The sequence below is a fragment of the Sciurus carolinensis genome, chromosome 8 (assembly GCF_902686445.1).
Source record: "Sciurus carolinensis chromosome 8, mSciCar1.2, whole genome shotgun sequence".
In the NCBI taxonomy this organism is placed as follows: Eukaryota; Metazoa; Chordata; class Mammalia; order Rodentia; family Sciuridae; genus Sciurus; species Sciurus carolinensis.
The window spans coordinates 145,882,220-146,025,468 of record NC_062220.1 but is presented as its reverse complement, the minus strand read 5'-3'; the positions used below and the strand labels follow the sequence as shown (position 1 = coordinate 146,025,468).

Below are 143,249 nucleotides of genomic sequence, written 5' to 3'. Positions count from 1 at the left end.
AATCTCAGTATATGCCTGCTGTCCCAGAACACTCTTATTCAGGAGTTTGGGTGAATGGGAAAGACCCTGGGTCTGGTCCCCAGCACCCCAGAGTTTGGGTGACAGATTACATGATCACTCCACCTATTTCCAGGTACTACCATTTTCTAAGTCAGCTTAACTCAGAACCTCAATCTAACCTTCAGCTGTTAAATCCAATGCAATGGAATCTTTTAGAATGTGTCTTAAATCTCCCTTTATTTTTTACATTATTATTAACATCAACTAAGTCCTTACATCTGGATCACTAATAAAGTTCATTTCTCCCCCATACCTCTGACCTCCATCTCTCTAACCTCCAGCTGGTCAGGTGCACTATATATACCTCTATCATGTGAAAATCTTGATTTTCATCCTGTTGCTGAAAATTTAAATGTCATAGCTCAGTAAACACTAGATACTGTATCTACTATATGAGAAGTACTCTTTCCTGGCTCTCAAAAAGCTCCCTCCATTCAATATCTATGAGTGCCTACTGTATACACCTCACTGTCCAACCACTGGAACTCCCATGATGAAAGACATCCCCATGACTGTGTACAGATCTTAAACAGCAATACAGAGCATCCAGCTAATGGTTCAGGGGCAAGTCTCAAGGGGACTTGTAATGAAATAACAATAGGTTGGGGGTTTTTTTTGGGGGGGCAGTACTGGGGATTGAACCCAAGGGCACTTTACGACTGAGTTTCACATCCCCAGACTTTTTTTTTTTTTTTTTTTAAATTTAAAAAAGAATTTATCTGGAGATGGGATCTCACGAAGTTGCTGAGGCTGGTCTCGAATTTGCAATCCTCTTGCCTCCGCCTTCCAAATGGTTGGGACTGCAGGCATGCGCCATCACACCCAACCAAGGGGATGGTTTTTCAAAAGCACCCTGAAAGCAGGAACTGGAACAGATGCTTGTATGACGATGTTTGTTGCAGCAGTATTCAGAATGGCCAACAGGTAGAAACAACCCAAGTGACCATCAACAGAAGAATGGATAAACAAAATGTGATCTGTTCATATGATGGGATGTTATTCCGCAATAAAACTGAATGGTGGGGACTGGGGAGATAGCTCAGTTGGTAGAGTGCTTGCCTTGCAAGCACAAGGCCCTGGGTTCAATCCCCAGCATCTCCCCAAAAAAAACCAAAAACGGAATGGTGTTCTAATGCATGTTTCAACATGGGTGGACCTCAAAAACAGGTGAAGTGAAAGAAGCCAGACACAAAGGGTAAATATTATATGATACCACTTACATGAAATAACTAGAATAGGAATATTCATAGAGAGAGTAGACTAGAGTTTACAGGGGCTGGAGGGTTTAGAGGGAATGGGGAGTTACTATTTTATAAATACAGTTTCTGTTTGGGATAAAGAAAAACTTCTGAAAATAATGATGGTTGTACAACATTATGAATGTAACTAACTCCACTGAATTATACAAACTTTTTTTTTATATACTGGGTATTGAACCCAGAAGTGCTTTACCACTGAACTACATCCCTAGTCCTTTTTGTTGTTAATTTTTCATTTTGAGATAGTGTCTCACTAAGTTGTAGGAGCTCACTACCTTGCCAAGGTTGGCCTCAAACTTGTGACCCTCCTGCCTCAGCTTCCCAAGTTACTAGGATTACAGACCTGGGCCACCACTAGCCTTGAGTTTGAGCTTTGTTTTGTTTTGTTTTGTTTTGTTTTTAGGACTGGGAAGCAGGGGAAGTCTTGTCTCTTGTCTCTGCCACATGAGGTTACGTATGATTTAAAAATGTAGTGTTGGGGCTGAAGGTAGAGTTCAGTGCTTCCTTAGCATGCATGAGGCCCTGGGTTCAATCCCAGCCCTGCAAAATGAGAAGTAAAGTGTTTTGCACAGATCACCTGTAAACTGAGCTGTAGAGTTACAGCGAAGTGCAAGTCACGAAGGATGGTTCATCTCAACATTAACACAGAGCAGATGCGGTCCTAAAATTATACTCTCCTAATGGAATGGTCTTCCAAACATCTATAAACAAAAGGAAGGGAGAAACAAACCAAATGGCTTTTGGTTTAATGATGTTATATCCCTTTTTGGACATAGTTTCCTTTTTTTTTTTATTGAGGTCTTTAGCACTAATAATTTTAGGAACAAGGAAAATTCAGAGTAAAACAGTTCACATAAATCTTGTTCAAATATTTCCATGTACTGTAATCTTTCAACCCATGTGATGACAGTCATTAGTAGCATATTAAAATGAGGAATGGAAACAGGATGTTTGAGAAAAGAGAACAAGGGGACTGACCACCCTGGACTGTTTGGTTAATTTTATTTTTTTTATAAAATTACTTTCTATAGTCTCATTTTCATTTATTTTTTTTTGGGGGGGGGGACTGGGGATTGAACTCAGGGGCACTCGACCACTGAGCCACATCCCCAGCCCTATTTTGTATTTTATTCAGAGACAAGGTCTCACTGAATAGGTTAGGGCCTTGCTTTTGCTGAGGCTGGTTTTGAATTCCAGATCCTCCTGACAGCCTCTGGAGCCACTGGGATTATAGGCATGCGCCACTGCGTCTGGCCCATTTTAAAAAGTAGTTCTTTGTTTTGTTTTGGATGGAAAGAATTGAACCCAGGGCCTCATGCAAGCTAAGCAAGTGCTCTTGCCACTGAGCTACACTCCCAGCCCCTTCCTGGCAAAAGCAGCCTCTTTCCTCACTATCAAGGGAATTATTGAATCTCATTGAACTATAGTCATGTATGACTCAGAATATATGTCTTGTTAGTCTGTCCTATCCCAAGATAATCACTGTTGACAGTTTGGTGTATGAGCTCCCAAGTTTTTCCTGGAGTACATACAATCAAATAAATAAAAATGGGATCATACTTTAATACTGGCTTCAACTTTCTTTTACTCAGTGTTTCCTAAGACAATTTTCTATGACAGGACAGATACTGTCCATTATTATTTTTCGCAGCTGCATCATATTATCATATTAAAGTTTACCAATGTACCATAATTTATTCAATTTCCTATTGAGAGATAAATGGATTATTTCCAGGTGTGTGTATATTTTCCCAGCATTGAATAGAGATTAAAATTGAGTTACTGTATTGAAAGAGTGAATATTTAAAAATCTGATAGGGACTGGGGGTGTAGCTCAGTGGTAGAATTGGCCTCAATCTCAGTACACACGCACGCATGCGTGCAGATACGCTCGCAGATAAATTTCTAAAAAACTTGGTAACTATTACTAAATTGCTTTCCCTAAAAAAAAAACTTGTAATAATCTTTGAATGTCAGCACTCAATTTTGATTAAAGCTGTATTTTTAAACGCATAATATTCTACTTTATGAAAAATTTATTCTAAATCCTTTGGAAATCGATATTAAAAAAACAAGGCTGAATTCAGTCCCAAAGCGATTGCAGGATCCAGCTCGTGAGGCCCGTGCTCCCCCTGCTGGCGCCCATGGAACAGGCCCACAGTAAGAGGTCTTTCTATCAGACCCCACATAATATTTTTTTAAAAAATTGCAGGGTTGAGGTTGTGGCTCAGTGGTAGAGCACTTGCCTGGCATGTGCCAGGCACTGGGTCTGATCCTCAGCACCGCCTATAAAGAAAAAAATAAATAAAGGTCCATTGACAACTAATATAAAATATTTTTTAAAAATTTGTAACAAATTTTTTATCTTGAAATGAATCACTGAGACTTTCTATTCTTCTTTCTTTTGACATGTCTCTGAGTCTGTAGCAGAGGTTTTGACCAAAACATCAAGACTCTGATTTTAGGGCTGGGGTTGTGGCTTACTGGTAGAGCACTTGACTAGCATGTGTGAGGCACTGGGTTCAATCTTCAGCACCACATAAAAATAAATAAATAAAGGTATTGTGTTCATCTACAACTAAAAAAAATTTTAAAAATAGAATCTGATTTTAGATAAAAATTTTAACCTGGAGGAAACAAAACAAAAAACAACAAATAACAACCCAAGAACAACACTCTGGCTTTAAGTTTGACCTCTCATGGATCTGCCCAGTAAGAGTTCTGTTGCTCCTTCTTTTTTTCTTTTTTGGTGACGGGGCCTCATGCAGGTTAGGTTCAAGTTTTACCACCCCAGTCCCTGGTTTAAGTTTTATGTCTCTGTACTTTCAAGATATGTGGAATGTGGTACTTAACTAAGTCTGTAATTCAGGTCAAACTTGCACATGAAAATTACATATTTATCCACAAAACCAAAATGGAAATAGTCTAGTTTCTCAAGTAACAACACAAAACTTTCTTTTTTTGTTTTCTGCATACTAGATTGAACCCTCGAATACTCTGCCACTGAGCCACATGCCCTGCCCTTTCACAGGGTCTAAGTTGTTGCAGCTGAACTCAAGCTTGTGATCCTCCTGCCTTAGGCTCCTGAGTAGCAGGGGGTACAGATGTGCCCCAGCTCAGCTCAAGTTCTGTTTCTTTGTTTTTTTAAATGTTCTTTTAAAAATATTTTTAGTTGTCAATGGATGTTTTATTTTATTCATTTATTTATATGTGGTGCTGAGTCTTGAACCCAGTGCCTCACACATGCCAGGAACTGAGCCACAACTCCAACTCTAAAACTCTGGTTTTAATAAAAAAAAAATGTTTTTTTAAACTGACTTGGAACCCCATCCTCAAAGACTCCAGATGCTGGGCCCCAGTCATGTTATTATTATTATTATTTAAAAAAAATTTTTTTTTGTAGTTGTAGATTGACAGAATGCCTTTATTTATTTATGTTTTATGTGGTGCTAGGCCAGAATTGAAGACAGGCAGTTAGTGTAGAACAGGTAATTGGGTGGAATCAATAAAATGGAGGCTGATCTGAGTCTGGGAAATAGGAAACTGCCCCTGGGAGATTGGACTGTTCCTGTCTCCAGAGCCCTTGGAAACCACCCCTTCCCAAAAGGTTGTTAATGAAGCAACTCCTGAGCAGACGGGAGCTACTAATCAATGCCCCTCCCTGGGCTGCTGCTCCCTGCCTGCCTAGCTCTCATCTTGGCCCTTCCAGCCCACCTGCTCACCCCCTGGCCATCCCACCAGCATCTCCTGGGCCTAGTCATAGGCAGGAAGGAGAGAGAAAAGGAGGGAGAGGGCAGGAGAACAAAGGAAACTTTGGTCTATAAAAGGGGCAGGGCGCTGTCACTTCTTGGGATACCAGAATACCCACCATGGCCCCTGTCTCCCTCCCATAAGTCCGTGTTACTACCTTTAAACAAAACCTGCTCTATATGCTTGCCTTGGTGTGCTTCTCTAATGTTCAAACTTCAACATTTGAGGAAGCAGAACTCATCACCAATAACTGAGTGCTGAGGATCGAACTCAGTGCCTCACACATGCTAGGCAAGCGCTCTGCTGCTGAGCTACAGCCCCAGTCCCTGGTTTTAATAAGATTTAAGCTTAGTTTTGCATCTATATAGTTCCATTTGTCTTTACCAGCACATCACAAATAATTAAGGCAGCCAGTCACCTAGTTTTCCTCCTTCCATACTCCCTTGTAGCTAGAGACCAAGGAGATGCAGGTCCAAGTCTCCAGGCAGGCTTTCTGGAAAGGGGGAAGGGCAGTCCTCTGCTCCTCTGTGTCCTGCCAAGACTGAGTTACGAGAGCCATCTGGAAACTCAGGATAAAAGCCACATGTCAAGCAAGGTGGAGCAGGAACATATGAGGAGCTGGGGTCCACTGACATCATCTAGTGGAAATGGAGACTCAGAAAAATCCTCCGGGGGGGGGGGGGGGGGGGGGGGGGGGGCGGGGGGGAAGCTCAGGAATCTGACCTGTCGCAACCTCCCTTAACTGCCCCAATCCCCCTGCCGGTTGAGTTAAGCCTGCCAAAAGTAACTGACCAACTCCCCATGACCCTGCCCTGCTAACCCCTACAAAACTCGGACCCTTGGTGTAGCCCCTCGCCATTTTCCCTTTGAAAACGTGCCCCTCCTGGCTTAACCAAGCATTTCTCATCCACTGAGGTCTGTCTCCCTTTCTTTTTCTTTTTGTATTCTTTTTCATTTGCTTTCAGGGACTACTTCCAGATTCAAAAGAGAGACAAAATTCCCAAAGCATGGACACCTGGACTTTCTATACTTGCAGGCAAATACAATTCCAACATAGACACTAAAACAACTGCCACTTAAAGTAAGAACCAGACACTCAAAGGTGCAACACAGGTGGCCATGCAATGACCGTATGCCCAAAGGACTCAACGCACTTCCTGAAATATCTAATTTAAAACCCTAGCCCAGCCCTAGTCCATAAAATGGACAAAGGATTTGAATAAAAATTTCTTTGGAGATGTAAGTGACCAATAGTCACATGAAAAAATGTTCATTATTAGTCATTAAATACAAATCAAAACCACAATGAGATTTTATTTCACATCGACTGGGTTAGCAAGGAACAAAAGTGAGGATGTGGGAATGCAGAATAGTGCAGCTGCGATGAACAAACAGTCTGGCAATTCTTAAGAAAGTCAAACAGTTATGACTCAGCAATTCTACTCCTAGGGAAATAACCAAGAGAAATGAACACATGTCCACATAAAAATTGGTATATGAATGTTCTTGGCAGCACTGTTATAAAGTGCCAAAAAATGGATATAAAGCAACTGTTCACACATTGATGGATAAACACAATGTGGTCTCTCCTTACAATGGAATATTACTCATGGAAAGGAGTGAATCCCGATACAGTCTACAACATGGACAAACTTTGAAGACATTATGCTAAGTCGAGGAAGGCAGATACACAAAAGGATAAATGTTTGATTCCCCTTACATGAGTGTTACCCTCAACAGGTAAATTCAGAGACCAAAAGTAAGTTAGAGGTCACAAAAGGCCCATTTTGTGCAATGAAAGTTTTGAAAATACTATGTGCTAGTTGCACAACACTGTAAATGTAAGTAATGACTCTGTACATATTGTGCTATGTACATCTCTCTCATATACACATACAAAAAGGGAAAAAATGAATCAAAAATAAGTATTGTGTAGGATGGGTTAACTTTGAAAACATGCTAAGTGAAATAAACCAAAAACAGAAGGCCACATATTGTATGACTCCTTTATATGAAATATTCAGAATAAGCAAATCTAGAGACAGAAAGTAGATTACTTCTGGTGGCGGTCAGGAAGAGGGGTTAGGGAGGAATGAGGGAGAGCGATGGCTAAAAAGTACAGATACATCTTTTGGGGGTGATGAAAATGATCTGGAGTTTGTGGCAATGGTTATAAAACTTTAGGTATATATTAGAAACCACTAAGTTGTAAACACTTTAAAAGGGTGAAGAGTAGGGAATGTGAATTTTATCTCAAAAATGTTTTAATTGAATGTCAAAGATAAGCAATGAAGTTTTTCTGACATGAAATGTTAGAAATTTATTTATTATTATTCATTCTTATTAAGCACCAGCTTAATACTGCAGAAAATTTCAAATCACCTTTCAACAACTCACCCCCACACCCCCAAATTCTTGATCAAGAGCTTTTCAAGTAAAGACATGCTCTCTTCTCTCTTCTGTATAAAACTTTATGAAATAAAGAAAAAGGATTGTATACATCTTGCTGTAAAATGCTGTCCAAGGCGCTGGAGGCAGTGGCTGCCCAGGCTCCCTTCACTGCCCAGGTCCTGAAAGACTCTTGTTCATGAACTGTCTCTTCACAAAGCAAGTCCACCACTAACAAGGGAAGACAAGACAGAATGGACACATGACAATGCTTTCAAGAATTAAATTTATTTAATAATAAAATTTATTATTGATCTAGCATCTCTTACATTATAAACTCCTTAAAGGCACATGTAAACTTTTCTAGGCTCACAGGTCACTCAAAAAATGATGTGGTATACTAACTTAATATAGTATCTGTGGATTCTGCATCTGTGGATTCAACCCACCATGAATAGAAAATATTAGGGGAAAAACACTGTACCTGTACTGAACACATTACTTTTTCTTGTCACTTTCCCTAAGCAACAGAGTACAACCACTACTTATATAACATTTTATTAGGAATTATAAATAATCTAGAGATGATTTGAAGCATACTAGAGGATGTACATAGGTTACATGCAAATATTATGCTATTTTACATATAAGAGACCTAAATAGCACAGACTGCTGTCCCTGAAGGTACTGAGAGATGACTATGCATTCAAAATATCACACACAAAAACCTGTTCTCTGGGTTTACAACACCCCAAACTAAGAACATACAACTAAAATTTCCTTATTAGATGCTATTCATCATTGTGATCTAGTCAACTATTATGTACTAGGTACAGACTTCAGCAACACAAAAATTAAGTGTTCTTGCATCAGTGGTGCATGCCTGTAGTTCCAGCAGCTCAGGAGGCTGAGGCAAAAGGATCACGAGTTCAAAGCCAGCCTCAGCAAAATAGCAAGGCACTAAGCAACTCAGTGAGACCCCATCTCTAAATAAAATACAAAATAGGGTTGGGGATGTGGCTCAGTAATAGAACAACCCTGGATTTGGTCCCCAGTCCAAAACAAAACAAAACAAAAATGTTCTTGCAACTGGAAGACCTTAGTGTGTTCAGCGGAGGTAAAAGGTGATTTACCAATTAAACAGGCAAAAAACAGGATCTTACCTTGCTGGGTTTATCATTCTGAGGATCAAAAACTTTCTCACAAAGTCTCAGTCCAGTCTCTTGCCTTAGCTGCTGTAGGTAGGCTCGCATGACTTCTAAAAAAGAATTAAAAAATGGGCTCTAATTTTTGTGTGTGTGTGTGTGGTGCTGGGGATCAAATCTACAGCCATGTATATGCTAGGCAAATGCTCAACCACTAAGCTATATCCCCAGCCCTCAGAATTTAAAAAAGTATTTGAAAATATGCCCCAAATGTGCTGGCCACCGGTCTAGACACTGACTCTGGCAATATGTTTCTTTTCTTTTTTTGGAACCAGGGATTGAACCCAGCGTGCTTTACCACTGAGCCACATCCCCAGTCCTTTTTTATATTTTATTTAGAGACAGGGTCTCACTGAGCTGCTTAGGGTCTTGCTAAATTGCTGAGGCTGGCTTTGAACTTCCCATCCTCCTGCCTCAACCTCCTGAGCTGCTGGGATTACAGGAGTGCACCACTGTGCCCAGCAGCAATATGTCTCTGTACATTCATATGGGACAAGAAAAATAAATGACAGTCCAAATGGCTTTGTAACTATCTTCATTTTGGTTCAAAAGAGTCTCTGTATGTCATATTTGTTAGCAAGAATATTTTTGTGAAAGTTACTAATACGATAATGTATGTTATGCTAGGTGCAGTGGCACATGCCTATAATCCAGCTACTTGGGAGGCTGAGGCAGAAGGATTGCATTTGAGGTCAGCCTCAGCAACTGAGCAAGAACCTATCTGGAAAAAAAAAAAAAGGGCTGGGGGTGTAGCTCAGTGGTAGAGTGCTTGCCTAGCACATGTGAGGCCCTGGGTTTGATCCTCAACACCACATAAAAATAAGTAAAATAAAGGAATTGTGTCCATCTACAATTAAAAAAAAGAGATAATGTAATGTACACCCCAATGATTCCACTCTTAATCTATATAACAAGAAAAGCAAAAGGAGGAGGAAGGTAGAACATCAGATGGAGAAAACCTTTTTGTGCCACAAAGACAGAGGACAGAGATCGTGTTCTTACCATCTTCCTGTTTGTTTGCAGGCTTGGCATAAATTGCATTAAGTGGAAAACCAGGCTCTCCAGGAATGGGAAAATTAGTGATTCCCAGGGTATACATTTCTTTCTCACCTTGGCTTTTGGAATTGCACTAAAAACAACAACAAAATCACACACACATTTAACAAGGAAGAGGATAATAACGTCCAAACTCTAATTTTTTTAGTTTAAGCAGATAAGGGAAGGACATGATGTTTTTTGTGTCTTCTGCAATCTGGTAAATCCTGTGGGCCCCTTCTCAGAACAATGTTTCAAGTGAACAAAACAACATATTTACAGGAAAAACCAATTATTATTTTTATTATTATTATTAATTTGGTACCAGAGATGGAACCCAGAGGCACTTAACCACTGAACCACATCTCCAGCCCTTTTATTATTTTGGGACAGGGTCTCATTAAGTTGCTTAGTACCTCACTAAATTGCTGAGACTGGCCTTCAACTTGTGATCCTCCTGCCTCAGCCACCCCAGTTGCTGGGATTACAGGCATGTGTCACTACCTCCGGTTTCAAGAGAAACCAATTATAATGAAAGACAATAAAATATCTAAAATCATACTTTTTAAAAAAGTGCACAAAACAGATCTAGTAGCTAAATTTTGAAGATGAGTAAGAAAAAAATGTCAAAATATCTTCAACACCAATGTAATATGAAAATATCATAAATTTTATGGAAGAAAAAGTCATAGGTGTTGCTAATACTACTGTGGACAGTTGCCTATGTTAATAACTAACATAAATGTTAATTTTAGTTATAGGAAATAAAAACACAATTTTTTCTACTTAACCTCACAGACCCTTGGATTCTATCCTTGGACTGCAGGGTCAAGAACTGCTGAGCCAAGGGAAATTCTTTGTCAAGAATTTTGTCTTGAAAAATATGCGCAAAGCCTTTTTAAAAACATCACTATTGCTGGGCATGGTGGTACATGCCTGTAATCCCAGTGGCAGAGGAGGTTGAGGCAGGAGGATCACGAGTTCAAAGCCAACCTCAGCAAAGCGAGGCCCTGAGCAACTCAGTGAGATCCTGTTTCTCAATAACATACAAAATAGGTTTGGGGATGTGGTTCAGTGGTTGAGTGCCCCTAAGTTCAATTTCCTGTACCAAAAAATAAAAACAAAATTAAAAAAAAAAAAAAATCTATCCTTTTTCTGGTGTGTTAGTCAACCATATTATGAGTTCAAAGAATTACATTCAGATTTTCCTCATAAGTACATGCTCTAAGTCAGAGAAAATATTTTCTACTTGTCCTTAAAGTCTCAACAAATCTAGGTGGCTGGAAGAGTAAATACCATCAGTACTTTGTTTTCCTAATATATGATTATCCAAGTTTAATTACCTTTTGGAGTTTCTTTAGACACTCAGAAATGTAGAGGGTGATATATATCAAGGTCCTATCAGCTTCATTCTATGGGGGGAAAACAAAACAGTTTTCATCAAAACCTAACAATCACGTATGTACTGCCTTTTATCTACTGAAAATCCTGAGAGTACAGTTACAGTAGCATCAGAAAGTGTCATTTTCCAAATGCATGCGTGGTCTTTTAAGCCCCTTTGGGAGGGAGCTTCCATCCTGAACTGTGTGGCTACCCTTGTTTTTCTCAGCTCCTACTGCCTGGGTTCCTGAGGAGCTGTGCCAACAGCCCCTCACTCTGCGTAGGAAGGAGGATTAACAAAGCTGCCTGGAAAACCTGAGGCACACCATATGGTTGGCTAATTGTTTAAAATCCTTTCACTTGAGGATTTCTGCCGAGGACAGAAACACTCATTACTCAAAAGAAGGAAGCAATTATTTCGCATCTGACATGTTCTTGAAGAACTCCAGAAGCCTAACATCGTGACTTAACCAAGAGGAAAATGTGAAGACAACAGCCATTGACCAAATGTGCTACGTACTAGAGGCTCGATTTCACAAAGATTCATTAAAACAACAGCAACGACAACAAAACCAAGGCTACACATTTCCCTATTTTTAAGACCCTATATTTCACAATGAACTGTATGAAATGCAGTAGAATTCCAATATTTATTTACACCTATTACAAATACAACACTTAGACCATGCATCAGATATAGACATTGTCAATATCACAGGATGTTTAGACAATTTGTAGATTAAGAACCTATAAAAGATTCCATATCCTGTTGATTCCAAAAAATAAAAGTCTGGCAAGAGGTTAAAGTTACATAGTTTAGAATAGCAGGAAAATTCCTTGCCATTCTTGTAACTTGCTTAGGAACTGGCCCCACTACCCACTTTGCCCCTGTATTGGGGATTAAACCCAGAGACCCTACCACTGAGCTACATCCCTAGTCTTTCCTATTTCATTTCTGAGACAGGGTCTAAGTTGCCCAGGCTAGCCTCAAATCTGTGATCCTCCTATCTCAGCCTCCCAAGAAGTTGGGATTACTATGCACCACCAAGCCCAGCTGTAACATTTTTAAAAATTTCCCTTCTCCTTTGCTTCCACTCTTCTCTACCTCTTCCTTGACCATCCTCTTCATGGACACTGAGAGCAGAAAAGGAGAAAAGAGGGTCCACGAATGTGGGCCAGGGTTATTCAAATTTCTCTACTTCTCAGTCTCAGGTCTACAACACAAAAGCCCAACTTAAGGGTCCTTTATCAGTAAGGTTTGGGACCAGTCAGGCACCGTGGCACATGCTGATAAACTCAGCTGCTCAAGAGGCTAAGCCAGCTTCAGTAACAGTAAGGTGCTAAGCAACTGAGTGAGACCCTGTCTCTAAATAAAATACAAAATAGGGCTGGAGATGTGGTTCAGGGGTTAAGTGCCCCTGAGTTCAATCCCTGGTACCTACCTCCAAAAAAGAAAAGTTTGGGACCAGAAAAGTGTTTCATATTTTGGGGTGTTTGAGATTTTGTAATATTTGCACAGACATTACCAGTTGAGCATCCCTAATCTAAAACCCCCAAATCTGACATGCTCAACCTATATATAAAAAAATAAGGGCTGGGGTTGAATTTCAGTGGCAGAGTGCTTGCTTAACATGTGTGAAGTACTGGGTTCGAGTCCGAGTACAACATGTAACTAAGTAAAATAAAGATTCACTGACAACTTTAAAAAAAGAAAAAAAAAAAAAAAAGGCTGGGTATGGTGGCACATGTCTGTAAATCTCCTGACTCAGGAGGCCAGCCTCGGCAACTTAGTGAGGCCCTAAGCAACTTAGTTAGACCCTGTCTCAAAATAAAAAAAATAAAAAAGAGCTGGGGATATAGCTCAGTGGCAAAGAATCCCTGTGTTCAATTCCCAGTGACAAAGGTTTTTGATCATGGAAGAGACCTACACAAACACAGCCTGGCACATAACAGGTCCTTAATTAGTGTTGAATAAAGGGCTGGGGATATAGTTCAGTTGGTAGAGTGCTTACCTCACAAGCATAAGGCCCTGGGTTCTATCCCAGCACCGCAAAAAAAAAAAAAAAAAATTAGTGTTGAATAAAAAAGATAAGTCTAGACCAGGGGTTGGCATGTTTTCTCTGAAAAGGTCACATGGTAAGTATTTCTGCATTCTGGCCTAGGCAGTTTTTGTCATAACTATTCAATTGCTACTATGGTGCAAAAGCAATCACAGACTATATGCATACAAATGTACACTGCTGTGTTCCAATAAAATTTCACTTACAAAAAGAAGTTGTGTGTCAGATTTGGTCCTAAGGTTATGACTTGTCAACACCTGATACATACTTTGGAAGGAAAAAAATGAAACTAATATTTATACAGAGTCTACCATTTGGCATTATTCTGTAATTTAAAAATCACAATCTTTTTTTTTTTTTTTTTTTAACCTCTCAGAGCAAACCTAACTGCAAGGTCGATGTTATCCCCATCAGAAAATAAGTTAAGGCGCTGGCAGGAAGGGGGCTGTAGTCGACACTGCCCGCCTCCGAGAAGATAACACATTTAATGTACAAAGACTGAACTTTTTACAGATACTTTTTATAAGAGGCATCTGGGGAATGACACTTCATTTTAAATAATAAACGAGATCCTATTATGAGCTCCCAGGTTCTTACACAGCCTCATCATTTGAAGAAAGTTCATTCTGAAAATCTGAAGCAATTAATAGGTAAATATGATCAGGTGTCTCCACCAAGTTCTCAGCCTGATAAGGAGAATCCCTTTTTGTCAACCTAATTAAGCATTCGAAGAAGTCATATGACTCTTTTCAAGATGAACTTGAAGAATATATTAAAGTACAGAAAGTCAGAGGCTTAGAGCCAAAGACTTGTTTCAGAAAGATGAGAGAGGACTATTTGGAAACCTGTAGGTACAGAGAAGAGCTTGACTCCAGTCCCAGGTATAAAATGTTTGATCAAAGACCCCCATCTGGAACTGTCCAGAGCTACTCAAGATCATGCAATACTCCACAAATGGTGGAAACCAGTTACCTCAGTGCTTACCAGCTCAGGACAGCAGGCTAAGAGTAGACTCTCTGAGTTCCCCAAGGACTTTCTTAGAGAAGCCAGTGCCCATGAAGCTTAGTCAGTGAGAACATAATTGTGGTTCATATAACATAGAATCCAGAGTTCACAGGCAACTCTCCTCAAGAAGCAGCCCCAGTGCCCATCAAACCAGCCATAAACAGGTACATCAGAGGAGGAAAAGGTACCCAGAGGAGGGCAGGGAAAGAACAGAGAGAAGCAGCCCATGCACGAGAGGAAAAGAGGCTCTGAGGAATTGGAGCATCCAAAGAAAGCAAGTAAAGGTGAAGGCAGAAGCTGTGCAGGTCAGTGCAAAGGCTTAAGAACCGAAAGGAGAAGAAAAGTCGAGAGGTAGCTTCTAAGAAAGAGGGCTGCAAGCACAGAAAAGCAGGGAAGGACCAAGGCAAGGAGAGAGCAGAGGAGGAGATGCTTTGGGACCAGTCCATCCTTGGGTTCTGAAGTGCCGTAGCTGGTTCTCCTGAGGTCAAACTGAAAAAGAGTCGTGGAGCTGGGTTTTATGGTGCTCCTGTTCATGTGGCTTTCTTTTGTGAGCAGTCCTGTTAGAACGCCTCACCAAGGTCACAGAACATGAAGTATTCTCTTGCTTGCTCTCCAATGGGGAGCTACTCGCTGTTCGTCTTCTGAAAGCACTATTATGCTGTTCTTACGATGCAATTTCTCTTTAGGAGGGTGGCTCTGCTTTTATTCATCAGACTGCTCTGATGGCATTATTTTCCCCTTGAGAGACTATTTATTTTAAATTGGAGGATGAACAGACTTTGCAGAATCTGTTTCTTGGTTGGGATTGTTTTAGTTTTGTATGAGTTTTTTTAAGTTCATTAATTTTCTCTACCCAGCAATTTAGATTATTTTTTCCTTTGTTAGCTCTAACTTGGCATTGTATTTTATGGGCTGGAATGTGGAAAATGAAATACATTATAATAATAGTAATAAGCTTATGTTCTGTATAGTTTTAAAAGTTTCAAAGAGCCTCAATACAAAATCAGTTTATATTCTTGAAATGTTTATAATAAAGTGTTCTAATTTCAAAAAAAAAAAGAAAAAGAAGTTAAATATTACAAGCACCATATTTACCTTAATTTCATAGTTTTTGAAGAACACATTGGCCTTGAAGTAATAGATGGCTTCATCCACAATATCAGTATCTTTTGCTAAGCAGGGAAGACAGAGAACATCAGCAGCCAAGTGCAAAACATAACACCTATAAAAAGTCATAAAGAAAACTCCCCACCAGCTTAACTACTGAGAGTCTTGAAGTTGGATAAAATAAAATGGTATTACTGAAATTGTCTTAAAAAACTATTTCTAGAAAAACAAGTACATAGCTTATTTTCAGTTTTTTTCATTTTTGTAAAACTTATACACACTCATTAGAAAAAGAATTCAATTAATAGAAAAATATATTTTTAATTATCACCCTAAATTCCCACTACCCGGAAATAGCTACTATTAACATTTAGAGAGGCCTTGAATAATGTTCAAGGCCTCTCTCAATGCATTTATAAAAACAGACTGAGATATAAGCTAACTTTAACAAAGTTAAAGTTTTTAACATCTTTAAAAATAAAAGGTATTCAATATAATTTTAATTTACGTACTGTAGTTTCAAAAACACTCAATTACTTAGAATTTGTTGGGGCTCAGACATATAGCCTTCTTTTTTTTTTTTTTTCTTTTTTCTTCTTTTTATAAAAACCATGACTTAGCTGGGCAAGGTGGCACATGCCTGTAATCCAAGCTACTCAGGAGGCTAAGGCAGAAGGATTACAATTTTAAAGCCCACCCTTGGCAATTTAGGGATACTCTGCCCCAAATTAAGAAATAAAATTTAAAAAGGTGTAGGAATGTAGCTCAGTGGTAGACCCTGGGTTAGTTCCCAGGACTGTAAACAAAACAAACCCCCAAAACTATGACTTACATGTACTTGGGGACTAGGAGTTTCAGTGGTAGAACACTTGCCTGGCATGCACAAGGCCCTGGGTTCAATCACTAGTTCTGGGGTGCAGGGAGAAAGCTGTTTTACATGGCTAGACTGAGAAAAGACAGAAATACTGCTGTGACAGACACAGATTCATTACACAATTTCTCTTGCAGTTTTGGTTCTCTCTCTCTCTCTCTTTTTTTAATTTTAAAAAGGTCAAAATCCCAGGGTCTTGATATCCAGCAGCTAGTTTCAGCAATGCCAAGACAGTTATTTATACTTCTTGTCCATGATCGCTATCCCTCTCAAACCGAAATGTAAAGTAACCTCAAAGTTTTAATTCTCTGCAATTTAGCTGTCTTTACCCCAGCTTATTCCTCTGATGAAGAATTGCAATGGAATTCTAACGCTAGACTTTTATTCCCTGCAAACTATTTTTTTAGGAAAAGAAAATTTCCTCAGAGAATGCAACAGCAATTATAAAAATCTGCTAGTTCTTGTAACACAATGACAGGGGGTGGTGAGAGTGAAAGTGATTCAGAATCTACAAAAGTGCCTGGCATATGAAACACTCCAAAGCTATTTGTGGAATATAAAGGAATGTGAGATGCTGGGGTTCAAATCCAGGGCCATGCACTAACTAAATACATGTTCTAACACCGAGTTACAGCCCCATCCTCAGAACTAATTAATGCTAAGTTACTTAGCTCACAACACAGGCTTTTGCTCTAGATTTAGCTCTAATCTACTTCTTTCAGGAAGAGCAACAAGGTCACCCCTCATCTATCTGGTTTCTTAGGTCTCATTCTCCCTTGAGGACCCAAGAATTGCAAAGGTGGTAGATTTATTCCACTCTTGTTCTGTTGCACTTTCTGATATACATACGGTATTTGTAACCATGTGAACAGTGTTGTTCTCAAGCAACCTAGGCCCACATTGATTCTGATGCTTTCTTTGCACTGTAATTCTTTTATATTATTGGTCTTCTTTTTGGGTCTTTTTCCATCTGTTCTTTTTTCTCAGAATCAAATAAAAACCATGGTGACTCACCAAATTTATTAAGTTTACTTAGCTTTCAACTGGTGTTGAAAACAGAATTAAATTAAGAGGAGGTCAAGTCAAATAGTCTGGCAGAGGAATGAATATGGGATCAGTACAAAACTTGTAATTATAACTGTGGTCTTGGAAACCATGAGTGGAACTCAATCCAGACCCTTGCTGGATATAGGGAAACCATGTCTAACACAATACAAATTACACTGTTGGCAGAACATCTCAGAATGTTTCAGAAGAATCTGTGTCTGAAAACATAATGAGGCTTTTTTTTTTTTTTTTTTTCTTCTTTTTCTTTTTTTACGGTACTGGGGATCGAACCCAGGGCCTTGTGCTCGCAAGGCAAGCACTCTACAAACTGAACTATCTCCCCCAGCCCTAAGGTTTTTTTTTTCTTTAAAAAAAAAAAAAAAAAAAAAAGTTTTTTAGGCCTGGGGTTGTGGCTCAGTGGTAGAGCACTTGCCTCACATATGTGAGGCACTGGGTTCTATTCTCAGCACCACATAAAAATAAATGAATAAAAGGTCTGTCAAAAACTAAAAAAATATTTAAAACTTTTTTTTAGTTGTAGATGGACACATTTATTTACTTATCTATTTATTTTATTTATTTATATGTGGTGCTGAGGCTAGAACACAGTGCCTCATGCGTGCTACAAAAGTACTCAACCACTGAGTTATAACCTCAGCTCTAGAATGAGGCTTTCTGAAACAGCAAAATGTTCCAAAAAGTAGAGTGTAGGGGAATGTGGGATGTAGTTCAGTGGGTGAGTGTATGCTTAGCATGCACAAAGCCCTGGGTTCAATTCCCAGTATACACACACACACACACACACACACACACACACACACCAAAGAGACAAACTACTACCAAAGAAATAAAATTCAGAAAAGCAAGAGTAGACACAAGTAATGCTGTGGAGCATACTTAAGATTTTAGAGTAGCAGGCAGATCAGTGGAGGGAGAAGAGGGAAAGGGAATGTACTGGAGACTGTGATCAATTTATGTTATGTGCATGTACAAATATGGCATAATGAATTCCACTATTATGTATAATTATAATGCACCGATTAAAAAAATGAAAAAAGATTTAAGAGCACATTAGTGTTAAAAATGAAGGTCCTGAAGAATGAACAAAGGAAGATGATTTAGATGGGGAAGAGGCTAAAACACTTTTTATTGTTTGTTTTCTCCAGTGTGATGACAGAGAAAGAATGGTGACATGCATTCAATAGAGGTAGCAGCATTAGATTAGATTGAAAGACTGACAGTGATTGCAGGAACAGGTCCCAGAATTAAGCACATTTCCTCTCAAAAAAATGTTCCAGAGAAATTAGAATAATATAGTTTCCTATTAAATGCAACATACAACCTCAATCTTGAAAGATCTAAAATGTAACACTTACCAGGCAAACAGAAGGTAGAAAGCAATCTGAGGTAGAGGACTGGGCCCTGGATTTCCCAGATTTGATGTCAAGGTTAGGCATTTCATAACAAAATTTGAAAAGAATAGTTTGGACTTACTCTCTCTGGGGGCAGGTCCTTTGAACTGACTTCTGATAGGTAACAGGGCCATGTTTCCAATGAGTTTGGTGTCAGGGTCCATGAGAGAAGAGTGGTAAGCCTGCAGTGGCAAACCAGGTACGAACACAGAAGCAGAAAGAGAACAAATGTCACTGGGATGACAAATACATTCCTCCAAAGGAAAAGAAGGGATGGCATCAGCAATGTGCTGGAGTTGGCTCCTACTGACTCAAAACCAACTGTTTTTCTCAAAATAAGTTATATCAATTTTTAATTAATTGTATTTTAAAAACAAAGTAAGTATACAACCACTTCCCCATTTAAAAAAAATTACATTTTACTATTGTCTATGTTCTTAAGGTTTTTTAGGTCTTTTTTCTCTTTGTAGTGGAAATACTTTACAATAGGATGCTACCGTGTATGTCTTCCAATTTTGGATTTAGAGACAATGCAGTGATACCTGCTGGCAATATTTTCATTACAGGAAAAAGGTAAACAACATGTATGGGGTACTCACCCTCCAGTTAAACCAGGACACAAGTACTACTTTTTCAGTTTTGCCACTTCCTGGCTTTATGTCTTCAATGAAGACATCACTTTCTTACCCTAGCCTGTTTTCAAATTTGTAAAATGAGTGATATGTACTACCTTTAGTGGGTAGGTGTGAGTTAAAGGAGAAAGAAAAAGATAATATCTATGTGAGCAATTTGGATGCTGATTCCTACTTCTGCTTTTTACAAGACGTCTGGTTTTTTGGAAGACAACATGCCCATTCATATATTCATTAATTCACCAAATGACTATTGAGCATCTTCTGTGTGCAAGAGACAGTGATATAGTTGATATAAGAACTTTCAGGCTAATGGAGAAAGCAGATGCAAAATAAATAACACGGAGAAATCCAGGATGCTCTATACACAACTTGAATGAGCCCAGAGCTTTACAGTTCTGGCTTAAAATCTGGCTTTACCACTAGTGTGCAAGTTATTTATTTTCTGTGTACTTCAGTTTCCTCTTCTGCAAAATAATAATAATAATAATAATAGTATCTACTTCATTTTGAGATTTAGTATTTTAAAATTGGTATTGGTGCATTATAATTACACATAATAAAGGGATTCACTATGACATATTCATACAGGCACATAACATCATTTAGTCTATTTCATTCCCCTGTATTTCCTCTTTCCCCTTCTCTCCTCCTTTCCCCTTAACTTTTGAGTCTGGCTTATTTTACTTAATATAATGCTCTCAAGTTCCATCCATTTTCCTGCAAATGACATAATTTTGTTCTACTTTATGACTAAGTAAAACTCCATTGTGTTCAATTGAAAATGAAATAGAAACTCAAGTACTACGTATAACCATTAAGTGCTAATTAAAAAAAAAAAAAAAGACTTAAATAGAATACCTTATGAAGTGTGTAGTTCTGGCCTGCCTGGCACTCCTCAGGAGTCAAATGATGATTATGGGATTTGTAAAATACATAGCTGTAACTATGGCCTGCTCCTTTTCATCACTAAAGCAGGCCCTGCCCTCCCTTCACCAGTGACTGTCTTGTTATCCATCTATTTTCTTCATAGCACTTGTCACTATCTGAAACTCCTCTATTTATGTTTATTGTCTGAGTCCCGATTGGAAAGTCAACTCCTTAAAAGTGGGTATTTGTTGGCCTCATTCACTGCTGCAGTAGCGTTCAGCCTGCCGCGGGTGCTCAGTAATGTTCGTTGACTGTATGTCACTGAATCACCTTTTTCTTAATCTGCAAAACTGAAACCACAGGGGCCATAAGTCCCTCAGAACTGCAGGACAACTGGGGCATCATCAATTTTCACTCCTATTGCCATGCACACGAAACAACAAACACCTGGAAACCAAAGCCAACCCTGAGGCTGAAGGATTTCTAAGCCCAGCTGGCTCGGAGGTGGCGGCCATGCGGGGGTGACAGGGGAGGATCCGGGAAGTGGGGCCTGACAGATGACAAGCAGCAGGCGGGACCCGCCCCCTAGGGCGGAGGAGGAAGTGGCACTGGCAGAAAAAAGCTGGACGCTGGGCTTGGAAAATGCTGAAAAAAGAGCGTAGTCCTTGCCTTCGCGGCCCCAGTGAGGCTTCGGGACCCTGCCGGCCTCAGGAGGAGCAGCCCAGTGAGGCTTCGGGACCCTGCCGGCCTCAGGGGGAGCAGCCCAGTGAGGCTTCAGGACCCTGCCGGCCTCAGGGGGAGCAGAGGAGCGAGGGAAAGGTCCGGGACCGCAGAGGAGGGGCGGGGAAGAGCGGAGGCGGCCTCCTCGTTCGCCCGGCCGCCGGCCCGCACTTCCGCGCCCCTCAAAGCCGACACCCCGGCCGCCCCAGCCCTGCAGACTCTGGCCCCGTCCCCTCGTCTCTTCCCTTCTCAGGCTCCCACTTCTCTCAGCGCACGCAGGTCTTCCCGCGGCTTTCCCCATCAGCCGCTGTGTCCCCACAACCCGGGCTCGAACCCTTACCGGCATCTTGGTGGCGCCGGGTTTGGACCTAGACGAGCAGGACCTGGTTAAAGTGCGGCACTTCCGGTCTGGGGACCAGGGCGGAGTAGGCGGAAGTGAGCCGGAAGGGGAGGGCGCGGGGAGAGGGCAGCGCTTCCGGCCTTGCAGACCCGCCTGGGGCTGCTGCGGCTGCGCGGATCAAAAGGTGCGCCAGGGGGCGTCCGAGCTCTAGGCAGAGGCTGTGAATTCCGCGCATGCGTCCAACGCGTGCGGAACAGCGCTGGGTTGTGGGGTTACGGTATCACGGTGGCCAAATAACCTTTGTTTTTCCTTGAAGATCACCTTTTTAGTGAAGGCTTCCCTAGTCACGCTTTTAAATTCAACCCCATTCCAATCCCCTGCTTTAAGCAAGAAAAACTTTGCCCCTTCGTTTTATGATTGTTTTCTTTTGCTGCTCGTCTGGTTTCCCCCGCTTGTGAACGTTAAAAAGGCAGGCGTTTGGTCGGCTTTGTTCACTTCCTCTTCCCCCGCGCCTGTTGCAGTCATGGTACATTGTCTACTAAGCATCGGTGGATATTCGTGGAGTGAATGAATCCAACGACTGCCTTTCAAAACGGGGAAGCTGGGGAAGGAAAGAGGAAGCATTGAGGACTGAAATGGAGCAAGCTAAATTATATCATAATGAACCCCACTATTATGTGTAACTATAATGCACTAATAACATTTTTTAAAATGGAGAAACTGGAGAGCACAGGAAAAAAGGGATGTATGTATAATTTCTGCCATTCTGTGTGTACCGGTTGAGAAGTGGACACTGGGTTTAAAGTCCTAGTTCCAATACTAGCAATTCTGGGCAAGTTAATTCACCTCTGTGTCTCTGTTCTTCACTTGAACATGGAGATGGAGACAATGTTTGTCATTGTTTTGTGAGAATGAAATGAACTAAATGAAAAGTGCTTAGAATTTACATGCCTGCAGCATTGAAAACTCATTACTAGAAAGCACCTCTTGTGAAAAGCAAAGTTCATTGCTGCCTGGGGGCCATTTTTCCTGCCAGCCTCTCAGACTAGAATATTCTACCTCCAATTCCCACATCTGATATGGCATTTGGGTCTCTAGCCAAATAATACTTTTTAGAAGTGGCCCATTAGTCACTCATTTGTTACTTTATCCCCTTAGCAGTTTTCCCTTTTCAGGGATAGTCTCCCTGGCTAGCACATCAGACCCATTCAAGTAAGGAAGGCTTTGTCTGCCCTGTACATTCCCATTCTATCCAGAGTGCCAGGCACCTGCAACGCCTGGTTAAATTTGGGCAAAGAGTCATATTAGGCTCTCCTGAAACAGTTAAGATCACTGAGACCTGGAAGGTCAAACTCTTTCAACCCTAGTGTCATGTCCAGAGAGGAAAAAAACAGAATCTGTCCTCTCATTTCTTCCCCCTTCCCCATGGATGTACTAGATTCTCCAGAAGCTAACCCAAGGAGGGATAGCAAGAAGAGGGCAAATAAAAGGTTTTTTCTTCCCCTCTCAAGTGACAAAAGTTTCTAAGAATTAGTAACATTGGGGAGATAAGAGTGTTTTCACCTTTCCACACTCCAAGGGCTACAGGAAAGTCCCCAAGCAAACTGGCACATCCCCATGTTGCCCACTCATATTTTTCTCAAATTGGTCTTTTTTTCTTTTTTGGAACTGGGGATCAAACCCAGGGCTTCGTGCAGAGCTACATACAACCCAGCCTTCAGACTGGTCTTGAAAATAACTCACACTATCTGTACTAGATAGTACTTATACTATCTAGTATCTGTACCTACCTGGGCCCCCAAGTGCAAGCTACCACTGATACCTATGGCTTCTCATTTTGGTTCCTTAATTAAAATGGATCAAATTTGACACTGCAGGTATACCTTTGCTATCCAGAACAAAGAATGATAAAAAATTAACCTGAGGTGCAGGTCTTAATTTGCATTAGCTGGCAGATCAGTTGCCAAATGACCAATGGAATGCTGGGCTTGTTGATTAAATGAAAGAGATCCTGGCCTATATTAGGTGCTAGAGAAATACCTATTGGCTGATTAGCCATTCCCAAGGCCAGCACTCACATCCAACACAAAGCATCTTAGAAATACTGAAAACAATTAATGTGGCAAGAAGTTAAAAAGATAAATTATGTCATTTGCACTTCAGTGTATATTTATTACTCAAGGAATGTATAAACTTTGAAGTGCTCGGAAACTATAAACCAATTTCTAAAAACAATCACTGCCTACATTGACACTTGGGGAAATTCACTCATTCAAAAGTTTGCCTGGCTCTGAATTTCAAATTCTGCCTGGAAAACAAGAGTGTAATGAAAGGTTAGTGCTACCTTTCTGTTTCTTTCCTACACCTACGTATATGCCTCAAAAACACAGCTACTTTTTAAAATTTTATAAATGGCACATAGTCAATGTAGGAAAATAAAAACATACAGATAAGCAATGGTCTTTTTAGATTCTATACCCTTGTGGACTTTTCCTTTGGATATACATATGTATATCTTGTTACGGGAATTCGTGCCCCAAAAGAAACCCCCAGCAAACAACAAAAAAACCAAGCAAAAAATAAAGTTAGAATGTCCTTAACTATATGTAGCCCAGGTGTGAATTTATATTATGTACAAATTTATGTGCATTCATTTCTTTTTTTGCATGCTGGGGTATGAACCCAGGGGCTTTGTGTGTGTGTGAGGCAAATACCCCACTGCTGCACTACATCCCCAAACCTCTTTTCAGTTTGACACTTAAAATCTCAACTGATACTAGGCGTGGTGGCACACACCTGTGATTCCAACAACTCAGTTTGAGACCGGCATCAAGGCCAGCCTCAGCAATTTAGTGAAACCCTATCTCAAAAGAAAATAAAAAGGGGTGGAGATGTAGCTCAGTGGCCAAGGGGCCCCCGGTGTAACAGCCACTAACAACCACAAACAATATCCAAACAACAACAAAAATTCAATTGATGCTATTAGAATAAAAGATCCCCTGTTTTTTTGCAGTGATGTGACTTACACCCAGGGTGGGCTCATGCTACCAAGTGCTGTACCACTTAAGCTTCACTCCCAGCCCTGAAAAGTGAACTTTCGATCTTCCTGTCAGTCTTCTGAGCTGTTGGGATTAGAGGTGTGCACCTCTAAAAAAGTGCCTGGCAAGATTTCACTTGAACTCAGGACCTGACTGAGGCATGCTCCTGATAAAGGGCCAAGTACTCATTTTTTTCCATTAAAAGAGCAGCTGACTACTATTGCATCCTTTGAAGATTTGCATCCTCTGTTGATTCGGTCACAAGCTCTTCACATACAGTTACTTTTCAGTAAACTCTTCATTCATTCTGGTGTTCTTGAAAATATTCATCAAACAAAGAGGAAGACTCATCTTCATGTTCCTGACACAAAGCAAACACAAAACAGAAAATACATTTATTTCCCCTCACACATGTGTGTTTACATATTGTTCAGGTAATGCTCAATATAGAACTAATAACCAGGACCAGCTGCAGATGTTGCTCATAGGTAATCATCAATGGTTAAGAAAAGGCATAACTGACAGAATTTTTCCAGATATATGGTAAGCTGATGTGTTTATATCTCATCAGAAGCATTTCTCACTTAAATTTATATTCACAATGATTCTCAGTTAATTTGTTAAGATAGTACTCTCCTGACGACTATCATTAGTCTCTTCACGGATATGTGAGAGCAGCCCTAGTTCAAATGGATTTCATCTCTTTGTACAAACTGCCAAGCTCTGAGTTCAAAGACTTAATTCAATAACAATACCTCAATGAAAGGCAGAATAAAATTGATATCACTTGCTGAGCACAGGTGTCAATTTTGGAGATTATCCAGAAAAGTTCAGGTACTGCTACCACTAAGACAAAAAAACTGAGGAGTTGCCTGGATTGTGTAAGAGGTCGATTGAGTGCTAGCAAATACTTTTACCTAGAAGAAGATCAGAAATTACCTTGGGTTCTTTAAATTCTAAGTCTTCTCCGTACTGAATGGCAAAATCAATATGCTGTAATACAATGTTCATGCTTTCTTCATCTGACTGATCGTAAGGTAAAAATCGAACCATGCTGTAGTCATCAATCTACAAGTTGGAGATTTCAAAAAAGGTTCATTCTGAAGTTGGGCAAGATCCATAATTTTCAACTTAGATTTGAGTTTTCATAACTATTTGTACTTCTGGTTAAAAACATTTGTGTTTTGGGCATAGAGGGAGGAGGGATAGTCAGAGACAACAGTTGCAAATTGTTACTGATTTTCCTGACTCTGATCACTGGCTCACTCCTTAACTGCATACTGTTTCATGGGATTTATCTGAATTCAACACCCACTGAAATGTCACAAAGGCACAATCAGTTCTCAACTGCCAAATGGTTTGAAATAGTAAACATGTTTTGTTAATTTATTGACCACTGACAAGAACTATTTCTACATTAAACTGCTGACAGACCAGCCTATACTTCCTTTCACCCTTCTCTATGAAGGCAGTAGGGTTGGTCTGTGCTTCCCAGAAAGGTCACTGACTGGATGTGGGGAAACACATGGACAGGTGGAAGAAACCCAAACCCCTACAATTCCAAAGCTTACCAGTCCACAAATCGCTTTAGTCAACTTCTTGAATTTTTTGCTTCTTAAGTCACTTGTCGAATCTTTTAAGAAGGAGTACATGTCTGGATCTAGAAACCTTTAAATGTGAGGAAGAAGTCTGATGAATAAAAGGAAGAATCAATCAGCAAACTAGGTTTACAGACTGACAGAACCTCTCATTTCTGTAAAACAGAAGGTTCGTCTCTTCAACTGAAATCTGATGGTAACAGAACAACAATGAACTTACTTTTCAATTTCCTTTTTAGCTTTCTTACTCAGCAGATCCATTTTTGTCATGATGTTAACTTGTGGAATTTCTAGAGAAATCATAGCACTCAGGGCTGCCAAGATGCCAGAAATAAACTGAAGGAGGAAACAGAAAAGAGAAGATGAATCAACTGCTCCCAACAAAGCCTCCAAATACAGACAGGCTTCTACTTCTCCCTGGAAGAAAACTGGTCTTAGTAAAAGATGCACTACTATTAAAGAGAAAGACTACTCAATCAGATGGTTGAACCTCAGCTCCCACAGGTGAGGACACTAAGGGAAGATGTAGCTTTAATCTACAGTGATCATATGTCTCAATTGAGAGACAGTATTATTAACCTCCTTACTTGTCTAATACTCAAAAGCTATTAAAGATAAATAAATTTTGATTTAGTTCATAAACTGGACAAAAAGATCCTTAGAAATTTTTTTAAAAAGCTATTTTATTATTTTTAAAAATACTTTATTTCATTGCTTCTTGGCCTTTTAACTTAGAGCAAGTGTAGTTAGTATAGTTTTTTTTAATCTGTTTAATATTTGATATGTCCTCTATCAGACAATATACAAAATGGATTTTGGAGCAGGGAGATGAAATAGGAGCTTGTTCCATCCACTCCGTGCATCGACCTGGTATTGCAGTACCTCCAGGTATGGTGCACTCCACCTGACTCTCCTGGTTATTAAAAGCAAGTTGCTGTTAGTTTCTCTTATTTTGTAAAATACCCACCTGTCTCAATTTTCTTTGACAAATAGTTCCCCAAAATCTGTGATATCATCATTTACTATTTTTGAGCTTAAATATATTAGCATAATATTTTAGCAATAAGAGATACTAAATAACTCTGAAATAGTCTGTGAAATGTCCAGAATCACACAATAATCAGAGGGGACAGCCATCTGCTTCTATCCATGATTGAAAAATTCACAACAGATTTTCCTCGGACCTTGAATGACTCCACCATGAACTGAGAATCAACAAGAAACACTCCACACACTCGGAACTCCCACTGCTCCAGTTGCTGGACCAGCTGTTTCATCACAGGCAGGTGCGTGTACAGCTCAATCTGACCTACAGGAAGGATACCGTGAGAACAGTGCAATAGGGACAGATCAATCATCAATAGAGAACATAAGTTTTCCCCATAAGATGGTTTAAGAAAAAAAGGGAAATCAGCCTTGAGTAATAATACATTCAATTTTTAAGAGGCCTTAAAGTCTTTCAAAGTAGTCACAAACCTAAGATGAATTTCAACCATGGAAATTTCAAGCAGACTATCCAGATTTATGTAGAAAATAAAATTGTTCACACTTTGTGTCTGTGTCTGGTGGATACTAGATAGAGATTGAACCTGGTGGTATTCTACACCCCCAGCCTTTTTTTTTTTCCAATATATATTTTTTTGTTGTAGGTGGACACAGTACCTTTATTTTATTTTTATGTGGTGCTGAGGATCAAACCCAGGGCCTCACATGTGCTAAGCAGGCATGCTACCACTGAGCTACAACCCAGCCCCCTGCCATTTTTATTTTGACACAGGGTCTTGCTAAATTGCACAGGCTGGTCTCAAATATGCAATTTTCCTGTCGCATATTCCTGAGTAGCTGGGATTACAGGCATGTACCACCATACCCAGGCATGCTTCAGTTTTTTTGCAAATCAAAAATGAGTGCTAAGCTGGGTGTAGTGGCATACACCTGTAATCCCAGCAGCTCCAGAGGCTGAAACATGAGGATCATAAGTTCAAAGCCAGCTTCAGCAATGACGAGGCACTAAGCAACTGAGTAAGCCCGTCTTTAAATAAAATACAAAATAGGCATGGGGATGTGGTTCAGTGGCTGAGTGCCCCTGAGTTCAAGTCCCAGTACTGCCTGGTGCAAGGAAAAAAAAATGAGTTCTACACAGAAGAAATACACATAGTCAACAAATACATGAGAAAAATGTTCAACATCTCTAGCAATTAGAGAAATGCAAATTAAAACTACACTGAGATTCCATCTCACCTCAGTCAGAATGGCAATTATCAAGAATACAAGTAACAATAAATGTTGGTGAGGATGTGAGGAAAAGGCACACTCATACACTGCTGGTGGGACTGCAAATTGGTGCAATCACTCTGGAAAGCAGTATGGAGATTCCTCAGAAAACTTGGAATGGAAATATCATTTGAACCAGTTATTCCACTCCTCAGCACATAACCCAAAGGACTTAAAATCAGTATATTATAGTGATGCAGCCACATCCATTTTCATAGCAGCTCAATTCACAATAGCTAAGCTATGGAACCGACCTAGGTGCCCTTCAACAGATGAACAGATAAAGAAAATGTGGTACATATACTCAATGGAATACTACTCAGCCACAAAGAAGAATGAAATTATGGCATTTGAAAGTAAATGGATGGAACTGGACAATATCATGCTAAGTGAAATAAGCCAATCCCCAAAAAACAAAGGCTGAATGTTCTCTCTGATATAGGGATGCTGACACATAATAGGTGGTGGGGAGGGAGGAGTGGAGGTTCACCAGATTGGACAAGGTGGAGTGGGAGGAAGGGGGATGGGAATGGGAAAGACAATATACTGAATGGAACATAATTTTCCTATGTTCATCTATGAATATACAACCAGTGTAATTCCACATTGTGTACAACCACAAGAACAGGAAGTTATACTCCATATATATATGACATGTCAAAATATACTCTATTATCATGTATAATTTAAAAGAACAAATAAAAAAATAGTACCTACATTAAAAAAAAAACAACAAAAAAAACCAACAAATGAAATGTCCATATTTAAAAAAGAAGTGAGCTGGGTGCAGAGGTGCATGCTTGTAATCCCAGCAGCTCCAGAGGCTGAGGCAAAAGGATTGCAAATTCAAGGCCAACCTCAGCAAAAGCAAGGCGCTAAGCAACTCAGTAAGACCCTGTCTCTACATAAAGTATAAAATAGGGCTGGGGATGTGGCTCAGTGGTCAAGTGCCCCTGAGTTCAATCCCTAGTACCCCTCCCCAAAAAACAAAAGAAGTGAGAATATGTTTGTGACAACTACACTTAATTTTTCAAATTCTAGGATTATTAATTGTTGTGTTTCAGAAGGGAGAGATACTTCTCTTTTCGGTTATAATACATCATCTATGAGGACAGAGGTGATTTTTGTTCACTATTCATTCTTCCAATCAGATAGAGTAATTGGAATATCAGGTATTAATGTTTCCCTGAACAAATGGATGACATTTGGCTACATGTACAATTGGGAAGAAGAGAAAATAAGCTTGGATCATTACATATTTACGATAATAGAACATATGCATTCTTATATGTGTGTGTAGTGCATATACCATAGAAATACATTTCTAATTATATCTATCACATTTAATTTCACTTACATAATAAATTGTTTTTCAAAAACAAACAAACAAACACAAAAGTCAAAAGTGAGTGCTAGGGTTAGGGTGTAGCTCAGTGGTGAGCTCCTTGTCTGACCTGTGTGAGGCCCTGGGTTCAGTCCCCAGAAGCGGGTGCTACAAAAGGATGTGACTTTGGAATATTAATCAAGCCCCACATTAATACACATGCACTTTTTGTGTGTCCATGTATGTTCAAATACAGGCAAGGAAAAACAAATGAGGACCACAAATGGTTAAAGCTACTAAGGCTCAACTCTAAAATTCAAAATGAGGCATAAGAAACTGTGTGTAACCACCTGCCCCTCAAGACACCTTGCTCTGTTTACTGTGCTCAGCCACTCTGGTCTTTCGGTGCCTCAAACCTGCCTTGTTCCTTCCTGCCTAAAGGACTTTGGCCAGCTGTGTGCCTTCCGCTTGGACTACTGTCGACTTCACATTCACCCCATGGCCAAGTTTAATGGCCACTGGATCAGAAGTTTCCCTAAGCTCTCTGAGATGGGACAGTCGGTGTTACTTCCAGGGACACCTGTCATAAACGAGTATTAAATAACCACTGGGGAGAATTCCCTGCATACGAAGCGAGCACGTGATAAAATCAGTGGATGAAGTAGAGACAAGTAAGAGCTTGCAGTACCGTCTGTAGCTACAAACACTGTACTTTCTCCTGCTGAGGTGACCACTGTCACAGCCTCAAGAAAATAATACATTCAAATTGCTGACTTACCTGGGCAATCAAAAAGAATGTAGTCGTCCTCCACATGGCCAAGGCAGTTTTCTAGCCAGTCGAAATTATTGGCAAAGTACTCCATGCAAAACACCAACCCTCCATTGGGACCGAACCTCAGAGAATCATCCTCCATCACATCATCCACTTCGATCAGTTCCCGGATGTCTGAAAAGGACAGACAAGCCCCTAAATCTAAGTGTCCACTCAAAAATTATTACCCTCCATAATAATGATTAATTTTTAAAATCACACATATGAAATTATTTATGTACATGGTTTTACACTGTAGCAGTATCCATCAATAGCAAACTGAGCAAATAAATTACTGTATAGCTAGACACTGCACTGTGGAATATCATGCAGCCATAAAATGGGAGCTCCTTAACTACTAATATAATCTAATCTCTTAGGTATGTTATTCAGTAAAAAATGCAAGGCACAGAATTCTGTGTAAGTATATCATCAAGTTGGGGATGTGCACCTGTAATCCTAGTAACTCAGGAGGCTGAGGCAGAAGAATGGCAAGATAGAGGAAAGCCTTTGCAACTTAGAGAGACCTTGTCTCAAAATAAAAAATAAAAGGGCTGGGGATATAGCTACAGTGGTAAAGCATTCTGGGGTTCAATTCCCAACATGGCAAAAAAAAAAAAAAAAAAAAAAAAAAAAAAGAGAGAGAGAGAGAGAGAGAGAGAAAGGGAAAAAAAACCATACATATACTGAATTTTATATGCACAGACTGTCTATGGTAGGATACACCAGAAACTGATAATATTGTTTGCCTCCAGTGAGGGAGTTTGTTTGCTGGGACACTGAGCTGGGAGGGAGACATTTTCTTGTGCTCTTAAATTCTTTTGTACCTTCTGCATTTTAAATCATGTAAATATGTTATTATTACCTACTTCAAAAAAAGTAAAACAAAAGAAAGCCAACTACAGTCTCTCAACATGATGACCCCAGGGAAGCTACCTGGCCTCCCTGAGCCTCACGTTCCTTTTGCTAAGATGGGAAGTAGGGATAGGAATCATACACCCTTGGATAAAAGGATGAGAACTACCTGAAATAAATCACCTACAGGAAGGGCTTAAAAATTCTGATATATGTATGGTTCTCTTAAGTTTGAGAAATCAGTATCTAGAATTTTCTGCCTTGGGTTTTATTTATGTCTTCAAACCTATAATTTTGTTTCAGAGAACAGTGCTTCATCCACAACCACATTTACATTAACACCTTCGTCCCTGTGACCTGAGGAATAAACAACCTGCCCAATGCTGAATAAAACTGGTCTTCTAAAGGATAAACAAGGACATATCAGTCAGTAGGACACTTAGAACGGATGTGAGGTTGGGGACCTCTTTTGGCCATGTGCACCCTGCTACAGAGATAGCTGATCCATAGGAGGAGAAAACATCAGAGACAGCCAGAAAGCTGGCCCTGGCTGTGTTTCGGGCTCTGACCTGTCGCAAAGTCTTATCCTTGGGTTCTGTGAGAGGCCCCTGAGTCCTTTCAACACACCTTCTGACTTAAGCCAGCTTGAGAGCTTGACCAAATGATCCCACAGTGATACAATGCCTGTTTCTCAAGGAAGAGGACTGTCCCGGATCCCTTCTCTCCTGAAACTGCCTCCAACTCTACCTGCAGCCACTCCCGACTGATGACCAAACACGTCATTATCAGAAATCAGAATGAAAAGGAAATTTTCCTATTCCTACTGCCAGTAACATGCGATGCCATCTGCTGCCTTCCTTCCTGTTACCGTGAAAGAAACACCTCGCTTCTAGAAAGGCAAACACTGCCCCTTCCCAGGATCTCCTCTCCCTTCTCACTCGTGGTTATTTCTGCATTCTCTGGAATCGCCAGTTTCCCTCTTTCTACTGGAGCATCTGGCCACCATCTCCGAGCTGAATAAGAAGACCCTCACAGCCCTTCTGGTCATCAAACTGTTTCTCAAGTCCTTCCCACAGCAAAGCCTCACGGTCAGTTGTCCCCTCTCCAAGTCTGGACACGTCACCTCCATTTCACTCTTTGCACCGCTCCATTCTGCTTTCATCCCTGCCGCTCCACTGAGATCACCCATCAGGCCCCACAATCTCTTGTGTTCTAACAGCCACTGCTGTGTCCTCGTCTTACACAACTTCTCAGCTGTACCTTTTTTTTTAACTGTTATTTTTTAAAAGCATTTTTTTAACCTTTATTTAATTAATTAATTTATTTTCCTGTGGTGCCAAGGATGGAACCCAGGGCCTCACACATGCTGGGCAACTGCTCTACCACTGAGCCACAACCCCAGCCCCCACCATTTCTTTCTTGAAACTTTCTCTCCTGGTTTTTATAAAGTTATATTTTCCTCCTGCCTTACTGATGCCAACTCTTCTACCAGACTTCTGAAAGACAACATCAAGGCTGAATGTTGGGTCCTTTTCTCTAACAACACTCCATTTCAACATGAACTCCTCCAGTCCTGGGCTTTACGAACCCAGATGCTGCTTACCCAAATATTTGTACCTCCAGTAAAAGTGAGGAGTTTTTCCTTAAGATTAATCTTTTTATTTAAGCCCGCTTGAGTTCCTTCTGTTGGCTTCAACCTAATAAGCTTTACTGTAGATTTACCTTAACCAAGAGGGGACAGAAGGGAAGTGAGAGAGTCCACTCACTTTTAAGTCTTAACCAAATACCAAGAAAGGATACTGTCACACACATCACCATGAACATGTCACCAAATGACACTCAGCTTCATGTTTTTCACCTCGAAACCAGTTTCTGTCCTGAGCAGCCAGCACTCACTGCCTCCCCTACCCTTACTGTTCCCGAAGGATGGAAAGGTTCTACGAGGACTTACCAGCCATCACAGGGTAGTTGAAATGTTCTGCTGCAGGATCTAGGTTGACCACTTGGACAGACCGATTGAGGGCTTCACAGTGTTGGACCATGGTGGCACAGTAGGTGCTCTGCAGTGTCAAGGTATGAGGGGTCAAAGTGAGAGGCAATGTAGTGCCACCCTCCACACCCACAGGATTCTCCACACCCTTTGGGGCAGGGTCCAGTAAGGCCAAACCTACGCTTTCATCAATCAAGATTCTGGCTAGAAACAAAAGGAAAGGCACTGGCCTGGGAATCAGGACACCTGTGTGGGCTGCAGATCCAGACCTGGCTTTGACTCACTGGTAGCTCTGGGGAAGCATTTCACTCTGCCCCTCAATTTTCTCATCTCTGAGATGTTTTCCATGATCACTCAGACTCCTTACTGATCTAATGTGTGACAAGTGGAACCGAAGGGAAGATTGCTGATTACACAGTGTGGCACCTAACACACTATCTCTTCTAGGACTTGCACAGTGCAACAAAGCTACAGGTGGGAGGGTCAGGGATAATGTCTCTGAGTCGGGATATCTGAGCCCACAGGATTGAGCCTGCCAACTGAAAACATTCCAAGATGAGGGAATGTCAACATCAATGAATGGTATGGAGGTAGGCTCTCGGTTTGCAACTTCTGGTTTAGAGAATGCTTTACCCCTCAAGTAATCATCACTATACTATGTTAAAAATCTCTTGGTTACTCGTCTGTCTCTCCTCTCTGTTTAAAGATTGTGTTGTGGGACTGGAGTTGTGACTCAGTGGTAAAGCACTTGCCTAGCATGTGTGAGGCACTGGGTTTGATTTTCAGCACCACATATAAATAAAGGTCCATCAACAAACAGCTAAAAACTATTAAAAAAAAAAAAAGATTGGGTTGTATCTTACTCTTTTTCTTTTTTTGGTACTGGGTATTGAACTCAGGGATGCCTTTACCACTGTGCGACATCCCCAGTCCCTTTATTTTTAATTTTGAGAGAGGGTCTCTCTCAAATCTTGCAATCTTCTTGCTTCAGCCTCCCAAGTTGCTAGGATTACAGGCATGCACCAACACACCTGGCTCCCAATCTTACTCAGTTTCATAAGGCCAAGGACTAGCACAGTACCCATTCCGTAATAAACGTTTGGAAATTATTTCTAAACAACTGACTTATTATGTTTGAATATAAGTTCCACAAGGGCAGGGATTTTTTGTGTTTTGTTTACCACATAATCCCCAGGGCCCAAAATATTAAGTGGCATTAAGAACATGATCAATGAGTGTTTCTGATAGAAGGCATCAAAAATTTGTAGAAAGACTTCAAGAACATGAAGTCAGGATTGGGGTTGTGGCTCAGTGGTAGAGTGCTTGCATCGTGTGCGTGAGGCCCTGGGTTTGATCCTCAGCACCACATATAAATAAATAAAATCACGGTATTGTGTCCATCTGCAATTAAAATGAAAAAATTTTAGAAAAGAACATGAAGTCATTAATTTATTTTATTAAATAAACATAACATGTAACATACAACAATTTATGACACATTATGTAAAAACAAACGTTATTGGGCTGGGGATATGGCTCATTTGGTAGAGCGCTTGCCTTGCAAGCACAAGGCCCTGGGTTCTAATCCCCAGCACTGCAAAACAAACAAACAAACAAACAAACAGTTATTTCTTCTTAAGCAAATGGCATAAGTTTCTTGTGTTTTGTAATTAATAGTTATCATATATTAATATATATTTACAAGTAATCCATGTGCACTTTCAAAATATACTCTATAGTTTTACAAGTAGTGCAAGTACATTATAACAAAACATTTCTAATTTCTCCTTCCTATCCCTTTTCTATTAGTTATTTCAACTATATATAAGCATAAATGAGCATATATATAAACATACATAATATGTTATTATTTTGAACAAACTATTATCCACTAAATAAATTATGAGAAAAAAACTATAGAAAGATACTTATTCAGTGAAATCGGAATTAATCTAGAATATAGAAGTAACCCCATCATGTTCTCCCCAGGTGCCTTTACACATACTGTTCTCTCTACCTAGAACACCCTCCCCACAAATCACACTATATTGGGGCATTAAGTAGCCAACAAATATGAACAGCTACATTACTTCCTATCAAACACTAAACAACAAAAAAACCAAAAGGGACATTGAAACGGAGAAGCGAGTTGCCCAGGGTCTCAGGGTCCCTAGTACGCACACCCACGACCGCTCCATCACCTCCCGTATCCCTTTGCCTCCCACGAGCCACTTTTCCCTCCTCACCTTCCCGCTGCCTGCGGGGCCCATGACCAGCTGCGCATACCGAGGCATGCCGACTCCCCGGTTTCCCGGTGCCGTCTGCCACACTCCCTTCAGCCTTCGCGCCACGCCCACTGAGTTCCGGGAACCCGAAGCGCCAACCAATAGTAATCGACGCTCCGTTTACGCCTCCTGTTCTGCCTCACCCCTGACTACGGAAAGTTCCGCGGACCAAATACCAAGAAAAACGTGTCTTGAGGAAACGCGACGAGTGCGGGGTAGGGAGGGATCGGATTTGCGCATGCGCGGAAAGTAGTTGCCGGAAATCGGCGGTTAGGGAACTTGCCCGGCCTGGTTGCCTGGGGGATAACGGATAACGGATATCGCTTAGCATCCCTGCGCCTGGTGCCGTGGTCCTTGGTTTTACTTACATGGTGACACCTAAGATTTGCAAATTCGCTTAGGGTTTGGCATAATGACGTGGAGGACACCTTTTGTTGGAGGGAGCGCTTATCTCTCCTTCCTGTGACGCATCCCTTCCATAAAAAGATGCAAACTTGCAGACCCTCGATCGACTAAAGGACTCCCGCCCCTCCCCCCGTTAACTCCAGGGTTGTGGATCTGCCCTCCCGAAGCTGCTCGGGCAGTGTATGTACGCCGTCGGAGGGGCTAGAATTCGGTCCCGGCCTCTTCTGCACCCCAATACCTCCCCGCTCGACGCACGCGTGCTGACGGGGGAGGGGAAAGGCGAAAGCTTCTCCCGCACGTTGCTCGATGCCGGGCCGGGGTCCCGGGTCCGACTGGACAGAGTGCAGCTCTTCCGCGAAGCCGCCCGCAGTGGCCGGGACCCGGGGCTGCGGCGGCGGGTGAGGCTGCGGGCTCGGAGGGTTGGGGGTTCGGCTCCGAGCGTAAGGCACCTGCCAAGGAGGGCTGGCAGCTCTGCTCGTGGACTGGTCCTCAGTGCACTTTGTTAAAGTGGCCGGGATGGGAAGCACGGTGGCCAATTAGCTGCTTGGGGGAGGGCTCGTGAAGGGTGGACGCTCGGGAGGAGCACTGTGCAGTGACTGAACGCTGGGACTGCGACAGTCGCCTCCCTGTATCCTTGTGCCGGAGGGGGCGCTGCAGCCTGCTGGGAAACTTGCGGTCCACCCACTTTATCTCTGTGACGGCGAGGTTAACCCGGAGCAGAGTAGGGAGAAAACGTCGGGAAGGGCTTCCAAGTCAATCAGCCAGTCCCTGGACCTGAAGCACCGTTCTGTTAGGTGGCAGTGTGTAATAGCCAACGATGATGAAGACAGCTGCTGAAGTCACCGCTGGAGGCTACACCTCCTTATCCCCCAAAGCGAGAGCTGCTCCGGGTTTACAGTACAGTTCAGCCCACGGTCGTGGCTCCAGCTGCACCCTTGGCCACCTGTTCTCTCCCCACGTCCCCCGCGCGGTGCTGGGAATCGAACCCAAGGCCTCGTGCTTGCTAGGTAGTCGCTCTGACACGAAGCTACATCCATAGTAGATTATTTTTATTTTGAGACAGGGTCTCACTCATTTGTGCTTACTCGGAACTTAGGATCCTCCTTCCTCTGCCCCTGGCGTAGCTAGGATTGCAGTGTGGGCCCCCGGGACTGGGCTTTTTTTTTTTTTTTCCCTTTTAAAGTATCTGGTGCTATTTAAAGACTTCTTAGAGATGAGATGAGGTCGTGTGCTTTCCTCTTCTTCCTCCACAGTGCGTGGTCGAGTACTGGTTCCTAAGTATGTTGGCTCCGTTAACTTCTGGTCAGTGAATAAATTGCAGGAAGCAGGAAGGAGGCAGGTTTTGTCTTAATTTAAGAAAAGTGAAAAAGAATTTGTACAAAATCGGAAACATTACAGACTAATTTATCAGTTCCATTACACCTTAATTACTCTTAAAAGGACGGTCTTTTCAGTAACCAAATTACGTTATTAAAGAACAATAAAGTAGTATCAATAGCAGAAAAATTCGAACTACTTAATTGAGCTCACTGTAGGAATTAGATTAGGAAACTATAAGAGACAAAATCTAGCTTAAAACACGTCCTATCTAGTATGGTAAAAAAAAAAAAATCCTGATAACTTACTTTGGAAAAAGCTCGGAACCATTAGGTTTTAAGCAGACTTGCAAGAAATAAATTTGAAAGGTAGTCTGATGAAAACATGAAAATTAAAAAGCATGTATAATACTATCCTTTTCATTTGAAATATATTCTTTAGTGCTTATAAAGCTGTCAATTAATTACATATTATTTATACCTTTTTTAACAGATCAGCTGGACTTTATTACCAGAATTCCAAAGGTACTGGTGAGTAGTGCATATAAAGGAGATGACACAGATAAAAAGATTCAGAGAAACGAGTTTGTCTGTAACTACTTAGGCAATGGAATTTTTAAAATAAGACTTTATTAGCATCCTTGATAAACTGTGTTTAAGATTTTCACGGCATTTGGCCTTTGGTTTTTTGAGATTGGCTTATTTCACTTAGTGTGATATTCTCCAATTCCTTCCATTTATCTGCAAATACCATAATATTATTCTTTTTTACAGCTGAATAATATTCCATTGTATATATGTACCACAGTTTCTTTATCCATTCATCTGTTGAAGTTTTCCCTGATAAGTGGATGATGATACATAATAGGTGTGGAGTGGTGGAGGTGAGAGAAGAATGGAGGAACTTTAGATTACCTAGAGGGAAATGAGAGGGAGGATGGGGCAGGGGTATGAAAGATGGTGGACTGAGACAGACATCTTACCCTATGTACATGTATGATTACACGAATGGTATGAATCTACATCATGCACAACCACAGAAATGAAAAGTTGTATCCTATTTGTGTCCAGTGAATCAGAATGCAGTCTGTAAATATAAAAAAAATAAATAATAAAGATTTTCAGTGCAACCCCTACCTCCTGGGGTCCCCTCTTGCCCCCGTGAGAGTTCTAGCAGGTTATTTCTCTTTTGTTAAGTTATCTGACATCAAGCATTTTAAAAGTTAACAATGAACTCTGAAAGGACTGTGTTCAGAACTGATATTGGTTGCAGAGCATAGCCAGGGGTTTATACTTGGACTGATGGAAAAAATTGTAAACAGCTTCAAAGACCATAAAGTATTTCTCAATGCTAATACTTTGCTGTCACTTAAAGGATAGTGCTGGGGTTGTGGCTCAGCGGTAGAGCCCTTGCCTGGCATGTGTGAGGTGGGGGTTGGATACACAGCACTACATATAAATAAATAAAGAGCCACTGACAATTAAAAATATATTTAAAGAAAAGGATAGTGCTGTCAAAATACCACCTCTGTTGGAATTGAGACAAAGACAAGCCCTAAGTGCTTCTTGCTAATTTCTGTTTTGGGGAAGGGGAGGTAGAGTTTATTAACCTTAGGGGCATTTGTGTGTGTATTAAATATAATAGTTACAGTTTTAAATTTTTGATTTACATTCAGTGATGTATAAAGCTGGATTCTCTTTGCTTTTCCTTGGCATAGTCCTTGTATAGTCTATACAGCTACCTAGGGAAAAACAACCATGTATAAGTGTGTGTGTGTGTGTGTATATATATATATATATATATATATATATATATATATATATATACATATATAAATAAATAGCATGATTGTATATGTTTTACTTTGTGGGTTTCTCTCCACCAACCGGGAATTGAACCCAGGGGCACTCTACCACTGAGCTACATCCTCAGCCCTTTATTTATTTTTTTGTTTTAAGACAAAGTCTAAGTTGTCCAGGCAGGCCTTGAATTTGTGGTCCTCCTGCCTCAGCCTCCAGAGTAGCTGGGATTACAGGTGTGTGCCACTGTGCCCAGCCTCATCAACATTCTTACTGAATTACAGTTAAATGTAAAACAACAAACAAAATTAATATGATAAAACAATCCAGGGGCTGGGGTTGTAGCTCAGTGGTAGAGCACTTGCCTAGTATGTGTGACACACTGGGTTCGATTCTCAGCACCACATATAAATAAGTAAAATAAAGGTCCATTGACAACTAAAAAATATTTAAAAAAAACAGATGTGGAGGGAAATAATTAAAGAAGAAATTTTTAAAATTATTGGTATATTTCATAGATTGATTCAATTATATGTAAAAAGCAGCTGGGTGCCCTCTTCAGCAGCACATATACTAGAATTGGAACGATACAGAGAAGATTAGCCTGGCCCCTGTGCAAGAATGACATGCAAATTCATGAAGCATTCCATACTTTAAAAAAATTAGGGGCTGAGGTTGTAGCTCAATGGTGAAGTGCTTGTCTAGCATGTGTGAGGCCCTGGGTTAAATTCTCAGCACCACATATATAAACAAGGTCCATTGACAACTAAAAAAAATTAAAAATAGGGCTGAGATGTGCCCCTGAGTTCAATCCCTGGTATGTATAAATAAATAAATAAATAAATATTTTAAAAAGCAGCCAGGTACAGTGGCATGTGACTCCCAATGACTGGGGAGGCTGAGACGGGAGGATCAAAAGTTTGAGGACAACTTGGGAAACTTAGGGAGACCCTGACTCGAAATAAAAAAATTAAAAAGCGCTGGGGATGTAACTCAGTAGTGAAGTATCTCTGCCTTCAATTCCTGGTACCAAAACAAAAGCAAATTTCTAAACAGATATCAAGATAAAAATGAAAGGTTTATATAGTGCAGGCTTTTCCTATTCAAATAAACAACAAATATATACCTACTAAAAACTCCAAAAAGGCAGGGTGTGGTGGCACACACCTGTAATCCTAGCAGCTCCAGAGGCTAAGGCAGGAGAATTACAAGTTAGAGGCCAGCTTCAGCAACTTAGCAAGACCCTAAGCAACTTAGTGAGACCCTGTCTTAAAATAAAAAATAAAAGGGCCGGAGATGAAGCTCAGTGGTAAAGCACCTCTGGGTTCAATCCTTAGTAATCCCCCAAAACACACACACACACACACACACACACACACACAAAAAGAAATATATCAAAATATTTTTAAATAATTACTACTGGATGGTGGAATCATAGATTTTATTGATTTGTTTTTACGTTTAGTGCACTTCACAAGTCTACAATGAACAATGTGTATTTCTGTTCATAATTAGAAGAAAAAAAGGCTAGTATTCAACAAGTGCCTGTTTCTCTCTGTTCCGGACTTAAGGTTTCATCCTCTTATTTAATATACAATACAGCCAATTCCTGGCAGAGAATCTAGATTATTTTTTCTCTGTGTCCTCCTTTAGTGTTGGGAGTAGTATGCCCAATATAGAACATAATTGTAAATATTTAGCCATGCAAAAGAGGAGTTAATATATTACAAATGGGAGACATACTTTTATTTATTGATTGATTGATTGTGGTGCCGGGGATCAAACTTAGGATCTCATGCATACTTTATAAGTGCTCTACCACTGAGCCACAGTCCCAGTCCTTGACGTATTTGTTGCTACTGGGGATTGAACCCACAGGGGCTTTACCACTAAGCTTCATCCCCAGTCCTTTTTATTTTTTAACTTTGGAATAGGGTCTTCCTAAGTTGCTTAGGGCCTCATTCAGTTGCTGAGTCTGACCTGGAACTTGTGATCTTCCTGCCTCAGCCTCCCTGGTGGCTGGAATTACAAGCATGCATCTCTGCATCTAACCCTAGCCCTTACACACAACTTGGTCCTCCAAATCTCAGTACTCTCCATCTGAGCAGTGCAACTGCCTCAACTGCCCTAGTGATGTCCTGATTCCTATTCCTAATGATCAGTATTTGGAATCAAGGTGTCAATGTCCAACACAATCACGATGAGCCCCTTTTCTTTCTTTCATTTTTTTCTTTGTTTTGGTACCAGGGATTGAACCCAGGGGCACCTAACCACTGAGCTATATCCCCAGCCCCCTTTTTAAAAACATTTTTATTTGAGACAGGGCCTCGATAAGTTGCTTAGGGCCTTGTCGAATCGCTGAGGTTGGAACTCCTGCCTCAGCCTCGAATGTTGCTGGGATCAGAGGTGCAAGCCACTGTGCCTGGTGTGATGTGCTGCTTTTCTAGAAATTTCCCTGGTCTTCTATACACAAGATCTGATCAGAACAAAGACACCTGGAATTTCTCAAAGGTCAAAGGTCCCTAACAGTTGTGTAACATGATTTATTATTATTATAATTTGCAGCACTGGAGATTGAACCCAGAACTTGTACATGCTAGGCAAGTGGGTTTCTTTACTGCTCAGCCACATACCCGGCCATTTTTATTTTGGGACAGGGCCTCACTAAGTTGCCCAAGCTGACCTCAAACTTATGATCCTCCTGCTTCAGCCTCCTAAGTCACTGGGATTACAAGTGTGTGCCATCATGATCAGCCATAGATATTTTAATCTGATTTACCACAACTAAAATTTGGCAGCCTTCAAGACAAAGAGTAAAACCCATCTTTCTTTCTCTTTTTATGTTGGAGTGCCAGGATCTCAGCCCCTGGCCCAAAAACCCATTTTTTTCTAACAATTTATTTGCTAAAACTTTACTGTTCACCATAGGAATAAATACCATTTCTGAAATATTGACTTTGAGATTTATAGAATATTTGTCAGAATAGTATATAAAAGTTTAGGATCTTTGTTCAGATTTCCCTAAATGTTTATCTGGTTTTTTATTCTGCACTATTTAAGAGTGAGTTGTTAAAAAAAAAAAAAAGTAAGTTACAGATACAATGCCCCTTTATCTTAAAAAAACTACTAAGTAAAAAAAAAATTTTTTTTTTGGCGGTGCTGAGGATTGAACCCAGGGCCCTGTGCTTGCAAGGCAGGCACTCTACCAACTGAGCTATATCCCCAGTGCCCCCCCCAAGTAAATTTTTAAAGGGATTATCTAAATTTACAATCTTATAAAGAAATTACAAAAATCAAGAGATTTGAAGGAATACTATTATCTAATGTATCAACCTCATTGAGATTTTGCCTATTATTTCAATAACGACCTTTATACCCTCCTCACCCCCACCACCACCATCTTCAGTTCATGCATGTCATTCATTCATTTGTCGTGTTTCTTAGTTTCTTATCCAGAACAGTCTTGAGTCATCTTATTTCTTTATCGCGCTCCCCGCCCGCAGAGAGACACGACACCTGGTTCTTTTCAGCCTTTTTATTGCGCGCACCCCCATCCTCTCAGTTCTTTCTTTGTTCTCCGTCTTTGAGGAACTTACACTCCAATATATACATTACTGTAACCAATCAGCATTTGAGCACGAGGGGAGAGCATGAACAGATACAGGCAGTAAATGCAGACATGGTGATCATGCACTGTCCACGAGGGAACTTAACCAATCCCTGGAACTTCCTCAAAATAATGTCAGTTGTTTGTGCAAAAGTTAACTGCTCTGGCTCACTGCCAGGTGCCATCTTAGCCACACCTAGGGCCAGGGGTCCCGGGTACCCCGACAGTTCCCCCTTTTTTATTATAAAATTAAGGCTCGGGACCGTGCCTGTCTTAGGCGGAGTGGTCAACCACCGTCCTTACCCGTCATTGGATAACTGCAGAGCATGCTACAGCTCCTGTCTTAGGTTGGTACGGTGTCACCTCCTTCCTTACCCGTATGACTACCGGTCCAGCATCGTGAGCCATACTTGTGGGGAACTGCCGGCCTCTAGGGCAGTCATGGCCTGATGAAAAATAATCTGGTCCATTTGTTGGGTGGCTCGTAGTTGTACAACCAGGCGAGTGAGGAAAAGGATACCAATGAGGAGAAGCAGTCCCAAAGTGCCCAAACCTGCCCACTGTTTTACAAAATCGAAAGCAGAAGAAAACCATTTAGCCAGCTCAGACATAGAAGCAATTTGTACCCTAGTAGAATTAACTTTGACAATTTCGGCTCTAAGTCGTGAGGTAAGATTATCAAATTGAGACAACCAAGTAGAAGTAAGATAGGCTGACAATTTTTTAGATAACCCAGCTGCGGTGCTGGAATTATCATATACAATGGGGGTAGCACAAACAGCTCTTAAAGAGTAAACACATCCCAGTCCCAAAAGTTCTTGTAATATGTCCACTTGTTCTTGTAATAGGTCCACTCTCTGATTCACCAGGAGAATGCCTGTTCTAAATGTTGGTTTAGAGTTTCTTTAGTCTGTAAGGCTGCAGCTGTATTTTCGGCCAAGTGATTGACTGCTGTTGCTGTAGGTATGGCAGTTGCTAGTGCTGCTGTTGCAGAAACCACTATTGCAGTGACCATAGTCGCTGTGATGCCAAATTCTCTCCTGTTTCTTGATAGTAACACTGGCAATTCTGCATCTGTAACAGAGACTGGGACTGGTAGGAAGGTAGGAACACACATTAAGTCTGCCAGCAGGAACCTAGAAGCATTTTAACATTGAGAGATAGCACAAATCTGAAGTACAATTGAGAGAAGCAGTTGTTTTGTTACATAGTTGAACTGTTCCTCCTAAGAGACTAAAAAGAGGTTGTAAGTTAGTTTATTCCGTGGAAACACACAAACTGAGCCGCAGCTCCAGTAAAGCACCGGGTTACCCTTATTACCCAGAGTTAAAAAACCCCAAACAAAGAGACAAAGAGAAAGTTTATCTTTAGGGGACCTGAAGGTCTCCTCTATTCCCCCTTTTTGTTTATAAAGAGTATTTTTGAGGGTGAGATGTGTATGTTCAACAATACCTTGTTTTTGTGGGTTATAAGGTACATCTGTGGTTAGAGTTATTTTAATTTTAGTGAGGAATTGGTTCTTACCAATTTTAGTTTTTAAAGAAAAATTTAGACTTTATAACATAGTACAATTTTTAACAGTTGTTTAACCATAATTGTATAAACCCCTATTTTTAAGACAATTGTTCTAAAGAATAAAACTTAAGAGACACAAAGTTAAGAATGAATTGGTGTTTTTAAGAAAACTTTGTTATTTTACCATGTCATTTTACCATATAGATTAAACTTTGGCTTATATCAGAACATTAGTATTTTACCTTAGGAAAAACCTTAAATAGCTTTAGCTGTTTTACATACATACAACCAACTTAGTTACACATAGACTTGTTGAAACTTGTCCTTTATTACACACAGACTTTCTTATCCAGAAACATTTTCTTTTCCTTTTTATTAAATACATTTTCAAACCCAGAACCTTTTATCTTTTCTTTTCTATCTGTTGACCCCTTTTTGTTTACATTCTGAAACAACTCTTATGAAATTTCTGAATTTAGATAAATCACTCTATTTTAATAAGATTAAATATTTTGTTATTTATAGTACTCTTAATTGAAACACAGTTGAAACTTTTGGGACCCTTTATATATAGAATTCCACTTGTTAGGACATAACTTTTAGTAACCTTGTTTTTAGTTTAGTGATGACACAAAGCAATCGTAAACCCTTTTTATTTACCAACCTATGAAAACACCAATAATGTTTAAGTATGTTACCCCATGTAATTTAAGGAGTTAAAAGTACTTGATGTTATTTAACAATTAGCATTTTAACTTTGTAAATTAACCAGACGTCTCTACAAACACATTTGAGTAATCCCATACATGTTAACTCCAATTTATTTATTTTATAAAAACCAAGATATCAGACAAGTGTCCTGAACAGGATCCGTTGCCTCTTTCCTGCTGAAGAAAAGTCCTAGAAGCAATTGATATTAGACATTGTTTAACATTAACATTTCATTAGTTTGACCACCTGGAGACTTGCAAGTTATTTTTAAAGATATTTTACTTTTATTAGTTTACCCAATTTAAATTGAACCTTTAAATCACGTGAATTAAAAGTATTTGGATCCATTTTTAAATTTTAATTTTAAGAGCGCTCAGTTTTGACAAAACATGACATTAGACAGCACAACATAACACATAACACAAAATCAAAGGCCTTGTAACTTTATAGGTAAATGTTCATTGCAATGAAACCGATGTTCAAAAACTTCAGTTGAATAAAAAATAGAACTGATCAAAAAGAAAAAAAAATCATTAACCTAGGTATGCAGGATCAAAATTATGAGCTCAAAAATACAACATTAAAGAAGAACAAAACAAATGAAGAATCCTAGAAAATAAGTTAGTTAAGTTTAAAACGGACACCTTTTTTTTCTTTTCTTCAGGTTACCCCCCCCTTTCCCGCTGAGACTGCTGTAATTTACATTCCATTGCAGGCTTTGACAAGGCCAGGCAGAGGGGAGGGAGGATCACCCAGGACTTTTTAACCCTTTTTTTCCTGGTTGAGAAATCAGGTTAGGTTTGAATGCAGAAAATCATGAAACAATTATCTCCCAATACTTGTGGGGACTATGGCTACTATATTATGTTCCCACTGTGGAATATTTAATAGCCCCTCATTTAAAAACCACGGAGAGACCTTCTCTATGGTATCAAGGAACGTTCGAGCTGTTTTTTTTGCTTTTAGTGGCATTCCATGACTTTTTAGCAACTCCCTAAGCGGCTGCTGCATTCCAGTCTTAGACAGTTCTATTCCTATGATTAAATCTTACAGCACTAAGAGCTCCAAGCACACAAACAAGCCACACAACAAACACAAAAATAACACACCACACACACAGCTCTGATCACTGCTCGGACTCAAGGTCTTAATATGAACATTATGAACTGTTCCCTTGCCTGGAACTTCCCTTTTACTTTATACTGGATCCCTGCACTGACGGACTCAAGGTCTTAAAATGAATATCACCGCTCGAACTCAAGGTCTTAAAATGAATATCACCGCTTAGATTTACCTTTTAATTACTTCAGCTTGTCGCAATGCTGCGAACGTCGAGACTGTCTCACTATCTTATCCTCGGACTATTTATGTCTTGAATTGAAAAACTTACTCTCGGACTATTTACGTCTTGAATGAAAACTTACTCTCGGACTATTTACGTCTTGAATGAAAACTTACTCTCGGACTATTTACGTCTTGAATGAAAAACTTACTCTCGGACTATTTACGTCTTGAATGAAAAACTTACTCTCGGACTATTTACGTCTTGAATGAAAACTTACTCTCGGACTATTTACGTCTTGAATGAAAACTTACTCTCGGACTATTTATGTCTTGAATGAAAGAAAAAAAAAAAAACTTACTCTTACTTTACCTGTAAGGCTCCCGGGTTTCGGCCCCACCTATCGCGCTCCCCGCCCGCAGAGAGACACGACACCTGGTTCTTTTCAGCCTTTTTATTGCGCGCACCCCCATCCTCTCAGTTCTTTCTTTGTTCTCTTCTTTGTTCTCCTCTTTGAGGAACTTACACTCCAATATATACATTACTGTAACCAATCAGCATTTGAGCACGAGGGGAGAGCATGAACAGATACAGGCAGTAAATGCAGACATGCAGTGATCATGCACTGTCCACGAGGGAACTTAACCAATCCCTGGAACTTCCTCAAAATAATGTCAGTTGTTTGTGCAAAAGTTAACTGCTCTGGCTCACTGCCAGGCGCCATCTTAGCCACACCTAGGGCCAGGGGTCCCGGGTACCCCGACATTTCTTGACATTGACATTTGTGAAGAATACAAGCTATTTCTTTTGATGACTTTTCCTTAACTTGAGTTTGACGTTTCCTCCTGAGGAGATTCAGGTCCACTCACAGGAATACAGTAGACCTGGTGCTGCGTTTGCCTTGGTTCAGTACAGCAGGAGACACCAGCTGGGGATTACTTCCTTCCTGACAATGTTAATTTTGATCATTTGGGTCCACTGATGTCTGCCAGCTTGCACCATTGTAAAATTACCCTTTGTGAAGGTTTATTATGGGATATACTTTGTGACTATCCTATTACTTCTCCATCTTTCATCCGTTAGTTTTGTCATCCATTCTTGACTAAATTAATTTACTAATTAATTAATTTATTTTTGGTACCAGGGATTGAACTCAGGGCACTTAACCACTGAGCCACATACCCAACCCTTTCCAAAAATATTTTATTTAGAGACAGAGTCTTGTTGAGTTGCTTAGGGCCTCACTAAGTTGCTGAGGCTGGCTTTGAACTCACGATCGTCCTGCCTCAGCCTCCCGAGCTGCTGGGATCACAGGTATGTGCTACCACACTTGGCACTAAATTAATTATTATTATGATGGCTAGAAACAGGTGGTTTTTCTAATTTCATCCCTCCTTCTACATTTTTTCAGTTGGTTTCCTATTATAAGGAAGAGGATTTTCTGTTTTCTATCAAATGTTTATGTCTTTATTGTATCATGTGAAGGCATGGATCCTTATTTTATTCAATAGGTTAAATCCTTCACTGTCACTATTTTCATGCTCAGATTATCTCGGATTTGGCCAGTGCAAGCCCTTTAGAAATGGCTTTTGTGCTCTTTTAATTTGTCTCTGTTATCCTTTCAGTACTTTGTGCTGGGGATCAAACTCAGGGCTTTGTGCATGCCAGGCAAACACTGAACTAAACTTCCAACCCTCCCTTCTCACTTTTTGGTGTAAAATAGTGTACTGTTGTGTCAGCCATTTCTCCTAAGAGGCAGTGGGAGCAGCATGATCCCTAAGTCTACACCCTAACCTCAGTGCCTATAGTGTTACATGGCACACATATATCTATCCATTTCTATAGTTCTACCTAATATTTATATCAAAGCCTATGAGACTAGGTGTGTAGCTCAGAGATAAGTGTGTTTAACATGCAGAAGGGCCTGGGTTCAATCCCCAGCACCAAAACACACAAACCGACTATGAGTTTATTCTGAAGACTCCATCCAACAAACACAGTTCATTCTGTGCCCCCCTCTTATTAGTAAGTAACTCTTTCTCCAACAGTATGAAATCTGGTTCCTGTTAACTATGATATAATTATTTGTTAGTACTAAAATGCACAAGAAGTAGCTTCAGAATTGTTAACCTATGCCTCTACCAAAAAAAAGAGCCAATAATTAGAGATCAGTAGTGACTTAGAGTACTTTTTTTTTTTAGTACATACAGTCCAAGCATGTATTCAGAAACTGTTGGGTTAGAAAACAATATATTTACTTATTTGTGTGGGAAATAAAATTAACATTTTAATCATTTTAGGTATATAATTCACGGGCATTAAATCATTGTGAAATCATCTTCTTAAACTAAAATTTCATATGTCAAATTACAGTAGATCCCTATTTCTTCTTTCCTCCAGCCTGACACCCATCATTTCTATGAATTTGACTTTCTTGTTATCTCATATATGTGAGATCATATAGTATTAATCTTATGACTGGCTTATTTCACTTAGTGTTCCCAGAGTTCAACCATGCGGTAGCATATGTCAGAATTCCCTTTCTTTTTAAGGCTGCATAATATTCCATTGGATGGATATACCATATTTTGTTTATCTGTTCATCCATTGTTGGACTTGGGTTTCTTCCATCTCTTGGCTGCTATTAATATGGATGTACCAATATGTTTTGAGTCCTTGCTTTCTTTTGGAATTGTAGATCAGAAGTGGAATTGCTCATTCCAATTAAAATTCCAATGACATTTCTCATAGAAATAGAGAAAGCAATCATGAAATTCATCTGGAAGAACAAAAGATCCAGAATAGGCAAAGCAATCCTGGGCAGGAAGAGTGATGCAGGAGGTATCACAATACCAGAGCTTAAACTGTACTATAGAGCAATAGTAACAAAAACAGCATGGTATTGGCACCAAAATAGACAGGTAGACCAATGGTACAGGATAGAAGACACAGATAAATACCCACATAAGTACAGGTATCTCATACTAGACAAAGGTGCCAAAAACTTACAATGGAGAAAAGATAGCCTCTTCAACAAATGGTGCTGGGAAAACTGGAAATCCATATGCAGTAAAATGAAATTAAACCCCTCTCACTCACCCTGTACAAAACTCAACTCAAAATGGATCAAGGATCTAGGAATTAGACCTGAGACCCTTCACCAAATAGAAGAAAAAGTAGGCCCAAATCTCCATCACATTGGCTTAGGACCAGACTTCCTTAACAAGACCCCCATAACACAAGAAATAAAAGCAATAATCAATAAATGGAATAGATTTAAACTAAAAAGCTTTTTCTCAGCAAAGGAAACAATCAACAATGTGAAAAGAGAACTTACGGGGTGGGAGAAAACCTTTTCCACACACACTTCAGATAGAGCACTCATCTCCAAAGTTTATAAAGAACTTAAAAAACTTTACACCCAAAATACAAAGAACCAAGTCAATAAATGGACTAAGGAAATGGGCAGACACTTCACAGAAGAAGATATACAGGTGATCAACAAATATATGAAAAAGTGCTCATCATCCCTAGTAATTAGAGAAATGCAAACTAAAATTACCCTAAGATTTCGTCTAATTCCAATTAGAATGGTTATTATCAAGAACACAAGCAATAATAACTATTGGCGTGGATGTGGGGAAAAGGCACACTCATACATTGCTGGTGGAGTTGCAAATGGGTGCAGCCACTCTGGAAAGCAGTATGGAGATTCCTCAGAAAACTTGGAGTGGACCCACCATTTGACCCAGTTATTCCACTCCTCAGTTTATATTCAAAGGACTTAAAATCAGCATACTATACTGATGCAGCCACATCAATGCTCATAGCAGCTCAATTCATAATAGTTAGACAGTGGAACCAACCGAGATGCCCTTTAATTGATGTATGAATACAAGAAACTGTGGTATATAAACACAATGGAATATTACTCAGCCATAAAGAAGAATAAAATTATGGCATTTCTGGTAAATGGATGAAGTTGGAAAATATCATGCTAAGTGAAATAGGCCAAACCCAAAAAACCAAAGACCAAATGTTTTATCTGATAAGTGAATGACGATACATAACAAGGAAGGGTGGCAGGGTGGAAAGAGAAGAGTGAAGGAACTTTGGATGGTATAGAGGAAAATGGGGCAGGAGGGGGCTGGGGAAGGAAAGATAGTAGAATGAGACAGTATTACCCTATGTATATGTATGATTACATGAATGGTGTGAATTCACATTGTGTACAACTATAGAAATGAAAAGTACCCCATTTGTGCACAATGAATCAAAATGCAGTCTGTAAAAATAAAAAAAAAATTAATAAAAAAAAGTGGAGTTGCTCAATCACGTGGCAATTCAGTTTATTTTCCACAGTTTCTATACTATTTTAATTCTCACCAGTGATGCATAAGGGTATTGATTTCTCCCTATCCTAACCAACACTTGCTTATGTTTGTTGGTTTTGTGCCAGGGATTGAATCAACAGGTGCTTAACCACTGAGCAACATCCCTAGCTCATTTTATTTTTTTTTATTTTGGGACAGGGTCTCACTAAGTTGCTTAGAGCCTTGCTTAAATTGCTAAGGCTGACCTTGAACTTGTGACCCTCCTGTGTCAGTCTCCTGAGTCACTGGGATTATAGGTATGTGCCACTGCACCCTGTGGTTTGTTATTTTTTTTTTTTGAAGATAGCTATCTGAATGGGAATGAAATGGTATCTCACTGTTTTTGATTTGTGTTTCCCTAATGATTAGTGATAATGAGCCTATGTTAATGTGTTTATTGGCTATCTGTATATCTTCTTTGGAGATGTGTATTCAAGATATTTGTGTATTCTAAAACCAAAGCACATATCATAGTCTTAAAATTTGACTGATATAAAATACTCATATTACTACTCCATAATAATACATGTAAATATCTAGATATTATTAAAGTTGTTGATCTTTACTTCTGACATTCATGATAATATCCTTGCTTACAGATAGAATCAAAGATGGACATAGAGTGAACTCCCACATAGCCAAGCTACAGGAGTTATGGAAAACACCTCAAATTCAAACAGTTCACATCCCTAAATCAATGATGGATGCATCCTTTTTAAAGGTATACTGACAGTGAAATTTATTTATTTATTGTGGTGCTGAGGATCAACTAGAGGGCTTTGCACATGCTAGGCAAGCACTCTACCACTGAGCTATACTCTTAGCCCCAGAGAAACATTTAAATATCAATATTATTTGAAGTCAGAGCTGAACTTTTTCTTTCCCCCACTGCTGGTGATTGAATGCAAGGCTAGCTCATACTAGGCAAACACTTTACTACTAACTACATGCCCAGCCCCAGAGCTGAACTTTTTTTTATTAAAAATATATTACTTAGAGGCTGGGGGCAAAGCTCAGTGGTAGAGTGCTTGCCTAGCATGTGTGAGGCACTGGGTTTGATCCTCAGCTCTGCATAAAAATAAATTAAATAAAGGGGGCTGGGGATATAGCTCAGTTGATAGAATGCTTGCCTTGCAAGCACAAGGGCCCTGGGTTCAATCCCCAGCACCACAGAATAAATAAATAAATAAATAAATAAATAAATAAAATAAAATAAAGGTATTGCGTCTGTCTACACCTTAAAAATTTTAAAAAATACATACTACTTAGCTAGAGGTCAAGGCATTGCAGATTACAAAGTTTACCCAGCATATTGTCTGGGAATCAAAAAATATCTGTCTAGGTAAACTCACTCATGAATGCAAGGATGATAGATTTCCTGTCATAAGATCTAATGTATTAGGAAGCTCAAATGCTCAGAAAGCTCAAAAACAAAGATACTCAAGAAAAGTTCCCTTCTACTGGTTGCATGCCTGTTATCCCAGTGGCTCAGGAGGCTGAGGAAGGTTGATCGCAAATTTAAGACCTGCCCCAGCAACTTAGCAAGGCCCTGTCTCAAAATTAAAAAAAAATAAAAATAAATAAACACAAATGACTGGGGATGTAGCTCAGTGGTAAAGCACCCACGGGTTTAATCCCTAATACCCTCCCCCCATTCTAGAGCTGCATTGAAAACCCAACCTTACAAAGATTTAACTCAAGAACTACAAAATTAAGAGAACAGGTAAAGAAAATGGAAATGAGGATCGTTCAATTATTTACTTGTGCTGCTCATTAAAGACCAGTTGTGAGAGCTGGGTGTGGTGGTGCATCTGTATTCCTAGCTACTTGGAAGGCTGATCTTTGAGCTCGGGAGTTCAAGGTCAGTCTGAGCTCCGTAGTTAGATTCCATTAAAAATGAGAGAGATTGAGTGAAAAGGGGCATGGTTGCTCTAAGGGTCATCTCTACAGCAATGTGACTGTGTGAATGAGAGTTAATAAAGATTACTATACACACTGGTAAATTTTCCAACCAATATTTTAAATTCTCCCTGAATTTATTACCTTTTCAGTAAAGTAAACCCTGTATGTGTATACATATGCATATGGTAGAGTCTTGAATGAGCATGTACTTCAAAATCAGAAGTATACTCATCTGGAATTACTTAGCTGGAAACTGTAACTGTCCCTCAGTATGTAGAATACAAATAGTTATTCTGGTACTGGAAAAAAAGACTTTAGTTGAAACTAAGTAGAATCATGGGGTTGATTTTAGGTACTGTGTTATACCTCAAAAATCATATTGAGAAGGTAAGATGCCCATACCGAGAAGTACATGCAAACCAAAACTTGCTGGTAAAACATGCCTTGTTCTTCTCAGGCAGGGGGTGCTCAAAGTGCAGAGGACATCTGGATGACTTGAGTGGAACGTCAAAGTCACTTGCACTCTTTAAATGGCATTTCTTTTTCTTTAGGCCATGTTGACATAGTTTAGCTTGTTTATGTCACATGTATAGATGGTACAGCCCTCCTAAACATCCATCCCTTCAGATAAGAGAGATGGTCAACCTCTGTTCCATAATGCTGACCATAAATCCTTTCATTGTCTTTTAGCATCCAGACCTCACCATAGGCCAGAAGCATTATCTGTGCAGCATTGCTAAGATCTATAATGTAAACTATCTGAGGACCTTGATGAAGAAGCAGTACCTGTATGTGATCCAACGCAACTCACAAAAGCCAGGCAGGTATGCCTCCAGTTGGTGCCTCACTAGTTCAAGAAGTGAGTCATCTAACTGCAGTGATTTATATGACAGGTGTCCTCACTCATCACAGGAGCCGCCTCTACTCTTGTTACTCACAGAAACAGCATTACCCCTGCACTACCTGGCGACACCAACTGGAGAGGGAGGACTCTCCCAGCATTGCAGCTGTATCTACACCCGAAATGATCATACAGCATTCCCTTTGGCGACCAGTGAGAAACAAAGAAGGGTCTGTTTCTTGAGTTAAGAGGGAGAACATGTGCTCAATTTTATCTGAAGGGTAGCTCATACTAAAGATTGTGTTCCCTAATGTTCACTTTAGTAAACTCAGACTAGGGTGGACAGAAAGCACAAAAGGATCTTTCTCTTTACTGAGCTGATTGAAATACACCACTCCTTTTAGAACATATTTTGAGGAATTATAAAAAAATTCTTGATCGGACAGAGGTATGAACAGGCCTTTTCAATATGTTCCCATTCAAATTCAAAATAATGGAAATACTTCCAAAAGGAGAGCATATAGTTGCTTCTGCACTGCAGAGTACTTTAAAACAAAGAAGAAAAAAGAGATTAGAAAACCCCAGTATTCAAACAGCACTATTACAGTTAACTTTACATTTCAGGATTAATAAATCACAGGAGAACTTGGGGGCTTAAGTGGTCTCTTTGGTAATTCTAGCAGCTAATAAAAAGAATTTGTATGAACTTCCTTGTGCATTAAGTAGCTGTTCACTTTGTTGGCTCCAATTAAGATACTTCCCTTTATTATAGGTTAAAAACTGGATATGCATCTAAAATAAGATGTAAGTCACTGAAGATTTTTAGAAGACCTGGCAGACTGTGCATGCAACCAGGTAACTTTGGAATTTTAAAAATATGCATTTTTGAGGGTTTTATGTTTAGACATTTTAAACCAAATATAGTTTCACTTCTATTATGAAGACATTACAAGTTTTGGAAATGACCTGCCTTAATTGCTCCAAATAAAAAACGGCACATGAAATTTATGCTCTCATTTAAAAGAATGCACTGCTCAAGTGACAGTCAAGTTATTTTTTTCTTCTTTTGGGAGTGCTGGGGATCCAACCTAGGGCTCACGCATGCTGAGCACATGCTCTACCACAGAGCTACATCCTCAGCCCAACAGAGTATTTCTAATTCTCAGTATATTTACTGAGAATATATCAAGTCGAAAACTGAGTATATATCAAGGTTGAAAACTTAACAGAGAATGAATTTGTCAGAACCCTGATCCACAAATATGATCTTCTCAAGTCATATTTCTTTTATGAGATAGTGCCATGTTTGGGTGGACAACATGTTTTGTATAGCACTTAGTAATTTACAAAGGCTATATAACTTATACCATCTTGTCTGATGTTCAATAAACCAGTGTAAGCAAGCCAAGCAGATGACAGTATCAAAATTTTACAGATGCAACTCAGTCAAATACAGACTTTGGAAGGATGTGCATAAAGGATCCTTCTACCACAAGTATAGAACACTGCAAAATTAAAAACAGGAAGAAAAATTAAATGATCCGAAGTATTTCTCAGAATTATACTGGAATTTTAAGTGGAGATAAAATAATTCCCCAGTTACTGTCATATGAAGTAAGGCCTTCTGAATTGATATTCCATCATGATACAACAGCACCACCCAGCTCTGCTATAAATATCATAATATGCTGACCCAAGAAATGAGAGAAAGGGAAAAGATAAATCTGGTTCCAAAAAGAACAGTTAGGGAAAACCTGGAGAGGGGAAAGGCATTGTGCCCCCGCCACCCCAGAAAGAAAGAACCCAAAGAAAATGAAGAGACACTGAAGATACAACTGATCACTTTTTCTCCCTGACCGAAAGGTTTTGAAAGCCAACGGGAGTGGGCTGGTGGTGTAGCTCCATGGTAGATCACTTGCCTAGCATATGTGAAGCACCGGGTTTGATTCTTGGCACAGTATAAAAATAAAGAAAATAAAGGTCCATCAATGACTGGGAAAAAAAAAAAAAACAATGGGAATATAATACTTAGTAACAAAGAATTTGCTATACAGTAACTTGTTTTGAATATAGTATTCTGTATCATATATCTTATTTTTAAGAGTAAGAGTTGACTAAGCTGAAAATAAGAGAGTATTTTATCTCTGCTAAAGGTTAATTAATAAGCTAGGTCATTTTGAAAGTTGTTCCAAAGCAGACATCATAAACTCTTATTATTCCTTTAGTTTCTTCAAATGATTCTGAATCACATATGAATGAAGAAAAAAAAGAAGAAGATATACTAAATAAGTGTATGCAGTCAATGTCAATTGAAGAACAGGGAGAACATGTGATGTTAACTTGACAGTTGTGTCTTGTGGACTGAATTCAGACACCACCTGATATCCAGATACTGTGCCAAAAGGGAAGGAAAGGGACTGTGAATTGTGTCCTTTATGTTTAGGATGGTGTTATTCACTATTCATGAATTTTAGTTTGTTCAAAAACTTTACAACAATGTGATTGGTCTGATGTAATTCAATGTACCATTGATATTAGTGGAATAAAATTTACATGTAATATATGCTTGTATATTCTAGCTAGGTACAATTAAAAGTTTTCTTATCTCTTAAAATTGAATTATTTTTCTTTAAACCTGACAAATGCATTATATATGTAATTCCTTTCCTTGTTTACACTAAATTCTAAAATAGCAATATTCTAACATCCTACAAGTATTTTCTTGTTTGGAATAAGGACAACTCCAAAATATTAAGATATATAATAGTATTTGATAGGCAGAATGCCATGACTTGCAAAGTAGGTGTGCAATAAATACTTGCTACTTGATAAAGTTAAAAATGTACAGATTTGCCTTATCTTATAAAAACTGAACTCTCAAATTAGATTCAGCTGGGAATAGTTGCACTTCTGACAGGATTCTTTACATATGCACTCTTATAAGTGAGCTTCCCAGCTAAACTTAGTGGTTCCTAAAACAGATGTTAAACCTTGAAAAATGGGAGGAGCAACAGTCTAAACAATCACTGCTGATTTAATACATCAATATGATACATTATTTGGAAAATAAAATGTGAGTCCAACATTATGACACAGATGTAAGAAAAGGAGTGCTCTGGGGTCGGGGATTTAGCTCAGTGGCAGAGCGCTTGCCTTGCACGCGTAAGGCCCTGAGTTCGGTCCTCGGCTCTGAAAAAAAAAAAAAAAGTCTAAAAAAAAAAAAAAAAAAAACAAAAAAGGAAAAAAATCCAAAAAAAAAAAACAAGGTAACAGAAAAGGAGTGCTCTGAAAGGTTATCTCAACTACTCCTTTAACACTTATATTTGCACAGTTTCATTTGGCCTCTCATTTTTATTTTTTTTTAATTAAGTGCAGATTAGCAAGAAAGTGTAAATGAAAGGTAAACATTTATTACTGGAGAAGAGAAAAATGTATACAGAAAGTCTAAGTTATTTCTCTTCATGCACTACCTTTGCAATAAAGTCCAAATACCAACTTTGAAGGTATTTTCAAGGGTAAGTTTTTCTTAACACACAACCATGTACTGTGTCCTGGACTTTTTTTTCATAGAAACCATATATTGCAAATATATCCTTAGAGTTTACAAGCTTAGAGCACTTACGTATTAACAGAGAAGACATATCTTACTGCAAAATATTATGGAAGTAATACAACTGTGTGGCTCTTAAACATTTAATTACTTGATTCAAACAAAGGAAAAAAAAATCCACAAAATCATGAACAGATATGGCTTTACGACTTTTTGTATTCAATTCGTTCTACTTTCACATCATCTCCAATTAGCTGATAGACGTAAGTGACCACTGTAGAAGCCTGGATATCCATCAACACAAATGAAGGAATAATATTTCTGAAAGAAAAAAAAAAGTATGTTGTACTAAAGAGAAGCAGCATTATAAATTTCAATTTAAGATAACAATTTGAACTCAAGGAAAAATCTGATTATTACTTCCACATTCAAAAGAACAATTACCAAAAGAAGATTGCCAAAAAAAAAAAAAAAAGATTATACTAAAAAAAAAAAAAAAAGTTTGAATAAAAAATTGTTGGACCAAAAAAAAAAAAAAGAAGATTGCCAAAAAGGACACACTTATTTAAAAGGTTACATTTCTTTAATGAAATGTCAAACACACAATCATTAACTTTATGAAAGCCCCCAAATTTCTAAATTGTATACTACTTACGTTTCCAAGGCATTGTATGCGCCAGTGGCAGAACCTGGGTTAATGTAGAATTTATTTTCATGCTCAAATGCTTCAAATTTGTGTGTGTGTCCTGAGATAAGAATGTCCACATCAAACTGTCTCTGCAACAGGGCTAAGCTGGCCATATCTCCCCACGGAATGACTTGATGTCCATGGATCAGACCAATTTTGAACTGTCCCACAGTCACGACTTTCTGTTCTGGATAATTCAGATTCTAATATAGGAAAAAGATATAAAGAAAACGTACTTTATTTTATTTTTTGGTACTGGGGATAGAATCCAGGGGTGCTCTACCACTGAGCTACATCCCCAGTCTCTTTTTTTTTTTTTTTTTGCAGTGCTGGGGATTGAACCCAGGGCCTTGTGCTTGCAAGGCTAGCACTCTACCAACTGAGCTATATCCCCAGCCCCCTAGTCATTTTTTACTTTGAGACAGGTTTTTGCTTAAGTTGCTGAGGCTGGCCTTGAACTTGTGATCCTCCTGCTTCACCTTCCTGAGTCACTGGGATTATAGGTGTGTGTAAAACACATGGCAAAAACATATATTTTAGAGATACTGATGTTTTTAAAAAAATTACTGTATTAATATTCAAACTTTTAAGGATGAGGAAACTGAAGATCAAATAGGTTAAAATAACTTGCCCAAGGTTACATGCCAGTAAGAGGCTAAGATCCAAATTCTAGTAGCATGGCACCAGGGTTTGTGAATTTAGCAAATTAGAAAAAAAAATTAATTCTTGCTAATTAGACTTTCTTTAACAAATAGAAACCCTAGTATATATTTAATTAACCAGATCTATAGTCTAATAAACAAGAAGTTTGTCTCTTCCCTTGTAATCTCCCTGGACTTTGACTTTTATACTACCTATAGTTTTCCAAACTACTTTAAAACCACTAAAAAAAAAAAAAAAGAAAGAAAGAAAAATAGAGTACACTATATACATTCAGTTTGGTATAAAAGAACCCTGTTAAAGAATACCAACCAAGTTAGATAATTTATGAAAAAGCTTAGATTCCCAGAAAACCAAAATAAAAATTTTTATCCTAGAATCAGGTTTGCCATTCTAAATCATATAAAGTTAGCACTAGTAGGGGTATAAAAATTATCTATTCTAATCATATTTACCAAGGGTCAAAAGGAGATGTAATCTGCCAAAAATCTCATTAACTAATGGGCGAAGTTGAAACTTTAGAACTTTTTCTTTAAAGTTAGATTTATTAAGGTATAATTTACATACAGTAAAATCACCCTTTCGGATGTACAATTCAATGTTTGTTTTTTTAAATTCATTGGGTTTTAACAAATGCATAGCTGTGTAGCACCACCACATTCAAGATACAGAACATTTCTCTCATTTCATTTTAATTCCCTTATGCCTTACAGCCATTCCTTGTCAGTAGAGTAGTGGTGGGATCTTATTTTACTTAAAAAAAAAAAAAAAAAAAAAAAAAAAGGGTCACTCTTGTTGCTACTTGGAGAACAAAAGGAAGAAGGAAGGATAGAATGAGGAAAGCAGAACAAAGGAAAGTGATGTGATGGCTTAGAATAGGTTAGAGGTGGTGGTGGTAAATGCATAGCAACAAAAAAGAAACTAAATGATGGGTTGAGGATATAGCTCAGTAGATAGAGTGCTTGCCTCACAAGCATAAGGCCCTGGGTTCAATCCCCAGCACCACACACACACACAAAAAGTAACAAAGTCAATTTATTTAGTAAGAACAAGTTTTTGATATGTTTAAGGGGTAGTCTACATCAGTGTAGTGTGGTTTGAGCTCCCCTAATCTGAAAATCCAAATTATGAAATGCTCCAAAATCTGAAACTTTTTGAGTGATCCACACAATGCCACAGATTGAAGCACTTACACCTCATGCCACATGTTAGGCTTTCCTGAAAATGCACACTAAAAACATTGTATAAATTGCCTTTAGGCTATGTGTGTAAGGTGTATCTCAATGAAACACAAGTGAACTTCATGTCTAGATTTGGTTCACATCCCCAAAGTATCTCATCATGCATATAGAAATATTCCAAATTTCAAAACAAACCTGAAATCCAAACACTCCTGGTCCTAAGCATTTTAGATAAATCATACTTAATTAGTTGGAAATTTTTGAAAAAGATAAGAGAAAAAGACCTTAGCAATAAAGAAACCCTAGTCTGAAGGAAAAGGCTGTGTTAAGTAAAAATTAAGAAAGGGAAGTATTTGGGAAGGAAAGGCATATACATCACCTCATCAAAGTCTCCTCTCACAATATGAACATCACCAGCCAGAGTCTTGAGATAGTCATAACTCTCCTTGGTGCAAAGGTTTCCAGTGCAGAGAATGTGCTGAATCTTTCCTGGTACCAGGAGTTTTTTGAATTTAGCAGGCAAACTGTTGCATCGGTGTGGGATGTGCAGATCTCCTAATACCAACACCAACTTTAAAAGTATCAAGATGAGATAAAGGATAATATTAAACATGATGTCAAAACAAGACATTCTCCCTCAATGACACTTTTCAATTAAACTTATCAGAGATTCCAGAACACAACAGAAGTTATTCATATATAGTTCCTATCATGGCCATTTAAATAAAAACACATAATTGTATGGTGATATACTCTGTTCTAAATCAATCTTGTTTTATTTTGGTCATAAACAGTTGTGCATAACAATACAGGTAATCATTCTACCCACAAAGAATAAAATCAAGCATTCTAAAGTGACTCACTTAGAGATCTATAAATTATGCTGAATGAAACAAAATCACAAAATGAAATATATAATATTGGACCCTATGGAATTTGGCATTTTAAAGATTGATAGGGTAATTCATATTTCTGCAGTTGTAATGTAAAATCTATATCTTAATTCTGGAAGCATTATTAAAGGGGATTATTAAAAATTTAATGAGAGAGAAAAGAAGTTAATTCTGTAATCGATGCATACTAGGTTGGCACTCTGGAGAACAGAAGCCAAAATTTGCCATTTTTGTTAATTCAAACTATTAGCTATGCATTACAGAGGTACGAAAACAGCCTATGTTTCAGAGTTTAAATAAAGATGTGTTTTTGAATTATAATCTTTGATATCTTCATTTTCATTAGAAACGCTCACTGTCATGTTACTACCTAAAGTGCCTATGTACTGTCAGTATAGTTCCCAAACTTAAAAAAAAATAACATTTTCACAATCTTTCATATGCATTAGAGGATTAAAACAAAAAAAGGGAAGTCAGTTAAATAAGTGATGAATTTAGGAGGAGGTAGTTTAGAGTTGCAACATAATCTCAGATGACAAAAGTATATTTTGCTCTGAAATATAAAAGAATAAAAAACCCCAATTCTGAAAAATTTCAAGATTTGACAAATAACATTACTTTAATCATTTAACAGAATATTGTTTAAAAGATCATTTAAAAATAATTTATGTCCTCAGTTGGCATGGTGGCACATGCCTGTAATCTTGCTATTTGAGAGGTTGAGGGTCGAAGTAGGAGGAATCCAAATTTGAGGCCAGCCTTGGCAACTTAGTGAGACCCTGTCTCAAAATAACATTTAAAAAAGGGCTGGAGATGTAGCTCAGTAGTAGAGAGCCCCTCAGTTAAACCCCCAGTTAAAAAAAAAAAAGCAATAATAATAATTATGAAATTTGTCCTCCAAAAATCAACAAAACCAATTTTTTCATGTTTTTAATTTAAGTACCTCCATTCTCTACAGGATATTTTCCCTTACAGACATCCTCATAAATGTACATGCTTTTTCTCTGCCTTTTTTTTCCATATTTTTTAATTTGTATATTATAATTATATGTAATAGTGGGATTATTTGTTATGTGTATACATGTACATGATATAACAATTTGGTCAATATCCTCAACTTTTTAAAAGCATGACTATTCCTTCATATTAACAAAGAAAATATTAAACATCTGAAATGATAAAACAAAATAGTTTTGCCACCACAGACTTTGAAAATTGAACTTAATCAAAAAACAAAATGTGTGAAATTAAAATGATTACTAAAACAAGTTTGATTCATCTGGTAACAAAAATAAAAATGACTACAAAGGAAAGGAACTGTTATCAGGACACAGGGTAAATGAAGTAACATGAGGTTACAAAATTAGCACAATTTAGGAGAAATTGTTAAATATGTTTCTTCTTTATAGTTTATAAATATCATTTTATAGTTTATAAATATAGTTTCAATTGTGCAATGACCTGTATTGTTTCAATGGAGATCTTAGTGGACATGAAATATGTAGAATTAAAAAACATTATAAAGTTTCTACTCTCATTGGTAATCAATATAAAACCACCTTGATATAGAACAATCTTCATTTTAAAGTGGAATCCTTTCAGATATGGATTGAAGTACTTAATTAATATGGAAGTTGGCATTTGAGAAAAAGATAAAAAATAGATTTCTATATTTAAAAATAATGCCAAATTGATAACAGGGTACATGTCTATTAGAGGTTGAACATGTTTGGGACTAATAATGAATGAACCATTCAATCAGAATGTACTAGAAAGAACACAAATCATGGTATTTTATGACTGACAACCTAAATTCAACAAAGCACTATGCATTATCCCCTTTGTATACCCAAGACTATTAAGTCTAAAGCTATAACTGTATGAAGGACCACACTGAAATTATTTCAGATTAATTAAGGATCCTTACTGGGGCAGAATCCTCTGCTTTCCTGCTGATGACAAAGTTATAAGGGAAAGAGTGTCATATAACATACGTTTAAGAGTGTCCTTGCCAATATTCCATACTTTGACAAATTAGGTTAGACACAGATTATAGAGTCCTTTAAGACAGCAAAAGATCTTGAAAATGGCAGTCTTGTTAAATTCATATAAAGAAACAACCCAAACAAAGCATGGGAATTTGATCCTATTTGACAGACCTTAAAAGGGTGAGAAACCCAGTCAGTAATCAGCCACCCAACCACCATTGTTAGTAGGAGCTAAGAGAAGAAACTTACTCTGTGCCCAGCCTTAGTGGAATGAAGAAGTTGATTGCAGACAGGGGGATGAAAAAAAAAAAGGGTGAAACATGACTAATGTTAAAAGAAAGCAACAAAAGGAAACAAATAAAAAAAAACCCACACCAAATGAATATGCAAAAATTGTTAATGGTTTCTGAGTGTTAAGAAAGAAAATGTTAAAAATCAGCTGTGCTTAAAATAATATCCAAAGAAACATCTGCTGTACTTTAATACATGACACAAATGCTTTTTTATACAATTGCCTTGTCAGTTTTTTCTACTTTTCTACTTAATCTTATTCTTCACATTGACTCCCATCCCTTTTGTTTCTCTTCTATTTAGAATTTAAAAGATTATATAAAATTATTAATTTTTAGAAAACAATTTGGAAATTCATTGGTAATAGCTTACAGGTTAACCTTTTCTGGATTCTTGGGCTCTAATTATCCCTCAGGCATATTGCTTTTAATTCTCTCATGTTCAAAGTTTTAGTAGTGAAAAACTATGCTGCAGCTGTTATTTTTTTTTATAGAAGATGTAATACAATACCATGAATACCTTATCAAGTGATGAAAATGTCAACAATGATAATAAAAAGACACATTAATCCAGTTAAAATTGGACCTGCCCGGTATCTAAATTTGCTGTCCACAGATTCTGAACACTATGCAGTGCTGAATGCCTCTAAATCCTTTGCCAAATAAAATGCTTTTACTCATAAAAGAATTAGCTGATGCTAAATTTTGTCTAGTTCTTTCTTTTTCGTATGAAAAGTGATGTTCCAGTCCAACTACCCTAAAAAACTGTTCACCTTTCAAAACAACTTCAGAAACATGAATTTGGAATCATAGCAGGAAATTATTTCTTCTCCCTTGGATAAATGTCTCAACATACCATAAACTGGAGTCTGTGTAGAAGTAAAAAGTCAAAAATGGGATTAGAGCCTTTGTTAATAACCATAATATTATTACATATTTTTGATATTGAAGACTGAACCCAGGGGCCCCCCACTACCGAGCTACACATTTGGCCCTTTTTATTATTCATTTTGAGACAGGGTCTATCTAAATTGTCAAGGCTGGGCTGGAACTTGCGATCAAACCCCCTGGGATTACAGGCATGCATTGCCACACCAGGCCAGGATTAAAGCCTTTAAAGAAACAACTATACAATGCAAATCTTAAGACTGTCACGTTTATAAGCCATCTTTTGAAGGGTAATTTTCGTTATAGAATAGTAACTATTAAAAATGCAATGATCAGAGAAAATTTCCTCCAGTTAAACTCTCCCAACACAAACACCAAGAATATCAGAGCTCTTCTGGCAACAGCTGACTTTTTAGAGGGCTAAGGACACCTTAGAAAATCTGATTACAACTATGAACCCTCTCCAGCAGCAGTTCCCTAGTTTTTATGTAGCTGGTTATTTTTCTATTCTAATTTTTTTAGTTGTAGATGGACATGATCTTTGTTTTGTTTTGTTTTGTTTTAATGTGGTGCTGAGAACTGAACCCAGTGCCTCACAGGTGCTAGGCAAGCGCTCTACCACTGAGCCCCAGTCCCAGCCCCTGTAGTTGGGTACTATTGGGGATGAGGGGGTGACAGCCGGAAGTTGGCTGGGGACTAATGGATGAATAGAGGTAAAGCTCTCCAAAATACCCCTTGGCGCCAACACTGGCTCTCCCCCCCGCTCCCCCCAAAAAACCAAAAAACAAAAAACAAAAAACGCACACGTTCACAAAAGTTTCCAAATAAGTCACGGAGCTCCCACACCACTAAGGGATCCTGCCCTGGAGAGGCGCAGCAGCCTGCGGAAACCAGCAGTGCCAGCTGGAAGCGCCAGGCGCTGCCTTCCCGGGCTCTCGCTCCCTGGGCCTCGGTGGCCAACTTAAACGGGCAGTGAGATCAGCCGCGACTTCCCGTTCGGCACCGAGGGGCCGGCTTTCGCCCCCTGGGGTGGCAACCGGCGCACCCCAACCAGCGGGAGGTGCTTTTTGCTGGAAAGGAGTAGGGCAGCGTCTGGAAGCGCAGCGGCACCGCGACCCTTCCTCGGGACGCTGGAGGTCCGGCGCACTGCAGCATGCGGAACTCGTGACAGGAGGCCCGTCACCCACGGACACCTCTGCGCCCTGGGGCGAGGGGGCGAGGCCGCGAGGCCAGGGTTGCCCGCACCCAGAGGTGGCCGCTCCCTTCCTTCCCGAGCCCTCCTCCGGGGCCTTCCCCAGGCCGGCGCCTCGGCCGCGCCCGCCAACGCCTCCGGAGGGCCCACGCCCTCGCCCTGAGACTCCCCGCGACTCCCAACGACGCAGCACCCCGGCCGAGAGCCAGGCCTCGGTCGCCAGCGGCGGTCCTCACCATCCTGTCACCAGGCTCCGCTCAGTCACCACAACAGCAGCCGCCCTCTTCCTCAGGCTCCTCGGTGGCCCGCCCACTTTCCCCTCAACCAATGAAAAACGAGGTGGGCCGGAGACCGCCCTACGGGGGCCCGCACAGTCCTTTCCCCGCCGGAAAGCGAACCTGCGTTTTGGGAATTAGTGGAGGCGGGGAGAGAGCGGGAGGAATTGAGGCTGCATATCTTCGAAAAAAAACGCGGGCAACATCCGGGCACTCGGGGCCAGCGGGCTAACGTGCGCCTTCCAACCCTGCATTTTACCGACCGCAGCCATGCTGAAGTGCGAGATGAATGGCAGTCAGGTGAAAGGTGGGGCAGCCTTTCTTGCCTCCCTTGCCTCCCTGTGTAGAAGAGGAAAAGTCTACAAAGCCAGCGACGTGTCTCCAGCTGTCGCCTTGTTCTTCCCCGTTGCCTTTATGCGCGAGGGTTAAGTCTCGCCACTGCCTGACCCCATGAGGGCCCTGCTAGCTTCTGACAGGAGGGTGAAGGACCCTCTCCACTTAGGCTTAGTATTCAGTGTGGGCAGCGTGCGTGGACCGTACGGGGAGGAGTGGGGAGAAAAATGTGTGGACAAAGTGATATTTTTGTGCCCAGAAAAAGTAAGCCTGATTTTTTTCACAGATTCTACGTTTTTTAAAAAAAATTTTGGCACTGGGGATTGAACTCGGGCGCTTAACCACTGAGCCACGTCCCCAGCCCTTTTATTTTTTTATTTAGAGACAGGGTCTCACTGAGATGCTTAGGGCCTCTAAGTTACTGGGGTTGACTTTGAACTTGCGATCCTCCTGCCTCAGCCCTGGGATTCCAGCGCCCAGCAGATTCTACGATTTTTAAAAGTGTGACCTCAGACAAACCACAAACTCACCTTGGGGCTCAGTTTTCTCATCTGTAGGATGGTAACGATAGCACTTTCCTTAATAGGGTTTTTTTGTAGGCATGAAATGGAAATGAACGTAAAGTGCCCACAACAAAAAGGAATGTATGGGAACTGTTCTTTATTGTTAAAAGGCCCTTTTAAAATGAAAGTTAATCCAGAAAGCATTTAGAAAAACAGTGACTTTCTATAAATTGTAACCTAAAGTGGTCATTGAAAAGTATCTTGTGTTGTGACTTGCTTTATTTGTGTTGAGGATAAATATAGGGAAAATGTTAAAGAGCAGGAAAGCAGGAAAGGGAAGTACAAGTCCCCCCACTATTACTTGTTCCCAGAATACTAGGAAGCCGTCTTTAGCAGTGTGGACCCTATTTATCAATAAGCAATGTTCTGTGATTGTTTAGTCTTGCTTTCCCTCCTAGACTGTAAATTCGATGAGGGCAGGAACTTGTTCATTACTGTACATTGTGCATTGGGTTGTATTTGGAGTCAAGTTGGTACTCGATAAATATTCACTGGGTGAATGAAAGGTCTGCATTAGGCAGTCCAGGAGAAAGCAAATGTGAAGGAACAAATGCCTCTAACTTTTAAAATTATTTATTTATTTATTTATTTAGGTTATCCCATCTTTCTTAGTCTGCATGCTTGTGATTCTCAAGCATTGCAATCTGAATTCTGGGATTGTTATTCCTCTTTTATACTCTTCGGTAGATCGATAGGTCCATCCATTTGTATTGTAGCATAGTTTCCCATATCTATTTGCATGGTTTTTACTTATTCATAATTCATAAGAACATTAATAGTATTATCCCAAACAAGACCAATATTTCATCCAGCCCTAGCCTCTCTTTTTGACAGGGCACATAAGTGCGTTTGATGGGAAAGTCTGACATCTTCAGTGCTAAAATCTGGTACCTTCCATGTTACCCTCAAGCAGAGCTACATCATGAATAGTCTTAATTTCTCTCTCATGATGCATTTTGACATGACCCTTGTGCAGTTATTATAAGCATTTAAAATCATCCTCTTCACACCCTTTTTCCATATTTTCTGCAAATATGCTTATTTAAACCAAGTTGAAAAATGCAGAATGGAAATTTCCTTGCTCCAATAACTCCACTCAACACTGCAGACATATGGAAGAAAGAATTTCATTGAATTTTATATCATACATGCATTCTGCAAATTTATTGAGCTCTTACTATGTGATGTCATTTTGTCAAAGGTATTATACTGTATTTCTTAAAGCAATGTATCATTAGTCTATAAAATGCTGTATGGATCAATTGAACAATTTATCTCTCAATTGAAGAATTTGTTCCTAGATATTTGTATAAAACATGCAAAAACCAAAAGTCAAAATATCCTATATTTGTTGAGGAAGTTCTTCCAATATATGCAGGAAAAGGAATTCAAAAGCATTTTTTCCAGGTCAATGATACCACAAAAATTCAGCCAAAGATGAGTCTAACATGTTGCAATGAACTCCTTTCACCATCTTTGCACTTTGATTTATATTTGTTTCAATAGGACTTGACATGAAACAAGCTGAGGTCATTATGGCTAACTTGAGCATATTGGAAACCAGGGAAAAGCAAGGAAAAGTCCATGCATTAGAACCAGGCTGAACCATGTGTTGCGAAATAGGCAACAAAGTTCGGGTAGGATTATTGCCAACTATTTCCATATGACAAGAGTTGGTTGATGAGTACTAGCTATAAAAACAAAAGCCCCTATTTCCCTCTCCAGGAATTCGACCCACAGGACAGGGACGAATTGTTCAACTGAAGAATCTGTTAAAGAATCTGACCTGCAAGAACAAACTGTTCAGTTGATTCCACTGATCCTTATGAACTTATCTTGAGTCCTCTGGTTGATGAAGTGGCCCTATGGTTTGTTTTTATTGTTAGAGGGGAAGAATGTAAACAGTGCCTTTCTTTTTCTCTGTAGTATTTGGGAAAGCAATCCAGGCTTTATCCCGAGTGAGTGACGAGCTGTGGCTAGACCCATCTGAAAAAGGTGTAAGTGTTACCCAAGCGAAGCTCATCCCACAGAAAAACCAATATCCCAGGAACGAGTTGGGGAGAAAGGCTTTACTGAATGGCGAACCATGAGGAAGAGGGAGCTCTGCTGGCAGATCAACTTCTCGACTTCAGGGGCTCCAGGGGTCACAGATGTAGGGCAAGAATAGTGAGGGAGAGAGAGGCTAATAAAAGGAAGAACATTCATATCTTTTCTGGGAATAGGTGGAGATCTTCCAGGAACTTGGGTGTCACCTCTTTTCACTCCAGTCATGGTGTTTCTGGTAATGGTGGCTGGTAGGTGTCTTTAGCCGTGAAGTGGGAGGAGAGAGTCTAAACAAGTGTAGTTAACCCTGCATCATAGTTTTGGGCAAAACATTTCTCAAGTGACCAACATGTCTACGTGCAGAGCTGAGTAAAAACCTGACCCAAGGTTAAGGCAGCAAAGGAAACAGACACAATATGAAGACAGAGAGGCCAAGTCTTTTCATCCTGTTCCAATCACCCACTGGACATGTGCAGGCTCAAGTGAAGAGCCAGTGTTTTCAGCAAAAGTGACTGCCAAGTCCCCAAAAAGTAACCTATACAACCTATCATCATAACCTGCATGTCAGAGTTGCTATCTACCCCAAAGCTAATTAATGGGAAACTAATAACTTATTTCCAACTCTGTGATCTCCAAAATCAGTGATTTTTTAAAGTCAGCTAAGAGCAAGAGAGCTGGAGAGTTTATTTAGGTTTTTCCCTGGTAAAAAAAATAAAAAGGTTAAGTAATAGATCATGCAGAAAGAAATGTTTAAAGATTCCAGTTCAGATTGAGTGGTAACCAGGGAATTCAGAAATTGCAGTTATCTTTTTAATTGTTTATCTTTAGTTTCTATGTCTCAATATACTTAGAGCATAGGAAATTTGAAAATCATGCAGATAAACATAATTTATTAAAATCACAAGTCATAAAGTGGTAGACAAGAGACGATGTGGCCTGTAGAAATGTTTTATGGAAACTGCACTATGGTTTTTTTTGTTGTTGTTTTTTCTATTGAGGGGCTGGAGATGCAGCTCGGTGGTAGAATGCATACTTTTCATCCACAAGGCACTGGGTTCAATTCCCAGCACACTCCCTCCCAAATTGAAATTATTTCTAACGTTTAAAAATTGGGAGAGTTCACATAAAAATCTGAATTTCCTGCTTCTCTTAAAAATTTGAAAGACCTGGGACTGGAGTTGTATTGCAAATGGATAAATAAAATAAAAAGACCTGACAATTTTGGACTTACATTCACAAATGGAAATTAGTTAGCCAGAACTGAGTAATAGTTGTCTCCCTGTGAGACCAACAGTTTACTATAACTCCTTTTTATATTGCCTTCTGCCACTTAATGCATTAAAGTTAGTGGGCATTTTCAATTTTAGGCTTAAAACATGTATGGATTTAATGTAGATATTTGCATAAACATATACAAATTCAATATATACTGGTGCAGTCCATACTTAACATTCTATAGTCTTATAATTGATCACATTTAACTAGGATATTAAACATAATTGAATTTAAATATTAAACTATCACTTAAAGACAGTTGGTTTCCTCATAACTAGCGCTCTCATTTTTCCCAGCTTGCTCTAAGATCCATGAATTCTTCTCGATCGGCATATGGATGTGTCCTGTTCTCTCCTGTGTTTTTTCAACATTATCAATGGTCAACCTCAATGAAAATGAACGATGACGATAGACCATTGAATTTAAATTGCAAATTGGGAATGAAGGTAAATATAAGTGGCCCTGGTTTTCTCTTGTATTGAAGAAATATTTGTTATGTAGGATATAACATATTTTATACTTAGCAATTCAGATGGCATGCAGGACAGTTCTATTAATTTATGAATATACATACATACTTGTTAGTTTTAAAGAAACAGATCAAACAACCATATTAAGTATGTTCTTAATATGTATAATGTGTTTGTGTTACAGTCAATTCTACCCATCTTTAGATGTCTGACTTCCCTCGAAAGAAATGTGGAAAAGTGCAAAATATTCACCAGATCTGATAAATGCAAAGTAGTTATTCAGTTCTTCTGCAGACATGGTAGGTGTCGTTCAAAGTGTTTTAAAATATTATGTTTTCTTCTTAATATGATTCATGTTTAGAGCATTCAGAGTCTCTGTCAAGATGTCACATAGCATTGTTGCTTAGGATTCGTGTAGTTGTGTAGTAGGAAAGTTGTATTATCTTACCTATCTCTGTAGAAGTATTGTAAGATGATTGGTATTAATTATTTCTTTTTTATGACTTGCCAATGGCACAAGCTTTGCCTACATGCAAGCCAATATTTTAAAATGTTTATTTGAATTTAAATTGGTTATTCTAAATTTGGTTGCTCAGTAGTATTCTATAAAATGCCTTCTTCATGTTGACTTAGCCACAAATGCTCCTAGCTAAGAACAGAAAAGAACAATGCCTGCTGGTATTGAAAGTAGTCTAGGAGTAGGATATTTTCCTAGCTGGGGCTGAGGGACACCCAAGGTCACAGAACAAATAAGTCACAGCTAGGATTTGAATCCCACCCACTTGGAGAGTCAAAACCTGCATTCATTCTTCCTGCTACACCAAACTCAGATTCCTGACTTCAGCCTTACAAGCAGGGTATTAAAATGTTGTATTCAAAGGATGTTGTGTTTTACATATGAGGTGTCCCTCAAAAGCTCAGGTGCAAGACAATGCAAGAAGGTTCAGAGGAGAGATTGGGTTGTGAGAGTCTTAATCCAATCAGCGATTTAATCCCCTGATAGGGGTTAATTGAGTTATTAATTGAGTGGTGGGTGTGGTTGGAGGAGGTGGGAATTGGGTATGACTTTGGGTATATATTTGTGTCTGGTGAGTGGAGTCTCTTTCTGCTTCCTGATCACAATGTGAACCGTTTCCCTCTGCCACACTCTTCCACCGTGATGTTCAGCATCACCTCGAGCCCCGAGGAATGGAGCTGGCCTTCTATGGACTAAGACCTGTAAAACCGTGAACCCTCAAATAAACTCTTCCTTCTCTACAGTTGTGATGGTTGAGTCATTTAGTCACAGCAGCAAAAAAGCTGACCAAAACACAGGACTTTTGCATTTCTTAACATGTATGTCATTCTGATTCAGAGCACGAACCGTGGAGGCCACAATGTCTAGCGTGAAATCCAATTCTGTCCCCTCCATGGTAAGACAAGAGCAAATTATTTTATATCTTTGTCAGATGGAATTTTATGCTTTAAAAACATCTTGCTGGGAATGATGGTGCACACCTGTAATCCCAGTTACTTGGTTGAGGCAGGAGGATAACAAGTTCAAGGCCAACCTGGGTAATTGAATGAGACCCTGTCTCAAAATTAAAAAAAAAAAAATTTTTAAAGGGGATGGGGATGTAGCTCAGAGGCAGAACACACAGGTTCAATTCCACACACACAAATCTCTACTTGTGATATTAGTCCAAATCTTTTTTTGTAATAGAATGGTCTTAAGGAGGGTTATCTTACTGTCATAATAATTTTTTAAGTTTATCTTACATTTATTTTAACATATTTAAATTTCAGTGTACATTTATAATCACTAATTTTTTTCCTTAGAAATACCAATGATTTGACATTGTTTTCCCTTCTTTGAACTCTAGTTCATCTAATAGCAGAATCATATAAAGAGCATGATTACAACACAGAGCATGCCTCAGCATCCCACAGTTGTGGGTGTGAATTCTGTTCCACTTCGTATTAGCTTCTTGCAGCACACAAACTCTCTGAACCTTTGTTTTCTTCTCTGTAGAATGGAGATCATCTTGCCTACCCTCGTGTTACAGGTTGCAGTGAGGCTGAAGTGAGCTCGTATATATGACACCCAGAGCGTAGTGCCTGACATAGAGGGAGTACTCACTAGTCACTGCTGTTATTACAGCAATCCTCTTCCCTTACCTCCAGTAGATTTTAGATAACCAAGTGACTTGATTAATTTCAAATAAATATTTGTGATTGGTTAATTTTTAATAATTTTTTGTAGGGTAGTTTTATGAATTAGAATACTTTAGTAAGAGAAAAAAGAAAAAGAAAAAGGCCCAGATAATCTAATTCAAACTGGCTTAAAAATAAAGAGGAATATTGGGCTCACAGACACATGGAGTTTGAAATTAGTTCATAGGCAAGGTTCAGTCCAGGCTACAGCTTCTCCTAATTTTTTAGCTCTACTTTCCTTCATAGATTTTTATCCAGAAGTGAGCTTCACTTTTAAACTAACAATAAGGTGACTTCCAGTACAAGTAGGGGCTACATGTGTCTTCTTCAGGAGTGAGTGAAATCCTTATCTGGTGCATCCATTGAACATAAATGCTTGACTTTTCTCCAACTGAACCAACCTAAACTGAGCCCGGTAGCCAGGGGAATCCTGTTCCCTAACTGCCTTGGTTTACTGCCACATCTGGACCACATTCTACTTCGGGGGTAAAAATACATGAATTGGGGGGCTGAGATTTGGCTCAGTGGTAGAGTGATTGACTAGCACATGTGAGGCACTGGGTTTGAGTCTCCGCAACACATATAAACAAATAAAGTAAAGGTCCATTAACAACTAAAAAAAAATTAAAGAAAAAAAAAAGAAAAGAATACATGGATTGGTTTGTGCTAGAGAGGGCTCATCCCTGGAGCTGAAAGAGAAGTTGGTCCCTCATGGCTGTGGCACACTAGGGAAGGGATGGCACAGGAAGGAAGTGGGCAGGGCACAGATGCTGCTGCAGTAACTGGGTTAAGTTGTTGTACTCTCCAACGCTGTACTGCTCAGCTAATTATGCTTGCAGCTTTACATTAATAACTTGGCGAAGGAACATTGTTTAGCTGAGAAAAGTCACCTGAGCAGAGATATCCAATCTGCTGCTAAAAACATAGATATGGAATTTGGAAAGAAATTGAGGGTAAAATAATTTGACTCTTTTCATTGGTAGAAAATAATGGACAAAACACAAGCTACCAAAATGTACTACCTTGTCTGAATCTAACCATAAACAACATTCAGAACAGTGATTTCCTACATTGCTTAGCATCTACTAATAAAGAAAAAGGAAGACTTCTATCACCAATCCTTCCTATTTCCTTTTGTCCTGCCCCCAGAGTTGCTAAGAATTAATCAGTATGTTCCTAAAGGACATGCTGTATACAAACACCCTGCGAGTAAGTTCCGTCCTGACTCAAGGAGATACATCTCCAGTAGAGAGGGGCTTCTCTATTAGAGAGTGAGGGGAAATAAAAATCGGATTCATGCATGCATATTATTGCAACGAAGCACAAAGGGCTGGACCCTCAAAGGGTTCTCTCCAGGTGTGCTAATGACTCAAAATGATATTTTAAAAAACATTTGAATAATTTACCAGATCTTTGAAGGTGTTACCTCTGAAATTCCAAACTCCACGTATGTAACATCTCTATCGTAATGGTCAGTGATTAGCTGTACTGCTTCAGGTTCTGAGAGTTCTTTGGACCCATTGAGGTAAGTTCTAAATTGAGCTTCTGGAGTAGCGAGAACTCCAGCATAAGATCAGTTACCCACAGACAGACGCACTGGTCTTTGGAGAGTCCAAATTGTTTGTAACCGTTGTTTACAAACTGTGAGTCCACAGCCTCGTAATGAGCGTATGTTGGAATTTAAGACAACCACATTACCAGGTTTTCTCATTAGTTTGGTTTTTATTTATTTATTTGTTTGTTTGTTTTTTAAAGAGGTGAGGTCTTGCTGTGTTGTTCAGACTGGCCCCAAACTCCTGCGCTTAAGCAATCCTCCTGTCGCAGTCTTCTAAGTAACTGAGACTACAGATGCATGCCACAGTGCCTGGCTTATTTTTTAATAGTAATATGTTATGTGTGTGGGTGGGGTGTGGTATTGGGGATTGAATCAATACCACACAAACTAGGCAAGTATTCTGTCATTGGGCTAGGTTCCCATCACTTTTATTTTTATTTTGAGACAGTGTCTCATCAAATACCCTGGCTGACCTTGAACTGAGACCCTCCTGCCTCAACTGCCCCTGGCCCCTACCAGTAGCTGACAATGCCTGGCTTAATAATAAGATTTTCTTTCTTTCTTATTTTCTTTTTCTTTCTTTCTTTTGTCTTTCTTTTTTTCTTTCTCTCTTTTTTAGATTGAATTCAGGGGCACTTAACCACTGAGCCATATACCAAACCCTTTTTTGTATTTTATTTAGAGACAGGGTTTCACTGAGTTGCTGAGGGCCTCACTAAGTTGCTGAGGCTGGCTTTGAACTCTCGATCCTCCTGCCTCAGCCTCCCGAGCTGCTGGGATTACAGGCATGCACCATCACACCTGGTTAATAGTAAGACTTTCTTTATGAAGGAATTAAATTCTGGTGAAAACGCCTTACCTTATTATAGTGCAGTACTTTGTGGTGTACCAAAGTTAATAAGTCACCCTGGCATGATTCTGTCCTGCGTGTCTCTTCTCTGGGGTAGCAGCCTATTTTCTGTCCACCTCCTCTCCCACGTAAGTATGTGCTACCACCCCATGGAAATGGACATGAACACAAGCCCCCTGAGGCCCCAGAACTATCTTTTCAGTTGTGGGCTAACAACTCTGACAAAGATTATCACTTTAAGGTGGACACTGATGAAAATGAGCACCGGTTACCACTAAGAACCATCAGTTTAGGGGCTGGTGCAAAGGATGAACTGCACATTGTTGGAGCACAGGCAATGAATTATGAAGGCAGTCCAGTTAAAGTCACACTGGCAACATTGAAAATGTCTGTACTGCCAGCAGTTTCCCTTGGGGGCTTTGAAATCACACCACCTGTGGTCTGAAGGTTGAAGTGTGGCTCAGGACCTGTGCATGTTAGTGTGCAGCACTTAGTAACTGTGGAGAAAGATGCAGACTCAGTAGATGAAGAGGAGGAGGATGTAAAACTCTTAAGTGTATCTGGAAAGTGATCTGCCCCTGGAGGTGGTAGCAAAGTTCCCCAGAAAAAAGTAAAACTTGCTGCTGATGAGATGATGATGATGATGATTTTGGTGATGAGGAAACTGAAGGAAAAGCTCCAGTGAAGAAATCTGTATGAGCTGCTCCAGTCAAAAATGCACAAAATCAAACCAGAATGGAAAAGACTCAAAACCATCAACACCAAGATCAAAAGGCCAAGAATCCTTCAAAAAACAGGAAAAAACTCCTAAAGCACCAAAAGGACCTAGTTCTGTAGAAGACATTAAAGCAAAAATGCAAGCAAATATAGAGAAAGCACATCGAACCGCCCTGGGCACTACTGGTAAATTAAGTCCAAAGATGGGGAGAAAGGAAAAGGAGAGACAAATACAGTCCATTCTGAGGATCATCGACAATCCAGGCTGAAGTTTTCTGTTTAATCTCAATCCCCTTTCCTGATTTGCCACCCACACCCACATGCAGGCTGGAAGCAATCTCTCTTGGTTTCCTAAAGCACTTTTGACTACTGTGAATTCAGTGAACCTTATTGCTCTCTTACATGTGCATACACCTTATCATCTCTTGGACCATGTTTTAATCACCTTTGTATCTCCTCTTTAGTTGCTCAATAAATATTTGGATGAATCAAAAAAAAAGTTAATAAGTGATCCAGAAAGAAAACAAGACTTTAAAATTTTTATCTCACTTGCATCCTATGAGGGAAATTATTAGTAGACTAGAAGAACTAGAAAAACTGCAGAGAAGGACCAAATTGTTTAAAAAAGGGTGTAGTGGATATTCTTTGGGCGAGAGAGTCAAAGGAGGAAAGACACTCTGGCTAGTGGTGTCACATTTGGCAAATTTCCAGCAGGTGGACTGGGAGGGCATTCTGAGGGAAGCGGTGGGAGCCAATGGGTAGGCTGAGAGGATTCGGTACGTTTCCATAAGGAAGAGGGGAAGGAAGCAAGTTGTGGGGAAGGGAGCCTCGGGTCGGCGAAGAAGACGCGCCTTGGCCTGAGTGCCTGGGCGACACCAGTATTCCCTTGATCCAAATGCTGTGTAGGTAAGAAGGTGCTTTGATGTGCATAGGCTATTTCTAAAGACCACCTAGGACACAGGTGACGGTAGTGGCTTCTGTGCAGGTCGACTTCCTTCATTAGCTGTTCTTTGTTATCTTTGACTTTGATACCACATGTACCTATTATCTCTCTCACCATAAGTGACAGGAAAATATTTCTAAAAACAGGTAAGAGATGTCAACTTTTGAGCTCTGTGCCTGCCTAGAGCGGCAACTATAATGATCCCTTTAATATAGGTCAGATTACATCATTCAAACTCAAAATTCTCAAATAGCTCCCTGTTTTACCCAAGGCAAAGGCAAACGTCTTAGAATAGACTCTAAGTTTGTCCAGGATTCAGAAGCCGCGGTACACTTCGTTCTCGGGATGCGTGTCCCCCTCCATGGCCTATTATTTCACTCTTTTATGTTCTTATTGTCAATCTCCCCTTACTAGAACATAAACTGTCTGATTTGTTCTTTGATAGTTCCAGCTTCTAAAAACCATCCCTATGTGGTAGATTACACACACACAAATTCCTAAATTATTTGCAGACCCCCTCTTCAAAAGCTGAAACCTGTTTCCCCACTTTGAATTTTGGCTGGCTATAGACTTGCTTCACTAGAAGTGATTTTGTGCGAGTTCCAAGCTGGACCTCGAGAGGCCTGTCAGCTTCCACCACCGAGAACCTTTCCATCAGCGTGAGAAGAGTGTGGCACAGCCTCCTGGAGCACTCGTGGCCATGTGGGGAGAGGCCTCAGCTGTCCAGCTGTCCCACGCATTCCTGCTGAGGCCCAGACAGGGCACGAGGCCATCCTCCATGATCCAGCCACAGATAAGCCCAGCCTAGGCCAGAAAAGCCCTCAGCTAAACTGTGAGAAGTCACAAGTGTGGGTTATCTTAAGTTATTAAATTTTGGAGTACCTTCTTATGCTGTCAAAGCTAACTAATACAGCCTGATACACAGAGTTACTCAGTAAATATTGTTAATCAATATTGTTTTGGTATTAATTTAGCAAAATAAACAAACAACAAAACACCAAACATATAAGTTGAGTAATGTTTCTAGTGAACCCTTTGATCTGCAATGTTATTATTATTTGGTACTGGGATGCTTATACCTGTCCTTTTAATTTTTGAGACAGGGTCTCCCTATATGCTGAGGCTAGCATCAAACTTGTGATCCACCTGTCTCAGCTTACAAGTCGCTAGGATTACAGGCATGTGCCACTGTACCCAGCCTTACTGCAACATTATCATGTTATAAAGTTACAGCCCCTCTGGATTTTATTGTGTGGGTTTTGTATGCAAACAGATTCATATTTTAATTGTGCTATTAAAATTATATCTCCTTGAAAAATCACTTCAATTCACTGAGCTGCAGTTTCCTCTCCTGAAATTAAGCCTCTATCTACCCCATAGGGGTATTTCAAGGACAGAGAGGATGCATGTATGCTTCCCAGCATATTCATTTGAGGGTCACACTCATTCTGGAGGAGCATCTTTAACCTGAAAATCTGAAATCTGAATGGTGCTGAGGTCTGAAATTCAATTTTCAGGTTAGGGATGCTAAGCCTGTGAATCTATGCAAACATTCCAAAATCCAAAAACCTCCCCAATCTGAAACACTTCTGGTCCCAAACGTTTGGAACAAGGGATACTCAACTTGTTTTGCTACCTCCCCTTTTTCCTCTAAAGGGAAAAGAATCCACAGGCCAGATGTGGAGGCCCAGCTGCCAAAAATCCTGTCTGAAAAACCAATCTGGATGAGAGAAACTGAAAGAGATACTATCTATAGTGGGCAGTGACTGTTTTACAAACAATTTAAGAAACTGACTTTCAGAGGAATTCGGGTTCTCCACCTCTAGTCGGCGGTCGACATGTTGCTCTGTGTCCACTAGGGGACGATAGCAGATTTCATTGAGGAGCCTCCCTGCTCCAGACTTCGAGGGCCTGCCAGATAGCACATGTGACTTTGGTTTTATTTGGGCTGTCAAACTTTAAAGATTTTGTAAAAAGTCTGTTTATCTTGCACTTAAAATGATTAAGAGGTTGCTTTGTTCTTTTTGAGGTATTAAAAGAACTCATAATGTGTGTTTTCAAGAAAGTCAGCCTTTGCAAGTCATTTTTGAGAAGAATATGTGTAATAATACACTGATGATTCAACCAAGGTAATGAGTTCTCTATTGTTTTTTTTTTTTTTTTTTTCTGAATATGGTGTGGTCACAGGGTGAAAAGTTAATTTCCTACTTAGTTTTTTTTTAAAGCTAAAATTTGACTTAGAAAAATCTCTACAGATTCAAGAGGAAATCTGATACAGTAGATGATAACTGCCTAATGGTAGCAGTAATAATTTAGTGGTCAAGAAAGTTCTAAAAATATCCTAACAGTGATTTTCTACATCAAGTTCTATCAAAGGAGAAGAATATATTATCTCATAATATTTGCATTTATATGGTACCTATTTGAATCTTAGAACACACATCGGCAGGAAACTTTTAACATTTTAAATGCAGATTGATTTTATTCCTGTTTTTTTTTTCCCCTGTAGATAATGAGTGAAGTATATTTGTCAGTGAAAGTGCACCCAATTTTTCAGTTCAGCTGTGAGCCAAAGAATATTTCATCCTTATTCTGTGTGTGTTTGTGTGTGTGTGTGTGTGTGTGTGTGTGTTCCTAAGGATTAAATTCAGGGTTGCTGTACCACTGAAGTATATCCCCATTCCTTTTATCTTTTATTTTTTAAGACAGGATCTCACTAAGTTGCTGAGGCTAGCCTCAAACTTGTGGTCCTCCTGCCTTAGCCTCCCAAGTTGCTGGGATTGCAGGCATCCACCACTATGCCTGACTCCTTTATTGTTTTTTAAATTAAAAAAGTTATACCTACTCCTTTTAATATGTCCAAAATATATAGAAGAATGCAAAGGTAAATAATGAAAGTGTTTCTTCTCTACCACCTTCTGTCCCAGTTGGCAGTCAGGCAACTTCTATTAACAATTTGATATTTTCCACTATGGTTATGAATCTCTATTTCCTTAATATCACTTATTATACATACATAGTTTTTTTTTTTTTTTTTTAAGAAAATGTTCTACTCTCTATATTGTTTGCAACTCACTCCCCTGCCTGCAGTTGTGGAGATGGAACCTCTGGCCTTGTGCATGCTAGGCAAGCATTCTACCACTGAGCCACATCCCCAGCCCATGACTTGCTTTATTTTTTTTTCTCTCCCACAACTTGCTTTTTTAACTTAATATATCATTGTGAGCATCTTTCTATATCAGTTTGCTTAAATCAATCTTATTCTTTTGAACAATTACCTAATTTTTCATTGTATATCTGAGCCATAATTTGCTTACTCTTACCTTATGGGTGAAAATTAAGGTTGTTTCAACTTTCTACTATCATAAATAATGCTTCTAGCAGGACACAGGATCGTGTATTCATAATTTCTCCAAAACTTTTAGAGCCTTCAAAACCAGACATTTATTATTCTATAGTAATAAGTGTGACTTAGCTGGGTGTTGCTGACTCAGGTCTCTCACAGGCCGAAGTAAAGACATTGTAAGGGCTGCAGTCTCATCTGAGGGCTCAGTTGGGGAATTCACGTCCAAGCTCCCTGACATGGCTGTTGGGAAGACAAGTGTGGTTGTTGGTAGGCTCGCATCCTGGCCATGCGTGCCTGTCTGTAGCTGCCTCACAAATGGTAGCTGATCTGAGTGAGGTAAAGAACATGGGTGAGGAACACAGAGAGTGCTTGAAAGACAGAAGCAAAGGTCTTTTGATTCTGTATTCTCAGAATTGCCATCTCATCACTTCTTCCATTTTCTCTGTGTTAGAAATGAATTAAATCCACCCCATGTTATTTAAGGGGAAGAGGTTAAGGGCATGAACACCAGGAGGTGGGGATTGTTTGGGCCACGTTATAGGCTGCCTAACCCAGAGTCCTGGAAATGGAATGACTGGGTCAAAGGCTTATACAAATTTTAAATTTGCATGGATACTGACTACTAAATTGCCATGTGAAGTTTGGGTCGGTTTGCATTCTTACCAAAATATAGGAGAACTCTAAGTAGAGGATGTACATCATTTTTTTTAAAAAATGGTAATGTTAGATATTCTTTATTGTGTTTACTAGTGAGTTTGGGCATTTAAAAATGTGTTTGTTAGCATTTGGTTCTTCCTTTTTGAATAACACATTCGTTTTGTTGTTTTTTGTATGAAGTTACTTGGCTTCATAGAGGCTAGGGGTGTAGCTCAGCAGTAGAGCCCTTGCCTACAATGCACAGGCCCCTGGTTCATTCCCAGCACTGGTGGTTGTGGGGGGGGGGGGGGGATTGTATAACACCTTTCCCTTAACAATGGAAAAGTTCTCAAATGAATTTGGCTGGTGTTCCTGACATTTAGACATCAGTAAACACTGCTGAGCTAATGTCTAACATCAGGTTGACACCAAGATTGCATAACTTCTTAGAATTCACTTTTATCTAACAACACTTCAATTTCAAAAGGAGGGAAGAACTTGTAATGCAATTTTTAAGAAGACAAATAACCCAACTAAAAAATGGGCAAAGGATTTTAGTAGAAATTTCCCCAAAGAAGACATTCAAATGGCCAATGAATGGATAAAACAGATGAAAAGTTGTTAGGAAAATGTAAATCAAACTTTAAATCTGTGAATTGTGTTATATGTGAATTATACCTTAATAAAGCTGTTTTTGAGCATTTGGGATGGCAAGAGAACCTTGAAAGTGATAGGTGATAGGTTGTCTAGGAAAGTAACAAAGACAAAGAAAATACAGGCAGCAGGCTGCTGACAAACCTCCGCCCCCTTAACCAGGCCTCCAGCGCGGTTCACCTCAGCTTATTTAAACAGCTCCATTTTCTACTGGAGTATAATCTCAGAATGGTCTCAGACCAGTTACATATTCATACATACATATGTATATATAACTCACATATACACACATGTACACACATATAATATAAAAACAGAAGTAAAGATATTTGATTCTGGTATTTTGTTCATGCTGCAGCTGTCACATGTATTTTGCCATTCTCTTGGACTTCAAATGAAATTACAGTTTAAAAATACCCTAGATATGTGACAGTTGACATATAAGAAAGAAAACAGGCCTTTTGGGTACCTCTTCTTAAGCACAGGCCAACTACTGATTTCCAGATTCAAGATTCAAGTTCCACTTAACAAAGCAAGCTTTTTGTTTGTTTTGCAAATGATGTTAAGACTTTTCATTACATTTCACAGACTGCTTGCTGAGGCGATTGTTCTTTTCACATCCAGTCAGGAGGAGGTCACCCTTGCTGTTACTCCACTGAATGTCTGCCTCAAGAGTTCCAGTGAGGAATCAATGGGTAAGGGTGATATCTGTTGCGTTCTTTGATGGATTATCCTTCCTGCCTTTCCTCATTGCTAGCCACATAGTAGTGCATATTGGTAACATATTTATGTCCAAAAAGCAGTAAGTGTAGAAAGATCATAATTTTTAAAAAAGAGATCCAGGACATTTAATACAATCAGTAATTAAAATATTTGACTTTGAGATTCAGGTTACTTTAAAACGAAGAGAATAGTTACTGAGGGAAATATATTTTCAGTTAAGATTTTTTAAAAATATACTTTTTAGTTGTAGGTGAACACAGTGCCCTTATTTTATTTTTATGCGGTGCTGAGGATCCAGCCCAGTGCCTCACCTGTGCTAGGCGAGCGAGCCCCCACTGAACCACGACCCCAGGCCCTCCGTTAAGATTTTAAGGTCTATTTCTCTTCTGTCACCCTGTGTGTTTAGCATAAAGAAAAACAAAGAGGTCAGCAATCCGTGGAGATGACCTTTGACTACATAAGAAGAAAAAGTAACTTAATCAGAGATGTTAATTACGCCATTGGGCAAATTCGTGGGGCAATACGTGCGACCCCCTCCTCAAGCCTTGGGTTTCCTGATGGCACGGGGGCATCTCGTCGGAGATGCGGCTGCTCCTGCCTCGCGGTGCTGGCGCCTGCGAGAGTTTGGACAGTGAAGACCCGCCGGGGTCTTTCTGGTACAGCAAGCTGTTTGGAACTTTGTGACCTTAGGTCTTTTGTTTTCGGCGATGTAAAGAAGGAATGGTATCATTTTAAGGGAAAAGCCAGTAGGACAGGGCTTAAGTGGGGTCAGGTGACTCGTGGGTTTGTGCCAGGGTGGGTCCTAGCTCCCGCTGGGAGTTCCTCTGCTCTTCCTAACAGCGCTGCGAGACGTGGGCGCCGCGGCCGGTCAGCCCAGGCTTCCTTTGCTCGCCTTGAAATGGAAAACACGAACAGGCGAACGGCACCGAGTAGGCGAGGCTTTCTGTGCTGCAGCCCGGGAAGACCGTGCGCGGGTCAGGGTGTCTGCAGAGTGTCTGCGTGGCCCACCTCTCTGGGCCTGCTCTCGGCGCCGGGTCTGCGGCTGGACCTGGCCACCTGCTCCCGTGTGTCGGATCTGTTGGCGGAGAGACGGTGGGGACTCGCCGCCGCCACCGCTGGAGGGCCAGAGCCGTCGGAGCCGGGCATTCTGCGCCGTTGGCAGTCAGGGAGGGGCTCCTGGAAGCTTTAACTGGCTGAACCAGCTTCGTGTTAACGATGAGACACGGTCCGTCCGCAGGCCTTTCTTGCTTTATCTCAGGACCCTTGTAAAGAAATTGAAGCAGAGGAACTGTGGGACCTGCCTGGTGTCGCACCCTGGTAGGAGTGACCTGCAGTTCGCATGCAGACAGGCTCCCCACCACTGTCGCTATCGCCTCCCTCTCCCTCGGTCCCCCAGATTCTGGTTTTAGCAGTCGGGAATGCTGGCCTAGCCCAAGTGAGCGCTGTCCCTCATCTGCAGCGTTCTAATGAGTAGTGGTGGTGTATTGACCACGTCCTGTAACCTTGTGGAACCTCCTTCCTGCTGAAACACAGGGGTGTGGCGAACCTTCTTGTTTGAGATGAATGCATATTTAAGGAATTCTTGGGCCCTTTTAAAAAATACATGAATTTTAACCTTTGTTTTTACTATGTATATGATTCATGTTCATTGAAGAAAATACAAAACAGCACAAATAAAACAAGTCACCTGAAATCCTGCTATCCAGAGATAAGCACTTGGATAGTCTGGTGTATATTCTATACTTCATTAGAACAGCAGAAGATGGAATGAAGGTACTGCTATACTAAGAATATTAAAAGTAAGTATGTTATGTGTGTGGATTTTACTCATCTCAGATCACTTAGGTAAGAACTCTGGTATTTTAACATAAACAGTTTATATGAAAGGTTCTTGTAGCAGTCTCTGAATTGTTGTGGAAATCAAGAATTAAGGATGAATATAAAAATGCACTTTCTCTTTAGAACAAAGGTACTTAGAAATAGTACACAGAGATTGTCAGGAGGGTGAGGGTGAGATGGGAGGAAATGGGATGGGATTTGAGAGACAAAAACATCTCTTCCCTCCAAATTCATTTTTCCTCCTCCTCTTCTCCTTCTTCTCTTTTTCTCCTCCTCCTCCTTTTTTTTTTCTTCAGTATTGGGAATTAAACTCAAGTGTGCTCTATCACTGAGCTCTATCCTCAGCCCTTTTTTATTTTTATTTTTTGGTGCTGGGGATTGAACCCAGGGGCACTTAACCACTGAGTCACATCCCCAGCCCTTTAAAACTCTTCTTCTTTTTTTTCTTTTAATTTAGAAACAGGGTCTAAGTTGTTTAGGGCCTTGTTAAGTTGCTGAGGCTGGCTTTGAACTTGAAATCCTCCTGCCTCAGCCTCCCAGGCTCCTAGGATTGCAGGCATGCACCACTACACCTGGCTCAGCCCTTTTTATTTTTTTATTTTGAGACAGGGTATTGCTAAGTTGTTTAGGGTTGCCTTCTGCCTCAGACTTCCAAGTTGCTAAGATGACAGGCAGTTCCTCCAAATTCATCATGAGTAATTTTAAAAAAGTTTTGTTGAGATATAGCTTATAGACCATGTAAGTGATTTGTTTAAAGATAAAATTCATTGGTTTTGTTTTATGTAGGCTTGTGCAATCCTCATCCAATTTTGAATATTTTATTTTAGAATATTTAATCACTTCCCCCAAAAGAATCTCCATATGCATTGGTAGTTGGTTCTCATTTCCTTCCAGCCCCAACCCTAGGTGACCCCGAGTCTACTTTCTGTATCTACGGCTTCCCTGTCCTGGGATATTTCATATAAACTATGGAATCATACAATATGTGACCTCTTGAATCTGCCTTCTTTTGTTTAGTGTAATGTTTTCAAGGATGTTCCATGTTATAGTGTTTATCAGTACTTTGTTTTTAATTGCTGTAATATTCTTTTCTATGGATATGTGACATTTGATTTATTCATTCACCATTTGGTGGACATTGTTTCAGTCAGTTTTTTTCTTTACTGTGACCAAAAGACCTGACAAGAACAATGTAGCAGAGAAAATGTTTATTTGGCACATAATTTCAGAGGTCTCAGCCCATAGATCACTGACGGTAGAGTTCTGGGCCCAAGGTGAGGCAGAACGTCATGGCATAAGGTCACGGAGGAGGAGAACAGCTCAGAACATGGTGACAAGGAAGCAGAGAGAGCGCTCCACTCATAAGGGAAAAATATGAACCCCAAAGCTGTACCCCCAGTGACCCGCTTATTTCAGCCACACCCTACCTGGCTTCAGTTACCACCCAGTTAATCCATATCAGTGGACAATGCACTGATTAGGCCAAGGTTCACATAACTTAATCATTTCACCCTGAACTTTCTTGAGCTTTTGGGAGATGTCTCATAGCTAAACCAAAACAGACTTTTGACTGTTTCATATGAATAATAAGGCTCTTAGAAATAAGGCTAACATGAACATTCATCTACAAGTTTTTGTGTGAACATGTGTTTTCATTTATCTTGGGTACATAGCTAGGAGTGAAATCGCTGAGTCTCAGGTAACTTCTTCATGTCTAATATTCTGAAAACCTGCCACGTTGTTCCTCAGTGGCGGGCTCACCACTTTACCTCCCACCAGCCACATGAGAGGGTTCTGATCTCTCCACACCCTATTGCCTGACTTGTGGATCACAGCCAGCCTAGTGGGTGCAAAGTAGTGCCTCATTCTGGGTTTGATCTGCATTTCTCTAATGATATGAGGTCAAGCATCTTTCAATTTTCATGTACTTATTGGTTATTTCCTCTTTGGAGAAATGTCTGTTCAAATCCCTTGTTCATTTTTGTACTTGGATCATCTTTTGATTATTCTGTAGGTTAGCTCATTATATATATGATTTTCAAATATTTCCTTCAATTTTGAGGCACAAAAGTCTTTTTGATGGAGTTAGCTTATCTGTTTTTCTTTTGTTGCATCATTTTGGTACATCATTCAATTTTTAAATCATAAAAGAATATGTAATAGAATAATACTTGAATCTTTGATTATCTTGGAATGTACATGCAAAATTCCAAACATCAGAGTTTGCTATGATATACTATTGAGCAAAATCTAAGTACAGAGGCTGGGGCTGGGGCTCAGTGGTAGAGTGCTTGCCTAGCATGTGTGAGGCTTTGGGTTCAAATCTCAGCACCACATATAAATAAATAACATAAAATATTTTAAAAAAATATTTAAAAAAAAATCTAAGTCCACTAATCTTTTTGAATAGAAGACAAAGATATGGCTGGAAGCTGGGCAGGGTGGTGAACACCTGTCATCCCAGTGATACAGGAGGCTGAGGCAGGAGGATCATGAGTTCAAAGTCAGCCTCAGCAACTCAGCAAGGTCCTGAGCAACTCACCAAGACCCTGTCTCTAAATAAAATACAAAAAGACTGAGGATATGGCTCAGTGATTAAGTACCTCTGGGCTCAATCCCTGGTGCCTATAATACCATGGACTTGGGAGGCTGAGGCAGGAGGATTGAAAGTTTAAGGCCAGCCTCAACAGCTTAACAAGGCCCTAAGCAACTTAGTGAGAAAAGGGCTGGGGGCTTAGGTTGGTGGTAAAGCCCTCCTTGTTTTCAATTCCCAGTAGAAAAAAAAAAAAAAAAGACATAAGAAGTTTGTTCATTTCTGTTTAAGGAAACATAATATTTTAAAAATTTTAGGGTATATTTAAGATTATCTTTAAATATGAGTGGCAGAAAATAAAATAATAGTGGTTGATATGGTTATTCCCTGTTCATCAAAGCACCAGGCTTTTCTTGTATCGTTCCTTTGCCATCTTTGGTAAGTAGCTTCCACCTAATAGTCCACATGAATATTCATAGGAGCATTACTCATAATAGCTACAGAATGGAAAGCCAAATGTCGCCAACTCATGAATGAATAAAGAAGATGTGATCTATCCATACAACAGAACATTATTCATCCATAAAAGGAATGACGTCTGGATATAAGCCACAGGGTGGCCGCATCTTGAAAACATTGTGCCGAGTGAAAGAAACTGGACACAAAAGGCTCATGTTAGATGAGCCCATGTAGAGAAAATATCCAGAATAGCTCAATCCACAGAATGGACAGTAGGCTGATGGTTGCCCGTGGCTGGGAGGAGAATGGGGGGGCGATGGCTGTGGGATGGCGGCCCTGCTGGAATCATCTGAAGGGGTGAAAAGGGTGCCCTCCCAAGACTGGCCCACTTTGCATGCTGGGAGCTCCGAGGGCCGGTGGCCTCACGGTGCAGGTGCTTCATGCCTGGCCGCTGAGTTGCAAGAGTCAGCAGGCATGAGATGGGGAGAGGAGACTGCCAGTCTCTCAAGGTCTGGGCTCAGCAACCAGTTCGGGTCTCTGCCTTTTCTGTCCTGTTGGTCAAAGGAGTCAAGGACCCTACCCCCAGATTCAAGGGGAAGGGACGTAGACGTAGAACCCACTTCTCAAGGACTGTCAAAGAATTGATGACTATTTTAACCTCTCTTTTATTGTTATACTTTCACATTAAAATTTCATAAATGCCTCTGGGACTCATTTTATTCTTTCTTTTTTTTTTTGCGACATTAAACAGATTTGACAAATTCTGTGTACAGTGAGATGTCTGTTGACCCAGATGAGTTTGACTTCTTTCAGATTGGGTTGGATACAGAAATAACATTTTGCTTCAAAGAATTGAAGGTAAACAAATATTCATGTCAAATTCAAATTCAGATTTTCACTGGTGATTTTTATGAAGATTCAAGCTTTTCTTCTTTTCTTCCTTCAGGGAATGCTGACATTTTCAGAAGCTGTACATGTTCCTATATCCATTCATTTTGATTTTCCTGGAAAGTAGGTCCTCCTGAACTTTTTTGTTTCATTCTTTCGTTACATATGGACAATAAAACCCTTTGAATCATGGGGAAATGAATCCACATCTCAGGAATTTCTTAACTTTACTAGCAACATGTATCAAACTAAAATTTTGAAAGATGTCTCATAGCATTTTTAAATTGGCAAATTGATTGAGAAAGATACATTGTTTCTATAAAGTAAAACATTTATAAATTTGACATGCTCTGAATAAATTGTCTAATTAGAAAACTATACATGGCATAAGAGAGTTAAATCCCTAGGAAACTATGAGACTTTATATATTTCAGAGCAAAAACTTTATTTGTGGTGCTGGGAGATGGTACCCAAGGCCTCACATGTTATAGGCCAGTGCTGTACCCCTGAGCTACCTCTCCAGCCCCTCCAAACAAAAATTTTAAATGGGATTGAGTTAAGATGGATCCTTTTAGCTCTTAGGACTATGATTATTTGAGATTATTAAAGATTTCAACATGAAAGAATATGTACTATTTCTTTTTACTCCAGAATTAGTAGCATCTTCTAATGTGTTCTTAATGACCACCAGAAAATAAATGTTATTTTTGCTCTGACTCTACCTTTCTAGACCAATGGCTTTAAGTATTGATGACATGCTCCTGGAAGCTAACTTTATTTTGGCTACCTTAGCTGATGACCGGAGTCGGGCTTCTTCACCACAATCACTGTGCCTTTCCCAGACACAAAAAAGGTAAGACTGTGTTTTAACTTTGTTACTGGTTGGGGAAAGCCATGCCATCTTATTCTGAAATACTTCAGTGGCATTCTCGTAGGAAACAACTGGGACGTGAAACAGCAGGTCAGAAATTTTGTCCCAATCTGGAAGAGCGGTAGTCACACCCAACCATAATGTTGAGACCTCACCAACCTTGTATCTGATATTTGTTTTTTTCTCTTTTGATCAGAATTTAATAGGACCATCTGGTTTATCTTTGTCATCATTCAAAACTCATTTTCAGTTTTAGTGTCAAGTTTTGCAGGAAAGTCCATATTCATTACATAGAGCTCTTCTTTCTCAGGCACAGGGATGACCATTTACCTTTTGTCTATTTTTCTTTTCCTTAATAATATTGTGGTGGGAGGCATACTTCACTGTAAAGTCACACAAAGTTATAGTAGAGAATTTGGAAAACAAAGAAAAGTACAAAGAAGAAAGTAGTATTCACCTGTAATTGCCCCACCCAGAGATAGATAGCTACTGTTAACATTTTAGCTCACTGAATTTTCTTTCAGACTTCTTTTTTCTCTTTTCCATATACTTGTATTTTAAAAACAAGATTGGGCGGGGCATGGGGGTGAATTCCTGTAACCTCAGCAACTAGGGACACCAAGGCAGGTGCATCACGAGTTCCAGGCCGGCCTTGGCAACTTAGTGAGGCCCTAAACAACTTAGATTCTGTCTCAAAATTAAAAAGGGCTGGGCATGTGGCTTATTGGTAAAGCACCTCTGGGTTTATTACCCAGTACCAAAAATAAACAAAATTAATAAAAAAAGGAGTGGGGTCATGTGATGTGTTCTTCTGTATTCTGGTTTTCTCCAGAAAGTATACCATGGGTATGTATGTTCCAATGTCATTGATTATGACTTGGAAACATAGGTTTTACTTACATTTTAAAGTCTGCATCTGTACTGAACATGTACAGACTTATTTTTTAGTTGTAGATGGACACAATACCTCTATTCATTTATTTTTATGCTGTGCTGAGGATCCAACCCAGTGTCTCACCTTGCTAGGCATGAGCTGTACCACTGAGCCACAATCCCAGCCCCAAAACAGGTTTTCATGACCTCATGAAGTTTCATCCTATAGATTTCTAGTAATTTATTTAACTTTTTTTCTCACTTGATCCTGTTAACATATAACATGATGTCAAGGGAATTTCTAAATGATCATATTTATAAATTTTAAGTTTCAACAATTAATCCTGTGTTTTTTCAGTACATTCCCTAAATCTGCACTATCATTGTCATTCACATTGTACCCTTAGTTATATAAAAGATATATTTCCCCAGTGACTCGGGAGGCTGAGGCAGGACGATCGTGAGTTCAAAGTCAGCCTCAGCAATTTAGCAAGGCTCTAAGCAACTTAGCGAGACCCTGTCTCTAAATAAAAAAATAAAAAGTGCTGGGGATGTGGCTCCATGCTTAAGCACCCCTGGGTTCAATCCCCAGTACCCCTCAAAAAATATATGTATGTTATATATCAAAGTAAACAGCTCATTTAATTCTGCTAACACCTTAGGTCTGATCTGATCCAGTCAAATACAAAGGCTGATAAAAGTGGAACCAGCCAGGCCCCAGAGTGTATCTCCAGAAAAACAGCACCCAAGAGGCTTTATTCTAGGGAGTCTCCCACAAATAACCCTGCAGGGGAAACCTGTGGCAACCCTCAAACAAAGAGAGCAAATGGAGGCAACATCTTTGAAGTACCCGAAAGCAGTCTCAGCGACACAGATGAAGGGCCAGGCTCTCCATACCTCAGGAAGGTAAGAGGAAGAGGGGGGGCCGTGACTGCATCTTGGTCAAGGATTTCCACCATCAGTCTCCTCTGCGCCCTCTGCCCAGCCCTACCCCAGCCGCTTGTGAGTTAGTTTTCTTTTCTTTCCTTTTTCTTTTCTTTTTTCTTTTCTCGCTTTTCTCTTCTTTTTCTTTTCTTTTCTCTTCTCGTCTTCTTTCTTCATTCTTCTTCTGGCAATGGAAATTGAACCCAAGGCCTCGCGCATGCTTGGTGATACTGTACCTCTGAGCTACCCCTGACTCCTGTATTATTTATTTATTTATTTTTTTGATAGAGGAGATGTGAACCTAGTCTCAGATGGAGAAAAATCTGATTTACAGACCATCAATAGAAATAGTTACATTTCTCAGTCAGTAATTTCTAACAAAGTATATTCAAAGTTGAGACTTGGGTTGCTAGTTTACAAGGATTGATCAGGATCATCTATAGAATGCTCTGTGTTAATACCAACAATATGCTAAAGTCACTGAAGTAATTCTTCTGGTCACACATACTGTGCTTACTTTTTCACAGGAAACAACACAAAATCATTTTCCTGGGGCTTCAAGACCCTGAAATCCACCAAGATTGCCAGTTTCCTCACTAGGAAAAGTGATGTTAGGATTGTCAGCTCCATGAGGCCCTTTCCGCTCTCTAAAATCCTGAAGTGAAGGCTCTGTAAATAAAGTAGGGAGTTCTGTGCCTGGACATGCAGGTGCCCGCGAAGCTGGCGGTCCCCACTGGTGACTGACGCAGGCCTCACTGTGCTCCACCTGGACTGCTGTGGGCCTCAGCCAGCCTCTGTGGCCCTGTTCTCCTCCGCCCTGGTTTTCCATGGTGTGCTAAGACATTTGGTTTGTCCCTTAGGCCGACAATGAGGTGCAGGGGTTCAGAGCCCTGGAGTTCAAGTTCCTGGACTCAAACTTCTCTCTTGCCACTGAATAGCTGTGTTCACTTAGACACGTTGCTGATATTTGCCTCAGCTTGTTTGTCAGCAAAATGGAGATAATTGTACCCATTAAATGGAGTTGTGAAGAATGAGCTAATGGGAAAAACTGGCACATCAGTGCTCCACAGAGGCTGGTCATTGTCCTGTAGCAGTCTGCTGCTTCCAGAACAAGTGGGTCACTCGCTGCCCCCAAGCACTGAGCTAGAACTCCTTGGAATGGCATTCGGGACTTTCCCTGGGGCACTTACTAGCCTTCGCCTGGCTTCCTCCTTTTCTCCCCGCTGCCCCACGTGGAGCATACCACTGCAGGGTGGCGGATAGGCTTCCTCTCCAGCCAGCACCAGTTGTTTGACTGAGCAGGCTGTGTGGACAGTGGCACGGTGCTGAATCTCTGCTTGGTCATCAGTGTCTGCCATGCACGCTGAAAGCAGGGTTGTGACCCCGACAGGGCTAGAGCCATGTGAGGCTTGTCTTTCTATCACCATGTGGCCCACCCTACTAGTTGGCTTATTTAACATTTTATTTTAAAGTAATTTCAGACTTTTGAAAAGCAGTGAAAATAGTATACAGAATTTCTATATGCCCTCTGCCCCCTCCTCCTCTTTTTCTTCCTCCTTTTTTTTGGCACTGGGAATTGAAACCAGGGGTGCTTAACCACAGAGTCACATTCCCAAACCCTTTTTATTTTTTATTTTGAGACAGGGTCTTAATAAGTTCTCAGAGTTTCACTAAGTTGCTGAGGCTGGGCTTTGAACTTGAGATCCTCCTGCCTCAGGTTCTCAAGTCACTAGGATTAAGGTGTCACCATGCCTGACTTTGTATTAAATTCTTCATGTATTGGAATCTATCTCTGGACTTTTTGTTCTGCTAATCTGTTGGTCTCTGCATGTGTCAAGGTGACACTTCATATGACAGCTTCCAGGTATGTTTTCTTTCTTTCTTTTAAAAATATTTTTTAGTTATCCATAGACCTTTATTTTTAAAATTATTTATATGTGGTGCTGAGGATCGAACCCAGTGACTCACACATACGAGGCAAGCGCTCTACCACTGAGCCACAGTCCCAGCCCCCCTCAATTTGTTTTTAATTTAAACTTTGATATCAATTTACCATATCCATAAAAAGTGGGGTTTTTTGGTATTTTTTATTCCTTAATTTATTCTGCTAGGTAGATTGTGAGTTCATCGAAGGCAGACCTGAGTCTACTCATTTGTGTCTTTATAATGCATAGTCAGTAATTTGGACACCTTCAAACCTGGTTTGGTATATCCTAAGAAAGTTTTTAAAACCTCTCTAGGGGTTTCACAAAATTCCACAGTTCACTGTGTGTGTGTGTGTGTGTATGTGTACACAGCGCATGTGTCTACTAGGTGTGCTCCCTGGGGAAAGGGAATTTTCACAATTAACTCTAACAGAGTTCTGTATCTAAACAATGACCAATGGCTCCTTCGATGTAAGAGTTATACATGGTTCTCAGGGGCGGTAACATAGGGAACACACACATGCACACACACACACACAACACTGAAAAATATTTTATAATTCTTTTCCTGCCCAGTTCACATGGGATTTGAGGCTAACGTGCCCAGTTGCGTGAACACTCTCAGGGTTTCTCACTGAAAGACACGGACGGGGAAAGCTCCACTATCCAGCCCTGGGAGAAAGGCTGAGGAGAAGGGAAGCCAATGGCAGATTCAGACAGCTCTCAAACACCAAAGTCCACCCAAGCTTTGTAGTCTTCTGGGGCACCCCGACATTCCTGAGGGTGCATGCACATGACCATACACATCAATAGTCCCAGATGCTATCAGGTCATTTCCAGCCTTAGGACCTTGACCTTGACCTTGACCAAGGCTACAGCCATCAAAGGGAACTGAGACTGTCTGCCGTTATGGTCAAGGCCAGTGTGTTATTTTCCTATTGCTCCTTCCACAGATTACCAGATTTGGGCATGAAATGACACAGATGTATTATCCTGCAGTTCTGAAGGTGGGACATCTCAGAGGGTCCACTGGCCCAAATGCAAGGTGTGCGCAGAGCTGTGTCCAGTCAGGAGACTTGGAGTGTTTCTTGCCTTTTCCGACTTCTAGAGGCCACTACTTCTTGGGCTCCTGGTCCCCTGTCATCTTCCCGGCCAGCGGGGGATGGTTCTGTCCTTTCCCATTGCTCACTTGAACACTCTGCGTCCTCTTCTTCCACATCGAAGGAACTCTGTGATCACATGGGGCCCACTGGCTAGGCCAAGCCAGCTGTGAGCAACCCCGATGCCACGTGACACGACATCTTCACAGGCTCATGGGCGTAGTCCACAGGGGCACCGTCTGGTTTCTCACTGCCACCAGCCCTACCAGGCTGGGTTGTTGTTTTCTTTTCCATCCAAAGTGGCTTCGTTCATTGTGGTCACCCATTATTAAGGTCTATCTGTAACTGAATTCCAAAGTAGATGCCGTTTGTACACATTGTACATTTGCTTACAGGGTAGGTGGGCTCAACTGATACTTTAATATTAAGTACTCAGCCTGGAAAATACCAGGCTGCAGCAGTACACCCAGGACTCGGTCACAGACGTCAGTCCTTACTGACCCTTACTAAGCTGGAGCTTTCTGTCTGGAGTCAGGAGTCCACACTGCTGTCAGAACTGCCACCTGACAAGCATCCCCATCTTCTGATACCTGAAGGTGACCCGAGAGCAGGACTTACTCATTCGTGATTCCATGAACTTCCACCTGTATTTACTGAAGGCTGGTGTCCTGGAGAGTCATGCGAGGGATACTGTGGTGAGCAAAATAAACTTGTTTAGAGGCTAAAGAGGGCATAGGGAATAGGGACTAGGACATAGATATAAAAGTCACATGCCTGAACACAGGGAAATTTTTAAAAAGCTAAGTTCAGTGAAGGAGAAGTTTAGGGTGCTTTGAGATTTAAGGTGCTGAACAGCTTACTCCAGGCAGCCAGGGTGTCCTCCCTTTGAAACTGGTGCTTAACCTGAGCTGGAAGGGATAAGGAAGTGAGTTTTGTGGGGCATGTGCAAAGGCCCTGCAGCTGGAGGGGGCATTCTGGTTTCAAGAAACTGAAGCATGGCTTCTGTAGTTGGGGGAGCAGATTGCCGAGGGAGACAACAGCTCAAGGTGAAGCCACAGCAATTGGTGATGGCCGGATTGTGCTGGAAGAGTCCTGTGGATTGTAAACAGTCAAGCAAAGTACCTTGGTACTTAGTCTTTGAAGGGCTTTAGCAGGGAGGGCTGACTGCGCTGTGTTCACAGGAGGACCTTAGCCATGTGAATCGTGGGGCGTGGCCAGGCACGAACGGTCTCAGTTGGAAACCCTCAGATGAGGGGTGGAGAGAGTGGCGAGGGAGACAGCTCACTCAGGAGGCAACACGCTCCCAACTGGGTGTGGGTTGGCCACAGGGGTTGAGGGAAAAGGGAGAGATGGGGGCAGTGACTGAGGTTTGAAGGACCGGTTCAAGGCTTGAGTGTGGTGAGTGGTGGCCGTCAAGCAGGCAAGAGGGTGTGTGGACGTCAGTTCAAACTGACTCCCTGGCATGCAGATGGGCATTTCAGTCACAAGTGTACATGACATGGACTGAGGGCTGCCGGCATTTAAGGTGGTGATTCTTCACCAGGGGTGGCCTTGTCCCCCAGGGGACCTTGGGCCAAGTCTGGGGCCTTTTGGGAAGGGAGTGCTATTGGCATCGAGTCGGAGAGGCCAGCATCCTCCCATGCAGGACATGCCGCCCCTGTGATGAAGAATCATCAGGTCCCAAATGCCAGTTGTGCTAAGTGTGGGAGGGAGTCCTGGGCTGAAGGTTGGGCGAAGGGCTGGGTCACACAGGAAGGCAGGGAGGGACCACCGACTGGATGAAGGCAGGAAACAGGCACCAACTTTAAGGATGTGGCCATGTTTGGTGATCACAATTTGAAGTCTGTGGAGTGGTAGGGTCAGAGGCTTTCTAAAGACAGGGCCGAGGAGCAGGAAAATGAGAGGAGATGGCTCAGTTCACATGGCCTGCCGAAGGTCTGGCTCAGCCCCGGAGTTCTGATGGCGTCCAGGGGGGAGGCCAGTGGAGATCGCTGACCAAACTGAAGATCGTCTTGGGCCTCTGATGTCAGGGAAGGGTCTGGTTTTAGAACTAGGTGGGCCGATAATGATATCCCACGAGCCAGCACCAACAGATAGGAAGACCACATTGGTGGAGTTATGCAAGGGCCATCGCCTGGAGCACTAACTGGGCAAACTTTCACTTTGGAATAAACTGCAGTTATTTATTTTTTTTTCTCTCTCTAGTTTTCTTGCATGTTCTTTGGAGCAGTTTCTTCTGACCAGCAAGAACACTCCAACCACCCTTTGGACAGTCTGGCAATAGCAAGTGACAGTGAAGAGGATGTGATTAATGGCAGTGTCTCATTCTAGTGCTTAGTGATGGCTGAGCTGAGTCTTCGTACCGAGTGTGCAATAGATATGGAAATGGACGAGGGGCCTCTGCTCTTCTGAACGGCAGCATCGCACACAACAACCACGAGCTAGCTTGTCAAGTGTACACATGTGCTTTAAACCCATTATGCCGCCTGCGAGCAGGGAGAGCCCCTTAGTTCTCCAGCTCAGTGCGCGCTCATTCTAGTCTTTGTTTCCTGCCGGTTCTTCACGATAAACCCTCAGAAGCTAACTGAAGTGCATCAGGATGTCTTGAGTTTTGTGACTAGTAGTCAGGTATTTTATATTTGTAAACATTTGGAATTTGGTACTCTTAGAAACTGCAGAGTTAATGTAGTCTTTTCTAATGACATCACTTTTGTTCATTTTTAAAAATTATTATTATTTTTTTTCAGTGCTGGGGATTGAACCCAGGGCCTTGTGCTTGCAAGGCAAGCACTCTACCAACTGAGCTACATCCCTAGCCCCTAAAAAATATTCTAAGATTTTAAAGTTACTCCTAGAAAAAAAAAATCATTCTCACTTTTTGGAATCTTTTTGTATTTGGTAAGATTTTATTTCATAGCCTTCAATTGTTCTGATTTTCAGATGATTTTTTATTTTTTATACAGGAAAATAATTGAATGGAAGTGATGTCAAATATTTCTGTATTATCTAAAATAGTGCAGCAGCCTCCACACTCAAGAGAGCCTGGGTTTGGAGTGGAATGTGGGAGACAAATGTGTCTCTTCTTTGGCCCTTTAAGAATTAGCTTCTTACCTGCATAAACAGACTAAAAAATCTGGCACAAAAACACTGCTAGGTAATATGGTGTGCGCCTCTCCTCCCAGGCCTGTTTGCAGTCCGTTACAACCCCAGGAATGAGCCTCTGTAACATCTCACTGCTGTCTTTGGGAAACCATCAACAGGAAGAAGTGTCACCTGGCAAGCAATTGTTTTAGATTTTGTGAGGAATTTGAAAAGGTGGCTGAGTGGGTTAGTATGCTTCAGAACTGTGAACAGAGTTCTAACTGAAACCAGAATGCGTTTGGCTCTTGCAGCTTAGTAATGAGTCATAGCTACCCACAATAACCTAATAAAAACTCAAGTTCATCCCAAGATGTTTCTCAGTGAATGAAAATGGGCTTTCACCAAGCTTTTTGTGGAAACTGGCAATGCCCACATATTTTCAACTACATCCTTTCTCAAAAAGGTAGGCTAAAGATTTATGTGTCTTCTGCTTACACCAATTTTTAACACTGAATTTATGTTCCTAACAAATGTAGGTAACTACAGAGAACTTTTGCACCCAAGAGTAACCCTGTGGGCTGCTTGCTGAGGATGGAGTTTCCGATTCCCTCACTGAAGTAGACAGGGGGCATATCGTAAAGGCCTTAGCCTCGGTAGCAGCCTGGATGCAGCATGGTCTGCAAAGGGTGGCTACACAGCTCAGCCGTAAACACTTCGGGTTTTAGAACTTTGATAGAGTGCTAAGAATAAGTACACCAGTTTTTTTTTTTTTTTTTTTTGGTAGTTTCACTCTGTACCAATTGGAAGGTGCAAAGCCTCATCAGAGAAAACCTCTGTAATTCTCATTCAGTTATGAGTCCATTTTGATGAGTTTGGAGGGATGTAATGAAAAAGCTGGTGAGACAGACCTATGGCAGTTAAAGCAGTAAAGGACAGAAATGCAGACATGAAGTGCAGGTTCACTGCCAGGCTGACTAAGGAGCCTTGGAAATGGAGAGCTTGAAGAAGATCAATAACAATGTCCAGGGCTGGTACCTTGTTTAGTTACCATTCAAAACAAAAGGCGTACAGTTTAGTATAAATACTATATTTATTAAATATCTTTACAGTTTATTTAAATGTATTTACAGAACTATTCCTGCATAAGTTATATTTCAGACATCCAATTCAGGTAATTGCCTCTTGGGTAAGACAAAGAATGATAGTCTCAACAGAAAAAAGCAGCTTATTAGTATACACAGATTCAAATTTGCTTCATTATTTAGCCATCTTTGCCACAAACTACCTGCTAACAGTTAAATTCTGACATGGACACTTTTTAGTTGAGAAGTTCAGTTTACTTTTAACAAATAGAATCCAAATGTTTTCTGCTTTGTATTGTGTTTCATAAGCAGATTTTGGTTTTTCTGGTATTGTAAAATTCGTTAAGTGCAAAAATGTGATTCAGTTTCCAACTGAATTTTGTAGCTTCTATCAAAGATAGCTGGTATTAAGGTGACAAGGAACCATGAACTTATCCAAAGGTACAAACATTCACAGTTCTAGCCAATCTCACTGACCATCTCCAAAACACTCAAAACTGACTCAGCAAATCCTCACAATTCCTGCCTTGTTACTTGATGTAGTAGGTTGGTGGTACTGAAGGTGGTTTCCATCTTCGGGCTACTCTCTATCCAGAACAAATGCAGCTGACAGGAGAGAACTCTCTCCCATCTGCAAGGCTCAAAACCGAGTTTCTTCTACTCTAGACACAGCCCAACCCCCAGACACGCACACCTGGAATGGATTTGTTTGTGAGTTAGTACCCATCAACAATGTCAAGTGAGTACAGTAATTTGGGACAACTTTTTTCCCCCCTCATTTCTTCTTCCAGTTTTTAAGAGCCTATGGACTCTTATCTTCTTCATCTCTATTTGGTTAAAAAAAAAAAAAAAAAAAGTTCGTTTTCTGTGCGCAGGCAGCTTAAGTTCACAGGAAGAAATAAGGTTCTGATATGTTGAGTGCACATTTTAAAACAGAACAAAATAAAAATTTCAAGCATGTGATAAAAATATTGATTTTTATAATACAGTATTGCTTTATAAATATAGATGGAAAAGCTATAAACTTTACTGGTCTTTGGTGCATCCAGAGAGGGATAAATAATTTGCCATTTGTAAATTAGAAATCCAAATTTTCTCTTTTGTTATAAAAGTCCACTACATGAGGCAAATATGTGTGTGTGTGTGTGTGTTTACACTGCTTGATTTGAAATACAATTAACACACACATCAGGTTCAGAATTCGACCCAAGTGGTATAGCTCAGTCACACCCCTGGAAGCACAGGTGTATGACTTGGAAAATTCTATTCTGGGTCCAACGCAGCCTCTGACCAGTTAGAGGAGGAGAGTTGCTTGCTAAGCAGCACTCAACCTGACCCCGAGCAGTCATAAAACACAGTGCATGACACAAAAGGGACAGGGGAAAGAAGAAAACAAGAGTATTTATGCACTAAACTACAGGCCAGGTCCAAAGTCAATTCCACCATGAAACTCAATTCTTGCCCCATTATTTTCAGTGTCACTGGACCAACCACATTTGTCAATTTCTAACAATCATTTCTCAAAAACAGTAAGCTGATTAAACAAGTTGTGTAAAACACCACCAATCTAGCTTTACAAAGATTGTTTGAGGGGTTAAATGAGAGCAGAGCAAAGCCAACAACCTGACCAGTACTGCTCCTACCAGTAATTAAATGGAGGCATTGGAAAATTAATGCAAAATATATCCAGATCATAAGGCTACATACCTCTGACCAAAAGTAATTACAAACTCAGACAAAAGAGTTGAAGTCATCAGTCCTAGTTTGAATGTGTTCCTTTTAACCAACCCCTTCAGGATGCAACTTTCTTTACTTTTTAAATACCCAGAGACTGCAAAGAGTTTGTGCAAAATAAATACCCCGCTTGCCACATATGCATCCACACTCTAGCAGAGCATGACAATTTCTCCTTATTTAAACAGTCTCCCTCCACATCCCACCCACCCTCTATCTCCTCTACCAAAGAATTCTGTTTTGTCAAGTTAGGGTAGTTAAGGCATTCTGACGTGTAATTAAAGGTGATTCAAAATAGGTATCTAATATTATGCCAATTTAGGAATAGTAGATAAATTATTGAACGGCTTACAAATGAATAACTCATTCTTATTATAAATGAAATGCCTGTTACAAGCATGATGCATTGAATATAGTAATGACATGTACATGGTACATGTTAAACAATTTTAAATAAAACAAAAGCTTGACAGTTACTCAAATATACAGTACAAATTCACAAAACAAAATCTTTTAAAACAAGTTGAGGTAACCTCAAACACAAGTTTTAATGCAATAAACCAGGGAGTCAGTATCTCCTCTAGAGAAAAGACTTTCTGTGTTCTCCTCAAGTAGATTCTCGTCAGGTTTAATTGCATTCTCATCTATACACCAATGTTACCTGACATATATATAAAACATGGCTTTAATTTAAGGAGTTCTAAGTATATATATTTTTCTACCACCAAGTTAATGAAGGAAAAACTGACCCAAAAATATATATCTTTACAGCAGTCAACTTGTACATAAACCTTAAAAATAAGTTTGAGCCTGCAGGTAATGGGAAACCAAATTCGGGGTAGTTTTTATAAGGAAACTATACACTGCAAAATGGCTATTCAGAAACTGTAAACATTAAGCTTGATTCAGAAACCCCTACACTTCAGTTTGGGGCGATTGGAAAAGTCAGATCATCACCAGGAGTCTTCCCCTGGGGTTTCTGTGCTGCTGCCACTGCACACGTGCTCTTGCCTCGTGGACGCGGTGATTTGGTGCATGCTCTAAGAAAGCAAGGCTCCTAGGGGAAGGTCCGAGGGCTACCTGGGCAGCACGACTGTCACAGCCAGCAAAAACCCAGCTACAGTTGTCCATTCTCAACCTGTCAGGCCTGGGGCCAGAGAGGCCACCCAGGGCACCTTGCAGACAGTGGGGCAATTCCAGCCGTAACATTAAGTTTCTGGGCTTTGAGGACTTTTACAATCTTGAGTAGTATTTCCATTAGAGAATTTTGGTAAGGATGCCCCCCTCCCCCAGTAGGTCAGGCAACCAGCCTGTGATTTGGATTAATCAATAAACTGCCAAAACTTTAAATCATGGGAACACAATTAAGCATCTTTTAAAAAGCACAAAATATTTGCATCCATAGAACTACAATTACTTTTTTTTTTCTTTCGGTTTGTAACAAAAAAGCTCCTGGGACCAAGATCTTATAACCCAGAGCATACTTATAAGCTCCTGGAAAATAGGAGTTTATAATGAAAACATAAAGCCACACCCAATCATCATAACAAAGACAATGCCTGTGGAAAACATGTAACATTTCTTTTGATGAATAATGTATGTTTTCTATCAGACATATCATTATTTATGACTTGTTAGACTTAAAATCCCTTTAACACATTGTAATTTTGAATTTGCTTTACCAACATTACCCATTCTCAATACTTCAACTGCTTTTGAAAAGTAATAGGCTTTGAAAACCTCCTCGGGAATGAAGGCTGATCTTCAAATCTTGCTTCTCTTCAACTGTTGCCAGCAGATATGAGCTAGTGAATGACAGTAGTGGTTCTCAACAAAGATCTCAACGGGTCTCAAAAAGACAGGCAAAAGGCTTACATCACTGGCCGTTGAGATCAGTGGCAAAGAAACGTGGTCCTGCCAGCAGGATCAGCACACATGGCAGGGAAATTGGGACAATGAAAGGAAAGGCAGGAGTCGACAGCTCAGCGAGTCAGTCTGTATACTCGGCCACTATGGAAAGAAGGACGGTGATGTCATCTGGCTTTCCACCTAAAACAAGAATGAAAACCTATCAGTACATTTTAAAAAGAAAAGTCAGTCAAAACTGTGGGCCTACATAAGCACTAGAGTTGGGTGCCATGGCACATGCCTGTGATTCTAGCAGCCTGGGAGGCTGAGGCAGGAGGATCGTGAGTTCAAAGCCAGCCTCAGCAACTTAGCAAGGCCCTAAACAACTCAGTGAGACACAGTCTCTAAATAAAATACAAAATAGGGCTGGGGATGTGTGGCTCAGTGCCCCTGAGTTCAATCCCTGGTACACCCCCTCCCCAAAAAAGTATTAAGAGACAAATGCTTGCATTTCAGGCCAGTTGGCTAATCAAAAATCCCTCACAGAAAAAAATGGCCACCACATCTTCTGTTTACATCATCACAGAAAAGACAAAATCTGTTACGGTAACTTCAGCCTGAGGAGAAAGTTACATGCTTCTACCACTATCCTAATTTGGACAAACATACCCAGTGTTTTGAAACTAGGAATAGCCTTGTGTTCTAATCTGCCAAACTGCTATGGCATGTGGGTTTTTTTTTCCTTTTTTCTATTTTAATATTTCCTGGAGGGCTAAGAAACGCTCTACATGTCATAATATTATATCAGCGAGAGCCTGACCAACCCCACTACTCTGATATGCTAGCACCAACATGTCGCCTAGACTGAGCTCCGAGACTGGCCTGCTCCCAAAGTCACAACATGTAGCAGACAGGAGGACTCTTCAGTCAAGGGCAGTTTCACATTGCTTCTCTTTTCAAAATCTGCTGTGGCAATTTGGCAGGCAAATGCTGTCAACGAGTCCCACAGAGCCAGAGGAAGGGAGAAGAGAAATGTCAGACACGTGAAGGGCAGAATGTTAAACTGCTGGAATGTGCAGGCCCTCCAGGCAGAGCTCCGAGTCTCTAGGGCTCAGGTCCAAGCAGTGCAGTGGTGGCAATAAAGGGCTTCAGGTTCCGCCTGCCTCTGTAGCCAATAAAGTTCAGCCCTGAAGGGCACCCAATGGGAGGACACGGGACATATCCTTGCTTGTGCCCTCCTAACCTTGCTTGAAGGCACAGGCTCACAGCTAGGGGAGGACAGTGACACAGTCTCACCCACAGCCAGAAACTCCCACTCTACTCTGTCCCAGTTAGTCCTTACGATGTTCCCAAAGAATGCTTACCTCTCACATTCAATCCGTTGTCACATGCAAACTGTGCGAAAGGTGACATATAATTTGGGTCATAGGCCAGCTCATGAGCTTGCTCAGCAATGCTCCTTGCAGTCTGTTGTATACTCTCATAATTTGAGTTCTGAGATGAAAGGATAAGGGAGTTATTTTTACCACAACACCTCATATGATTTCTGCATGCAAGTATGCTTCTTATAGACGTCACTTTTTAAGATAGTAACATCTATCTAATCTTCTACCATTTAAGTTTTATTCTAGTTAAGAGAAGACAGTAAACGTGGTGCCTTGAGCAATGTGCTGAGCCCACTGGTGCTCCCTGCACACCTCTCACAAAGACCTTGGCTGGGATGGTCTCTGGCCCTCAAGTTTGACTTTCTACTTTTATGCCCCCATTTGAAACTCTTAAGGTATTCTTGTTAAAATGGGATGGACTGAAAAGGTGAATTCTGATAGCATTTTCATGATGACTTCAAAAGTCTCCCTTGCTTGAGAATGCAGCCCAGCCAACTGCAGTTTGCTCTCCAAGTAAGAGTCACCAGCTGTCCCACTGAAAATATCTTTACGGTTTTACATCATGATGAAAGACGCCTGTCTAGCTGTGTGACCTTGAGCCACACCCTTGTCCTTGCTGTTTCAACTTTCTCACCTGCAAAATGGGGATGGGAAAACAAGGTCCTTTCAGCTTTAACATTCAAAGAGCTAACACATTTCAGTCTAATAGTAATAATAGGCCTCAGTTTCAATGCCCCTTCCCCCAAGAGGATTTTCCTGACCGATTTATCAAGGCGTGACCTCTTCATTCCCTTATCCTGCTGTGCATCATTACTATTTACCACCAACATTCGCCTACTAGAACCTAAGCTCCAATGTGGTTTTTGCTCACAGAGCACAGTACCCGTGACAGGTAAGCACCTAACAGTTACTGAACACACAGACATGGCATGATGCTAAGGATTCCCTTTACCTGGTCTGGGTTAATTGTCCCTGTAACCCTGTAAGACAGGACCTTTATTACTCCACATTTTATAGGTGAGGAAACTATTGTTCAATAGTTCAAGAAGCTTATTCAAAGTCACAATAGATAGAGGTAAGGACTTAGAAAAGACACATTTTTCCCAGAGTTTTGACAAAGTCAGGAAAATAGGGGCAGCCTAATTTTCTCCTTGTTCCCATCTATATGGGAGAAGCCTGAACTGTTCATTACTGCTGAGCTCAGGTCACATCAAGGCTCCTAGCTGCCTGCTTTCCTTGGCTGGCTCTGGGATGGCTATTTCTTGTCTTTTCCAGTTTTAACTCCTGCTGGGTGTGTTATAAGAATAAAAAAAGAAAGAGACAACCAGTAGTCAACATCATTAAAATACAAAGAAAAATACAAACAAGAAATGCCCTCATCTGGACTTTTCCTACTTTAATTACCCCACTAAATGCTTGGGTGAGAAGCCTCTTTTCCCTTAAGTTCTCTTGTGAATATTTAAATGTATAATTTTTATAATTGCTTGGAATAGCAGAAATATTATTTTCCTAACGTTCACAAAATAGTCCTTTCCAAAACTACAAAGACATAACACACATGACTTAATAAAACTCAGTCGCTCAGAGAGGGCAACTTTCCAGGGGTTAGCCTTTGAGTTAATTACCTTTAACTTTTTAAGCTCTTGAAGGATCATATAATCAGGCATGTTGTCAAAGAGTCCATCTGTCGCTGTCAGGATAATGTCTCCTAACTGGACATCGAAAGATGTGCTATCAGCAGCGTCTGGGCTGTAGCAAGGACAGGATAGGGCAAAGTTAAGGAAGTCCTGTAGAAATGACATAATTCAAAGGGTCCTACAGGCATCATTTTATAATGCAATGAGGCTTTAAAATGCAGTTTAAAAAAAAAAAAAAAAAAAAAGGTCATTCTGAAATTCCTAACCTTGAGGAAAATTCATTGAAAACTCTGATGTAAATGTTTCCAGCAGGGCACAGTGGTGCACACCTATAATCCCAGTGGTTCAGGAAACAGAGGCAGGGGGATCTCAAGTTCAAAGCCAGCCTCAGCAACAGTGAGGTGCTAAGCAACTCAGTGAGACCCTGTCTCTAAATAAAATACAAAATAGAGATGGCGATGTGGCTCATAGTCAAGTGCCCCTGAGTTCAATCCCTGGTATCACCCCGCCACCCCACAAAAAGTTTCCAAAGCTTAATCTATTTAATCCCATTGTTCCAGATGTGGAAGACCTAAAAGCTTAGTTGAGCAACAATATACCATTTATGGTAACTCTGAAACAATGTTTGCAGAACCAAAAACTTGGGACTTAATAGGTTAACTGAAACCAACAAGTAAAACTGAGTCTGATGATTAGTCACACATAGCTCAAGAGGAGGAAGGCTTCTCTTCTGAGTCAGATCTAGCACACTCTACAACCTTGGGGGAAGTGACTCTTCATTTCCTACTTCTTCAGTGCCAAATTCCATCCTGTCTTACTCACTTGCACTTGTCAGTTCCCTTGCACACACTCTCAGGATGCTGCATTAGTCAGGGAGGGATGCTGGGCACCCAGGAGAAGAGTGTGCCTATCTCTTGCGAGGTCTGTAACAAAGTGCTCACCAAGCACTGGTATTTATGAGTGTGATGGCACACAGACCCTCAAGAAACATCTGCTGCATGACTGAACGACGAAAGAAATCAAGAATGTCCTCCAAAGTGGGAAAAAACTCTTCAAGATATTGTTAAGGGAAGAAAGCATGGCACAGACAGTGTGTAGCATATGCAACTACTTCTGTTTAAAAAAAAGGGGGGGGGGAGGAGACACTGATGTAGACACTCCTAAATGCAGAGAAACAAACTGAAAAGAGTCACAGAAACAGCGCTGCCTCTGCAGATTGTGTGGCTGGGGACAGATAGAAGGGAGTTTTTCACTACTTTTTTTGTGTGCACAGTTTTTAAAAAACGGATAGGAAGCCAGGAGCGGTGGTGTACGCTTGTAATCCTGGTGACTCAGGAGGCTGAGGCCTTAAGCAACTGAAGAAAAGCCCTGTCTCAAAATAAAAAATAAAAAGGCTGGGGATGTAGTTCAGTGATAAAAGTGCCCAGGACAATCCCTAGTGCCAAACTAAGGAACACCACTGACACAGAGACACACACAGAGGTAGATCTTTTTCATCACAATGCATGATGAAAACAGACATAAGAACAGGAGCGAACCCCAGTGGGCCTTTGAGGCTGATTCTCACCCGTTTCTCCACCTTCACCACTTTGGGGCCTCCAAGGAGAGGGAAAGATGAGATGTCTAATAATGTGCCTTAACCTATAATTAAGGAATAAGTGCAAGGAAAAAACTCAAGGCACTGACCCAGATGGGAGTGGCCAGAACCAAGGCACCCGAGCTGGAACACGCAAACCCCTACACTTACATAAATGTTATAGAATATGTAAAGACATAAAAACCAACACACACTATGCCTGGGGATCTACACAAAGTTCACTCAGAAGGTTTTTGGTTCATCTTTGCTTGACTGAGGAAAGAAGTGGTGCATCTAGAGTTCAGCAATGTGCTTCTTTGTAGGGAACACTTACACGTTTATGTAACAAATATTCTGTAAGAACAGTCACTAAAGGAAAACCTCTAAGTTAAGGCTGAAATACTATTTTATAGAGAAGAGTGTGCAATAACTAAAGAGAAACATGCAGTAGGTAGGAAACACACACACACTTGTAAAAGTAGTGGAAACCAGGTCAACTCCTCCTGTAGAAGAGAAACAACACAAGACACTCCTCTGCTCAGTCTTTGAAAACCAATCAGGTTCTAGAAGTGTAGATTAATGACCAGGTTGGCACTGATGCTCTATTTTATGCTGAGGTTTTTCTTTCCCCAGGAGTGGCCTTTGCTATTCTGCCTGTGAGAGACTTGCTCCCATTGGACAGTTTTTCCTCTGCTAATACTCCCACCCATGAGCTTGGTGTTCTGCCAGCTGTAGTTCTGCCCATTCTGATTGAACATACTGTGCTGCTGGAAACTTTTGACTGCACTGAAACATGAGCTGCAATCACATGCTAGCAAGCTGTCTCTGGGCTTGAGGGGAAGCCACCTCTATCTACCTTGCTGGCAGGTTGGCAGAATGCAGCTCTTAAGCAGGCTGCCCCAAAGACAGCATGTGTGATCCAGCAGGGCTGCTCCAGCACTCAAAAGTCAAAACAAGAAGCAGCATATCAAGGAGAATTAAAGTGCCATTCTCCAAAAACTGTTAGCTGAACTGGGCGTCTACTGAGGATGTGAGGTCTCCCCACTCCAATAAAGCTAGTTATCACTGTGTATGACAATTGAAGAATAAAATATTCTTCTAATTATGATAATCTGCTTAAATCTGAAAGTACTTCCCATTCTCTAAAAGTCTGCAACAGACTTTTAAATGGGCAACACCAAATATTTAATTATATAATGTGTTCATTTCAGATTTGAAGAAGGCAGAAATAATCACTTTATCTTAATTTGGACTTAAGATCTGGTTAAATAAGAGCTAGTAAGCAGAAAAAAACAAAAAGGCACTTGGTAGAGTGGTTCTGTTTACAAAAGGTTCATTACCCATTTATGAAGTGCCAATGTTTGTGCCAGATCCTACAACTTTGTTAACACAGTGAAATCTGAGACTGTCTTAGCCTTACTCCAATGTAAGAAAAGTGAGAACATTAACTCGAAAAAATTCTAACTGTATGGGGAGGTTATTAACAATTTAAAAATGAACTGAGAGAAGATGTCAGGAAGGAAAAGAGAATACTTCAATGACATTATCACAGACCATATGCAGGACAAAACCACTTCTGACTGTTTCCTGCAGTTCTACTGGATGTACAAAAAAAGGCCTGAGAATCAGGAAGTTATTTATGTCTGTGAGCTTCCCTAACAATGTATGCAAAACGTTGCACAGGCAGTGGCATGCATGAACAATGACTCATTACTCTAGCACAATTTAACAGACACACTGCATGTACTAATGCATGCTGGTATTAAAGACTGATACCTGAAATACTGTTTTCATAGTCTTGTCAAATGATTGATTATCTATCAGAATTCAACTTGGCTGTTACGAGTTCAAACAAAATACCTTTCAAAGTTCAACTAGAAGGTCCTCATTATGAAAGCATTCTGAGTCTTCTTTTTTCATAGGAAAATGGAAAATGTCTGTTCCCTATTATATGCGGGGGTGCAGGAGGGAACCTGTGGATGAGCCACATCCTATTCAAATGTAATGGCTGAGGGGAGATTACCTGTCACTTAACACAACTCCCTCGGCTTCTGGGGGAGCGATTGAGAGCTGGAATGGAGTGTTGAAGTAATGCTGCTGCTCATCTGATCGGTGCACAACTTCGCCGCCCCTGACAACCAGAAAGCCTGAGTCACCCAGGTTCGCTGTGTGTAAGCGGTGGCTAGTTCTGTCCAGCACCACGATGCAGGCAGTGCTGCTACCTAGAAACAAAATGGATATCCATTTATTTTCTTTCCCTAGGCTGTCTCTGCACACACATTTTTATCACAGAACTCCGAAGAATATCATATTTGAATTTATATTCGAATCTCTTGCCTAAATAGGACTTTTCTTTTTTTCTTTTTTCTGTGGTGTGGGGAACCAAATCTAGGGCCTCATGCCCGACAAGCGCTCTACTGCTAAGCTCTGCCCCTAGCCCAAGACTTGTTTTAGTTATGCTCTATACCCACAACAAAAGTCAAAAAATAATCTGATCAGGGTCAACATGGTGGGAAAAGAATAGGGTTGGTGTAGCTTGGTGGCAGAGTGCTTGCCTAGCATGCATGAGGCCCTGGGTTCCACCCCAGCACCACAACCACCTCAACAACAACAACAAAAAATGATCACATTATACATAGTAAGTGGGTCATTGAAGATCTCAATTCTTCCTTTGGCAGAAGTAGGCAACGAAAAATGACTAGTATTTAATCACACTATTTCATTTCACTAGTGCAATCTATAATCCATGCCAAATGTTCAAATGGGTGTTGTTACTAAGTTTTAATACTCAGAATCAGAAAGTTAAATTTTCCTGACACTTCTCATTAGTCACTCAGGAAGCCTTCTTCACAAAATGCAGTAACATTTAAGACAGGGCACATAGCAATTTTAAACCAGACTTCCATCTGTTGCAGTCATGAACAACTTTTATTGAAGACTAATGACTCACTATGAAGTAACAAGATCAATTTTCACAGGTAAGCTTGTTCACTTTATAGAGACTGATGTTCAGTGGGAAGAGGCCACATTCCAAGCATTCCCACAGAGCTCTGTTCAATTCTGCTGCACACAACGTGCATATCCCTCCTCAGACCGAAAGGCAGATTGTACAACTAGACGGGACCTCTTTTCAACTACTAAAAGTTAAACCTAGACTTATCTCTACCAGAAAAATGTGCAGTTCATCAAGAAATAAATGTAAATGGTCTTTAACATATGAAAAAATAATCAGTTCATCAGGATTTTAGCTTAATAAGAGTTAAAAGAAGGTATTGTACAATTGGTGATGTAACTAATATTGGCCCAAGTATAGGGAATGTGATCGCTCTTATTCTGTGGTGGTAAGGAGTAAAATTGGACCACCTTTCTGAGGGCAATATCACCCTGAAAAATGTACTTGCCCTTTGATTGAGCAATTCTATCTATGAGAATTTATCCCAAGAAAATAAGACATGCAAGTAAGACTTAAGTACAAAAACAGTGTTTAAGATTAGAAAGAACAAGAGGGGCCCAGGTACATGTCTGTAATCCCAGTTACTTGTGAGGCCAAGGCAGGAAGATTTCAAGTTTGAGGCCATTCTTGGCAATTTAGCAAGATCCTGTCTTAGGCAGGGGGTGGGTGGGGGAGTGGGGGGTGATTGGGGGTTAAGAAAGAACTGCAAATAACCTAAACATCTAAAATTAAGACTGGTTAAATAAGTTACAGTACATTCCCATACTGCAAGGCTACACACCATCAGGTAATATTAGAGAAACACAGATTCTGGAGTCAATTGGCCTGAGTCCTAGCTCTGCCACTTACCAGCTATGTGACCTGGAGCAAATTACTTAACCTTTCTATGCTTCAGTGTCCTCATTTACAAAAATAAGAATTACACTAATTACCTTAGTCTCAAAGGATTAAAATTGGTTAAGTCATGTTAACATTTAAAACAGATACCTATTTGACAGTCATTAAAATTGTTAAATATATGTGGAAAGGAAAGATTAGGGAAGTTAGGTGAAAAGAGTAGATTACAAACTAGTATTAAGGTTTCCTTTAAAAAATAAAGGGTGACATCAAAACTTAAAGAACTATATCAAAAAGTGAAACTTACTATAAGTAAATTAAAGAAAAGCAGCACTAGGCAAAGTCTAAACTATTAAAATGATAGAGCAAAACAAAGCAAACAGACTGTGGAACTGGCTGTGTGACACCCAACGTGCCAGTGTCTTCTAGCAGAGTGCCTATGGGTAAGCCACCTGTTCTCTGTAGGCTTGTTTCTTCCTAACAAAATGGGGAACAAAATTCCTCTGTACCTACCTCATGGGGCTCTGTAAGCACAAAGTACACTCAAATGCACTTACCATTATTATATGCATAAACATGAAGAAAAATATCTGAGATCATTATAATCTTAAATTTTCTTAGTGGGATTATGGGTATCTAATTCGTGTTAATAATTTTGTCTTAAATGAAAATATATAACAGTGTAAACAACTTAAGTCTAAGCATCCTTCTCATCCTTAATGTTCAGAAATTCCATTTCCTTGTTATCTATAGTACATGCATTAGAACTAACCTGACATTATTGCTAAGCTACAAGTTCCTATCCCTTAAATGTCCAAGAAAAAACAAACGAAAAAAACCCATGGGTGATGTAACTAATTAATAGTGTTCTCAAAACCTGCTCCACAGTAGCGCAAGATTACCAGTTAGTTTTCCTTCCTAACTTAACAAAAACTCTAATTTATCATTAATAGAATGCCACACAAAAAGATCTTCTGAAAGTTGATGGAATTAGATCCTGAGAATGAAAAATGACAGATGAGTAATACAGTCTTGGAAATTATACTGCAGCAAGGACTGATGTTGACTCACTATTACTCACTGACAAACACAGGCTTTTTGCTATCCCTGTGGCAGTAGCCCTCCAGGTTAGAACCAAAACACTCCTCCCGAGCTCTACAGTATCTAAAGCAACAACAATGAACCCAAGCCCAGCCTTGCAGAATCATCTGGGTTTGCAGTGTATACTTTCCCTTTGCCTCCTCAAATTAGTGGTGTGTGCATATGGCTCAGGCCTCAACAGCCTAATATTGGGAGAAGAGCTCATCATTCTTATGTGTTTGGAGATAAACAAGCAAGGGGAAAAGTGGCAAAAAAAGGAGGTGCTGAGAATGAGTGCTGGATGTTCAGACAACTGACCCACAGAGACAGGCACCCAGGCAAATCCCTCAGGCTAACACGGAAATATTTTTATCACTCAGCCCTTATTTTGTAATCTACTACTAAGCCTTTGTGCATCAGAGAAAGGGATAACCTTATTAGGACTGACCCCTCAAATTCTTAAGAAATACTGGCTTCCTGAGATCTCTGCATGCCCTTCAGGTTTCTGAGGCAATACAACAAATAGCCTGTGATGCCAACCCAGGCCCAAAAGTAGCTAGAAATTCAGATAAATAAGTAATATAGCTACTGACTTGCTCTTTATGTTGGATTTATTCTGCAGGCTTTTAAGCAATTGCTGGATTAAAAAAAATTTACTTACTCTTGTAAAGTTGTCATTATTTAAAAGTATATCTAACTGAGATTTGGTAAAGCTCCACAGCTTGTCTTTGCCAAAATTTGCAAACAGCCCAGAGATTGGGGGTGGGGGGTTAGAAGTGTGTTTATGACAAAAATGACAAGTGCATCTTTTCGAAGAAAAGAGTAATCACAATATTCAATATAGGTAAACAACTAATATGTTCTTAAGTTTTATTTTACTATCATCTCCAATATAAATGAAGGTAAATAGGAAGGAAAGCAGAGGAAGGGGAGAGGAAAAACAAAAGCAAAAAAACGCAAAACCCCAAAGCTTTTAAAGTACCAAAAAAACCCAAGACAGTTAAGTTTTTTGTAATTGGCTGTCCCGAAGCAAAGTGAAGGATAAGGGTGGGGTGGGAAGGTGATGGCAGAGGTACTCATAGAACATGCAGGAGTTAGCACCCTGGAATTACTGTCTGGGAGCTCTCTCTCCATTTAAACTTTGGACTCAATGGGTCACAGTTAAGTGCTCTGCCCAAAGTCATATAGCAAATTGACAAGTACTAGAAATAGAATCTAGAATGCTTCACTGTGCCAGGCAATTTCCAGATTGCATGTTCAAAATAAGGGATATTAAGAAAAGCAGTATACATTGAAACTGCAAGACATGATTTCTCTTCAGTTAGAAGGAAAACAAGCTATTTAGACACAGCATGGAGAAGACTGAAGATGGCAGAGTGATTAAAAGAACCCCTCCTAAAAAGGATTTAAACTGAAGGCAAACTCTACAACATGGCAATCTTCAGTAACATGAAAAACAGTCTGATTTTAAATGTGGATGGTGACTGGGTAGGAGGTCTTCTAATAACCACAAAGTGCTGGCAAGTAACAGAAACTTAATAACACCCTTTCTGAGAGCCTGCTCTGAAGGCTGGGTAAGTTCCCAGGAAACCATTTAACAAACATATGTAGAAGCCTGGCCAAAAGATGCTACATTAGCATACCAGATAATCAAATGAAAGGTATTTGGTATTAAGTTTCCTACTATAAAGTTAACAGGGATTTAATTTGTGCCTGACTATTTTAGGGACTGATCAACTGTTAGCAGTCTGCAGTGTCTACAACTTTAACTCCCCAAAGGCAATCACGTGAATTCTGCAGGCCAGATCCTAGTCCCTTTTTTCCTCCCTTTGAGAGAATTATATTCTGAATTTTATAATCTCTTGCTTTCCTTTCTCCTCTAACCTTATTTTAGAATCCATAAACAATACAATTTAACTTTTTATGTTTCTGAACATGAAATACATGGAATAGGACTGTTGGGGGTAATCTACAAAGTCCTCTTTAACCTTCACTACATGTTTTGGAGTACTGAGAGCAGCTTTAAGTTGCTCCTTTTCACAATGCTCTTTCAAAAATGCTACTAGAGCATTCCTGTATCCAGCTCTTGGTACAGAGTAGCACAATAGTTTCTCAAGTTTAGCATAAATACCTAAACGTAGAATTGTTGGGGCATATTGTCTGTTCACGTTTAATTTTACTTGATAATACCAAATTATTTTTCCAAGTTGCTACACCTATTTACATTCCCTCCAAGCAGAACTCTGAATTCTGGTTAACCCAAGGAATCTTCATCAAACTCTGTTTGGTAGGAAGAGCCTCAGAACAAAGCTAGATTGGTAAATCTCATCTTTGGTTTTGTTTTTAACCATGTAAAGATTTCTTCAAAGAGGAAACACAAAGGATATCTACTTACCAAGCAAAGGTACTTTATTTTGCAGCAGCTCACAGTAGCTTGTGGTGAGAATTCCAATGGGATTACTTGGTACAAACCTTCCTTCTTTTACCAAACGTTCACACGTTCGCATTAAAGTCCCTGAGAACTGAGATGGGTCAACTCCATAGTCTCTCCATCCTCCTACACCATCTGCAACCCCTAAAATAAATTACATTTAAAGAATATTGTCACCAACTTCTCAGGAACTGTTGCTCCATCTCCTCCTAACAGTTAATTTTACTACATGCTAGGGCATGCTTATTCCAAATTCAGAATAAAGTGCTCAAGTTTAATGTTTTTATATATCAATACTCCTAAATCACATTCTCTGCTTAGAATTTGGTGTTTCATATATTGATGAATAAACTTTTCAGTTACCACAGGGTGGCAATACCTACCTGCCAGGAGTTCAATTTCAGCAGGATTATGATATTTGAGTTATTAGTACTGTTGATTTTATAAGAACGAAACTGATTTTTAAAAATTCTGATGCTAGTGATAATACAAATGAATCAGAGCTGGCAATCAGGAATATCAAAAGCAGGGCTCAGGTGTAGCTCAGTGGCAGAGCATGTGCTTATTAGCATGTGCAAGGTCCTGGGTTCAATCAATCTTTAGCATCAAAGACAAAAAACAACAAACAATGATTTAAAAAACACGCCAACAGGAGGAAACTTTTAACATCAGACACTGGTCAATAACTGTGAAATAAAGAACAAAACAAAAAACAAATTCTATGCCCTTTCTTCCTCCTTCAGAGACACCACTGTGCTGTCCAACATGACAGCCATTACCACATGTGCCCATGAAACAAGATCCACTTAAAATGATCTTGTCCACACTGAAATGTGCTGCTGAAAACTTAGGATAAAAAATAAGAGTGAAATTCCTCATTAATTTTATGTTGATTACATATGAAATAATACTTTGGATATAATGCACTAATTTATTATTAAAATTTCATAATTTTTAGTTGACGTAAATATGAGGACATTTAAAATTACATATGTAGTTCACATTATATTTCTATTGGACAGCACTAGTGCCGAGATTTCCATAGGTCCACAGAGCTACTAATGAGTTCTGAGTCTGCTTAAAGGTCCTTAATCAAGAGGAAAAAAATGTTCAAGAAAAATCAATAAAACATCAAAGTTGGTATCATATAATCTCTTCTTCAACCCCTTGCAAAACACTAAGCTAGTTATTCTTTTCAATATTAAAATCGATTCTTGCCTACTAAATTCAAAGGAACTGAGAGAATATGTCAAACATACATATTATTAAGGCTTTAAGTGTTTTTTTCCTATAAAATCTGTAAGAAATGACTAATAACAGTTATTTTGGAAATAAGGAAGTGAAAGAAATCAATGAACAAAAGGAGACTATCTGCCTTTATTTCATAGCATTGTATTGTTTGAATTTTATTTTTACTATGAGCACTTATGATTTTATTTTATCTTATTTTTGGGGGTACTGGGGATTGAACTCAGGCACTCAACCACTGAGCCACATCCCCAGTCCTATTTTGTATTTTATTTATAGACAGGGTCTCACTGAGTTGCTTATTGCCTTGCCATTGCTGAGGCTGGCTTTGAACTCACGATCTTCCTGCTTCAGTTTCCTAAGCCATTGGGATTACAGGTGTGTGTCACTCTGCCCAGTTATGATTTTATTTTTAAAAATTAAAAAATAAGAATAAAAGAATTAGAATTTTCTTGTGCTCTACTACTATGTTACACCCTCAGCAGGAATTTAAAACATTTTTAAGACTTTGTGAGCACAAAATTCCTTAAACATATAAACATTTTTTGTACGTGCAACTTTCATATGCATCTTTAAAGAGGGCATTTGCTATGAAACTGGTTTAACATGAACACAAAGCTATTTTTTCTAGTGATAGCAGTTATCAAACAAAAATGGAACACATCCTGAAAAAGAGGAACCACAACTGGAAGACCAAAAATAGGGAGGCTAAGAACTTATTACCAACCTTCCCCACTTTATGTGGCTAACCAGTAAGCAAAATTTCACCTTGGGGGAATTCCAAACTAGCTGATTAAATGACATAAAGCTTGGGATTTGTTTCAAATAACTCTATGGGGGAGTGGGTGATGGAGGAGTAGATGAGACAAGTCCAGTCATGAATGGAACATTGTTGAAGTTGGATGAGAGATACACTCATCTCTCTACTTTTTACCACAATATGAAATTTAAATAATAATGATAATAGTTGTTTTTTTTTTTTTTTTTTTTTTTTTTTAAAGCTCTTTCTGACCGCTTGTGGAGTAAGAGCACAAGCAGGAGGGACCCTAAGCAATCAGTTTCCATCTGACTCCCAGGTTCTGTGAAAGGTTTGCAGACATTTGGCATCCACAAAACGTACAGTTGACTGCGGGACTAGAGGTAAGGGAAAGAAAAGCATCAGGATAACTAGAAATCTACATTACCAAGAAAAAGTATTGTATTTTACTTTGTTTTTCAAGCAGTTGTGGGGAGACTTGGGTTAACTAGTATGAAAATTTAAGGTAGTTTACTAGAAAGTTCTTTTGAGGAATTCTTATTTTACTGGGGTTAAGATTTCACCACAATTTAAAATGCAACAATTTATGTTAAAACAAGGATTCATCTGATGAATCACTCATTCTTTTCTAACTACTGCCTGCTCAAGGGCAGAATTTCTTCTTAGTCTCTAGTTCAACAGTTACAATTAACTTTAAATACAATTTAATTTCATCTACAAATGCCCTTCACAGATAACCATTAAAATCTGAGATAGCATTTAGAGTCCATCCTGGCACTCACTAAATAATCTGTCAGCAGGTTGAGTCTGACCCGACACAGCCCTTCAACATTAATCAGATTTCTCCCAGAATAGAGCACAACCTTTCAGGCACCTGTTTGCTTTTTACACAGGCAAAGGATCCCAGGCAAAACGCCACTGGTTAAATCTCTTTAGAACAGACACTCAAAAAGCATATAAACTTTCCAAAAAAGATATGGAGGGTGGGGAGCTTAGTATACATCTGCAATTTACTTACAAAGAACAAGTTATATAACTGGAAGAGTCATATTCAGGATCAGAATCTGGCAAAAGCCAGAATAACCTACAGCACACATATATTTGAAACCTAGTTTCATCCATATTTGGCAGTTATTTCTATCCAGAAATTAACATGTCCTTTGTTGCATAAGCAAAAGTTCTAGTCCACAAAGAGCAAGAACACTTTTTAAACAATAGAAATGATCAGATGTAAAGGAAATTTCATTCACAATACACTTCAAAGGCAACAAAAAATAATTTGAGGGGCTGGGGTTGTGGCTCAGTGGTAGAGCACTTGCCTAGCATGTGTGAGGCACTGGGTTTGGTTCTCTGCACCACATAGAAATAAAGTGAATAAAATAAAGGTCTATCAAAATCTTTAAAAATTAAAATAAATAAATAAATAACTTGATAGATTGCTTAAGATCCCAAAATGTCAGCACAGCACCTGTCCAACAGCAAAAGAATATCACTAAGAGCAAACAGAGGCTGTGCTAAGGAAACGAGAGACCCAGCTTGCCTGAGCTGCTCCCCTCCTAGTGGGGAGCCTGACTACTCACACAGGAACCAAACTAATGGCTCCCACAAATGGTGTCATGGACGGTCAATAACCAGTGGTGAGTGCCAACAGGACACCATGAGAATGGAGTAAGCCTTCCGAGAAGTAGCATTCAGTAGGCCCTGGAGGGTAGATCAGATTTCCACAGACAGGGAGGGTAACGAGAGGGAAAGAATGGCAGGCAACTAGGTGTGGTTGGGGTGTGGGTAAGCCAGTAGGCATTGAAAAATGCAGGGCAGGGGCTGATGTTGGAGAGAGCCCAGAATGCTAGTCCAAAAACTTCAGATTTTATGCTATAGACCTGTACAGTCGAATAGGGAGCCACTAGTTATTTGAGAGTGAAGTACGTCTGGTGTGAACTGAGATAAAATAAAATACACTCTGGATTCCAAAAACTTAGTACCAAAAACAAAAAATTGGACAGTATCTTAGTAACAGTTTCATATATGTTAAGTATAAAATAAATTATTAAAATTTACTGCATTGGTTTCATGTTACTTTTAAAAGATAGCTTCTAGGACATTTAAGATAACCTATATAGTTTGTGGTACATTCCTACTGTAGACAATAGAAACTCATCAAGGTTTCTGGCTAGGAATGATATAAACCAATTTATATTTCAGAAAAATAATCTTCGCAGCAGATATAAAGGATAGGTTGGGAGAGGGGAGAGGTTTAAACATGAGGTATCAACTGTAAGATTTTGGGGTTAAAGGTAATCAGAAAAGCAGAATAGACAATCACTGGAAATAAAAAGGAAAGAATAAATTTAAAAAGACACCTGTTCAATATGACTTATATCAACAGGTTTCTGGATTTGGGGAAGCTGGAAAAGTATTGGTTAGATTTGGAAATGCCTTTAGAAAATGGTCTAGGGTATATTAAGTTCCAGGGGCCAGCAGGGCATTTTTGTGGAAGTGTTCTATATGACGTCAGGAACTTCTGAGTCTGCAACTGGCAAAGCAGGACAGGGCCACATCTCTGGATCTGAGAAATGGCACCATAGTGGTGGATGAAATGCTCAGGGAGGACAGAGAGTAATGAATGTTGGGTGCACACATGTGCTTGTGCTGATTTTATCTTAGGAATGAGAATTCCTGATCAAACAGATCACTTGTGAAATTTATCTTGCTCTAAGCATCAAATTATAATTGTAGATATGATAACTGTTTAAGGAATAGCCAAGTATTCAATTTGTCTTAATAATATAATCTTTACAAAGGTAGAGAAACTGAAAAGGTGGGCTGATTAATAACTAAAAAGGCCCTGAAGGCCAAAATAAAGAGTTTGCAATGAATGTAGAAACTACTTCCTTTAATTCACTGTAATCATCTTATGTCTCCATTAATAACATTCTGTGAGCACACATCTAGCTTAAGTGTTTCCTTTGACCCAAAATCCAATTACAACTATTATTAGATTAAGATAATGGTTACATATCCAAAATAGCTGAGCACAAGGCTAAGAAGAGAATTAAGGTGCAGAAAATTTCTTTAGTTCTATCATTTAAGTGGAAATGTCAGTTTTTTTTTGATAGGAAATGATCAACTAGCAAATACTTGTGATATTTATGAGTTTTTTATAGAGAATGTGATTAAGTGTGTCATAGACCGTTTTTTAAAAGTGAAGAGTTAAGACAGGAAAAAGATTAACTCTGGTATGTTTCCTATCATTTAAATGCATCTTTTTGAGAATAAAATTCTAAGCAACAACAAATTTTTATTTTTCTAATTATCATGTTATTTTTTTTGCCACAGTCATAACCATATAAAAACCAAGTTTTAGGGCTGGGGTGTAGCTCTAGCAGAGTGCAAGCCTAGTATGCACAAGTCACTGGGTTGGATCCCCAGCACCACAAACCAACCAACCAATCAACTAAAGTTTTGCCGTACTTAAAAAATCACTTAGCTTTTTATTAATTTCATAGATTTACTTAACATCTTTGTTCTAGGAAAATAGGTTGAAGGAAAAAAAGGTTGGTAAATAAACTCAAATCACTGAATTTTTTAAAAAAATTTTTTTTGTAGTTGTAGATGGACAGCATGCCTTTATTTTGTTTACTTTTATGTGGTGCTGAGGATTGAACCCAGTGCCTCACACATGCTGGGTAAGCACTCTGCCACTGAGCTACAGCCCCAACCCAAATCCCTGAATGTTTAAAATCCCAGTTACACATGGCCACTGACCTATGTAGCTGCAAAAGGTTCACCTTGGGAAAGACTTCTGAACTAAGCCACTGTTAGCACTGTCCTCCATAACCAGCCGTCACTGTGATGCTGCCGTTCTCTTGAGCCCTGTCTACTATACTCATCTCTAGATGAACATGCAATAACTTACAAAACATTTCCTAAAAGTGATGCTCAAAGAACACTAAAATTCAATTTTAATATAAATGTCAATGAAGAAAGCATGGCAATATTATTTTATCCAAAAATATATTTAGCAAAGACTCTAGCAGAATTTAAAATATTAAGTAGCATCTGAAGTAGTACTTCTATTCCTTGCATGGAGCCTCATACTCCAAAGAAACAAGTTGGTTCTATAGGGATTGTTTTTCTGTCAGTAAAATACATCTTATCTGTAAGAGTGAGTATTTGATAGTGAACTGAAACTCCACAGGAGAAATTGAGGGAGGATCTGGCTAGATCACGAGTTTAGCAGTAGAAATAGCAGGAATCACTCTGCAGCAAGGTTCCATTTACTGAGAAACTAGTTACATACCAAAACTCTTCTTCCAATACTACCATCCAGTGTTCTCAGAACAAGTCTTATTTGTCTAAAGGGATCACAATATGAAGCACTATCAACTGGAGAAAAAAAGACACCTGGGGATAAATTCAATTTTCTATCAAGCGGAATATATCACCTTTATATTAACATTTCTTAAGCCTCAACTATTGGGGTATTTAAGAACACTCCTCTGTGATTCAGAACTGTAAAATGTATCTGCAAATGATTATCCCAAAGGAAACAAAAAGCAGGATACTAAAAAAATATATTCAATAGTCAAGTTAGTCAGAAGTACAAAGTGCTTTGAGACTATTAGTCTTTTAGTTCTCTAGAGATGAAATAATATAGATTATTCTGTTGTCTGTTTTAGCAAACAAGCCATGTGTTTATCCCAAAGCAAGCACACTGCATTAATCACAATGAGACCTGCATCTTTTGATTCTCTAGAGACTGAGCCTATGTCAAGATTTCTAGATCTCTAAGCAGAACAATTAACTCAAATGAAGTTGAAAGAATGGAAAGGGAGAGAGGCTCAACCCTATAATGTGTTAAAATGGAACCTATAAGAGCAAAACTAAAGAAATGGAACTGCCCAGGACCACTGATGAAAAATAACACATCAAAGTGGGAACAAATGGTCTATTTTATGGTTTAGAATTCCAAACAAAAGAGCTAACTATTCTTTACTAGTTAGTAAATATGAAATTATTTAATAATTAATCAAATTAGACACATATGTCTATTATCCAGAATAGTTCATTAACTTGAGAAAATAATTTCTAGACTGTTCTGAGCAGTTGCTTTGTCTTAAAAAGCAGTGAAAAGTGCTTAGGAAACAGGGGCAAAGAAACTTCAAATCAATTTAAAGAAGTTCTTCCTCCAACTTTACCTCTTCTCTTTAAATACCACAGCCTTAATGTGGAATTATCTATTCTGATTCAACTGTGGTCCGGGGAACTTATAACTTACAGACTTGGCACATATCACTGGCCTTCCCTCCACTGTAGAGTTGAAGGTTAAGTCACTGTAAAGGTCACTTCATTCCTGGCCCGCAACAATATCTTCCTCACACACTAAATGCTGTTGGCGGTGCTTTCTGGATAGGAGTAAATAACAAACAAATCATCTAGGAAGGGGGCAGGGTGTCATGTTGGATTATAAAGAGTACAAGCAGATAGACATGGTTACCCTACATACATGTATGATTACACTACTGGTGTGACTCAGCACCACATACAGCCAGGGGAATGTGAAGTTATGCTCCATTTGTGTACAATGTGTCAAAATGCATTCCACTGTCATATATAACTACTTAGAACAACAAAAAAGAGTATAGCAGGGCAACACATGTGCTACTAAATTAAGGGGCTCCATTAAAGCTGTGGCTTCTGTTAGTTTTTAGGTATTAGGAAATGTTATACAAAACCAAATAGTTTAACATTAAAGGAAGTAACAATTAATGGCTAGATATCTGATTTATGCCTACTTATACTGGCCCTTTAGGCTGAGAGAAAAGTTCTCCTCTTTATAATTTACAAGATTAGATCTAGAAGTCTGGTCCTTAAGATTAACCTAATATTAGTGACAATTAAGCTGTATAACCTTTTTATTTTTTAAGAAGAGGTCTGCTGTCACCCAGGGTCACCCCAAATCCCCTAGGCTCAAGTTATCCTCCTGTCTCAGCCTCTGGAGGAACTGGGACTACAGGTGTGCAGAACCACATCCAACCTCTAAACTGTACATCCTTGACCTAACCCCAAAGAGGCTACTATTCACCCTGTTTTCTTCACCCATCTTTAAAAATAAGGGCTTTGGGGGTTGGGGATATAGCTCAGTTGGTAGAGTGCTTGCTTGACTCACATGCAAAAGGCCCTGGGTTCAATCCCCAGAACCAAAAAAATAATAATTAATAATAAAAAAATAAAAAAAAAAAATAAGGGCCTTGACTGAAATACCACATTCTAAGAAAGGAGATCAAGAGTCACATGTAGCCCTGACACAAGTTATCCTGCACCCCCCACCTCCTTTTAAAAAGAACCTCATTCCTTTGATTAAGCCTGCCAAGTGGAGAAGTATCTCTTACTTTCTAAAGAGTAATCATGTTTTTACTCTAGATGTCAATTAAGTAATAATCTTTAAGTGGTAGGACAATGAATTTCTTTTTTTTTCTTTTTATGTCCCACACTTTCCAATTTTTCACAATGAGTATGTTATTTTTAGGGGAGGGATAACAAAAACTATATAAATTCAGTTAAATCTACATTCTATATTTACATTCAATATTAAAGTCATTCAACACATTGTGTTGAACATTTGCTACGTGTAAGACACTGTAGTGAAAGAGATAAAGGGGTTTACATGTAATAAGGGTTCTGTTCATGGCAACAAAAAATCAAAGGGTTATGATTGTGGTGGGGAAGTTTGCAGAGATTTAAGATCAATAACTATAGTAAAACAAAATAAATATGAACCAAGAAAAACAAAAGCAAGGAGAATCATATCAAGTTGAAGAAACTAGAAAAGACTCATGGAAAAGCAAGGGTTTGAAATGAGCCCTGAAGGATGAAAATGTGAGTTGTGGAGGATGTTGAAGAGGGAGGCATTTTGAGTATTTTCCTATGATTTCAACTAGTAAGAATAAAGCACAAGTCAAAAAGGTTAGGTGAGAGTTCTAAACAGAGAAACCTGGCCTCCAGGTAAATGCCTATTAAATCCATGCCAGAAACCTCTTGCCATTAATCAGTCAAACAGTGCAGCACAGGAGTTAAGGCATTTGGGAGGTCCCTTGGAAGGAAAGGCAGGCCTGAGGCCACCAAAGTCAACAAGGCTTCAAGAGGTTTTTATTTGTCTTAATTACGGGGCTTTCCTCCACTGTTAGCTTAGGTACAGCTCATAACTAAATAGTATTCAGACTCAGCAAAAAACACCTTGGTAAAAGAAAGTTTGAAGATCGCTTCTGACTTGAAAGGCAGTGTACACATAGGTCAAGGGCATAGGCTCTGGAGACAGACCTGAACTCAAGCTCCAGCTCCAGCTCCAGCTCCAGGGCTAGGATGAGGTACACACGAGGGTGTTCTTGGACAACTCTATGAGTTTCAGTATCTTCACTTGAAAAAAAGAATCTTATCATCCTTCACAGGGCTGGTGTGAGGAACAGCATAATGTGTTCCAAGTGTCTGCCACAATGCTCAGCTCAGCAGACATTCTGTAAATGAGAGTTATGCCTATCAGCGAGGAAGTCCAACTAGCAGCACATAGACTAAGCTAGCCTGTAGCAATCAGAAAAAAGAAGTCTTTGACCCATGTCTGTAGGCTGCCAGTTCTACAAACACTGGTCTGTGGTCACAACCAAAAGACAATGCCACTCACAGATAATGTATAAAAGATGAGTGGTCCATTCAGTTTTTCCAGTCACACATTCACCACTATTCAATATTCCATTAAACATTCAAAAGTAACATTTTTCAAGTTCTAAAGAATAAACATGCATGGGGGGGGGGGGACAGGAAAAAAGATTCACCTGCACTTTGAAGAGACAAGGTTTTCCTTCCAGAAGTGACACTGAAGTAATCTCATTTACCAAACAGCTCTTCAATGCATGCCACCTACTGTGTGTCAGGACTCAAACTTATAAAGTCCTCATTTAAAAAAGGAAATCTTAGCAGGGTGTGGTGGTGCACACCTGTAATCCCAGAGGCTCAGAAGGCTGAGGCATGAGGATCATGAATTCAAAGCCAGCCTCAGCAACTTAACGAGGTCCTAAGCAACCAAGAGACCCTGTATCTATAAAAAGGGCTGGAGCTGTGTCTCAGTAGTTAAGCACCCCTGGGTTTAATCCCTGGTACAAAAAAAAAAAAAAAGGGAAAATTTAAAATAACTAGTAAAGCGATATAAAGTGAACTATTTTCTTTTGTCATAACAATAAGCCCAGTGCCTTGAATGATTGTTTCATCCCTAGCAGTTCTCAACCCCTCAACCCCTGCCACACCAAGAAATGATGTGTGGAGCCCCAGACCCAGCCTTCTAGAGTAAGCCCAGTGTGGATCTGGGTGTTCGGGAACAGGTGACTCTAGTGAGTTTCACTGCCTCAGCACTCAGAACTCAATCCAGGTTAGATGTATTCAAGCACTCCACAAAACTAATGATTCTACCTCTTCCATCAAACCTGTCTTCTATTCCCAAACTTGAAACTTCCTCTTGCATTTCCTGGGTTAATGACAGCCCAACCACCCACATTTCCAGGACAGAAACTTTAAGGAATCTGCCAGGTGCAAACCAACTTCAATCTCTCTTTCCCTTTCATCTTTTATGTCCTATTACCACTAAGTCCTGTTGATTCACTTTGCAATACGTCTGGAGACCAATGACTTTCCACTGACCAACCAAAACCCTTTCTAGCTCAGACTATTTCAGTAGCTTCCTAACTATCTTTGCTTCTGTTCTCCTGTTACAGCTTCTATACCAACTTATCTTTTTACAATGTTGCTATGTCCATGTTGCTATATCCATGTTACTCCTCTAAACACCTGGCCTGTACAGCTATCCCTATTTGCTTGTATGTATTTAAAACACTCAAAAGAAACATAAGAAAGTAGTCATACTGGTTCTAAAAGCAATTGTCAACAGCCTTCCCCATCCCAACTTCAGCAGCCAAAATGACAGTTGCAGTTCGACACTCAGAGTCTCAATCTGAGACAACCTGGAGAGTCTCACCGTTCTTCTCCTCATTTACCTCAGTTTACAAAAAGCCCATCTCTCCAGACCCGACTCTGTGCTCCACACACCTAATGTGTATTCTTTCATTCTGTCCTGTCCATCTACTTGCCTTCCCCAAAAGACTATGTAACTTGAGGATTGAAATCTGTTTTGTTCATCTTGGTCCTTCCACAGTACCTGTCAAAGACTAACAGGAAGCAACCACATGAGATTCAGCTGACTGTACAGGAAAGTTAGAATACCCACACTTTGTTATATGAATACCAATGCACTGGTACACAAACTGTCACCCAAAAACTCCAGAGAGAAGGAATTCAGCATCAAATTCTGGAGTTGCACAAGGTAGTTTGCCCTGGGTGGGAGTTCAGTGCAAGATGTTCCACACATGCACTATGAAAAGAGAAGGCTCTCCCACAGAACACTGAAGAGAGGTCTGGCCGATAACCCCACTGTCAACTTTCTGTGCTACTGAATGGAACAAGGGCATTAGCCAAATTACTTCTCTATGTTTTAGTTTCCTATTATGTGAAATGAGGGGCAAGAGAACAAATTCTCTCTTGAATTTCTTTGTTTCTTAGGTCTAGATTTTGGGACTCTAAATCACACTGTGTGAAAAAGAAGCCTGTTTTAGAAACTCCTGATAAAATAAAGGTTAACAAATACAACTATACATTTTATACATTATATTTATTGCATGAACTAGTTTTGAAGCAAAGGCTTCATTTTGAACTTTCCAATTTATCCCTTGCCCTTATTATGTACACTGCAACAGGTACATCTTTTCAGAGAAATTTTGATAATGACTCATAGAGCCCCACGACTTTTACTTCAATGATAAAACCTGACTGAAGTGTTGAAAAAGTTTATTTCCTTTAAGCCGCAAAAAGTCAAGTCAACCATTTTTCAATTTGAAATCTTGATAAAAGAATAAGATAGTTATGGATTGGTATTAATTGACTTCACTGAATTCAAATGATCTGTAAATAAATGAATATGTATGTATAGAATGTATTTACAAACACACCCTATCATTCAAAGACCTTTGATTGTTCAGTGGACTCAGTATACATTAACAAGAAAAACAATGATAAGATCAAAGTGGCAGCTCAAGAACCAAGAGAAATGGTTTTAAAAAACAATGAATGTGGGCTGGGGTAGTGGCAGTGCATGTGACTCAGTGGCAGAGCGCTTGCCTAGCACCAGTGAGGCACTGGGTTCGATCCTCAGCACCACATTATAAAAAAAATAGACAAATAAAGTTATTAAAAAAAAAAAAGAGTGAAAACAAGTACTTTATAAAACAAACAAGGCATGTTTAGATTTTCTGTTTAGATTTTCTCACTTCACAGAAATCACTGATGACAGTATTACTAATTAGTGGTCAATCTAAAGGTCCTAAAACAGTTTTCCAGCTGTTATGGAAATAGCTCAAACCTGTTTTCTTGTCCAACACTGCTATTCAAAGGATGAAGTTAACACTGAAGCACTTTGTTTGCTTCTTTCAGAGCAGCCAATATTTTGCATCAACCTCAGCACAAGTCAAAAAACTAGCAACTCAAAAAAACTTGCTAGATGACAGTATCCTTGAAAGATCAAAATGTACAGTCACAGCAGTTCAAAAGGAGATAAATTCTCTTCCTTTTCAAAGTAGTCTGTTAATGAGTAAAAGAAAAATCAGTGCAAAAATGTGGAAGAATTGGCCTGAGTAAAAACAGTACTGGGTCCTTCAACAGAAAGCACTCTTTGTAGGAAGTCACTTTTGTAGTCCCTGGCAAAGTTTTTGCAGTCATTTAGTAGTCCTTGGGATTCATACCAACAATTCAATCAATTCTAGAACTGTTCACCAAGAACCAACTATTCACCTCAAAGTAACTATTTAAGAACCTGGAAAATTTATACAAGTTAAATGTGACAAATTCAAGATGAAAAATAAGTTTACTAAAGAGAGCAACTGAAAAAGCATAAAATAGTCTAAGCTTTATGGAGGGGAATATTTACATCAAAGGCTTCACAAATGCTCATGGCCTTTGACCCAAACTCCTCTTCAAGGAATTTACCCTAAGGAAGTATTCAGATTTAAAGAAATAGTCAGCCTGATGTTATTTATAACAGAAAATTGAAAACAATCTAAACAACTAAAAATAGAGGACTGATTTAATAAATTATAGACTATACAAGGAGGATAAAATGATCCAGTTATGCTTATCAGCATAGAGATGTGGTCAACTTACATTTAAAAAAGCACTACAGGGCAGAATACACATTAACCCAATCTTGTTTAATAGTGTGCAGACATACAATTACATACACAAAAGTTGGAAGGAGTCACACTGACTATAGCTGAGTTATGAGTTATAGATGTTTTATATGGTACTTTCCTGAACAGGTGTTACTTTTATAAGCACAAAAAAGAACCGTTTATTTAAAAGCACTACACACACAAGCAAGAGACCAGGTTCAAGTCCAAACTATGATACTAGTTGTACCAATCTTACTGACCAGTCAACTTCACAGATGAGGAAACATGCAGATTAAACAAAGATAGGAACAGTTACTTCAAAGAGTTATAAAGATGTAAAAAGGTACAAGATAAAATCTAAAGCACCATATAATGTATAGATAAGATGGTAGACTTGTGTTTTGAGATACAATAGCTGGCTTAGAAGAAACAGAGTGAAATACTTTCACTCTTTAACCCCTCTCCTCTATCCACCCCAGAATCCTGTTTGGGATCTCATTCAAAAGTACTCAACATCTCTTATCTTTTTAAAAATTTTAAACTGAATTTAAAGAGTTGTGCCAAATGCCAACTCAAGTTTAAATGTTCATTATCAGCCTAATACCCTCTGTAGGAGGTTGTGTTTTTGCAAAAAGTCTGAATTTATGCTGTGATTTTGTGAAACATTTAACAAGAGGAAACAAATGTTTTTAGATTTCAGGGAAAGAGAAAATTTAACAACATGCAAATAAGACAGATCCATAAATTTTACTACTAATAACAAAAAATGGTCTAGGACACCACTTCATAAAAAAAGACCAAAAGGTATCAACTAATTTTGAAAGGTAAATTCACAAGGCACACTATTTTCAACTGACAAAAGTTAAATTTCATTATAAATAAAATACTGACAACTTACTTTTCCAAAGCATTTTCCTAAAAGTGTTGAACCTCAAACCCCGGGTAAGGTCTCTCTAAAAGGCAGGGAGATCTATATAAAATGAATTTGACATTTAGCTTGAACTTGACCAAGTGTTTGATCTATTCAAAGGACATGGTTGTAGGTCATATGCTGAGCTGGTGTAGTGTTTCTGGAGTACAAACTCCACTTGGACACTGTTAAAACCATTCAGGTTATGGACTGCCCAGTTTCATAAGGCCATGCTAAAGTTCAGGGAACTGCCTCCTTCCATCCAGCTCTCCTTCCCCTGAAAAACCTCCACAACCAGTTTCTATCTATCTTCTACCTTCCCCAACAATTTAAAGTATCTTTACAAAAATGTATCTTCTAAAAAATATATAAACAGTTATGCCTCTAAAATTCAATTACTTGCTCTACAAAAAGATTCATCCATCTTGGATGCATGGTGCACACCTATAATCCCAGCAAGGGAGGCTGAGGCAGGAGGACTGCAAGTGCAAAGCCAGCCTCAGCAACTTGGTGAGGTCATCAGCAACTTAGCAAGACCCTGTCTCAAAATAAAAAATAAAAAAGGGCTGGGGATGTGACTCAGTAGTTAAGTGTCCCCTGGATTCGATTCCTGGTACCTCTACCCCCCCCAAAAAAAAGATCCACCCAGAATCCTTTAGAGATTACTGAGAAGTTGTAAATTAGGAAAATTTAAACTAAACCAGAGAATCTCTAGATTGCACATTTGTGAAGGAGAAGTAGCTCTAAAACTGTAACAAATGAGAAAATTTAAAAATAAAGTTGCCCTATAAGTAGTTTACAAAAAATAAAATACACCCACATAGCAAAATAGAGAAAAATACCAAGGAGCAGGAGTTGATTTATTTATTTGGTACTGAGAATTGAACCCAGAGCCTCATGCATGTTAGGCAAGCACTCCACCACTGAGCTACATCCCCAAGCAGCAGGAGTTTAAAAAGCAAACAGCAAACTTCTCTATCCAACAATCTCATAATCTTATTACAGAACAAAAGAACACACAGAAGTCAGACAGCAAGTAGTCAAGGGCTTCCTAAACCCTGTCCTTCTATTAGTCCTACATGGTTCTTTTATTAAACCCACAATTCTCACATTTCCTTAATATTCTGCAATTTTCTCTTGAAAACAGACTCTTATGAAATCAGGCATATTAAAAGCACTGACTTATCTCAGAACTTAAATATTTGATCATTGCAATTTTAAAAATAATTTCCCTTATATAAAACAATTATTATACACTAAAACTCTATGCCTTGCAAAGTTAAATAGTTACCATATGCCCCCAGAATTTCACTCCTGGGTATATACCTAAGAAAGTTAAAAGCTTGTCCACACAAAAGCTTGTCCACATGTACAGAGCACTATTTATAACAGCCAAAATATGAAACCACTCAATGGCTATCAATGAATGAATGGATTAACAAAATGTAGTATATTCATTTAATGGAATGTTATTCAGTCATTTAGGGAAAAAAAAATATTGACACATGCTCCAATATGAACCTTGAAAACATTAAGTGGAAGAAAACAGTCACAAAAGACTACATATTGTTCGATTCCATTTATATGAAATGTCCAGTATAGGCAATCCAGAAATAGAATCTATGTCATGTTACCAAGGAGTGGGAGACAGGGGACTGGGGAATGACTGCTAATGAGTAGTGGGTTTCTTTTGGGGATATGAAAATGTTTTAGAACTAGAGAGTGATAGTGGCTGTCTGTACACTGTAGTAAATGTAAAAACTACTCAATTGTATACTTTAAAGGGGTAAATGTTATGGCATGTAAATTATACAGCCTAATTTTTTTTTTTAAACAATTCGCCTAAGAACAGGCTTGCTTTCAACAGGTAGATCAAGTTGAAATTAGACTTTTAAGAAAAATATGATTATAATGAGAATCATTTCCTGACATGACTTGAAGTATCGCTGAATTCCAAAGTCATCTTCAAAAACTGAAATCAGTATGCACACACTCTCCCAAAATGACTACTTTTAAAAAAGGACAACTTACTTTCAGATAGAGGGTCTATTAAGTATATCACAATTATCACTGTTGTCTATAAACACCAAATTCTACCTCATCTTTCCAAATCCTAAATAAAATTTACATCTGCTTATCGCTTACATAATCTCGCATAATCTTTATACCTTAAGATTATTTTTAAGACTGGCAAGATTCAAAAAAAAAAAAAACACTTCAAAATCCTGGCCACAGTCAAAACAGATTGGAAGGCTGGAATATAAAATTGTTTTATTTTCATGTTTAAGTTCCAAGTTAAACCAAGCTTAAACAAACACTCTACAGTTTTATAAGAACTGCTTTATAACTCAATATTCAGAGGTCAGATTTTACATGGCATAGACCATACTGCCATTTTTAAATAAGTGGTTTCTGTAAACTGTGGTTTAGCATGCAGAGGAGTTTTGGTTGCACTTCAGTATGAGTCAGAGTGAATAAAGAAGTTATAAACACACACACACACACACACACACACACACACACACAACCCTAAGCAAGAAAAGTAGTAAGGACAAATAGTACCAGGAGACAGACTGGTTCAAAATTTACACATCTCATCACAGTAAACTTAACCAGTGGTATAACAGAAAGAGAACTGGGATGAGAATAATAAGGTGCTGTCCTGGTTCTGCCAATAATTAGTGGAGTTCCTCTCAAGTCATTTGACCTCTGTAGGCTTGTTTTCTCATCCATAATATGAAAGAACTGAATTCAAAGGTTTCTAAGTCTTGCAGTTCTCCACAGTCTCAGATTCTACCGTTAAGTAGCTTAGGGCTGTGGGAAGCCCAGAGATTACACTAGGCAGCTCTCATGTTTTTGTGTACCTAGGAAGTCATACATATAGAATAAGAGAACTGAGGACATCCCACAGGGAAAAAGGAACAAGAAAAGTGTAAGCAGCTCCTGCTGGTACTGATTTACTCCTGTTGGACCTAATAAAGAGAAGGTACCTTTGCCAGTTTTCCAGGGGATAGGAGTGGTCCTTATGTCTCACCACACCCACCATAGTTAGTTTTTCCTAAAAGAAATCCAGTGGGGCCTACAAAAATTGTTGTGAAGCACCAAATACTTTTAGTCACCGCATGACTAATAGAACAGATCTATTTTAAATTAAAGAAACAAAACACCATTTTCTTTCTCACACAAAAGAAATAACTTTCACTCCTAACAGCCAACTTTCATTCCTAAAGTCAAGTCCTAGATGACCACAATGAATAACCTGAGTTGCAGATACTTAGTAATAAATACAGTGTCAGTTCAAAGAAAATAAATTATTTATAGGACATGAGAGGTTTATAAGAGCGGAAGTTCAACATAAATACATTATTATTCAAGATAGCTTTCAATGCCATTCAGTTTATAACTTCGACTTCTAGAGTAGATAGCAGTATTAAAGTTTCACTGAGGTCAGTGATCGCACATGCCCATAATCCCAACCACTGAGGTGGCTGAGGCTGGAGGATTCGAAGTTCCAGGATAGCCTGTGCAACTTAGTGAGACCCTCTCTCCTCAAAATAAAATAAAAAGGGCTGTGGTAGAGCACTTGCCTAACATGTGCGAGGCCCGAGATTCAATCCCTAGTACCACAAAAAATTTTTTTCTTAAATAATATAGAACTCACCATCGTATGAAATGGCTCATGGCAGTCAAGGATCAATTGATGTCAATTTAGGAAGCTGTTTCAGGTGACTCCCAAGACAGCTTGCCAGAAGAGCTCCTATACAACAGGACACTCCTAGAGAATCCATCCCTTATTATTCCTCTCCCCTCTACATTTGTACTGTGTGAATATCTGTGTTTACATAATCTTTCTCAAATCTGGGCAATGACCACTACTTGATCATGTAAGTAACCATTTGTTTGGTTAAGCCTAGTGACATCCCTCTCAGGAAAGGTATACAGCTGGGATCTCAATCTGATACCCATGCATGGACCTGTAGGCAGCACATGGACGGACTATATGCACTTAGTGAAGTTGCTGAAAGCCTATGCAAACTTTTGTCTCTGTACACATTTTCTGGGGAGAGTCTATATGCATTTAGTGAAGTTGCTGAAAGCCTAGGCAAACTTTTGTCTCTGTACACATTTTTGGGGAAAGTCAAAGATCTTCTGAGGAAATAAAGGAAATTTAAGAACTACCAACTTACTGCTAGGAAAAAAATGGAATAAATCCACCAAAAGTGTTCATGTGAATGAAATAGGAAGTAATGCATATTATTAGAGCTGCAAAATTATAAAGGGTGCCATCTTTTCAAAACAAAGGAAAATATGATCTGTTGGTCAGAAGCTGTCATTCTACAGGGACAGGTAGTCCACTCCCTTCATCCTCTAGTCTAGATAAGGAAAAGGAGACTAGAAAGGCTCTACCCAAGACCACAAATCACAGAGTTACTAAGTGGCAAGGCTGAACCTCAAACTAAACCTGGTTCCTGCCAGAATGCTAAAGCATGAAATTATGTTTATACTTTTTTAGAATGGGTTTGACCAAAATTTCCCATATCCTTGCAAATATACCACTCCACTAAAAAGGTTACATTCTAAAATTTTAAAATCAAGCTTAGGCAGAGGAATTGGATACATTACTTAAATACAGTAGCCTCCCTTTCTCCTTGGGGAATACATTTCAATATCCCCAGTGGATTCAAGGACTACAGATAGTACCAAACCCTATGTATACTACATTCTCCCTCAGACATACCTACCTATGACAGTTTAACTAGGCATAGTTAAGAGAACAATACCTAATTAAACAGAAGAGTTAAAACACTGTACTATAATAAGTTATGTGACTAGGTCCTTCCCTCTGTCATCTGATAACCATGAAGGCTACTAAGTGACAACTGGTGGGTAGTATATACAAGTGTGACTACCATCAATGAGAAAAATCCCTGGGTAGAACGTACAAGATTTCATCCCGCTACTCAGAATGGCATGTGATTTAAAACTTATGAACTGTTTATTTCTGGAATTTTCCATTTGATATTTTTGGACCTCAATTAACTGAAACCATCGAAAGTGAAACCTTGTGTAAGGGGGCTACCATACCTCAAACCATTAATGAAATTACAGACCTTTCGCAAAAGCCTACTTTACAAGCAGATTTATAAGGTGACCCTTAGTGCCTCATTATTCCCTCATCCTGTTGTACTGTGACTGCAACTTCATACTTTTTTTTTTTTTTTTTTTTTTTTTTTGCTTTTCTGCAGTGCTGAGGGATCCAATGGAGAGATTTAGCTTGTTAGACAAGCACTCACTATTGAGCTATACACTCAGCCCAACTGCAACTTTAAAAGCAGCACAGGTGGGCTGGTGATATGGCACAGTGGTAGAGTGACTTCCCTACACATGCAAGGTCCTGGGTTCAGTCCCCAGCAATAAGCCAAAACAAAATAAAACAAAAACAAAAACAAAAACAAAAACAAACAAAAAAAAAAAAACAAAGCAGAAGCACAGGTTAAAAGTTCATTGCACTAAGCACTTCTAAGTGTAACAGGGAAAGAGAGTTGTTGATAGTCTTTGAAAAAAGACACTGAGTACCATAAGCTACCCTCAGAGTGGATTGGTACAATTTCAATCTGTGAGAACCTTGACCTTCCAAAGAGTCTCTCTTTGTCTCAAAGGTTAACAGTGGTAGTGTTTCCTAAATACTAAATGATTTTATTCAATTCAGGTAATGAGGTCATTCATAAATTAAACTGAAAACCTTTCCACTCTCCTGTTCACAAAGTGAAACCTAAGCTACTAGGCAGTTATTTTGAGATCGGATAAAAAATAATTAGTCATAAAAAACTTATAGAACCATTTGTTCCAACGCCAAACCTTGCCTTGACATATGAAATCTAAAGTAACCAAAAACTCAGTCTCACTTGAGAAGCAAAATGAAAGTGATACATGAACCTAAATCCAATGACAGCATGTCCTTCAATTTCAAAGGAAGTGCTTTATTCTCTAAAAGAGCGTCAATGGCACACAAGTCTGTGGAACACACAAAAATTCCCAAAGACAGACATTACGGTAGTTTCTGATTGCTTCTGAATTCCACTTGGCCCTTTCTGCAAGCTCTCTCCCTAATCTCCCACTCCCCAAAGGTGTAACTCGAACAGGCCTTAGGAAGCACCTGTGGCCTGAAAAGGCTGTGACCAATTCTCAAAGCCTTCTTGGCTGCAGGTTCAACCATTCTATTTTGGGTCAAGGAGACTGCCTACCACCCCAAATGACCTCAAGTGGACAAGATCAGTTTGGGAGAATGCACTGAGAGAATTTTTGCACCAGGCCGCAGCCCCCACTGCAAGACTCCGAAAACGATGGAGATCTGGTCCAGCTCGATCCAGACGGTGAATGCGGCTGGGCTGTCGGGGGCTCACGACACTCTGCTCCGGATCCCGCAGCTTGTGGCCAGGCCGTGGTGTCAGGAGCACACGAAGCAGGAATCCCCAAGGCGCGCAGAGGAAGGAGCCAGAGCGAGGTTAGGAGCCTGCAGGTGTCGCCGAGGGAGAGGACGAGGTCGCCCCGGGCAGACACGGCCAAGTGACTAAGAGTGCGGCTCTGGACCGGAACGGACTGGTCACATTCTCAGGCGGTGACCTTGAGCACGTGGCTCGACCGCTCTGCGCCTCAGTTTCCTCGTCTCTAAAACCGAGCGGGGGGGGGGGGGCGTTCGAACGGAAAACGCGCCTCGGAGCGCTTGGCACGGCGCCTGGCTGCTAGTAAGCGCTCCCTGCGCGCGCGCTCTCGGGCTCCTCTCGCCGCCCGAGGAGCTGGGGAAGCCCCGCGCGGGGAGTCCCCAGGAGGCGGATCCCGGGCCGGGGCGGCGGGGACCCCCGCCGGACTCACCCAGCACGTCGGCGGAGCGGTGCCGGGCCACGAAGCACGCGTCGTCCCCGTAGCACGCGCCCTTCTTGAGGAGGCCCTTACGGAAGTCCTTGCCGAAGCCGCAGCCCGCCGTCACCAGCCCGTAGTCGCCGCCGCCACCGCCGCCGGCCCTGGGGTCGGTCTGCGAGAGGCCGCCGAGCACGGCGCGGGCCACCAGCCGCCCGTACGAGAGGACCGAGAACATCGCCGCCGCCGCCCCCCCCGAGGAGGCGGGGGGTCGGGGGAGCAGGAGGACGCGGAGGCCCGGAGCCGGCTCTCTCCTCAGCCGCAGTCGCGCCGCCGCCGCCGCCGGGGCGCTCCTCAGGGCGGCGCGCAGAGGCCGCCGCCGCCCCTGCCCGCCGCGCGGGGCCTCGCACACGCTCCGCCGCGCGCACCGGAGCCAGAGCGAGGTCAGAGCCGGCAGCTCCTCCGCCTCAGCCCAAGTGGGGTCCCGGCTGCAGCCGCCGCCGCCGCCGCCATCTTCCGCTCCACTAGCGTGTTCCGGGCCGCGCCGGCAGCTCCGCCCCCTCTCCCGGCCCGCCTCCAGCCACGCCCCCGATTCGCGGTCCTGGTCCAAACCCCGCCCCCTCGGGCTCGCTGCCCTATGCAGTCACCCAGGTCGAGCGTGCGCAGAGGGTGTGGACCAGTGTCTCCTGGGAGTTGTAGTCCAGGAGTTGTAGTCGCTTTGGACTTGTCTGCTTGGGGTCCAGGACCTAGGACAATTCCCCAGATGTGCGACTTGGGTTAAGTTATTGAGAATTATAGGTGGATTGCTTTGGCGTTTTCTTCCGTTTTAACAGTATCTTTTAAAGGCTATTAAAAAGATAACAGCACCATCCCTTTCAACAAAAACCTGAAAGAAACCAGAATTGGAGTCACATATTATCTTGTAGAATACATAATGAAAAACAAGAGGTACAGAGATTTAATGATGCTTCCACTATTAATATGCCAAAGGGTTAGAGTGACAGTCTAGTTTCAAAGAAGAGACATTTTTTGTAGTGTGTTTTTTTCTTTTCTTTAGGAAGAACTGAGAGATTGTTAAATATCTCTATCAGGGTCGCCAGGACACAGAAGCACAGCCACTGAGGACATGTCATCCATAAACATTTCACACTTTGCAGATGGTTCTACCAAACTGAAAACTCCAGACTCCGAGTTTCTTTCTTTTTTCTTTTTTTTTTTGGCGGTGCGGGGATTGAACCTAAGGCCTGTGCTTGCAAGGCAGGCACCCTACCAACTGAGCTATCTCCCCAGCCCCCAAGCTCTGAATTTCTTTATGCCAGATATTAATTTTCTTGGCATTTTCTCTGACCAAGCAGGTCTTTTCCCAGCTCTGGTTTGAAGGCTTAGGGAGAAGAAGGACAGCCAAAGACTGGGGAAATGGGGCCTCCTTGTCTCCTGCCACAGCTGCCACCTTTTCTCATTAAGAGGGCGGCCCTTACCAAGAAAGGCAGCTTTCCTTTCTAAGCTCCCAGCTCAGCTGTATCAAAGGTATCTTGTAGCCTTTCCCAGATATTGACTATTGTAAATAACTCTCTTCTGAAGTTATTTAGGTTGAATAACAGTTAAGTCTAATAGGAGGCTTGTAATCTAATGGGAAGATACAATATGCTGTACAATATGCTACGAGTGTGTAAGTGTCTGGGTTAGGTACCGTGCATGCCCTGGGAGGGGGTGGGGGTGGTAACAATCCAGTTCCCGCATGCCTTTGCCACCACATTTGGTGCCATGTCCTTTTAGCTATGCCCTCCAGCCATGTTCACAGCTGCCTGAAGACCTCTGACCTTGCTCTTCCTCCTGCCCATTATGGAGTAATTCCTTTATCTGAGGGTCCTGTGTTTTTTGTTGCTGTATTCCCAAAACATTTGGGCACGCAGTAAATACTTCCTTCAATAATCGAAAGAATGAATGAATATTTCACTAGAGTCTAAGTTACCCAAGTGTTAAGGATCATTTGCCACAGTAGTATTAGAATCTAATGCAATGCCTGGCACATAGTGGGGAAGTTTGTAATGTTTATTGAATAAAAGAAGGAATAATGGAATAGGAACCATAATAATAAAAGGACGTAATGTTTGTTGAATAATGGAATAATTGAACGAATGGGGTTTACAAATAATAAAAGAAGATTGAGCTTTGGGGCAAATAATCCAATTTGGAATAATTTTTAGTTTAATTCAAACATAAATACATATCACCCAGGAACATTGGTCGCTTTTGACAGGACCGTAGTTACTTTAGGAATTCCCGTCTGGTTACTTTAAATGATTCCTTTTTATACTTTCTTAATACACCTACAGTTCTGCCAACCATCCACTCAACACACGTTATTCTTTTATCCTAATTACTGTCATCATTAAACACTTTTGCAGCTCATAGGGTGCCAAGCACTCTATATGTTCCTGTCTTCAAAGGTTTTCATCAAAATTGAATCGAATAAATCACTTCACATAGTGCATAGTGAGTGGTATCTTGTCAAACATATAGACCAAAAAGAAAAGGTTAATTTACTGGATAAAGGGCATAGCAATTCCAATAATGTAATATGTAATTGCACCTTGCAATTTTTTATGGCACAGGAATTGGAGCGTGCCCAGAAGAGTGGGTGGTGGCACCTCTTGGAATCCTCTGTTGGGGTATTTCCGTCTCTGCCAGCTGCACTAAAGGTTGTCCTTTGAAGCATGCACACAACCGCAAAGTCCCAGCAGGCCTGTCAGATAATTCTACCACAAGGACAAGTTTTTGTCAAATAATTTGTCAACCCCTATTCCTTGCTTTGTACTCCCCCAGGCCAATCCCACCTTTAGTTTTCAGGGCATATATTACTCAATTTCCATGTCAGTCACAAGAACTGGTTGGATTGGATGAGTAGGAACATAAGATGTAACCTGTGCTCTGATGGGGCTGCTGTTTTCAGTCAAGTGATCCGAGTGCCTTGAGTTTCCAGCAAATGAGTTTTCTTGCTAATGGGTTGCTCACCAAAGTACGTGGCAAACAGAATCCTTTCTGAAAGCTTCCTTGCACTTTTTTGGAAAGGAGAGGAGACAGGGCATCAGGTTCCCCTGAATCATTGATTGCCGAGCCAGCTCTGAAGTTTCAACAGGGCAGGTCAGCCAGGAAAGGGTACTTTGAAAAAAACCCTCCTCTGCCCTCCCCTGGGAGCACAATCCATGGTTGACATTTTGCTGGACTTGAGAAGCCCTGCGTTTTCTTCCTTAATGGAGTTACATTCCTAGCACTTCAAGGATTCCAGGGAGGTCAGCTGCCACTCTCAGAGGAGAGCAAGTGCAGAAAATACCATCTGAGATCCCAGGGCACCTCTACGGCTTTAGGGAAGAGGTTTGCACAGGAGTCACCATAACCTCAGCTCCAAAAAAGAAGAAAAAAAAAAAGCATAAATTTCCTGGTGAGAATTTTCTACCAGATTCATACACTGACCTCTTCTGAGTTTTTTTTGCTAACCTAATCAAAAGGAGGGCTCATTAGCTTATGAAAATGTTTCTGAACCTTGACACTATTGACATTTTGGGCAGCATAAATCTTTGTTGTCAGAAGCTGTCCCGTGCCCCAGAGGGGGCTTAAGAGCGTCCCTGTCCTCTGCCCACTAGATGCCAGTAGCACCCTCCGCTTCCATACCCATCCTCTTGGGGCTCTTCAGATGTTGCCAGATTCCTGAGGAACAAAGTTGCCCCTGGTTCAGAACCACTGGGTCATGGCAATGCCAGGCAAGTGGAAAAATACTTCTGGATCTCTGGCTATGCTTTAGGTATTTGTCTAAGGATAAAATAACCATTAGTGACTCTGTGGCAGCCACAGTGTAGTAGGGTTCGAATTAAGTGAGAATAGAGAAAAAGTATGTGCTACCAGTCGAAATAAAGGAGGTATTTGGGAAGGAGAAATTGGGCATGGGGGTGAGAATACAGGGACACTTAATGAAGAGGGAACATTTGTGAGACCTTCATGGACATCCAGAGGTCTCAGACAGGGGTATGACCATTTCAGAAGGAAGAAATGGAAATTCAAAAATGTAGGGGGCGGGCTGGGGAGATAGCTCAGCTGGTAGAGTGCTTGCCTCAGAAGCACAAGGCCCTGAGTTCGATCCCCAGTACCGCAAAAAAAAAAAAAAAAAAAAAAAAAAAAAAAAAAAAAAAATTGAAAAAATGTAGAAGGGGACTGGAGAAGGACAGGCAGTTCAGTGCAGCTCCATCTCAGGATCTGAGAGGAATAATGAAACATGGAACTAGGAGAGGAGGTTAGGATCTATTTGATCATAAAAAGGGATGAAGTACTAACAAGGGACAACATGGATGAACCTCAGAAATCATCATGCTAAGTGAAAGAAGCCAGACACCAAAGGCCAATAACATATGGTTCCGTTTTCTGAAATGCCAGAGTAGGCACATCCATACAGCCGGAGAGCAGATTACTGTTTGCCAGGGGTTGTGGGGAGGGGAAAATAGTGAGTGCTAACGGGTACAAGGTTTCTTTTGAGGTGAAGAACATGTTCTGGAATTAAATGGTGGTAATGGCTGCATAACCTTGTAAATATAATAGTGACCATAGAACTGTATACTTTAAAAGGGTGAATATTATGGCAAGTAAATTCTAGCTCAATTAAAAAGACACAGCAGAGGATCTTCTATGTCAAGCTGAGGGTATTTAATGCTGGAGACCCCAATGGGTCACCAAATACTTTCAATATGCCTGGTAACAACAGTGATGATAATAGACATCAGTAGATATCACAGGCTGAGCCTTCTGTGTGCTTTGCCTGCGTTGTCTTTTGCGGTACTGGGGATCAAACTCAGGGCCTTGTGCTTTCAAGGCAAGCACTCTACCAGCTGAGCTATCTCCCCAGCCCCTGCGTTGTCTTCTTGATTACCTGCTGAAACTATCTGGCAGTCCTGTCTGCATTTTTCTCTATAACACATAGTATTTACTTATTTTGTTTGATGCTGTCTCCTCCATGACAAAAATGTAAGTTTCATGAGATCAGGGAATATTGTCCGTTGTATTCATTATGGTACTTTACCTCTGGAAGGGAATATGATCATTCCAAAAGAAAGCAATGGAAATTCTCACTGCCCTGGCACGTAACAGGCGCTAAATAAGCAAATGCTGTTGAAGAAAAGAAACTTAGCGATTACACAGAACAAGCAACTTATTTACAGCCAAGGTGGAGGAGCATGCATCCCATAGGAAGCCAGGGTGTGAGGCTGGGGGGAACTGGAGGTATCCGTGAGACACCTGAAAATGGTGTAATGGCACCCTGAAAAGCCCTTTTGAAGAACTAGACATAGGTGGTTCTTGCATCTAGTGTGATATTCATGTTTTCTCCATCCAGAACCCCCTCCCCTGCATCTCTGATTATAATATTTTGATTTTCCTTGAAGGCCTAATCCAATCTCCCTAAATGCATGGAATCTGGGTGGAATTGGACTAAGGTGTCAAGAATGGACCCAAGACCCAGGCCTGGCTAATGGCATTGTACTCTCCTGGTCATAGTGATTAGCCCAGAGAGAAAGCATGTGACCCAAGACAGACCAATGAAACTCAAGTCTGAGGGGGTTTTTTTTGTTTGTTTGTTTTTGTTTTTTTCTCTATCTCTGAAGTAGATCCCTGGCCCAGCCTTTGAAAAGAACATTTGAAACAGGGTCTGGCTAAACTGCCAATGGCCTCAGCCTCCCAGGTCTCTGGGATTACAGGCAGGTGTCACTCCCTGCTATGAGATTTTGCTGAAGGTATCAGGAAGGAGAAATTCTGACTAGGGTTCCTAAGATGGTAGAACACAAGCTTGGGACCCCTGATGGCCATCTTTGCTATTTCTTGGGAGGAATCTATCTGAAAATGAAGCCAAAACAGAGAGCAGCAGAATCTAGAGATGGTAAGGCCCAGAGGCCTGGTGACATCCTTCAAACCCCTGAATTCAGCTTTCCCTGAACAAAGATCAGTCCCTGAATCATGAGTTCCCTGTTGTGCCTAAGCTTCTTTGGTTTTGGCTTGCGAAGCAGCAGATCCTGACAAACACACCATGTGACCCAGGTACCATGGCTACCATTATTAAATCAAGAATAAGTTCCCAAGCAAAGGCAACTGTTAGAAGAAAGCTAATTCTCTTCTCACTTACATAGAGAAGGAACTTTCACTCCTCAACAGAAAAACCGCTGTCGGGAACATCTAACCTCTTTCTTTTGTCCCTCCATAAAACGAGGAGGGATTGTCTGGTTGGTGGGTTTGGGTGAAGATGCTCAGACTGATGCCTCTTCCTTTCTCTGTTTTCTTTTTGCCGTAGCCTGGGACACTCATGATCTCCTCCTCCACCATGGGAGCCTGTCCCTATGGAAAAGACTTGCCATAACCCAGCCTGAGACTGGGTAAATGAACTCGATCCAGAGGGAGATACTGTGCACAAATAAGCCACGGTCTCTAATGCTAATTCTTTGGAGTTCTGCTTTCCTGATTCATGCATCTACTTCTAAGTGGGCAAGTATAATAAATGATCATTCCATAAAACTCCAAAATGTTCATTTAAATTTTCTCTTCAGAAAACTTGGCAGACACAAGGACTGACATTTGGGGGACTAAAACAACAGATAGAGATCTGTTGGTGCAGGTGCAGTCGGGGCTCTGAGCTTAAAAGTAATTGTGTGTCAGGTGGATTCTTGACCTGGGTGGTTTATGATAGCCAGAGTTGTTCAGCAGGATTTTAACTGGCAAACGCCTGAGTACAAGGGCCTCTGGGGCTGGCCTTGACCTAGCTGCTGTGAGCACAGCTTTGACCTCAGCAGGCAGCTGGAACAGGGATTAGATCATTGGGGAAAAAAACCTTTCTGTCCCAGAGAAGGCTTACCCTAAAGCGGGCAGAGCTTTAGCTTACAAACCGCTGGGCTCTGGTGGGTAGGAGGGTTTTGCTTCTTGTAGTACCTCTTCCAGCGAATCATTTGGCTAGGCAAGTTGAGTCTGATTTGTTTATTGCTTATGCAATAACCAAATCGCTTTGCACTTTGGGAAACCCAGACTCTGACTTTACCCATACAATGGGAGTACATTTTATTGATGAGAGAGGGGGTGGGGGGAGAAAGAAAGAAACCAGGGCCCTTATACAGAAAATATGCTTCTTTGTGGGTGGAGGTAGAGGAAATGAATGAAAGCTGAGAGGACATTTCATGTGACTTAGGCTTAAGAGCTTTTATCTGGGGGAAACAGGTTTGCTCAGGAAATCAAAGAGGACCTGGGTTGCTCTTTAAAATATGCTTCTGTCATGCTATCAGGGCAAAACTGGTAGAAGGGAGAAAGACAAATAAAGAAAGGTTGGCTGTCTCAACTGGAAGAAGGCAGATTTTTTAGAAGCTAACACTGTGATCTTAGTAGGTAGACCAGACAGATTTGAAAGGGAAATGAGTTTTTGAAACCTCAGCTAGGTAGATATGAAGAGGAAGAAAAGATCCATGGACATATAGAAACCTGAGAAGACACTGAGGTGATATTATAAATCAGTGGGAAAATTAATCAATTTCAAACGGTGTGAGAAGATTGGTGATTCCCTCCAGAGAGGACATTAAATCGAATCCCTAACTCATATCCTATACGAAAATAAATTCAAAAAAAAAAAAAAAGAAAGAAAGAAAGAAAAAGAAAAAAGAGTAAATTCTAGGAGTTAAGAACAAATCTTTAAAACTTTGAGAAGAAAATAGAGACTATTGGGATAAGAAGTAATGGCTTTGATCATGTGTCCTTAGCACAAGCTGCTAAGGAAAGTTGTGACCAAATTAACAACATTAAAATATAAGTTTCTCAAAAGGGATCAAAGGTCTGTTGTAAGAGCTGAAATTATGAAACTCTTAGAAGAAAACACAGGACGCTTCATCGACACTGAATTTGCCATGATTTCTTGATCTGATGTCAAAAGCACAGGCAAAAAAGGAAAAGTAGATAAACTGAATAACATCAAAATAACACTTCTCGGTGCATCGAAGGATAGACCCAAATGAGAAAGGCAACCCACAGAAGGGGAGAAAATATTTGCAAATCATGTATCTGATAGGGGCTGATATCCTGAATATATAAAGAACTCCTACAAGTCAACAGCAAGAGCAAAAACAAAAACAAACAAACAAAAATAACACCAATTAAAAAGCAGGCAAAGAACTTGAATAAGCATTTCTCCAAACAAGATGAACAAATGGTCACTAAAAGATGCTCAGCGTCACTAGTAACCCAGGGAATCGCAAAGCAAAGTCACAATGAACTCTCACCTCCCTCTGTTAGGAAGACTGCTATCAAAAACCAGAAAATAAGTGTTGATAAGATTTCAGAGGTGTTGGAAGCCTTGTGCTCTGTTGGTGGGAAATAAAATGGTACAGTTGCCATGGGAAGCAGGATGGTGTTTCCTTGAAAAAATGAAACATTGAATTATTGTGTGACCCCGAAATTTCACTTCTGTGTGTGCACCCCCAAAGCACTGAAAGCAGGAGCTCAGACACAACCGCACACCCATGTTTACAGCTGCAGCGTGCATAGTAGCCAAAGAGTGGATATGACCCAGGTAAAAGGATGGGGAAAATGCAGTCTACCCATGACAATCACCAGTACTGGAAAGAAGAAAAAATAAAAGAAAAATGTAACAACTTAGTAGAAAAACATTTTTAAATGCCTAGCAGAGGCAATGCAGAAGAGAAAACCCTAATATCCAATAAACATGAAAAGAAACTCAGGGCGATGACAGAGTGGGAAAGCTAATTTAATAGGGTGGCAGGGGTGAGGTGAAGTCCTCTCTGAAAAGGTGTCTTTTGAACTGAGACTTAAATGAAAATTTGAGAACAGCCAGCCATTCAAAGTTCTGGAGGAAGGACATTCCAGGTGGCGGCAACAGCAAGTGTAAATGTCCTGGGGTAGGAATCAGTTTAGCTTGGTCAAGGAGGAAGAAAATGACCCATGTGGCTCAAGCAGATAGGGAATGAGGGGGAGGTAGGGGCTGAAGTTAAGAAGGTGCAGAGAGCAGACCATGTAGGGTCTTGGAGGTCATGGTGAGGGTTTGGAGCTTTTTGCTAAGGTGAGGGAAAGCCATTAGAGTGCTTTATCAGAGGAGTGATGTAATTAAAGTAAAAAGAAAAGTCTGTTTCATATAAACAAAGAATTGAACATGTATTTGCTCAGTGCACCCAAAACTTAGAACTCTGGGATTTGTTTTAAAAAGTGGATTTGAGGAGGCCAGGAGTTCAGGACTGTGATGCGAAGTGAAATTCTAGAGATTAAATCTGATATTGGATAAAGCAGAATGACCCTTCCATGGACCGTTTTTGGAGATATAAAGAATTATGCCTTATTTGGGGGGGGGAGGAAAGGAATGTGGAGAGAAATCATATGGGCTTTTCTTTTTATTCCTTGCCTAGGCACAAAACCCCTGTCCCCACTCTGGAGGGTTTCTCTATTTCTGTCCTTTGAGGGCAGACTGGGAAGCAACCCCTAACTCCCCCTTTCTTCTCTGCTTTCCATAACACAGGGCTCTTTGTTCACTAATAGGTTTTCCTGCAAATTACTAGGGAACCACAAAAGGGATCACAAACTATAACCCAAACATATAACATAAAGCTTACACAAAAGTATAACAACCAGAACCCTGAAAATTAAAACGCGATTCATCCAAATGTAGAGTGAATGCAGGTCAAAGGTTTATTCAGCTTGTCAAAGAACAAACAGTAAGATAGTGAAGTTGGTTCAGAAAGCACTCTGGGGAAGGAGGAAACTTCATTAGATACAAAACTGGTTAATCTCTTGCAGAGTAACAAAAACTATAAGTCTACTGGATTCTTTTTTTTTTTTTTGTATTGGAGAGAAATAATTCAAAACGCTAGAATCGGAACCTCTAATCAGTAGAAAATAGCAAACAAACACAGGTCTGTGCCTTTGTCTAGCTATGTGGCTGGTGGACCAAATTCAGCCCTGCCGTTTGTATTTTTAATAAAGTTTTATTAGAACACAGCTCTATCCATTTAATTATGTATCACATAAAACTGCTTTTGGTCTGTAGTCACTGAGTTCTAGAATTGCAGAGTTGAGCTGTCACAACATATTGCCTGTGAAGCCCAAAATATTTATTCTCTGGACTTTTACAGAAAAAATTTGCAGACTCCTGCTACAAAACTA

At 40.0% G+C, this 143,249-nt stretch overlaps 6 protein-coding genes, 3 non-coding genes and 1 pseudogene across 15 annotated transcripts; 6 read left to right on the top strand and 4 right to left on the bottom strand.

The window, feature by feature from the left end:
- Positions 1 to 1,088: 1,088 nt before the first annotated feature.
- Positions 1,089 to 1,163, top strand: Trnaa-ugc (transfer RNA alanine (anticodon UGC)). The gene has a single exon. It is a non-coding gene; the product is annotated as a tRNA-Ala (tRNA).
- A 5,194-nt stretch (positions 1,164 to 6,357) lies between these two features.
- Positions 6,358 to 21,298, bottom strand: Arpc3 (actin related protein 2/3 complex subunit 3). The gene is made up of 7 exons (XM_047562386.1): positions 21,142 to 21,298; positions 18,662 to 18,761; positions 15,238 to 15,314; positions 11,041 to 11,109; positions 9,665 to 9,791; positions 8,621 to 8,715; positions 6,358 to 7,688 (listed from the first exon to the last, which is right to left on the bottom strand). Exons 1-7 carry the CDS (start codon positions 21,145 to 21,147, stop codon positions 7,626 to 7,628), a joined length of 537 nt encoding a protein of 178 aa, XP_047418342.1. The 5' UTR covers positions 21,148 to 21,298; the 3' UTR covers positions 6,358 to 7,625.
- Positions 21,299 to 23,289: 1,991 nt separating this feature from the next.
- On the bottom strand, positions 23,290 to 35,429 carry Gpn3 (GPN-loop GTPase 3). Its single transcript, XM_047560360.1, has 8 exons — positions 35,278 to 35,429; positions 32,993 to 33,101; positions 30,154 to 30,321; positions 26,962 to 27,086; positions 25,998 to 26,113; positions 25,751 to 25,847; positions 25,119 to 25,247; positions 23,290 to 24,540 (listed from the first exon to the last, which is right to left on the bottom strand). Exons 1-8 carry the CDS (start codon positions 35,323 to 35,325, stop codon positions 24,478 to 24,480), a joined length of 855 nt encoding a protein of 284 aa, XP_047416316.1. The 5' UTR covers positions 35,326 to 35,429; the 3' UTR covers positions 23,290 to 24,477.
- Positions 26,488 to 26,681, top strand: LOC124992091 (U2 spliceosomal RNA). Its single transcript, XR_007110086.1, has one exon. It is a non-coding gene; the product is annotated as a U2 spliceosomal RNA (small nuclear RNA).
- A 150-nt stretch (positions 35,430 to 35,579) lies between the features above and the next one.
- Positions 35,580 to 56,189, top strand: Fam216a (family with sequence similarity 216 member A). 4 transcript variants are annotated; one of them, XM_047560362.1, is made up of 7 exons: positions 35,580 to 36,119; positions 37,531 to 37,562; positions 50,925 to 51,046; positions 52,918 to 53,051; positions 53,140 to 53,298; positions 53,841 to 53,923; positions 55,294 to 56,189. In XM_047560362.1, exons 1-7 carry the CDS (start codon positions 36,028 to 36,030, stop codon positions 55,410 to 55,412), a joined length of 741 nt encoding a protein of 246 aa, XP_047416318.1. In that variant the 5' UTR covers positions 35,580 to 36,027; the 3' UTR covers positions 55,413 to 56,189. The 4 variants fall into 4 exon arrangements, with proteins under 4 accessions (XP_047416318.1, XP_047416317.1, XP_047416320.1 ...); XM_047560361.1 differs by having other exon boundaries at positions 37,531 to 37,568; XM_047560364.1 differs by lacking the exon at positions 50,925 to 51,046 and having other exon boundaries at positions 35,580 to 36,728.
- LOC124992078 (U6 spliceosomal RNA) lies at positions 39,387 to 39,493 on the top strand. Its single transcript, XR_007110073.1, has one exon. It is a non-coding gene; the product is annotated as a U6 spliceosomal RNA (small nuclear RNA).
- Positions 56,190 to 56,456: 267 nt separating the features above from the next.
- On the bottom strand, positions 56,457 to 64,776 carry Vps29 (VPS29 retromer complex component). 2 transcript variants are annotated; one of them, XM_047560365.1, is made up of 5 exons: positions 64,635 to 64,734; positions 62,278 to 62,289; positions 59,527 to 59,718; positions 57,274 to 57,509; positions 56,457 to 56,939 (listed from the first exon to the last, which is right to left on the bottom strand). In XM_047560365.1, exons 1-5 carry the CDS (start codon positions 64,635 to 64,637, stop codon positions 56,822 to 56,824), a joined length of 561 nt encoding a protein of 186 aa, XP_047416321.1. In that variant the 5' UTR covers positions 64,638 to 64,734; the 3' UTR covers positions 56,457 to 56,821. The 2 variants fall into 2 exon arrangements, with proteins under 2 accessions (XP_047416321.1, XP_047416322.1); XM_047560366.1 differs by lacking the exon at positions 62,278 to 62,289 and having other exon boundaries at positions 64,635 to 64,776.
- Positions 64,777 to 64,794: 18 nt separating this feature from the next.
- Rad9b (RAD9 checkpoint clamp component B) lies at positions 64,795 to 95,791 on the top strand. 3 transcript variants are annotated; one of them, XM_047560357.1, is made up of 12 exons: positions 64,795 to 64,980; positions 67,496 to 67,566; positions 69,184 to 69,333; positions 69,542 to 69,656; positions 77,645 to 77,744; positions 80,840 to 80,946; positions 86,557 to 86,663; positions 86,752 to 86,816; positions 87,424 to 87,546; positions 89,100 to 89,343; positions 92,838 to 92,846; positions 95,350 to 95,791. In XM_047560357.1, exons 1-12 carry the CDS (start codon positions 64,944 to 64,946, stop codon positions 95,359 to 95,361), a joined length of 1,140 nt encoding a protein of 379 aa, XP_047416313.1. In that variant the 5' UTR covers positions 64,795 to 64,943; the 3' UTR covers positions 95,362 to 95,791. The 3 variants fall into 3 exon arrangements, with proteins under 3 accessions (XP_047416313.1, XP_047416315.1, XP_047416314.1); XM_047560359.1 differs by lacking the exons at positions 92,838 to 92,846; positions 95,350 to 95,791 and adding an exon at positions 94,592 to 95,135 and having other exon boundaries at positions 64,847 to 64,980; XM_047560358.1 differs by lacking the exons at positions 64,795 to 64,980; positions 67,496 to 67,566; positions 69,184 to 69,333; ... (3 more) ...; positions 92,838 to 92,846; positions 95,350 to 95,791 and adding exons at positions 81,822 to 82,773; positions 94,592 to 95,135.
- LOC124990531 (nucleophosmin-like) lies at positions 74,105 to 77,381 on the top strand (annotated as a pseudogene).
- A 742-nt stretch (positions 95,792 to 96,533) lies between the features above and the next one.
- On the bottom strand, positions 96,534 to 133,606 carry Pptc7 (protein phosphatase targeting COQ7). The gene is made up of 6 exons (XM_047560917.1): positions 133,083 to 133,606; positions 111,995 to 112,174; positions 106,753 to 106,951; positions 103,142 to 103,265; positions 101,496 to 101,625; positions 96,534 to 100,332 (listed from the first exon to the last, which is right to left on the bottom strand). The coding sequence occupies exons 1-6, from the start codon at positions 133,303 to 133,305 to the stop codon at positions 100,274 to 100,276; spliced, it is 915 nt and encodes a 304-aa protein (XP_047416873.1). The 5' UTR covers positions 133,306 to 133,606; the 3' UTR covers positions 96,534 to 100,273.
- Between the last annotated feature and the right edge of the window lie 9,643 nt (positions 133,607 to 143,249).

Excerpts from the sequence above, each read along its gene's own strand:
- Gpn3 (XM_047560360.1), bottom strand. The coding sequence starts at position 35,325 with ATGCCTCGGTATGCGCAGCTGGTCATGGGCCCCGCAGGCAGCGGGAAG. Across the intron at positions 27,087-30,153 it reads CATTCTTTTTGATTGCCCAG|GTCAGATTGAGCTGTACACG; the intron begins GTAAGTCAGCAA and ends TCCTTCCTGTAG. Across the intron at positions 25,248-25,750 it reads CTAAAGCGATTTGTGGACTG|ATTGATGACTACAGCATGGT; the intron begins GTAAGCTTTGGA and ends TCCAACTTGTAG.
- Rad9b (XM_047560359.1), top strand. The coding sequence starts at position 64,944 with ATGCTGAAGTGCGAGATGAATGGCAGTCAGGTGAAAG. Across the intron at positions 80,947-86,556 it reads TTCCAGTGAGGAATCAATGG|ATTTGACAAATTCTGTGTAC; the intron begins GTAAGGGTGATA and ends GACATTAAACAG. Across the intron at positions 86,817-87,423 it reads CATTTTGATTTTCCTGGAAA|ACCAATGGCTTTAAGTATTG; the intron begins GTAGGTCCTCCT and ends CTACCTTTCTAG.
- Vps29 (XM_047560365.1), bottom strand. Across the intron at positions 57,510-59,526 it reads TGAGAGGAGACTTTGATGAG|AATCTGAATTATCCAGAACA; the intron begins GTGATGTATATG and ends TTCCTATATTAG. Across the intron at positions 56,940-57,273 it reads GCATACAATGCCTTGGAAAC|AAATATTATTCCTTCATTTG; the intron begins GTAAGTAGTATA and ends TTTTTCTTTCAG.
- Fam216a (XM_047560361.1), top strand. The coding sequence starts at position 36,028 with ATGCCGGGCCGGGGTCCCGGGTCCGACTGGACAGAGTGCAGCTCTTCC. Across the intron at positions 37,569-50,924 it reads CCAGAATTCCAAAGGTACTG|ATAGAATCAAAGATGGACAT; the intron begins GTGAGTAGTGCA and ends CCTTGCTTACAG. Across the intron at positions 53,299-53,840 it reads CCAGTGAGAAACAAAGAAGG|GTTAAAAACTGGATATGCAT; the intron begins GTCTGTTTCTTG and ends CCTTTATTATAG.
- Arpc3 (XM_047562386.1), bottom strand. Across the intron at positions 15,315-18,661 it reads AGGACCTGCCCCCAGAGAGA|CAAAAGATACTGATATTGTG; the intron begins GTAAGTCCAAAC and ends TTCCCTGCTTAG. Across the intron at positions 9,792-11,040 it reads GTCTAAAGAAACTCCAAAAG|TGCAATTCCAAAAGCCAAGG; the intron begins GTAATTAAACTT and ends TGTTGTTTTTAG.
- Pptc7 (XM_047560917.1), bottom strand. The coding sequence starts at position 133,305 with ATGTTCTCGGTCCTCTCGTACGGGCGGCTGGTGGCCCGCGCCGTGCTC. Across the intron at positions 106,952-111,994 it reads AAATAAAGTACCTTTGCTTG|GTAGCAGCACTGCCTGCATC; the intron begins GTAAGTAGATAT and ends TTTTGTTTCTAG. Across the intron at positions 100,333-101,495 it reads CAACGGATTGAATGTGAGAG|GTGGAAAGCCAGATGACATC; the intron begins GTAAGCATTCTT and ends TTCTTGTTTTAG.